The sequence below is a fragment of the Odocoileus virginianus genome, unplaced genomic scaffold (assembly GCF_023699985.2).
Source record: "Odocoileus virginianus isolate 20LAN1187 ecotype Illinois unplaced genomic scaffold, Ovbor_1.2 Unplaced_Contig_1, whole genome shotgun sequence".
NCBI lineage: Eukaryota > Metazoa > Chordata > Mammalia > Artiodactyla > Cervidae > Odocoileus > Odocoileus virginianus.
This window is the reverse complement of record NW_027224318.1, coordinates 5103801-5241990: the sequence shown is the minus strand read 5'-3', so window position 1 is coordinate 5241990 and position 138190 is coordinate 5103801. Positions and strand designations below refer to the sequence as shown.

The following is a 138190-nucleotide window of genomic DNA, read 5'->3' as shown; positions in this document are numbered from 1 at the left end:
GGAAGACAGCTTGGCTATTTCCTATAAAGCTGAACAAAATGTTACCATATGATCCAGCAATCATACACCTTGGTATCTGCCCAATTAATTTGAAAAAGCAGGTCCACACAAAAACATGTGAGTGCTTATTCATAATCATCAGAAAATGGAAATAACTTGCAATAGGTGATGGATAAACTGTGGAACATCCATATAATGAACTATTATTCACAGATTTAAAAAATGAATTATCAATCCACAGAGAGACATGAAGGAAACTTGAATACATATCACTAAGTAAAAGAAGCCAGTCTGAAAAGGCTACATTCTATATAATTCCAATTATATGGCACTCTGGAAAAGGCAAAATCATGGAGACAGTAAAAAGATCGTAGTGAACAGGAGCTCAGGGGAAAGGAGAGGGTTGAACATGTGAAGCACAAGGCATTTTTAGGGTTGTAAACTTATTCTATATAATAATGTAATTGTAGATACATAAATTATGAATTTGTCAAAACTGACTGAACTCTAGATCACAAAAAGTGAACCTTGGTGTATATTTTTAAAAATCATTTAGGTCAGGGGAGTCCAAGGATAGAATGTGACAAAATAATCTAACTATACTACAAGTTCTTGAAACAAATGTACTAAAGAGAGTACATGGGAAATGTGCTGATCTAAGTAAATTTGGAAATGAGTGGACTCTGTAAAATGGCAAAAAATCCCTACACAATCACTGTGCTCTAGCTGAAAAACTTGTTTCCCATGGGAAAACATGTTAACAATTCTGAAAACACTGGACATGTATATATTGGAATTAAACAATTCAAGTAAGTGGGTAGCAGACAGTGGGAACCAGGTTTCTCAGTGTTGGAATGGTTTACAGATAAGCAAGAGCAGGAAGTTACAACGATGTATGTGATGATGGATCAAACATCAAAATGAACTTGTGTTTCACTTAATAGAAATACAGATGTTACCTATAGAAATATTTATACATATGTGTATAGGCACAGGTTAGTAACAAATATTTCCTTGCTCTTTCAGGTAAAAGGGCCTTGAAGTGACAAATTCCCAGCAGTAACTGAGCACAACCAAGGCCCAGATCTTGGCTTTTAAAACTATTCTCCTTTCTTAAAAAACTGGAAATAGAACTGCCATATGACCCAGCAATTCCACTTCTAGGCATACACACTGAGGAAACCAGATCTGAAAGAGACATGTGCACCCCAATGTTCATCACAGCACTGTTTATAATAGCCAGGACATGGAAGCAACCTAGATGCCCATCAGCAGACAAATGGATAAGGAAGCTGTGGTACATATACACCATGGAATATTACTCAGCCATTAAAAAGAATTCATTTGAATCAGTTCCAATGAGATGGTTGAAACTGGAGCCCATTATACAGACTGAAGTAAGCCAGAAAGATAAAGAACATTACAGTATACTAACACATATATATGGAATTTAGAAAGATGGTAATGATAACCCTATATGCAGGACAGAAAAAGAGACACAGAGGTACAGAACAGACTTTTGGACTCCGTGGGAGAAGGCGAGGGTGGGATGTTTCGAAAGAACAGCATCGAAACATGTATATTATCAAGGGTGAAACAGATCACCAGCCCAGGTTGGATGCATGAGACAAGTGCTCGGGGCTGATGCACTGGGAAGACCCAGAGGGATCGGGTGGAGAGGGAGGTGGGAGGGGGGATTGGGATGGGAAATACATGTAATTCCATGGCTGATTCATGTCAATGTATGACAAAACCCACTACAATATTGTAAAGTAATTAGCCTCCAACTATTAAAAATAAATGAAAAAAATAAATAAAGTGCAGAAGGCAGGAGAAAAAAAAAAAACTATTCTCCAACAAAAAGAACCAGGTTCCTTGGAGTAAAAGGCTGACTCTAGGACTGGGGAAGGAAATGTACAAGATGAACCCAGAACGTCTTGTAGTGCCAGAGGTAAGAAATACTGGGGCAAAAAATCCACAATAATGGGAGTGATGTCAAAGGGACACGGGAATCAAATGAAAGAGCAACCAATGTCCATAACTGGAACAATTTCAACAACAAATTAAGTAGTATTGCATGATAACCCAGAGTACAAAATAAATATCCATGAGCCCAAACTCATATATAATAAATATAAATATATATATAATAAATATATTTATATAATATATATAATAAATATATAAATAAAATATAGAATAAATTGATAAGTGGGGGAGAAGAGATATCTCCTGTGCAGAATTCCAAATAATTGATGTAGATACTCTATCCTCAAGGAGGTGCAACATACTCCCCACTAAGTCTGGGCTATGTACAGCAACTTCCTTCCAAAGAACACAGTATGGAAACAGTAACTCTACAATGGAGAAACTTGACAAACACTGCTTTAGGTGATCAAGAATAACATCAACAAGGAATTCCTCGGCAGTCCAGTGGTTAGGACTCTGCCCTTCACTGCCATGGCCTAGGTTCAATCCCTGGTTGGGGAACTAAGATCCCACAGGCTGCAGGCACAGGCAAAAAAAAACAACAATATATCAAGAGCGATAATTCAGGTTAATAAATGTGTACCCGCGGTATGACAATGCCATACATAATCTAAGTCTAATAATGGTAAAAAAAAAAATTTTGGACAAATCCAGATAGAGGAATATCATACAAAATACCTGAGTTTCCTAAAACTGTCAAGGTCACCAGAAATAAGGAAAGTCTAAAAACTGCCACAGCCAAGAGAAGTCTAAGACATCACAGCTAATATCCTGGACAGAATCCTGGAACATAAAAAGGACATTAGGTAAAAATTAAAGAAATCTGAATATTAACTCTGTTTAATAATAATGTATCCATATTGGTTCAAGGATTGTGACCAAATCTATCATGCTAAAATGTAACATTTTAACCAGTGGTGAAATTGAGGCAAGCTATGTGGGAATTTTCTGCACCATCTTCCCAAGTTTTCTATAAATCTAAAACAGTTCTAAAAACTAAGGTTTATTTAGAAAATACCATTTTTAAAAGGAGGTAGAAGGACTATTTAAGAGACACCAGAGGGACTTCCCTAGTGGTCCAACTGGTTAAGACTCTGTGCTTCCAATGCAGGGGGCACAGGTTCGATTCCTGGTTGGGGAACTAAGATCCCACAAGCAGCACAGCTGAAAAAAAATAAATGAGACTAGAGAGACAAATTTAAAAATGTAATTTGTGAACCTTGGTGGGGGCAGCTATAAAAGTCATTCTGGGGATACATGGGTAAATCTGAATATAGTATTAGATGGTTCATCATTTTCTTAAGTGTGAGAATGGTATTGTGGTTAAATAAGACAATGTCTTCACTCTTAAAGGAGAGGCCTGATGACATATTTAGGAATGTCATGATGTCATGAAGTGTGATGATGAAGTCTGTAACTCACCACAAACAATTCAGGAGGGCTTTGAAAAAAGCACACTTGGAAAGAACAAAAGCAAAAGTAACAAAACGTTAGAAATGGTGAATCTAAATGAAAAGGATCTTGGCACTCATCAAACTATTCTTTCATATTTTATGTTAAATTCCTACAATTTTAGGAAAAATAGCAATAGGATTTTTATTTTTTTTGCAATAGGATTTTAGAACTGAATAAAATGATACTAAAGTTTATCTAGAAGTATAAACATGCAAGAATAACTAGGGAAATATCCTGAAATTAATAATAATGTGGTATATATTAACAAAGCTTAATATGAAAATGTATAACAACTTAAAGTAATTAAAAGACTAGTAAGTTTTGGAAAAGACTGCAGAGTTCAGAAATAAACCTAAATACCCATGGAAACAATATACAAGGGATGGTTTTTCAAATCAATGTGGAAAAAGTCAATAAATAGGGTTGGGATAACCAGATAGCTATTTGGAAGAGAAAAATGTTGAATCCTTAGTTCACTCTTTCCACCTAAATTCCAAATGAATCAAAGATTTAAAAGTTAAAAAAAACTTAAAAGTACTGAAAAAATACATTAAATTTATTCTTAAATGTAAAGAAGGCCTTTCTAAAGCAAGGCACAAATCCCAGAAGCCATAAAGACTGTTAAGTTTAACTACATAAATAAATAAAACTCAGGAAAATATTGTTAAACATAAGACAATAGACCAATTTTCTTAGCATACAAAGAGCTCATACAAACTAATAAAAACAAATAGAATCAAAAACAGAACATGACCACACAGTTCACAGAAAATGAAATATAAGTAACCAATAAACATGAAAATGTGTTCCATCTCCTTCATTAAAATGCATTAGAACTTCATTAAGAGGCAAAGTACCATTTATTCACTTTCAGATGATCAAATTTTAAAAAGTTGAGTGCCCAATATTGGTAAGGGCCTCATAAATAATTATTCTTATACATTATATGTGGAAGTAGAATTGGGCAGATTTCTGGAGATCAGTTTGGCAATACCTACTGACCTGAAAATGAAAACTATCCTTTGACCCAGCAATTCTATTGCTAGGAATTAACCTTGTTAGGTTAAGCTCATTATATGTACAAGTAAATTCATCACAATATGGTTTATCAACAGTAAAATACTGCCAACAACCTGGAAGTCTATATGTTTTAACATTTATAACACAATATATAGTAGAATACCACACAGTCATTAACAAGAATGAGGTATTTCTATATATACTGATACAGAAAGATCTTATAAGACACAGCAAAAAAAGCAAGGTACAGAGAGTATATACAGTCTGATTCCATTAATGGAAAAACTTTTTATGTATATACTCGCTGGCAAATTATTTCTTTCCTGAAAGAATATGCAAGACACTTAAAGCTGGTTACCTTTGGAGAGAGGTTATTAGAAGCAGGAGGAAAGGGAGCAAGTTTTAAATCTCATACCTTTCTGTACCATCTGATTTTTTTGCCATGTGCATATATTCTTTCTTTTTTCCTTTTAAAAGAACACTTGATTAGTAGGTTATTTTTAGATATTCCTATGTAGATCTGAATACTAGTAGTGCTATCTTTCAAACTACTGCAGATAAGTGCCATGCTTTTAGAATCAGAACTTCCTCTTGGATTAAACTTTAGATTTGCCCCTTGATGCTTTAATCATGATGATTTCCTGTTAAGTATAAGAAACTGCCATTTCTGTAATAGCAGTTTGGCTATATAACAAATTTGTGCTGGAATGATTAGACACTGCTACTTGCAGACCAATATTCTTGTACTCCAAAGGGTATTTGATAATTCATCAATACAAATATAAATGAGATTACATATTCTATTTCAACTTTAAAAGAGCCTAAAATTGCAGTAAGACTTTACATGTATAATGAAAAGTAAAGTATCCATTGAATTTAGTAAAAGCATCACACTGGAAAAAATACAGTTGTTAAAATTAAATCTTACATTTTTCTGGGGACAGAGAAGCAGAAGAAAATGAGATTAAAAGTAAAACATACAAACAAACAAACAAAACAAAAAAAAAACCACTACCAAAAACAGGGTGAGACAATCATTTATTTATTGGACAGGGCAAGATCATTTAAAGAGAGGAAACATATCCAAAAGAATGTGTTTAGCTTGGTGTTACAGGCATTGATGCTCACAACAAACAACAGTACTCAATACATCATGGAAACAGGCCACATACAACCGGGGGATGCTGTCATGCCACTCAAAAATAAGCCACAATGCTTCGGAAACAATCGTTAGGGAGTTACAGAGCTCCACAGCCTCCAATTCGCCGGCCTGCATTTTCTGCAGCTGGGCCACTAGGCCATAGCATTCAGCTGCTTCCCTGATTAAGTGAGCCTTCCTATATTCCAGAGAGCCTTCAACAGTACACACTTCTGAATGTCACTGAAATCATAGTCAGCTGCAAGCTTAATTTCCTCACATCACTACATTTTTGGCTACCTTAGTACTGCCTCAAAGCATTACAAAAAACTTCTGAACTTAATCCATTTAGCACTGTTATGATGCATCCAAATCACCCCAATCCTACGGCACATACTTTTAAAAGATAGCATAAATTCACTGGAGGAAATTAAAAATTTGGGAAGCTCACCTGACCAGAGGTATACAAGCTCCTAGCAAAATTAGACATGACTGAAGTCTGCTATGTCAATTACTTGCCATATTATTTGGCCTCATTTTTAGCAAGACTTTCCTGAGCAGGCAAAGATTTCAATATCCATTCTAGAGACTAGACAAACAATTATATTAACATATCATGAATGCTTGGTTCTGAGAAAAAAACCCATTCAGCATCCGATTGACTGAGAAACATGTTAGGAATCTGACTTCCCTCCTTACATCCACTGATTCGTACCAACCATCTCCTTACAGAGAATTCATAGTTTTTAACATGAGAAGTTCTCACTCTACATAGAACTGAACAATATTTGGGAAGCCAGCCACGAAAGATCAGATACTATGGGAATCCAATCATATTAAATGACCAGAAGAGACAAACCTATACAGACAGAGATTAGTTGCTCAGGGTTGGGAGATATTGGGAGGAAAGGACAGGTAACTACTAAAGGATACAGGGTTTCTTTCTGGGGTGACAGCAACATTCTCAAATTGACTGTGATCATGGTTGCACGACTTTGTGAATATATTATAAAACCACTGAATTGTACCCTTTAGATAGGTGAATAGTAAGGTATGTGATTTATATCTTAATAAATTTATTATAAAAACATACTAGGAAAGGAAGACAGGCCTCAAAAGAGAAGAAAACAAGAGGCTCTTGCAAATCAATCCATACCTGAGGAAACGGTAGACAGGCATGATGGAAAGAGCTTGTTTCTCGTACACGACTTTGATTTATACGACCACTTTAACTCCCGACTTCACATTTTAAACTCATCTCTAAATTATTTTAGATTTCTAACTTTGTTCTCCTTAGAGAGCAGAGTCAGTGTTCCACAGACAGATTGGGTTAGCAAAACAAAACTAAACAATGATTAAAAACCCAATGACAAAATAATCTTGTACTTTGGGCTGTGTGTTACCAGGCAGAAGAGCTGAGGTTCACTACTAGCAGAAAAAAAGCCATCAAGGATAAGGGCATCTTATGATTCTTGCCTAAAGCACATTTCTTTTTTAAATTTAAATTCCCTTTACACCTATACAATTCAACAAAAGCAACCTTCTCTACCAAGAAATGTTAAGCTTCCAGCAGATCAAAGAGCTAGCCAAATTTCCCTAAGATTGCTATCTCTAAAAAAATTCTAGTCTGTACCCTCATCCTTACCTTCAGCAACATACAATGAAGACAGAAAACTCTAAGTCTGCTACAAAATGGAAGCTATGACCTTAATTTTTAAATTAAAAGATATTAGTTCCAAATATTTAGAACCTATTTGGCCCAATTCCATTGAAATCTACCTTTATCCTTTATCCTTACTAATTCACTAGTTTAGTATGCAATAAAATAACAGAGGCTTTGAATAAGTTAAACTGGCTAGTAACAACTAATCAGTTTTCTTCAGTGATTACTGTTCCTCTACATAGGCAGGATGTTTAATTCATGGATGGTCTTTTTGGTCTATCTTCAACTATTCTTACACTACATAATCAATTAGGGACATCTTTTTACAGATATATGAAGAGAACACAGGTAGCTTTACGTAAGTTGAGTTTGTTAAATCTATTTGTTATGACAGGGGATTTCTGACACAAAAATTGCTCACTGCACACTGAACCCCAGAGAAGTGATGAAACAAGACAGCTGATGTTAGGAGGTATATGGGAGCGGGGTAGGGTGAGAAGTCACGGTGGATACATTAAAAACTGGCAAGTATCTGCTAAAGCAGAGCCACTTTTTAGGGGGCATAAGAAAAACTCATAAGTCACCATTTTGGTCTCTTTAGAGAAGTCCATTTGTTGTTAAGAACTTAAGACCATTTACTACCATTCATGCTGCAAAATGCAGTAGTCACACTATTTCCAAAAGGATCCTAAAAACTGTAGTGCAAAAGAAATCTAAGAAAATAAATAATTACAAAACCATCAACATTTTTCAAAGAAATGTGCTCAAAACAGTGACTTTTACAAAAAATGTGGATTTGTTTTAAATGAAAAAAGAATTCTATGAAAAATCAAAGACTCATTTCACAGATAACTTATACTGCATTAATGACTTGATTAACAGTGTACAAATAAGGGTCGTAGACGTTCTTAATTATGTCTGAGCGATCAATATAAATACTGATGGGGGAGTGTTTTGTACCCCAAACTCCAATATTCCAGCTCTGTGTCCTGTCCTGTTATTATAATTTGTAAAAATCTTAACGACGCAGTGATTCAAGTTTTCGTAACTTCAATGATGTGTTAGAGGACAATGCATCTTGGTTTGAAGAATTTGTTGTATCCGAAGGCCGGAACAGTACTCGACCACGATGATTAAATACATAAAATGATGGGTGATTCCTTAGTGTGTCAAATGTCCTTAAAAAAAGAAAAGCATCAATTTTAGATAAACCTTGATAAAAGCCTATTTGAAAATAAGTAGGCTTCTAATAAATTATGAATTTGCTATGGGTTGTATTTTTAACTAAGTTTAAATCCATAAAATTAGACTATAGTTGGTAATCATACTGTATCTCACTTTTTTCCTGTACAAGGAAAATAAGAAACCCGGAAAAGCAACATAAAACCCTTGAAAAATTTTAATTCAGGCATTCCTTCCAGGATATCTATGAAAACAAATTATCACTCAACTTTAATCACCTCTGTGAATCTACCACTACATGCCAAATAGTCCTTAAAAAAAATACATAGATTGTACCTTTGGTTATTCTCACTTGATCTGTCTTCCAAGAATCAAGTGCAACAAAACATTCCTTTTGGCCCTTCTGCACCTGCTGTTGTCCAAACCTGTATATTTTGCTTCCATGTACTAAATTCATGTATTTTGCTACCACCTACTTAATGCCATTCTGTTTTACTTCTTTCTTTCTTGGCCCCTCGCCTGTGATTCCTGGTAGACTCTTTGTAAGAAGAGCAGTGGGTGGTGATAGTGGAGTATCCTTTTCTTCTTTCCAGTGAGATATATGTAGTCTAAAAAAAGTTCACAAACACCAAGTGTACAGCTTTTGGTGTTGATTTGTTTTTAAATATTAATTTCCTGGAAGGAAAGAGAACTATTCTTTTGATAAAAACTCAAATCTCAAAGTCAGCCCACCTAAAAATCCAAGCATACCCCCACATAAAAGGGAAGCCTGACATGTGACTATGTGAAATGTAAATTTAAAAGTAAAAGTAAAAAGGGAGTGGATTTCCTGTAACACATAAATATGTACTATGAATTCTTCTAAGGAAATACTGTGTTAAAATTTCTAGGATCAAGAAGGTGGGTAAAGTCCAGAGATTGAACTGAACAAAGCTAAAGGATGATTCTATGAAAGCAAGCAATACAGAAAAGTAAAGCAAGCAAAGCTCATGAAAGTAGCTTAGAAGCAGTATAGGAGGAAAAAGCAAAGCAGAATAACAAATATACTTTAGTCCAAGGATAGGAAAGGGCCTGAGAGCAGAGTTTATGTCACAGACTAGGTTGAAGGGATAGAGGAAACAGAAAACCCCTTAATCTTCCAAAGACTAAGCTGGGACAAGAGGATAAAAAGTAGAAAAAGGGAGGGAGGGAGGGCAAGGGAAGGGAAAGAGAAAGGAGACAGGGAAGCAAAGTGGTGAGGAGTGGCAGGGGAGGGGGGTAGAGGAGAGGGAAGAAGGGGAGGAAAGAAGGAAAACATTCCTTATATATCTATTTTCATCCACTTGTCCAACAAACAAGTAATTTTAAGCAACCATAATATAACATCTTATTCTAATGTCAACAGTCTGTCATTCAACTTCCATTTTTCCCATCAAATCAAACACTGACTCAATTTTTTTAGCTCATTACTCATACAAACTGCATGATCAAAATGTAAAAACAAAACCAACTTTTATGTACCAGAAAACATAATTTTAAACTATGTACATGAAGCAAAATCCCCATGAAATTAAATGTCTATGAAAAGGAAAAGACTTACTTATTTTTTAGTTCTGAAGTGGCATCCATGTCTTTAAACTCCCCTGCAATATGAACTATACCATAACAGGTAACTGCAAAGGCCAGAAGTGTCTGAAGAACTATCTGTGAGTATAAAGATTAAGATTACTCAACAACAAACAAATATTATGAAAATTTACAATTTTCTCTCCGTTTCTAGCCTCTATCAGGTATTTCTCCCAGATGCTATCAAGGAGTCAATTCTCACTTTAAATGATTTGGACTCAAACACAATAGTCTCTTCTATAAGTTCTGTGGATCAGCTGCAATAATAATACATCTGGGTTTTGCTCAAATAGCAAAACAGGTACTGATCCATTCAAGAATTCAGTAATCAACTATGACCAACTTCTAAGAGCAACTATAAATGTTTTAATGTATTAGTGTTAAATAACACAGAGTATTAAAAAAAAAAAAACACCCCTTACCCACTACCCAACTTAAAGAAGAGAACATTACCAGTCCTTTACAAGGCCCAGGTATCCCTCTCCAATTATATCCCTCACCCTCCCTGCCAGTTAACTACTGGCCCCAATTGCATATTAATCAGTTCCTTGCTTTTACTTATTTTACCAGCTCTATGTGTACGTCTAAAACATACATTGCTTACTTCTTCCCATTTTGAGCTTTTTTTTCTTTTGGTGAGATTCCTCCCTATTGTGGTATGTAGTTATTATAGTCCATTCATTTTCATTGAATTTCATTACATGAAATTCCCACAATTTACCCATCCACTGTTGATAGCTATGTGGACTATTTCCTGTCTGTAACTTTTACAAAGTCAGGATGGATATCTTTGTGTATGTCTCCTAACACAAGGGAATGCAATCACTGGTGTGAGAGTATACACAAATTCAACTTTATTAGGTAATACCAAACTGCTTTCCAAAGAGGTTGTGCAAGCATGTAAGCAAAAATTTGCAGTGTTTGATATTAACCAATGTGGGATTACAGACATATTTTATTTTCCTGATAGTAATTATCTGTATTTTTCAAATTTTCCTATTTGTAAACAGAAGAAAGTTATTTTAAACAGATATAAATGAGTGCATATACACATGCACATGTGTATGCATGTGTGTATGCATCTACCACAAAAACAAAGGTAACAGAAGAATGCGTTAATAGTCACATTTACCATATCTTGAATTACAGACAATTAAAGTCAAAATTAGCCACAAGCTATTACTCTAATTCTCTAAATCAAAATCTAATGTCATATGTTATGCTGGTTTACATCCCCATCATCAGTGTACCAAGGCCCATTTCATACAATGCAATCATAGACATCATTAACAAGGATGTGGTAACTCTTGAGTTGTCATGAAAATATGTCAAGATAAATCAATAAAAAAGCTAGTTATAGCCTGGTGCACTGGGAAGACCCAGAGGGACTGGGGGGAGAGGGAGGTGGGAGGGGGGACCGGGATGGGGAATACATGCAAATCCATGGCTAATTCATTTCAATGTATGACACAAAACTACTGTAATGATGTAAAGTAATTAGCCTCCAACTAATAAAAATAAATGGAAAAAAAAAGCTAGTTATAAAAGTACACACATATAAACACAGTAACCTTTTAAAAGAAAAATTATGTTTTGGTTACATAAAACTATATACACACATAGAAGAGAACTAAACTACTGATACACTCCAAACTGTTGGGAACAGAAGTAGAATTATGAGCAATGGGGTCAGTATTTTTTTAAATATATGGGGTAAATTTTACTTTTGACACTTACTGTTTGATTCTACAAAGAACTTACTACTTTTGTACTTTAAAAATCCAAGAAAGATTAAAAAAAAAGTGGGGGGAGGGATTCCCTGGCAGTACAGTGGTTAGGACTTTGCACTTCCACTGCAGAAGGCATGGGTTTGATCCCTGGTCAGGGAACTAAGATCCTCGCAAGCCACAAGGCATGACTCCCCAAAAAAATCCAGTAAAGATAAAAAACTGTGAGTGAAGTTCACGTATCATTGCAGCTTTAAAAAAAGAAGCACTTCCTATTTTTTTTAAAATCTTTACCACCTCTGTGTATGCCCCTAAACAATGTTTTGTTAGTTTTACTTGTTTTTAAACTTGATGTATAAAAGAAACTTTTCTAAAAAAAATAAGATTTTTAAAAAGGGGGGGGGGGACTTCCCTGGCAGTCCAGTGGTTAAAACTCCATGCTTCCACTGCAGGGGACACAGGTTCAATCCCTGATCAGGGAACTAAGATTCTGCATGCCTCGAGCCAAAAAAGATAAAGTCAAATAATCAACTTGTTAAGTTCATCTCAGACTATGGACAGAGCAACTTCTAGAAAGACTATTTGAACTAAGTTCTAGGGACTTCCCCCCGTGGTCTAGTGTTTAGCACTCCACAATTCCATTCCAGGGGCCCAGTTTCATCCATGGTTGGGAAACTAAGATCCCACAGGCTGCGCAGCACAGCCAAAAATAAATAAGTAAACTAAGTTCTAGAAACCAAACAGAAATATTTTGTTTCCACATCTTTGGGCTTTATAATGAGTGACAAAAAGTATATAACACATGTTATTTCGTGTCTGGAAAATTAAGAGAATAAAAAATAAATTTTTAAAAATACATTTTAAGCTATGTGGCTAATTTTAAAACTGTATATAAATATGTATATTTTTATTGAAGTATAGTTGATTTACAATGTTGTGCTAGTTTCAGGTGTACAACAAAGTGATTTGGTTATATATATTTTAATGGAATATAAATGACCAACTTACATCTATTGGCAGTGATTCATCTTCCTTTTCTGTTAATCGCATATAAGAACGATCTATAAACCAGAAGCACACCATTAAGGAAACTGTAGCCCATTTTTCTTAAAATGCAAGCAAATCAATATACCAAAGAAGCAACTGACATATGCTACAAGAAACAATGCTAATCCTGGATTCCTCAAAAACCTCTATCTTCTAAGGCAGTCAGTCTGATCTTGAACTATTTTATTCCCATCATGACCTGCTTTCTCATCTTATAAAACAGAAGAGTGAAAAGTGAGCAAACATAAGGAAGAAATGCCTAAACAACTTTTCTTTCATTATTACAGGAAAACTAGAATTCTCTTAAATTCTTTCACTAACTGATCAAAGAAATCACAATTATTTAAAAATTAAATCTACAGAAAAATCTCAACTCTAAAATAGCACTACCATTACATAATATAGACAAAGTAATACTGCTATGGAAATGTTTTTCTCAAGAGAATATGCTGGGGCAGCGTTGGAATAGGAGTAATTCCTGTACATCAATTTCTGCTCCTATGATTTAATTATAATTCTGCTACTGCCTTAGCCTCAGGAGGCAGCGGGGTATGAAGGAAAAGGATCAAGGTTTGGAAGTTGAAAAGCCTGGATCATAATACCAGCTCTTCAGTTTATCATAATCTCATTCAATGTGAAAGACACTCTCGTGGACTGTAACATGGATCTCAATCTCAGAGCGTTAAAATGTAGGAGGGGGAGGGGGAGTGTGCCTGAGAATACAGTATCTTTTCACTGCCTAGGTTTCTGCATCAGTAAAATGGGAATAAAATGAGAATCAAAGGAGAAACAGGATAGGTGCTCTGCCAAAACAAAGTTCATCACAGCCAAGATGAGCATGCCACAGCACCATAGGGTGCTACCTGCTGCCACAATCTGACAAGACACAATTAGCCTCAATGGTAATACTGGTCTCTTTCCAACGTGAGCATTGTAAAGAGGTCCTACTGCAGTGATAAATGCCACAAGGCATTCTCATCTCACATAAAAACACAAAATCCTAATTCTAGAGGAACCGTGCAGTCTCTACTTAATATGTACTGTGCTTAGTCGCTCAGTTGTCTTAGACTCTTTGCGACCCCATGGACTACGCCTGCCAGGCTCCTCTGTCCATGGGATTCTCCAGGCAAGAATACTGGAGTGGGTTGCCATGCCCTCCTCCAGGGGATCTTCCCAACCCAGGGATCGAACCCAGCGTCTCCCGCATTGCAGGTGGATTCTTTACCAACTGAGCCACCAAGGAAGCCCTCTACTTAATATAGCATGCTTAAAAACTCAAATTGTGAGTGAGCACGCACTCACTGACTCTTAAGAGAGAATGTGTTTAGAGACATTTCTGAAGTTTTATCTCACAAGTTTCATCACAAGGACAGGTGTAAAAGAAAAATTAAACCAATGCCAAAGTAGGTTTTGGCTAACTTCCTACTGTCCAATTCCCAGCTACCTTTCTTTGCCTGAAGCCTAACCTGACTCTAACCCTACCTTAGTAGGACATTTCCTCGTCTGTAAAACGAAAGGGTTGGACTTCTGTCATCTGTCTCCTTGCTCTAGGACTGTAATATTTTACAGCTGAAGTCTATAGTAGAAAATGACACAGTACCACTGTATCCTAATCTCCTCTAGGGCAGCACTTCTCAAATGAATGTGCATACAATCACCTGAGGACCTCATTAAAATGCAGATTCAGATTCCACAGATCTGAGATGGGGCCTGAGTTTCTGCATTTCTGACAAGGTCCCAGATGATTTCCGAGATGTTGGTCTATTGACCATACTTGATCAGCAAGGCTCTAGGTACCTCTTAACCCCTTCCCCCACCTCCAAAAAACAACTGCTCCCATTTCCGTGTATCTTTACTTTTAGCATCTATATCACTTTACGGTGACTGCTGCTTGAATCACTTGTTTCTCCATTTGACTCTGAACTCCCTCGAGACATCACTGCACCCTCTAGCACCTAAGCACATCACAATTTCAACCAATTACTCAAGACTGAATTTTACCAAGCAATGTAGCACACAGGCTCCAGAGTCAAACTGCTTGTATCTGAAGCCCAGTGCCACCATTTGTCTTCTTTGTAATTTTGTGCAAGTTTCCTAGCAGCCTGGCTCAATTTCTTCATCTTTCAAAGGTGATAATAACATCTACCTCACAGAGATCTTGGAAGGATTGAATTACATAATACACATAAAGTGCTTAGTTCAGTGCCTGGCACACAGTAAGCTATTATTATTGTTATCATTAAAGACTGGAGTTTTGCAGAAACTGTCACAGAGAAAGCAGCCTGGGAAAACATGAGGACTAAATGTAATGTGATATCCTGGATTGATTCTCGGAATAGAAAGAAGACATTAATGGGAAAACTGGTGAAATCCAAATAAAAGATAGACTGTACTTAATAGTAATATACCAATGTCAGTTTCCTAGTTGTGATATCATACCATAGTAATGTTAGATGTTACCAGTGAGGGACACTGGGTGAGGAGAATACAGTAACTATTTGCACTATCTTTGTAAATTTTTTCTGTAAATCTAAAATTTCAAAATAAATTTTAAAAAAATTAAAGCTGAATTTCTGTCAAGACAAATGTCATAATACATGTATCTAAAAAAGTAATTTTAATAATTGGATCATTTTAATTACCGTATACATAATACATAGAACGAAAGGTTTTATCTTGAAAACTGGAGTTTTGAAGGAATTCACATTTCATTTTCCACTTTATTCCTGAAGATGGAAAGTAATCTAGCAAATAGAGGAAAAAAGTTCAACTCTGAATTTCCTCCCTTCGTTCAACAAATTTATTGAGTAACTACTGTAGGGGACATTATGCTGGGCACTGAGATTACAGCAGTGAACAAAATATACATCGTCCCTGCCCTTGTGGGCTCTATAGGTTACAAAAGAGATAAGCAAACTTTTTCCTGTAAAGGGCCAGATAATAAATATTTTAGGCTTTGCAGGCTTTACTATCTCCATTGCAACTATTCAACCTTGCCCTTACAAAGCAGCCAGAAAATACCTAAACCGGCATGACTGTGCCAATAAAACTTCATATGGACACTGAAACTTGGATTTTAAATAACTGTCATGGATCATAAAATGATATTCTTTTGCTTCCCCCCCCCCCCAACAAAGTAAAACTCTAAAAACATTCTTAGCTCACTGCAAAAACAAGAGGGAGGCTGCATTTGGCCCACATGCTAGAGTTTGCTAACCCTTGGTCTAGGGGAGAAGGAAGACCTCAAAACAGATCAGCCGTCTCACTGCACTGTATCCTCTGCTGGACTCTTAAGTTTCTTCTTGACAATACAATTGTATGTGTATGATAAAGTACTTTTACTTTGCTTTTTTCTTAAACTTCCCAATCACTCTTTGACATAGAAAGGGAAAGAATTAAAATCCACCTCAGTGAAGCATCAGAGAAGGGATATGATATGCCCAAGGTCACAGATTTAGCGGTAAAGCAAGTTTTTGAGAACCAGCCCTCCAGTCTCCCAGCCCGGTGCTCTTTGCCCCATATCACAGTGCCTCCCAGAGGCAAGTGGTCACCTAACTTCTCAGTCCTCCTGGAAAACCCAGGAGTGCCCAAGACACTGTCCACCTAGTTGTCATGGTACCATGAGCATCCGAGGTCCTCAATCTGACACTCTTCCAGGCCCACGATGGATCTGACAACACTTGTCCCAGAGTCCCGGAAAGGCTCCCTTTCTGCCCACCCCGCAGCCCACCGATCCCCTCTCCCCAACATCCCCTTCCCTGCTGTAATGCCAGTTGCCCCACTCTCCTCAAACTCAGACTCCAAGCCTTCCACCGAAGAGCCCCGCACCGCTTCTCACAGTCACCTCAAACTCTAAGGTCTCAAATGACCGTTCCTGTGCCACTCGGTCCGACACTCCTTCTTGGGTGAGCCCACACGCCGCCCGCAGAGTCCCGCATGGGAGCTGTCCCCGTCCCCCAGGCACTTACGCTGCGCAGCGGAAAAGGCCGCGTGGGCTAGGGCAAAGAGGCCGATGCCCACCAGCCCCTTCCATAGCGACGGCGCCATGACTCCGAAAGAGCAGCCCAACAAAAGCAGCGAAGGGCGGCAGAGCTGTTCCTTCCTCCACCGGCGGGTGTCCGCGCAGCGCAGAAAGATGACGTCACTGAACCCCTGGGCGCGAAGCGTCTCAGAGGTGGAAAAACAGAAGAGCCGTGAGAAAGCGGAAACGGGAATGCTGGGAAGAAGGGGAAAAAGACAAGGAAAAAGGTCCGGGAATGCCGAAAAGCCGGGCCTGCGCCGCACTGCCGCTCTAGGAGAGGCGGGGCTGCGTGGAGAGCGTAGAAGAAGAAGCGCAGGCGGATCAATGGGGAAGTGGAGACGAAGGTGCCAGCAAATGAGCGCGGGCCGCGGGGCAGGGGGCGTGGCCTGCGGAGAGGCGGGGGCGGGGCCTATGGAGAGTTCCGGGTAGGGCAGAGGGACCGTGGGCTCTGCAGGAGGTAGTTAGAGGCGGTCGGTGCTGGATCCCTATGTTTTAGCCGGGGATTTTTGTTTGTTCTGCTTTTCCTTCAAGCTGTGCTCTTTGTTTTCTGTTGACCTTCCCTGTACTTCAGCTTACTGGGAACTGGCACTACGGAAGGAGGCACTAGTGCGAAAGCGAGGGAGCTAGTGGGGGTGTAGAGGAAAACCACCCGGGATTTGGAGGCCCCGAACACGTGGCAAGCGGGGTACACTCAGTAAAAGTTAGTCCCCTTCTCTTTACTTGTAAGTGGTCTATGTGAAAGATTCGCGCCCAAAGGGGTGTAGCGCCACGGGAGTGTTTTGTCACTAGGGGGACCATTTCACATTGTGTGTCGCTCAGTCGTGTCCGACTCTTTGCAACCCCATGGACTGTAGCCCGCCAGGCTCCTCTGTCCGTGGGGATTCTCCAGGCAAGAATACTGGAGTGGGTTGCCATGCCCTCCTCCAGGGGATCTTCCCGACCCAGGGATTGAACCCAGGTCTCCCACATTGCAGGCAGATTCTTTATGGTCTGAGCCACCAGGAAAGCTCAATCCTCTGTCCATGGGGATTCTCCAGGCAAGGATACTGGAGTGGGTTGTCATGCCCTCCTCCAGGGGATCTTCCCAACCCAGGGATCGAACCCAAGTCTCCCTCATTGCAGGCGGATTCTTTACCGTCTGAGCCACCAGGGAAGCCCACATTTCACATTAGGTTGAAATAAAAAGGGAGGAATAAAAGGATGATAACAATACTGGCTCATCTCTCTGTCTCTCTGATCAGAATAAAATATACTCTCTCGATTTTTATCTTTGACTTCATCCCCTAAAATGTAGACATTTTACATTAACCTCTTTACATTCTATTCTGTGGCCAGCTCACCTATTACTCCCCAGTGCTTTCAGCCATTGTTGGTATTAGTGATTCCAAATCGACAGCTGTAACTCAAATGTCTCTCCTGAGCTCCAGACTTTGCATTTCCAACTCCTTGCTGATCATTTATTTCTATCATGTGGCACTTAAAACTTAATATGGCCAAAATAGAATTCATTCCTTTTCCTAAACTCCCATCAAACTCCTCCTGTGCCACCTGACTGGCTGGCGCAACGTTGTAAACTGCATATCACAGGGTAAATGCAAAGTATGATGATCACCATGCTTTCCCCTTAACGTTGTCAGAATTCTACATTTTAGCTACTCAATTTACTCACCTCACTTGCTATTAGAGGCCTATGCTGGCCACGCTTTTAAAATTTGCATTCTTCCCATTCCTGAGGCCCTTCGACTGCTTTTTCATGTCACCTTCTAAGATACACTATAATTTACCTATTTATTATGTTTCTTTTATTTACTATCTCTCTTTGCCCAGAAATGTAAGTTCCAAGAGGGCAGAGGTTTGTATCTATACCTAGAACATTGCCTGTCACATGGTAGGCATTCAGTGTTTACTGAAAGAATGAATGAATTGTGGGAAAGTGGAGGGGGGTGTATCCTCCTTAGAAAGGATCTCTATAGAGCATTCTGTTATTTTGAATTGGGTTCAAAAATCCCTGTGGACTTGTACACACACTTACATTTTGATAATAGTTTGATGATAAGCATTTTCTGATATACTTGGGTTTCCTCAAAGCTAAAAAAAATTAGAAAATAAAGGAAGGCATCCAGGAGTCATCAGATTTCCTCAAATTTACCTGTATAGCTTTTGTCCTGGATCCCATTTTCCAAACATTTAATTATAGTCATTATTTTTCTCTGGCCCTCACCAGTTTCTTCACCTCTAAGCCAAGAGTTGACAGAGTACTTGATCAATGTCAAGTATGGTATATTATATTTTTTACAAATGTTTAGTTGCTCAGTCATGTCTGACTTTTTGTGACCCCATGGACTGCAGCATGCCAGGCCTCCCTGTCCATCACCAACTCCAGGAGCCTACTCAAACTCATGTCCATTGCATTGGTGATGCCATCCAACCATCTCATCCTCTGTCGTCCCCTTCTCCTCCTGCCCTCAATCTTTCCCAGCATCAGGGGCTTTTCCAATGAGTTGGTTCTTCACATCAGGTGGCCAAAGTATTGGAGTTTCAGCTTCAGCATCAGTCCTTCCAATGAATGTTCAGGACTGATTTCCTTTAGGATTGACTGGTTTGATCTTGCAGTCCAAGGGACTCTCAAGAGTCTTCTCCAACACCACAGTTCAAAAGCATCAATTCTTCAGCGCTCAGCTTTCTTCACAGTCCAACTCTCACATCCATACATGACTACTGGAAAAACCATAGCCTTGACTAGATGGACCTTTGTTGCTTTTCAATATGCTGTCTAGTTTGGCCATAGCTTTTCTTCCAAGGAGCCAGCGTCTTTTAATTTCGTGGCTGCAATCACCATCTGCAGTGATTTTGGAGCCCAAGAAAATAAAGTCTGTCACTGCTTCCATTGTTTCTCCATCTATTTGCCATGACGTGATGGGACCAGATGCCATGATCTTCGTTTTTGGTCTGTTGAAGTTTTAAGCTAGCTTTTTCACTCTCCTCTTTCATCAAGAGGCTCTTTAGTTTTTCTTCGCTTTCTTCAATAAGGGTGGTGTCATCTGCGTATCTGAGGTTATTGATGTTTCTCCCTGCAATCTTGATTCCAGCTTGTGCTTCATTCAGCCTGGCATTTTGCATGATGTGCTCTGTACATAAGTTAAATAAGCAAGGTGACAATATACAGCCTTGACATACTCCTTTCCCAATTTCGAACCAGTCTGTTGTTCCATGTCCAGCTCTAACTATGTATAAACCTCACAATCAGGATGGAGAAGGAAATGACACCCCACTCCAGTACTCTTGCCTGGAAAATCCCATAGACAGAGGAGCCTGGTGGGCTGCAGTCCATGGGATCACGAAGAGTCAGACACGACTGAGCGACTTCACTTTCACTTTTCACTTTCATGCATTGGAGAAGGAAATGGCAACCCACTCCAGTGTTCTTGCCTGGAGAATCCCAGGGATGGGGGAGCCTGGTGGGCTGCCATCTATGGGGTTGCACAGAGTCGGACACGACTGAAGCAACTTAGCAGCAGCAGCAGCACATTAGAGTTATTCCCAGAGGTGCAAGGTACAGCTAATGGCAGCAGTGTTTTCACGAGCTCTTAGAACAAGAGTCAAACCTCATGAGAAAGAGCATTTGAATCCCTGGGTGATGCAAGAAGTGTGTTTAGTTTTCCCAAAGAAATAGCCGTTGTTCATATGCATAGTGGATAAGTGATGAGGATGTTATTTAAGGTGGGGATAGCCATCTCTAAAGTGTTCCCTATAGAGGTAGAGATGTTTATGAAGGCTCCTCACTGTTTCCCCAGGAGAGTTGGTTGAATAGAGAAAGCAGTGCAGTCCCACAATTGTTTTCAAGTTGATTAACAGCCATCCAGCTGGAGGAGTGATTTCATGCACCATGTCCATGTGCCCATTTCCCATGCAGATTCTCCCCCTACCTAGCACACTTTGTCCTTTTCTACTTAGTTCAAAAACCCACCTTCTCTAGAAATGATGACCACAAGTTTAGTAAACATGTCATTTCATATAGACATTTTAATAACCCTTCATTTTTGCCCCCCTCCTTCCACATTTACTGTTTTGATATCATATTTTACATCTTTTTGTTTTGTATACCCCTTAACTAATTTTTGCAAATATAGATGATTTTATTGCTTTTATCTTTCAATCTTCCTATTAACATTATACATAGTTGATTTACTACTTTTACTGTATATTTGCCTTTACCAATGAGATTTTTCCTTTTGTAATTTTCATGTTTCTAGTTGTGGCCTTTTCTTTTCCACCTTGACAAGTTCCTTTAGCATTTATTGTACAGCTTGTTTAGTGGTGCTGACCTCTTTTAGCTTTTGTTTGTGCGTAAAACTTATGATCTCTCCATCAAACCTGAATTCAGACCTTACTGGGTAGAGTATTCTTGGTTGTAGGTTTTTCCCTTTCATTACTTTAAATATATCTAGCCTGTAGAGTTTCTGCTGAAAAGGGAGATGATAACTTTACAGAAGTTCCTTTGTACAAAACTTGTTGCTTTTCCCTTGTTGCTGCTGATAGTCTCTCTTTAGCTATAATTTCTGCCATTTTTATTATAGCATATCTTGGTGTGGTTCTCTTTGAGTTCATCTGTTTGGGACTCTCTGTGCTTTCTGGACCTGGATGTCTGTTTCCCTGTCTTCCAGATCAGGGAAGTTTTAGCTATTATATCTTCAAATATGTTCTCAGTCCCTTTGTCTCTCTCTTCTCTTTCTGGGACCCCTTTAATGTAAATATTAGTATGTTTGATATTGTTCCAGCTGTCTTAAGCTGTCCTCATTGCTTTTTATTCATTTTTATTTTTATGCTGAGCTTCAGTGACTTCCATTACTCTTGTCTTCCAGCTCCTTGATCTGTTCAGTACTATTGATTCCTTCTAGTGATTTTTCATTTTAATTATTGTATTCTTCACCTCTGTTTTGTTCTTTATGTTTTCTAACTCTGTTAAAAAACTTCTGACTTCTCACTCTGTTCATCCAGTCTTCCCCCAAATTCTTTGAATGTCTTTACAATCATTACTTTGAACTCGTTATTGGTAGATTGCCTATCTCCACTTCACTTAGTTCTTCTGGGGTTTTGTCTTGTCCCTTTGTTTGGAATTTGTTTCTTTGTCACCTCGTTTTACCTAATTTGCTGTTTTTATTTTTATATATCTAGTAGGTTGGTTATATTTTCCGACCTTGCATAAGTGGCCATTTGTAGAAGATATCCTATGAGTCCCACTAGCACACCCCACTCTGGTCACCAGAGCTGTGTGCTGTAGGGGTGCCGCTATGTGGGCTGCATGGGTTCTACTGTTGTGGTGGGCGTGGCTGACACCCAGTCCACTTGGTTGCCAGGCTCCGCCTTGTGCGGAGGCTGCAGGCTACTAGTGGGTGGGATCAGGTCATGAGGCTGCTGGCTTAAGAGCCCCAGCAGGTTCCAGGGCCAGTTCTGGCCCAGTAGTGGGCAGAACCAGGTTCTGGGGTGGGTGGTTGGAGGGCCAAGGTTCCCAGATTTACTGTTATCCTGCTGATGGGTGGGGCTTGTTCCTAACAAGGCTAAGGATTCTGAGGTGTCCCAAAGGTGGCACTGATCCACTGATGAGTTGAGCCAAATCCCAGGGTGACTGGCTGAGCCATCCCAGACATCTCAAAGCTTGTGTTGGCTTGCTGGTGGGAAGAGCTGGGGCCCATGGAGTCCCAGGACTAGTGCCAGCTTACTGGTGGGCAGAGCCAATTCCTGGGGTCTCTGGCTACAGGGCCTTGGAGGTCCCAAAGCTGGTGTCAGCCTACTGATGGGTGGGGAAGGATCCCAGGACCACTGGCTAAGGGACCCAGGGTGTCCCAGAGCTGGTGTTGGCCTGTTGGTGGACAGGGATGGGACCCAGCTGGTCTTGAGGCTGTGTCAGCCTACTGGTGGGTGGGACCAGGGCCCAGGGGATCCCAGGGTTGGTGCCCACCCGCTGGTGGGTGAAGGTGTTGCCAGGGCCAGTGCTGGTCCACTGATGGATGGAGCCAGGTCCCAGGATCTCTAGCTGCAGGGCCCTGGGAATCCCAGGGATGGTGCTAGTACACTGGTGTGCAAGGACAGGTCCTGGGCCCTGTGGTGAACAAGGCCAGGTCCCGAGGCAGCTGTGGGCTCAGGAGGCCTTAAGATAGCAGATCTGCTGGTGAGTGGGACTGTATCTCCACTCAGCTACTTGCTTGGCCTAAGGTCTCCCAGTACTGGTACCCACAGGCTGGTGAGCAGGGCTGGGGGCAGGTCCCTGCACTAATAAGCTAGATGGAGGGTTCCAAAAGGCACTTGATAGCACCACTGTTCACATGTTAGAACAAGCTGCCCAAAATGGCTGCTGCCAGGGTCTGTGTCCCTTGGGTGAACTCCAGTTACCTCCTCTTTCCATGGGAAGCTCTCCAATATCAGCAGGTGGTTCTGACCCAGGCTCCTTGCACATTACTGCTTCTGCCCTGGGTGCCAGAGTATGTGAGATTTTGCATGCACCCTTTCAGAGTGGATCTCTATTTCCCACAGTCTTCTTGCTCTCCCAAAAGTAAGCCTACTAGCCTTCAAAGACAAACATTCTGAGAGCTTATTTTCCAGATGCAGGACCCCGGGCTGGGGAGCCTGATGTGGGGCTCAGATTCATTGCTTCTTGGGGAGAACATTTGCAGTTGTATTTATCCTTCTGTTTGTGGGTTGCCCATCCAGCAGTATGGATCTTGACTATACTGCATCTCTGCTCCTCCTACCTGTCTCGTTGGGGTTCCTTCTTTATGTCTTTAGTTGTAGAAGATCTTTTCTACTAGCCTTCTGGTCTTTCTCATCAATAGTTGCCACATAAGTAGTTGTAATTTCGGTGTGCTTATGAGAGGAGGTGAGTTTAGGGCCCCACCCCCAGAAACAGATTGGGTTTAAATACTGGCAGATTGGACAAGTTACTTAACTTCACTGTGCCTCTGTTTCCTCATCTGTAAAGTGGGATTAATAATAGTACTTACCTGATAAGATTGTTGTCAGGATTGAGCAAGATGATGCTTACTAATTGTTTATAAAATAATCTCACACACAGGAAGCACTCAGTAAATTTTAGCCATTGTTATTGTTGTTGATGCTGCTATTGACTCTTCTAGCTATTTTTCCAGACTGAAGAGGTTCTTTATCCTTTTGCTCTACCCCTTTGATTATTTTAATTGCTCTTCTCTGGGCTTTTTCCAGATCCACTAATATTTCTCGTGGGGTTTCATTACTACATCTGTACCAAGTATCCTAGGTTACTTGGCTGAGGGTATTATGAGTATTCATTTCACATAGCCTTGACACTGAAAATGACACCAAAAATCTTATTTGCTTTTTTAGCACATTGGGCTGGTTTGTTCAGGAAATAAACTGAAAACTCCAGCATAATTATATTGAGGCCTAACCAATATGTGTGACCTATTCTTTCTTCTGCTCTTTGAATATAGCATTCCCTATACTACTGGCCCAGGACTGGCTCTCTTCCTTACCTTCTTTGGAGAACACATGACTCCCACAGATTCAACATTGTGCATATAGCTCCCAGATCTTTCACTGGTCCTGACTTCACTCCTAAATTCTAGACCCAAGCTTCTAACTGCCCATTTTGATAACTCCACTTGGAAGTCCCACCAGTCTCTTAAATCAGGAGTCCCAACCTCCGAGATCTAATGCCTGATGATCTGAGGTGGAGCTGATGTAATAATAATAGAAATAAAGTGCACAATAAATGTAATGCACTTGAATCATCCTGAAACAACCATTACCCATGCCCCTCCCCAAGTTCGTGGGAAAATTGTCTTCTACGAAACCAGTTCCTGGTGCCAAAAAGGTCGGAGACTGCTGCCTTAAATCCAACCTGTCCAGAGCTGAGCTCTACCTTCTGACTCCCATTTTAATGCTATTAGCTGTCCTATGCTTTCCAGTTATCCAGGTTCAAAACCCTGGTGTCATCTTTCCATCCTTCTTCTTTAAGCACTCCGCATCCAACCACCCCATCGATTGCTAAAACAGGGTAATCCGACCTCGGCACTGGATTTCTCATTCAGCTTTCCATTTCCATTCCTACTGCATCCTATAAATGAAGGCCTCACTACTTTTCAGCAAGACTACCTTTCCAGCCTTTTCACTGATCTCCCCTGTTGCCCATCTCTCTGCAATTTGCTTATTCTCCTATCTGCTGCCAAATTAATATTGGAGAGGTTTTGAGCAGGGGAGTGAATGAGTTAAAGTTTTCTGTGGCATTAAGACCTTCCACAATACGGCCTCAACTTAGCTTTTCAGCCTTTCCCTCAACATGTGAATTAATTAAGTCAGTGTTTATCATGCATCTCCAAAGAACCAAGGACTGCCACAAACACTGGACTAAACTTATGTATACTTTTCAATCAGTAAGTCCTTCCTGAGCATTTACTATGTACCCAATACCGTAAAGTCCTCTTTAAGTGTGTCCCTGAACTGAATCTAGGTACTTAACGGGAACTGAATGTCGCCTGCAAACATGGAGATTTCCTTGGTACTCAAGGAAATAGAAGAGACATATACCGATGCTCAGAAATTGAGTACCTATTTTGGTTAGATGTTGGGCTAGTGGCTGTCAGTAAAGAAGTAAGTAATACTTGCTTCCTGCCCTCAAGATACTCATGACATGGTATAACAAACATGTAAATCAAACATAATATTTCAGGAGGGCTAAGAGAGAGATTTGCAGGAGGCAAGGGGTGGTGCTCTGAAAGACCATACAAGGAGCCCCTAACTCAGCCTGAGGGCATCGTGGAAAGCTTGCTGACCTTTTTTTTTTAATTGGAGGATAATTACAATGTTATGTTGATTTCTGCCTTACAGTCAGCCATGAGTTTGCATAGGTTCCTTCCTTCATGAACCACCCTCGCGTCCCCCACTCCATCCCACCCCTCTAGGTTGTCACGGAGCTCTGGGTTGAGCTCCCCATGCTATACGGCACCTTCCCACTGGCTATCTATTTTACACACGGTAGTGTATATGTGTCAATGCTACTCTCTCAATTCCGTCCCACTCTATCCTTGGGCTTCCCTGGTGGCTGTAAAGACTGTAAAGAATCTGCCTGCAATGCAGAAGCTCTGGTTTTGATCCCTGGGTCAGGAAGATCTCTTGGAGGAAGAAATGGCAACCCACTCCAGTATTCTTGCCTGGAGAATCCCATGAAGAGAGGAGCCTGGTGGCTACAATCCATGGGGTCACAAAGAGTTGGATATGACTGAGCAACCAACACTAACTCCTTTCACCACTGTATCCACAAATCTGTTTTCTGCATCTCTATTCCTGCCCTGCAAATAGGGTCATCAGTACTATTTTTCTAGATTCCGTATATATGTGTTAAAATAATAATATTTGTTTTCCCCTTTCTGACTTGCTTCACTCTGTATGATAGGCTCTAGGTTCATCTACCTCACTAGAACTGACTCAAATTTGTTCCTTTTTATGGCTGAGTAATATTCCATAGCATATATGTACTGTCAACTACAAATTGGCACTTGCCATGGGTGCTTGCCATCTACCTCTACAAGGATTAAATCATGTGCTGCTGCAGCTGCTGACCTTCAACACCCCCTGAAAGGAGTTCAGGGTGGAGAGCAGAAATGAGGCACTCTGTGCTCTGGGAAAACTGGCAGGACAGGTCTTCAGATAGATATTTTTCAGGAGCTGATTTTATGAGCCCAATTCTTGTATCTCCTCATATCTAGAAAAGCACTAAAATCCTTCATGGTGACAATTGTTTCTCATGACTAGCAGAAGCTTCATGAGACCAGCAGAAACTTTCTACAAAAAATATGTGCTTGATTGCATGTACTCTCCCTTTACCAAAATCACATATATACTGTCTGTCCCCACTACCTCTTTGGAGCAGTTTCTCAGAGCTATCTGAGGTGTTGTCTCCTGGACTACAGTCCTCATATTGCCCCAAACAAACCTTACCTCACAACCCTCACATTGTACATTTTTTTTTAGTTGACAGTACCATGTTTGGTGACCTTTAAACTGATTTTTGTCAGATGAGAAGTTAGTTAGGTGAGGAATGGGTTGAAGGACTCTTCAATCAGAGGGAGAACATGGCAAAGCACATGAGAGCACATGAAGCTTTCAGGAAACTAACAAGGAGTTCAGAAAGTCTGAAGAGAAAGGCAGGATATACGGTGAAGAAGCTGTCTGGAGTCAGGATGTGTGGACCTTTGTGTGCCAAGCTAAGGAGCCAGAACTGAAAGCCATGGGGTCAGTGGAGGGTTTGGAGCAGCGCTGTGGTATATACAGGGCTTCCCAGGTGGCACTAGTGGTAAAGAACCCACCTGCCAATGCAGGAGACGTAAGAGACACAGGTTCAGTCCCTGGGTTGGGAAGATCCCCTGGAGGAAGGCATGGCAACCCACTCCAGTATTCTTGCCTGGAGAATCCCATGGACAGAGGAGCCTGGCGGGCTGTGGTCCACAGTGTCCCAAAGAGTGGACATGACTGAAACAACACAGCACGCAGACACGTGGTATATATAATCAGACTTGTGCTTCAGAAAGATCTGATAAAGTATAATGACTGGCAGCGGCCAAGGCAAAAGTCAGCAAAATTTCCTGTAAAGGACGAAGCGGTAAATACTGAAAGCTTTGCAGACTATATACCGTCTGTTTTTCAACCACCCAATTCTGCCTTGTAGTCCCACAGCTGCCACAGACAGGGGCTTCCCAGGTGGCGCTAGGGGTAAAGAACCCGCCTGCCAATGCAGGAGACTTAAGAGACACAGGTTCGATCCCTGGGTCGGGAAGATCCCCTGGAGGAGGGCATAGCAGCCCACTCCAGTATTCTTGCCTGGAGAATCCCATGGACAGAGGAGACTGGCGGGCTACTGTCCACAGGGTCACAAAGAGCCAGATATGACTGAAGCAACTTAGCACACACCCACAATGGCACCTGGCCCCTAGAATAGAAATAATACCAAAGCTGGTATTATGTCTGCAAAGCTGCCGCAGACAATCAGTAGACAAATGTGCTTGGCCATGTCCAATAAACTTTTACTGGTGGACTGAAGTATGAATTGCACTGGATTTCACGTGTCAGAAAACAGCCTTCTTTGATTTTTTCAGCCACTAAAAATGTCAAAAGCATGCTTCACAGCAGGTCACAGCAAAACAGGGGGCAGGCCAGTTTGGCTGGCTGACTAGTGGATGGGAGTGTAGAGGACTCTTGAGAAACTCGGTCTGAATGGGAGGAGAGAAACATTGTGCTAGTAGTAGAGGCGGGTGTGGATGGGGGGGTGGGGGAAGCTGTTTCCTAGAAGAGAAACCTGAAAGTGTGTGTGTGTTTAATTTTTGGCTGCATCCCTTGGCATGTGGGACCTTAGTTCCCCACCAGGGATCGAACCCTGCACCCCCTGCGTTGGAAGGCAGAGTCTTAACCACTGGACTGCTGGGAAAGTCCCTGAAAGTGGTTTTGGAGAACCGAAAGGGTGGTGAAGGAGCCGCTGAAGATGGTGAAGGAAGCTGACTCTTGGAGTAGTAGACCCTGAAAGAGGCAGGAAGCAGGTGGTGGAATGCTGGGTGTAGACTGAGGCATGCTTCAGAAGGGACGAGGGGACACCACTTGCACTGGGGCTGGAGAAGAGGAGGAAGGCATGGGCACTGATGGCACACTGGAAGAGACTGACTGCAGGGTGAAGACGGTGAAGACTGTATTTTTGAGGATCTTGATTTTCCTAGTAAAAATGGAAGCAGGGCTCGAATTCCAGGTGACTTACCTGTTTGAGCTTCGAAGGCAGGGCTAAGGGAGCATAGGCTTGGGGGTGGTGAGGGGAGGGAGGGGAGAGGAAGCTGTGGAGCAGATACCCAAGTCCTTGCTGAATGTGTGAGAGTGATCAGGAAATCATTGGAGGACCAGGGAAGGAGAGGGTGTTAGCGTTCAGGGCAGGGTGGGGCAGTAAGGATCTTGGAATGCAATCAATGGGTAGTGAGTGGAGTACCAGCTCCTCCTTCAGGCCACCTGATACAGGGCGTGAAGGGGTGTGTGTGTGTGTGTGTGTGTGTGTGTGTGTGTGTGTGTGGTCTGTGACTTTTTTTTTTCTTAAGTTCCAAACACTAAGAGAGTGAAATATGGTTTTGTGCTGGGGCAAAAAGAGCCTTGGATTGGGTGGTTAGGCCTGAAGAAGCTGGGATGCTCATTTGCTAGGTCTCCTGGGGTGAAGAGATAGGTCTGGGGAGGGAGGCAGTGGGGACACTGGGAATGATTCTCACTTGGGTTTTTTGTCTCTACACAGCCCAGCCTCGTGTGTACAGGGCAGTGTGATTAGGCTGGAGGCAGGGGATAGGGACAGGCAGCCATGAAATTGGGAAGACAGGGGCAGACCCAGGTACAAAGAGGAGAGAATGGGTTCACAGTCACTGGCACAGATTCTGACCCAATGGGGCCAGAACTCCAAGATAAGCACCATTCCAGCATTTTCTTATTTTTAAGCTTACCATCTTAATGAACTGGTTAATGGGAGTGAATCCACATCGGAGCAGCTGGGAGTTGCCTGGATGTTGTTTGTGTTAGCAAAGAGGTTATATGGCCATGCGATGAAAACGCTGGAGAGTCATGACTTCTAGGCAGCATGATAGGAATTGGATGGATAGCTAGTATCATCAACAGTATGAAAAAAAATGAGAAAGAATATGTGTTGGTAGGGGTGAAATGAGCTCATTCAAAAACATTTCTAGGGGATTTCCCTGGTGGTCCAGTGGCTAAGACTCCACACTCCCAATGCAGGGGGCCTGGGTTCAATCCCTGGTCAGGGAACTAGATCCCACATGCCACAACTAAGACCCAGCACAGCCAAATAAATAAACAATTTTTTAAAAGCATTCTTAATTTTGGCAATTGGCTGGAGTCTCACCAGCATATGCTCACGATCCAACAGGTAGAGGCCTGAAGGGAGAGTGGCAGGTCAGGTCTTGGAACTGGAGTTCATTGGTGCAGAAGTAGAAATGAAACATCTAGAGAAAGTCTAGAGAGAACAAAAAGCCCACAAAGACTAATAATGAGTGATCTGAGAGGAAGGGAGAAAATAGAAATCCACTGTTCTCAGAGTGGTGAGAACTGTGAAAATTCTGGTGCGCAAGGTTGAGAGGCTGAGAACAGGGAAAATACTCTTTGAAGAAGAGAGATGAGATATGGTGTTAAAGGTGGCTTCTGAGCTGGGGAAATCTCCTTTAAGATGGCAGGGGAAAGGAGCAAGAGGAAAATGAGAAACCCGTCACAGCACAAAAGATTTCTTCCTGGGGAGGGAGGAGACTAGAGCACAGAGAAATTTGAGCACAAACCGACTGAATCTTTGCCAGATTGAGGAGTTTATCTGTAAGAGATGACTTACATTGGGTGTTTACGTGTAAAGAAAACCGAGCATAAAGACGCACGCAGAATCCTTGCCTTTGAGTCAATTATTTATGAACTATTACAGTGCTATTTTTTCCCCTTTGAGGACACAACAAGGAGAATCCAATTTAAATTAAAGATAGAGATTTAGGCCCTTCCCAAGAGGACAACTTCTTATTCTGTTAAGAGACATTGGGGGACAACGTTGAGATGGGTTATGAAAGATCCATTCCTCTGAGACCTTTAAGAATAGGATCAAACTAGACTGAGCGCAATCTGCCACTGCTTTGATTACGCTGAACCCAGGTTTCTTTTCCAGAAGGTGGTGGACTAGATTCGACGGCCTTTCCTTCCCTGGCATCGGAGCCTGGGGGGAAGCTGATGTGGCGGGGGACAGCAGGCCAAAGTCACAGGGCCCAGCGAGCTGGGAGTGGCGCGTCCGCTTTAAGAGCGGCGGCGGCGGCGGCGCGCGCTCCGACGGCTTCCTTGGGGCCCCGCCCCTTTCCCGTGAGCCCTCGGGGAGTGGTCCGACCGCGGGCGGCTGCGGGTGAGGATCGGGGCGGGCGGTGGGGGGAGTCATGGCTCGACGCGGCTGGCTGCGGGCGCCCCTCCGCCGCGGCGTCGACGGCGGCAGCCCCCGGGCCCGCCGGCTCACGCGGCCGCTCTGGTTACTTCTCGCAGTGGGCGTCTTTGGCTGGGCCGGGGCTTCGGACGGCGCTGGCGGAGAAGCGAGAGCCATGGACGAGGAAATCGTATCAGAGAAGCAAGCCGAGGAGAGCCACCGGCAGGACAGCGCCAACCTGCTCATCTTCATCCTGCTGCTCACGCTTACCATTCTCACGATCTGGCTCTTCAAGCACCGCCGGGCCCGCTTCCTGCACGAAACCGGCCTGGCTATGATTTATGGCAAGTGTCTCAACCCCGTGTCTGCCCCGGGCGCTCCCCCTTTCTCTGTCCGCCGGCTGCTTCACCTCCTCTCCTGGCTCTGCTTGGCCTACGTACGGCTCCCCTTCCCATTGCTTCCATTTTTCGCCTCGCCTTTTTCCCTGATCTCCAGTTCTCTCCATCGCCCCCCCCTTTTTTTTTCCTGCTTCACCCCTCGTTTCTCTGCCTCACCCCATTTTCTCCTAAGCCTCGTCCCCCGTTTTCTCAGCCTCGCGCCCCTCCTTTCCTCTGCCAGTCTACACCATTTTGCCTCCGACCCCACCTCCTTTTTCTTCCGCACCCCTCCTCTCCGCCTCTGCCTACCGAGCTCGGGACCCAGGACTGAGGATGGAAAGGGAGTGGGTGCGGTGCTCGGATTGGGTTGAGGACTGGGGGAGGGGAGGCCAGCCCAGCTATCCGTTTCTCTGGGATGTCAGTTCGTTTAAGGTCCACTGAAGCTGCAGCAGGATCTCTGCTGCTCAGCATCTGACGTTCTCTTGGAGCCAGAGTCCACCTTTCCCCATCACCCAGCTCTTGCTACGCCCTGTCCTTTGGAGGCTGAGAATGAAAAGCTGACTCCCGTGTAGCCCAAGTAAAAACCTGAGCAAGAAAGAAGCCGAAGGCGGCTTAGGGCAATTTTGATGACATCCTGATGTATTGTATTAGGCTTGTGACATCTGATATGAATACGTATGGTTGACTCTTCTAATTCAGGCCGTGCGGAGGTAAGGACAAGAGATAAAGATCTTCAGCAGCGTGTTGTACTATAGGTTGGTCAGAACAGTTCCGCCAAACAGTAATTAGGAACACCACGCGTATGCAGTGCGATGGGTGACTTGCTGGTGGCATAAGGTTATTGACAGATTGTTGAGTAAATGGCTTCAGTTCTTGTGTCTTAATGTGCTTTCGTTTTGAGATTTCTTGTTTATCTTTATTTTTTGATCATAAGGGGAGAAGGGCAAATCAAACCACAGACTCAGAGGCATTTTGGCCTCCTCATGAGAGGAAAAGATGCATATTGCTGTCTTAATCTAGGATGACCAGGAGGGCGTATATGGCTGGAGAGATGAGGGCAGATAAACAGCCCTTTCTGTGCAGTTCATGAGTGAAGATTATCTTCATTTGAAACAGGCTTAAACTGATGAGCTTTCAGCTTTGTGTCTCAGACTTGCAGAGAGGTGGGAGAAGCATTGGCATAAAAAGACGTTTCTCCATGCACCCCCACCCCCATCCCTTTCCAGTAAATACAGACTTTCTGGAATGTGCAGCTCAAGGGTAGCAGAGCAAGGAAAGGTAGCTGTGTGTATCAGGAAAATGTAGGAACTCAGACTTATTTTTCATTTGTAAGGTAATAAAATTCTAAGCCTGTGTGCAAAATATCTCTGCTTCCTAAGATTCTTAGATTTTAGACATATTGGGTGGTTTTCATATTTCATGTTTTTGTATTCTATTTGCAGCACTCCTTAAGCTGAGTTAGTCAGATAAACCGTATATCTCTGTTTAATTTCTCTGTATAACAGTGTGTGATTTATTTACTATCCTCAACAAACATTTGCTACTCAGCTTACTACGTTATGCACAGGAAATACAAAGAAATATATGATCCCTACCTTAAAAGAACTTACCCTTCTTGGGTAGACAAGTCATATAAAGAAAATAAAGGATCTTAAATTCCATTAAATGCCAAATGAGTATTATGGTGTTGAAATAAGGAGCTGATTACTGTAACCTCTTTCCTATAGAGAGAGTATGATAAAGTGGTTCAAGATGGTAAGATCACAGGTCTGCAAATTGTTTCTGTAAGGGGCCACAGAGTAAATATTGTCAGCTTTGTGGATCACATCAATTTCTGTGTTGTGAAAATGTTTTGTTCTTTTTCTTTTTGTAAACTTTTAAAAATTAAAAAGCTATTCTTAGCTCTTGTACCATGCAAAAACAGACCATCACCGTGATTTCCAGCCCATGTCTTGGAGTCAGACCTGGGTTCCTATCTCACTGTGCCAGTAGCTCTGTGATCTTTGGCAAGTTCACCTTCTTACACTGTCATCTATAAATTGGGAACAATGATAGTAGCATTATTGTGAGGAAGAAATGTTTTTAGCTCAGTATCTGACCCCTAAGTAAATGCTTATTAAATGAGAGTTTCAGTTGCATTATTATTGCTGTTATAACTGCATTTTCTCAGGTTAAGCTCAGAATGATTCTTTTAATTGACTCAGTCTTGTAAGTTAAGAGGCAGACATAGTATTTTTTACAGAAGTCAAATAGGGACTTAGAATTGCCCAGACAATATTTGTTCTTTGGTAGCTGATATCATTAACCTCCTCTAATTCTTGGGCTAAAGGAGAATAGTGGGATTACTGATTTCCTTCCCTGATGTTTCTAAGTTAATGAAAAGTGATGGAGTACCTTAGTGTTGGTGTTTTGTGAAGGAAAAACAAGGGTGTCTCTTGTCGAATATAAAGCAAAGAGATTTACCTGGGTGTCAAATCGGGTTGATTTGCCATGACTTGGCATTCTTTAGCCTGTCCCATTTTCTCAATATGGGCGATTGGGGGCTGTAGATGAACAGCCTCCTGACCAAAACCCAAATTCAGTTTGAGAATAGGTGGGGCTCAGTCAAAGTACTTTCAGTGCCATGAAAATTAGGACATTTTCTAGTCATAATTACCATCTGCCATTTATCTTTTCTTACAACTCTTGTACCATTATAGCTATTATGTTAATATAGTACTTTAAGACCTTTATTTTTTAGCTTTACTTCCAGATGAAGACTTCTTACTCTGGGAATGTCCAGATCACCAAGATTCAGCCCACTGATGATTTAGCTACCTAAATCCTGGAAAAATGCTACTTAAAATAAGCCTCTCCTTTATCTTTTTGAGAAGCAAAGGTAAAAAAAGAAAGTGAGATTAAATTGCCAACGTGGTCACTTTCTAGATTGTAATAAAGCCTAGTTACAAACACAATGTTGAAGCACCCAAGTGTTCTGTTCATTGGGCTAGTTTGCTTAAGAAGCTTCAAAGTGAGTCACTGTTAGTGAGTCTGAAAACTGCAGTGTGCTTTTAGATGGTATAAAAAGCAAGGAAGCAGTACTTATTATGCCTTAAACTACAGCATCCAGAGTCCTAAGTTTAACTAACGTGATTCATCAATAAATATTTATTATCTTTGATGTGATGTGAGACATAATGGGAAATACAGATGAGTCATCATCCCTGCCCACAAAGCACTTACAATCTAGTGACTGAATAGGAAGTGTTTACTGAGCATTATAATGTTAGACACTGCTAGATGGTCTCCAGATATCTCATTTAAACCTCATAACGACCCTGTAAGATGGGTACTATTATCTTTCCCATTTTACAGATGAGGAAATTGGGGCACAGGGAGGTTCAGTGACCTGCCTGAAGTCACATAACTTGTAAGTATTAAGTTCAGTCAGTCAGCCTCAGAGCCCCATTCTCTTAGCCCCTTAAACCATGTTACCTCACGTCAAAGAGATAAAACTTATCTATGAAAACGAACTGTGTTAGTATTATCATCACTACCTATGAGGAAACTGAGGTTCAATGAGAGATTATCTACCCTAGAATCACAGATTAGAACTTGATGGAGCCAGAATTGATACTTCTATCTGCCCTCCAAACTGGTGCTTTTTCTCCTTCACTATGTTATATTAAATTTCATAAGATCAGATATGAAGGGAGTTAATACTTAAAGTTATAGGGGTTTTAAAGTGAGTTGTGAGGGAAACCTGTGAGAGAATGGAGACATAACCACCAGAGAACAAGTTAGTGACATGAGAGCCAGGAGGTGATAAGAAAATTATAGAGACTTTGGAAATAGAAAATGCAGATTTTAATTCTGGTTTTGTCAATGCCAAATAATGTTGGGAAAGTCATTTATCCCCATTTTATAGATGAGAAAATAATGACTGAGACTCGTAATAGTTGGATTAGCTTTTAAGACAGAATCTAACAGCATTCTTCAAGAAGCAGATAAATGTTCTATACGGATACACATACACATATACAAATATGCATATATTTTTAATCTGTAGAAATCTTTAGCAATTTTGACCATACTTAATACCCCAGCGATGTTCCTTCCGTATTTTTGACTATCAGAGGCTTCTAGTATGATAAGCTGGAAGGATGTGCTGAAATCCATTAAAAAATCAGTTTCCACTATGGGACTCATACAGTGGTTGGGCCTTGGGTCCAGAGGGCCTGAGTCCTCAGTCCTTGGGAGGGTCTCCAGCACAAGAGGGTCAGGGATGTGTAGGAGGGGAGGGACTTGTCTCTTGTGAAAGATATCTCTTTGTGGTTGTATACTTTGTTGCCTGACAATGGTAATTTTAAATGTCATGATATCAATATTTTTTGTGCCTCTGTGTAGGAAGCGAGAATTTTCTGCCTTATCCCCTTAACAAAGCACTCCTTTTGTGTACTTTCTCCTTACTGAGAATTGCCTTAACTCCATGATTAGGATTTGACCTTTCACAGAGCCCAAGTTAACTTGATCTGTCAACTTTATTCAGAGAAATTCTAATTTTTCAGCTGTCTGATGCTGTAAAAAGAAGATCTGATTTTTTTTTTTTTTTGCAACCTAAGTAATTATTCTCCTTGCTGGTGTTTTAACTGCCAGGGTATAAGATTTGTCCAAATGCTGAGCCCTCCTCAGGACACACAGTGACATTTCAGCTTTGGGTTGGGGTGCAGTAGAACCTGTGGGTACTCTTCCTTACACAGTTAGGCTTGAGGATAAGGAAAGAATTTATGCTGATATTATTGCTGCTTGTAATGGCTTAACTGTGATTTTTGCACATCAATGTAAGAGGACAACTTAGTACTACTGAGCCTCTTAATTAGGAGGTCTTGTGAGATAGTAGAAAAAAGAGCTATTTCTATATCATATAGACAGGATGACTGTGGAATGATAACCTTTTCTCTCCCAGGTTATGTTTATCAAACACAGTTGATATCCAGCCATCACTTTTTAATTTTGTGTTTTGGAGGTGAGATATTTTCAAAGTGTATCTTTTCCTGGTGGCTTAGTGGTAAAGAATCTGCCTGCCAGTGCAGGAGACATGGGTTTGATCCCTGGGTTGGAAGATCCCCTGGAGAAGGAAATGGCAACCCACTCCAGTATTCTTGCCTGGGAAATCCCATGGACAGAGGAGCCTGGTGGGCTGCGGTCTTTGTGATCACAAAACAGTTGCTGACACAACTTAGTGACTAAACAACAAGATCAAATCTTTCATTTATTATTTATTAAATTTTAAATAAGTTTATACCTCTTTACCCACTTCTCCCATCCCTTTCCACCTGCCTCTGGCAACCACCAGAGCTTGTATCTATTGAGTTTGTTTTTTGTTTTATTCTTTTTAAGATTCCACATAAAAGAGAATACAATGTTTGTCTTTCTCTGTCTGACTTATTTCACTTAGCATAATGCCCTCAATGTCCATCATGTTGTTTCAAATATCTGAAACTTTGTTAAAATGTTTTTTAGAGTCGATTGTATTGTACTGGTTACCAGTTACTCATTGCTGCTCATTTGAAAAAAATTACATGTGGCTGTAAATTGACAGTGTCCTTCATCTCTGCTGCTTCCTCCATTCCTAGCCAGCTACTGCTCTGACACTCCCCATTTCTGCTTTATCACTTCCCACTCTGGCCTAGCTTCTGCCTCCACTACTTCACTGAAATTGCTCTTACCAAGGTCACCTGTGACCTCCTTGTTGCCAAACCCAATCGACACTTCTTAATGCTTGTCTTCCTTGACTTTGCTGCAGCATTTACTAGTTTTCATCACTTCCTCCTCTGTTCTTCCTATGTCTGTGGCTTTTCTTTCTTAGACTCCTTCATCATCTTCTCCTCCTCCACCAGCCCCTTAATTTTGGCATAAAACTCTGGGCATATATCCATAGTCCTCTTCTCACTTTGTTTGCTCCCTAGGTAATCCCTTCTGCACTTGACTTCAACCGTCTTATGACTGCCAAGTGTATATCGTCAGTCCAGACCCTCCCCCTTCCTTGAGGTCCAGATCCCACATACTCAACTGTGCATGTATCACAGGTACATCAAACTCAACATGTCCAAAACGAAGCTGCACATTTCCCCTAGAAATCTGTCCCCTGCCTCACTCACTGGCCCAGCTTATCCACCTAGTTGCCAAGTCACTTTAGGTTCCTCTTAGTTTTTCATCTCCCTTGCTCCCAGTCTTCTCAGTCACCAAATTCTTCTACAAGATAATACTTTCTAAAAAATCCCCCTCTCTCCCTATCTCTGCTGTCTTAGATTAGGCCCTGCATTCTTAGTGCCTGAATAACCTCAGTGGCCTTCTTATCTGACCTTCCAGAGCCTCTGTAGTCTAGGCCAGTCATGCTAAAATAGAAATCTGATGTCAAGCCCCTGCTTATAGGCTTTCCATGGCTTCATTTTGCTTTCAGGATAAAGTCTAAACTCCCTTCCCCAACATGCAAGGTCTTTCGTGATTCAGCTCCTGCCAGTCTTTCACACCTCAACTCTTGGCACTTGATATCCCAGCCATCCTGAACTATTTATGATTCCCTGAATGGGCTATGTTTTCTCACTCTTCTTGACTGGATATGTACTGCTGGTCCTCCTACCTGGGAAACCATTTTCTCTTACTTTGTTACTTGCTTAGATGACGCATCTGGAAAGACTTGCCTAATGTCCCACTCCCTCAGGGTTGCTTAGGTACATCTTTTCTGTTTTTATAATACCTCATATACATATATATCAAGTTATAATTGTTTATTCAGTCTGTTTTTGCCAAGTGGACTGAGAGCTACTTGAAGGAGGGACCTCATTTTCATTTGTGAACCCTGTGGGCCTACTTAGCATAATAGTCCATTCACATATATTAAAAGAAAGACTGACCAGTTAGAGTGGAAGGAGACAGGAAGGTAAAATGCCATTAAAGCAGAGTTAAGGAAAGTTCCAGATGTTTGAGTTCAATTTGCAGTTGAGGTATATCTATACACTGAAGCGTTATTTGACCATAAAAAGAAATGAAGCACTGATACATGCTACAATATGGATAAACCCTGAAAACATTATGCTAAGGAAAAGAAGCCAGACATAAAAGGTCACATATTGTAGGAGTCCATTTATATGAAATATCCAGAATAGGCAGATTTATCTAGAGAAAAAGTAGATTAGTAGCTGTCAGGGGATGGCAGTTGGGGTGGGGGAAATGGAGAGTGACTGCTAATGGGTCTAGGGTTTCTTTTTGGAGCAATGCAAATGTTTTGGAATTGGAAAGTAGTTATCAGTATATAACTTTGTGAATAAACTAGAAGTCACTGAATTATACAGTTTAAAAGGATAAACTTTGTGGTACTTGAGTTATATCACAATAAAGTCATTTTTAAACATTTTTGATCAATCTAGGTTTATAGTACCTAGAACATTGTGCATAATTGAATATCAATATGATGATCCAGGTAAAATTCTAATAATACGTTGATATCATAGTGTCAAAGTCAAGGCTTCTGTTCCATGTTTTCATTTTGAAGCATATTTTAAAATTAAAATCTGAACTTTTAGTATTAGAAGAACTCAATCTACAAACATTGACTTTCCAGTTTGTAAAAATTGTATTATTTGGCCAGCCGTGTGCTTTAGGAATAACTTAAGAAAATAACAAGAAGTTAGGACTTGTGAATTGGTATTAATAGATGGAGATGGTAAACACATTTCTAACATGATTACATTGTCAGGTTGGGACGCCTTGGAGCATGTACTGTGTACAGATGATCTGAAGGTATTTCCTCATTTTGTTACTTTCCAAATCACTTATTTATATCTTGATCTAGGAATGCAATATGCATTGTTACCCCTGGGGATATTTTCCCCTCCTGTCACTGGAGTTATATTGGGCACTTAGATTTGTGAATTTAGTAGCACTTTAAAATGTAACTGCATTTGGTCTAAAAATGAATTTTGAGCTACAGGAAACTATCATAAGAGATTTTCTGTTATTAATCCAGAGGTATGTGTGGGGTACACAAGAGGTAGTCTCTGTGTGAAAGAAGAGCTTATATTATTCTTTTATTATCTCCAGGTCTTTTGGTGGGTCTTGTGCTTCGATATGGCATTCATGTTCCAAGTGATGTGAATAACGTGACCCTGAGCTGTGAAGTGCAGTCAAGCCCAACTACCTTATTGGTAAATGTTAGTGGAAAATTTTATGAGTATACGCTGAAAGGAGAGATTAGTTCACATGAACTCAATAATGTTCAAGATAATGAAATGCTTAGAAAGGTGAGTTCTTCATTAAAGAGAACCTTTGGATTTTTTAAAAAGTATATAATAGCAGCAAAGTGATTCAGGAGAAAAATAATGAATTTTTAATGATATTTAAAATAGTCTTTTCAAATGCAATAAAACCTCAATTAATGAATGTAATGCAGTGCTAAGGAAATTGTCGTGTCTACAGTTTGATTTTCTGATTGAAGCTGAGTACTGTAACTGTTTTTGTTTCCCCCTGTAATGTTTACAGTTGTAAAAAGTGGTAACCGGTATTGAGTTAAGCAGAATTTGTAAATGTTTCTTTCAATTTGCTTATGGCCCTTGGAGTTTTATAGTACTTTAGCACATAGCATTTATTTGATAATACCTAAAATATTCCATGAATATTTTTTTGAATTCTTTCTTGCCTTGATTGTGTTGTAGAGTGCTTAGTCACTCAGTCATGTCTGACTCTTTGCAACCGTTTGGACTGTAGCCTGCCAGGCTCCTCTGTCCATGGGATTTTTCAGGCAAGAATACTGGAGTGGGTTGCCATTTCCTCCTCCAGGGATCTTCCTGACCCAGGGATTGAACCTGCGTCTCCTGTGTCTCCTGCATTGCAGGCGGATTCTTTACCCACTGAGCCATCAGGGAAGCCCTTGTGTTGTATACTGAGCACAATTTAATCTTTCTTTGATTCATAAGGGCCTCAACCTGAGTATCAGGTACTATACCATGGTGTGCATGAAACTTGATGTAGGTTGGGTTTCAGTCTTACTGGCTCCCAGACATTCCTGGAGCTGCTTTCTCCTGACCCATCCATAGTTCCCATCCTGACAGGTCTCAGGGCCTCATGTTTCTGTTTTCATCCACCCTTGACCATCTGCCTCCACGTCTGCTTTCTACATTGGCAGGACTTGGCTTATACAGCTACTTGGTTGTGTTTTTGACCATCTTTAATGCTTTTCAAAATTTCACACAAACTTAAATTTTACTTTGCAGCTAGAGTTTTTTTCTACCTGTGGAAAATTCTAGTTCCTTCAAAACTCTAGGAAATGAAATTTTAGCATGGCTATGTGTGTAGCTGCTCTGTGTTCATGCCCAATCCTACTGCAGCCTTATGAACAGAAGGGGACACGTGTTTTATTATAGGGAGTAGATATTAAAAGGAATGGGCTGTCAGGACTAGAAATCTGATTTGTACAGAAACTTTTTATATTATGTTATATACCTTTGGAGATGGTACCTATGCAAGAAGTCTGGTTCCTCTTGCCGACAATAATTCTGTACTCCCAAATTTTATGTTACCAGTTTGGGGCCTCTTTTATTTAAAGCAAAGACATGCTCATACTTTTTCTTATTTTGAAGATTTTTACTATCATTTTAACCTACTTTGCATACGTAGGATGTAACTGATTGTTCCAGTGCTATCTCCTTGTCATTTGATTGAGAAGTGGAACACCAGCAATCCTGTATGAAATATTTTTCAGTTACCACAGTGGTAGTATTCTTGCCTTTCACCAGTTTAACATTGAATCTTCTTTTCTTTTTGCTCATTTCATAATGTAATAAGAAATCTTATGAGGGAATTCATCTAAAAGAACTCTTTATTTTAACAGGTTACTTTTGATCCAGAAGTATTTTTCAACATATTACTTCCTCCTATCATATTTTATGCGGGATATAGTCTGAAAAGAGTAAGTGCTTTTTTATTTCATATGCTTTGAACAACCTTATACTCCATGGGTTTTATCATCGCTGGTACTCAGAAATAGGCAGTTCATCCCTCACTTCTCCCTCTCCTTATCCTTTTGAGATGCTGAATTTAATGCCTGTACAAAAATTCTCTCTTAGTTATTTCGTTTAATGAATAATGCATTTAATGTTAGCATAGTACACTAGAATAGAAAACCTTTTTCTAAAAAAAATAATTGGTGAATATTCTAACACAGTAAAACTTTTTTTCTATCAGAGACATTTCTTTCGAAACCTTGGGTCAATCCTAGCATACGCTTTTCTTGGAACCGCAATTTCTTGTTTTGTAATTGGGTGAGTACTTGAAGCTTAAAACACTTTTAGCCTTCAAATTGTAATTTTAAAATAATGCATATTTGACTTCTGCAGTATTGTATTCTTGAATGTGTCTAAGGACTTTTGCAGTAAAATATATTCATATAGGTAATAAGTTCTTTGAATTTTCCTTAAGGCTAAGGCATTACCATATTTAAATGACATGCAATATATTTGGGATTAGTCACAAAGTACTAATAGTAGACCCATCTTATTCTTACTGTATTCTAACTTCTTTCACAGTTGATGTTTTTTCTAAAGTAGATATATGTTTATTTAATAGATCAATAATGTATGGCTGTGTTACACTGATGAAAGTAACTGGACAACTTGCTGGAGATTTCTACTTTACAGATTGCCTGCTGTTTGGTGCCATCGTATCGGCAACTGACCCAGGTATGTTTTACATGAATGTGGAGCTTGAGTATTTAAGGTGTACAGTGTTTTTCCAACAACACACATGCATGTATTTCTTGCTTTGAGGTGTAGAATTAGGATTAGGTATTCCCATCTTGCTATACTTTCCAGTTGTGGAGGGAAAAAACAAAATTCATGGCTCCTTTTGGCTTAAACACAACAATTTTTTTCCTCTTTATTATATGTCCTATTACTGGTCTACAATTTGATGATTTTTAGATGAGGACCATAAAGCATTTCCTTCAAGAATTTTAGGTTGGTCTCTATCCCAGGTGACAGGGCATAAAAGACTAACTGTATTAGTTAAGAATGGGCAATGACGATACATTTCCTTTCAAACTTCTAGAAAACAGATCCCTAAAAATCTGTTGACATTTAGCTAATCTGCATTTAAGATTAAGAAAAATTGTTTTAAAATGACTGTTAGAAGACCATCATACTAGAACAAGTATGATTTGGGGCCATTGGTGGGTTGTAATATATATTAAAGAGCTATTTTATAAAGTTGGCTTTCTGATTATGAAGTAGTTTTGATATTATCATGACTTGACAATGAATTTTGTTGTATTGAGTTAGATGAGTTAGACTATAGTTTTCCTAATCTAATATTGGTGATCTTCACAGCTACATTCAAATTAAGAATATAGAGCATGTTTAGGCTGAAGGTATAGGGATAAGAGCAGAGACTGCATTTTTTGAACTAAGGACGCAAATTTTCTTTTACTAGATTTTGGATTCTTGGTAGAGGTTTGTTTTGTTTTACCCTTTGACCTTGTAAGTTAATAATCTTCTTTAATTATCATCCAGCATAATCAAAGTTTATCTCTGAATTCCTCTGTTAACTCTGATAACACAGGGCATTATAGAAAGTAGGAAAATATGCTCTATACTCTGTAAGAAATGATTTTAAAAGCCCAGAGGACATTTTAGAGAAGCATTTGTGTAGTCTGGCATTTTTAAAACTGAGAAGCAAATCACCTCCTTAAACACAGTCGAGGCTGCCCACTTATTGTTTGTAGCTGTTCCCATTATCAGTATGAAGATGGGATGGTTTTTGCAAGAAACTAGTGGTCTCTTCTCCATGTTCTCTTACTGGAAGCAAAGTCCTCAACTTTTCAAAGTCTAGGAGAAATCTCAGTCAGTTGGACTGGCTACATTACTTAAAACTTCTGGTTTTGTTTTAGTGGGAGTATTGCCTGGATGGCTCAAGCAGAACAGTTTTGCTTATATAAAGCTGAATGGTTATATTTCTTCTGAGTTATATAGGTAATTACCCCTATAATAATTCTGTTATTTTGCAGTTGTTCACTTGATAGAAGTGGGAACCATAGGTTCTTTTTAAAATTTTACAGCGTTGTTCCTGCCCTCCTTTTTGCCTTCTCTTGGTTAGCTTTGGTATCAGGATATTCTGGATGAAATGCTTTGCAGTGGACACTTTATCTTTTAAAGTACAAGCTTCCTGTTTTTTAGTTGGCATTTGAAGAGGTTCTCCCAACTCCGGTTGTAATAATCTTTCATGTCTGCTTGAGTTTATTTAGCAAGTGAGCTGTACGTGACTCAGCAATTAAAGTTACAATGCAACTTCAATCTCCTCTGATTTTCTAAGAATTCTCATGTAATGGTTTTCTAAGAGAAGGATTTTTTTTCCTCTCAAGCTGAAATAGCCTGATAGTTGTCTTCTTATTAAGTTAAATATAGCAGCTGTCATTCTGGTCATAAATTTTATGCCAACCGGAAACCAAACTCGTGTTTTCATTTCCCACTGTCTTTGCTAAACTGGTGTGCTTAAAATTTGAAAGTCAAATAGAAGTGAATTATAAAGCTCCAAGGAAAAAATGAAGTTTGCAGCAGGAAATGCTTTTTGTAATAGTCTTCTTTATCAAAGATTAATGATCACCTGGTCTGTAAGAAATTCTGAATGTATTTTTTATGGGAAAGAAATGTACAAGGCAAGATTATTAGCATTTGCATAAAGAATGTAGGCCAACTCAGTCCTCCAAGGTTATTTTCGACTGTTAGAGAGAGGAAGGGGATATTACAGGTACACAGTTAGGGAAAAGAAAAATATTGACATAAAATTACTGAATCGTTAATATGGTATGAATGTTTATTAGGATTGAATTCTGAGATGAAGAAAGGAATTTCCAAATAACTAGTATGATCATCTATGAAGGGAAATATGTTATATTTGTAATGTCTTAATATTCCTGTGACTCTTTCTACTTGCTAGTGACTGTTCTTGCCATATTCCATGAGCTTCAAGTTGATGTTGAACTCTATGCACTTCTTTTTGGTGAAAGTGTCCTCAATGATGCTGTTGCCATAGTGCTATCTTCGTAAGTGTTTTTTTTTCTTATTTTATTCTGTATGTTGAACATTAGGATTCTAAGAACCAGAAGTCACTTATTGAGTAGAGTACATTATGAATAGAAACATTTGAAAAACTGAAGCATTTTTCCCCCGTGAATAAATATATACTTACAGATTACATGGAAAATTCATAGAAACCAAAAAAAGAGGGGAATGTATGTATATGCATGGCTGATTCAGTTTGCTGTATGGCAGAAAATAAGACAACATTGTGAAGCAGCTATACGCCAATAAAGGAAGGAAAAGTGACATGTATCCCTGACAGCTAAAGACAATTACTGCAAGCATTCTAGGACATTTTAAAAAATTCTTTTCTTCTATGCATAATATTTTTACATAGTTGTGATTGTAGTGTATATAATTTTGCATTCTGTTCTGTCATTATAACATGGACATTTGTTCTTCAAATTGAATTTTTTGTCAGAGCTACATATTCACATGGTTCAAAAATCAAAACTACATAGAAAGGTATACGTTGAAAAGTCACATCCTCACTCCTGTCCTCATCCGCCTATCCCCTCAGTCCCTTATAGGTAATCATTTTGATTAGTTTCTTGTGTATCCTAGTGTTTCTTCAAATGCAAGCACGTATGTGAATAAATATTCTTAATTTGCCTCATTTCTTATTTTAAAAGTAACATGCTGTATATGTTCTATACCTGACTTCCTCTCACATAACTACATTCTGGAGATCTTTCTGTATCAAAGCAATGAGTTTCTCATTTTTCATTTACAGGCACATAGTATTCTGTGTACAATACTATGAACTGTACTATAGTTTACTTAATCAGTCTTCTATTGCTGGAAACATAAAGGGTTTACAATTCTTTGCTATCTCAAATAATACTGCTGTGATTAACTTTGAACTTGCCTGTTTTATATGTACATTAGTATATTGGTTATTGGTAGAATAAATTCTCAGAAGTGAGATAAATGGGTTAAAGGGTAAATACATTTGTAATTTTGTTACATTGCTAAATTGCCTGTCAATTAGCTGTTTTTGCATTTTAGCCACCAAATTATGAGAGTGCCTGTTTCCTCATAACTTTACCAACAGAGTATTTGTCAGACTTTGCTATTTTTGCCAATTTGATGATTAAGAAATCCTTCATACTTTAATTTATATTTATCTTATTTAACATAATCATTTCAGAAACTTAATTTTTAAAAGTACTAAGTAGTATACTTTTTAAATTTATTTTTTAATTGAAGGATAATTGTTTTACAGAACTTTGGTAAAGAATCCGCCTGCAATGCGGGAGAGCTGGGTTTGATCCATGGGTTGGGAAGATTCCCTGGAGAAGGGAATGGCTACCCACTCTAGTATTTTAGCCTGGAGAATCGTCGCAAATATTCAGACACTTTTTAAAGACAATGAAAATGAGCAATATTTTAATAAGTATAGAAATCACTATATATGCTACTAGAAGATATTTGCAGGTAAAAGAATGGATGTGAGCCTCTGAGGAACTGTGGCCTGCCAACTCACTCCTACCGAGCAAATATCTAACCCTATAGACAATTGCCTTTACTCTACACCAGAACTTTCTACAAGAGAGAGTAAAACTCCTTCACCTTTCCTCCTTACTTTTATTTCTCCCCTTAATTTCCACTTCACTAACCATAAAAGAGCAGTCAGTCACTGACTCTGGTTTACACAACTTGATTTCCCCCATTGTCTAACTGCAAAGTGGAAAATTATCCTTTCTGAGATGTAACACTAATTCCTTAAATGTTGTGTATGAAGATGTGCAAAAGATCAGACCTTCTTTTGTGAATGTAGTGGATATAAATTCTACCCCCTCTACCATATTTATTGCTAGAATTTTTTGCGATTGTGGTGGCTCAGATGGTAAAGAATCTGCCTGTGATGCAGGAGACCTGGGTTCAATCCCTGGGTTGGGAAGATCCCCTGGAGAAGGAAATGGCAAACCACTCCAGTATCCTTGCCTGGAAAATCCCATGGACAGAGGAGCCTGGTGGGCTGCAGTCCATGGGGTCGCAAAGAGTTGAGCATGACTGAACGACTAACACTTTCACTTTCGTAGGAGGTTACTAACTGAAGTGCTTGGCATTACGTTTTTCATCATCTTTCGTTTGCCTTTAAAAGTACATGAGATAGCTCAGCTGGTAAAGAATCCGCCTTGCAATGCAGGAGACCCTGGTTCAATTCCTGGGTTGGGAAGATCCCCTGGAGAAGGGAACGGCTACCCACTCCAGTATTCTGGCCTGGAGAATTTCATGGATTGTATAGTCCATAGGGTCACAAAGAGTCGGACATGACTGAGCAACTTTCACTAGATATAAATAGTCTACTTTGTGTTGGCCTTTGGTGATTTTCTAATGTGTATATTCTGTGGAAACAGCCTTGTGGAAAGAGGGAGACCCCCTCCTGAAGGACTTCTCTTTGGCAGTTAACAGGTTAAGATAGCCATTCTTGAAATTTGTGTTGGAAGTTGTTTTTGTTTGTTTTTTGACCTGTTAGATTGACAGTAACTTTTTTTTGTTAATGTCAATACTTTAATCTGATGAGGGTGGAGTGAAACTGCTTCCCTCATTGCTGTATGAGCTAGAGCTGTATGTACTGATATAGTGTTGTGTATACCTAGAGATGCTCTACGTTGAATAGTATTCCTCTGAATGGGTATACCATGATTACCCTAGAGACCTAGGTTCATACTAATTTAAAATATGTTTTGGGGGTCATTTACATTTTATAAAATGTAAGTATGAGTAAACAAACATGACAGACAAACTGTTTAGCTTTACTAGTTACCAGAGATATACATGTTAAATCAGTGGCCATTTTTACCTATTCAGTTAACAAGAACAAAATTGTTAATGAAAAATAGTTACTGCTGGTAATGGTCTACTATAGTCATTCTTAACTGGAGGCAGTTTTGCACCATTACCACCCCCCAACCAGGGGATATTTGGCAATGTCCAGGGACATATTGGTTATCAAGAATAGGAGGATGTTGCTGTTGGCATCTAGTGAGTAGAAGCCAAGGGTGCTGTTAAATAATCCTTCAATACACAAGACAGCACCCACTACCTAACAAATAATTACCTGGCCCCAAATGTCAGTAATGCCAGGATTGAGAAACCCTGATATCATTTTGAAACTATGTCACTTGTACATTGTTGTTGACGTTGAAATTGGTATTACCTGCTCTTTTGTATTTTATCTTTTGTCATTTATGATAATAAATTAATACATGTTTTTAAAAGTATTTGACTTAGTAGAAAATTCCTGAAATTTCAGCTCTCAGAAATAACCACTTATTAAGGTTTTCATCCAGATTTTTTTCCATTAGGGTATTAGCATACATATAAATAATATTTATTTTTAAACAAAAAGGCATTGCACTATACATACTTTTCTGTAACTTCCTTCTTTCACTTGGACATAGTACTACATTAATACCTCCTTTATCCCATTGTATGGATACACTACTAATGTACCTCTGCAGTTCCCCTGTTGATTAATATTTAGTGTTTTCTAATACTGTATTATTGTGAATAGCACTGCAGTGAATATATTTATATATAAATCTTCGTGAATCCTTGAGAATATTTCTGTAGGGTATTTTTTGAAAGTAGAATTTCTAGGCCATTGGATATCATTACTAAAAAATTGAGGGATATAGTCATATTTCCCTCTTAAAATGTAATACAGATTTAGTTGAAAGCTATTGCTCAACATGTAAAAGCAGCTATAGGTTTAGTTTAGTTAATACCTTGTTTCTAGGAATGTAGAATGGGAAAACAGTCCAAAATTTGTAAAAAGCACAAATAATGTTCTTTCACATTGTTATTTATAGTAGCAAAAATATTAGAAGCAACTTTAAAATGTCCAATAGTGAGGAACTGGTTAAATAAATTATGTTATATCCATTTGGACCATTATGATGTCTTAAAAAACCACAACTAGAGAGACTATAGTCATTCTTATGTCATTGTCAGTTGAAAAAGCAGAATTCGGAACTGTATGTTCACTATGATTACAACTAAACATGAACTAGCATGCATGTAACAAAAAGATTGAGGACATAAGGAGAAGGGGATGACAGAGGATGAGATGGTTGGATGGCATTATTGACTCAATGAACATGAGTTTGAGCAAACTCTGGGAGATAGTGAAGGGACAGGGAAGCCTAGTGTGCTACAGTCCATGGGGTCTCAAAGAACTTAACACAACTGAGTGACTGAACAGAAACAAAAAGAGGGGGAAGAAATACAGAAGGAAAATAAGAAAATAAGTCAGGGTAGTGGAATGATGGGGAGATTTTCCCCTCTAAATTGTACATTGTATTACTCTCAGGATTTTTTTTAAGTATTCATAAAAATGCTGCTGCCTCAAGTTAAAATGTTGACTGATGTAGAAAAGATGAATTCAGATTTCAATCCAGAGGCCAGCATTTGAAAAGGAAGAAGACAAACCTCTCATCTGTTCTCAGCCCACCATGCTTTTCCTGCACATTTTAGTGATTAAAGAATAAAATAATGATTAATGTGAATCTTGAATTCCATGAACTACTCTAGGGAAAACAATCTGAGAAGGCGTTTCATTGATATTTTGTTCCTGTCAGCATTTTGGAAACTATGGCCAGAGAGAAAGAAGGTTGTTGTGGCAGTATTTCTTTTCTCCAGCCAGCTGCTATATTTTCATGCTATAATATAGTTAACTCTCATTTACAGTGGTAGGGTCCTTTATGTGTAGGTAAGATAGTATGACATGAAAAGCCATTTCATATTCACTAAAACAGTATCAGATCTACCAGTCACAAAATGATCTGGTCACTTTGAAGATTTAAATGCAGATGTTTAAAGTTTCCAATTCAAATTGAGTCTCAGAAATTTCTATATGCCATTACCAGAAATTCATATTGGAGTTATACTTCAATAAGATAGGTAAAATTAGGAAATGTTACCTTGGTCTTAGATTTTGTTTTGTTTTTTAACTTAACTAGGGAGGTGTGAAGAGAACTTGGTGTACATGGTATAGCAATGTCATTTTTTAGCTTTGAATCAAAAAAAACATTGCCATAACCACAGAGGGAATTCATTATATTCTTAGGAATGTGTTTTTTCTGCTTCTTTTCTTTGACATGACTTGTGTGATGTCTTTGAGTCTGGATTTATTATACAAACACTGGTACTCAATTAACTGTGATGAAAACTGACTTAGTAATGGCAGGTGCTTTTGCCAGAGACCCACTAGCAAGAGTGATTTTTCTCATCTGTGTTTATTTCCTGGGGCAACTGTTTCAAAAGAAGTATTTTTAGACCAGGTTTGGACTGTGAGTCCAAGATGGAGAGTGTCCTTTCTAATTACCTGTCTTGGCCTCTTAACAGAGTGACTTTCTTTCAGAAGTTTAGGTGAAGGATTCAGCTAGGTATGCCAAAAGTACTGTTGAGTGGACTGTAACTCCTTGGAAGGCCTTTCAAGCCCTTCTATCTATAAAAGTCCATTTCAGTGAGTGAATAGATAGGTGGTTCTGGGCCCATGTGGTATTATAAAAGTTGAAAGGATTCTTTAGTCATCTTTTTTATTTTTCCCATAGGAAAAACAAAATGTGATCGGGTTGAGTATTGAACAGTGTTCTTTATATTTTTATGCATACTCTGTTGGAAACATGGGGAATTTTTCGTTAGTTTGTTCACATTATTAGTACGTTAGGGCTTTCAGGCACTCAGTACCATTAAGTAAATAGTCACAAAAGAATAGTGCTGCATGGTATCCTGAGACTAGAGGAAAAGGCTTGGTTCGACCTTCATAAAGAGGATCTTACTGAATAAAATGTTCTACCTTCTGAAATTGTCACTTAACAAAAGCTGAGTTTTCTTGTTAGCCAATCCACTGCAGCGTGTTTTGGTAACCTTTGGTCCTTATTTTGGCAATTCAAATCCAAAGTTTTGGGTTTTTACCCCCTCTTATTTCATCATCAAGCTCGACACTAGGTAATTTTTAAATTTTTATTTTATTATTTTTTAGATAATGGTTTAAAAGTAAAAGTTGCTTCTCAAAGAAAGAGCCATTTCTTTCTCTTTTGTAGCTCAATAGTAGCATACCAGCCAGCTGGAGACAACAGCCACACCTTTGATGTCACAGCCATGTTCAAGTCTATTGGGATTTTCCTTGGAATCTTCAGTGGCTCTTTCGCAATGGGTGCTGCTACTGGAGTGGTGACAGCTTTAATATCCTTTTTTTATATTTATCTTTTCTTGTTAACTTTACAGAGTAATGTAATACTGTGTTCCGTGGTCTCCCCTACTTCCGCAATTGACATCATGTTATAATTATTAACCTTATAACCAAGTACTTGGTTTGAATTAGGCAATCATCTTTACCAGTAAATAAATAAAAGAATTTCATTGCTTTGTGTAGGCTTTCATGCCCTTAAACACTCACTACAGAATTCTGTTTAGACAGAGTGACCCTTTGTGGGTGAATTTTAAGGTTGTAGACTGAATTGATATAAAGGTAGATATTTTCCAAAGAGCCTCTTGGGTGTTCTGTGTGGCTGTTCAGCCTGGCATCCTTTTGCTCTTCATTTAATAGGACGAATAAGAATGTATAATCTTGATACCAACTGAATAAAGTTCCTGGGTTAGGATAGATGGGAGTTCATCTTAGTTCCCACTGATTTTAACCTCATGCTCTCAAGTCCTACACATTACCACTAGTTTGCTTTTAGAAACATTGAGCCAGTCACTCTTGTATTCATTAAAAAAAATTTCTTTTTTCTTAGTCATTGCAGTTTCACGTTCATAAGTTAAAATATAATAGAAAATGACAGTTTAATAAATGGATCTAAATTTTCTGTTATTGGATTCTTTAAGTGCAAGTATACCTAAACTTCTGGAAATTCAGTTTTCTGTTTTATATCAAGCTTTTCATTCTTCAAAAAAAATTTCTTGATTACCTGTTATATACCACATGCTATGCCCTGTGTATCACAGATAAACAAGACCTCTTGTGGCCTCTGCCTTTTGGAACTCCTAATATAGAAGAATTGCTGGCACTGCACTTCATGGGACCTCAGTGTAGGAAGGTGGAGGGTGAGGAGAGCGGGGAAGATGAGTAGGATTTGATCTCTAAAGAACTTCCAGCTCCAGAACTTTCAAGGTACTTTCATAGAAAACAAATACTTTTCCAAGAATATATTCATTTTCTGTACTTCAGTTTTGTGCTGGAAGAAGCTTGTCTTAGGACTTTTTCTCAGGCAAACTGAGCCCTAAACGGACAGTGAAAACAGTTCTGAAGAAGGACCAGGCCAGCTAGTATCTCTTTCCAAGCCTAAGTTCCTTGAGGAACTTTATCATTGTGTTGTAGTACACATTTGTTGAAGGGAATGTAGACTCCAGGCTGAGATTTGCCACAGCTTGATGCAGGCCCTTCCACTGGCAACTATCAAATACTTAGACCAGTATGAGTGAGTGACATGCCTCAGTTTCCTCATCACAGAGTTAATCTACATCACAGAGAGGATTGAACATCAAATCTCATGAATTGAGAATTGAGAATTTTTACTAGGCATAAATTGCTATTATTATGGAAGCTATCTTGCTTTGGGTCTCAAATTAATAAAGTTGACATGTTGTGTATCTGATCTGTCACTCCTGTCCTTTACTGTCATGTCTGTTCTTTACTTGGATTAGGAAGGCAACCCACTCCAGTATTCTTGCCTGGAAAATTCCATTGACAGAGGAGCCTGGTGGGCTATATAGTCCATGAGTCTCAGAAGAGTCAGACACAACTGAGTTACTGAGCGCGCACACACACTGTTCTTTACTGCATGGTTTCTAACAAAGCATGTGATACCCATAAAACAATTGGATGGACTAAGCTGTAGAGCTTCCTCATGGAAGGGAGGACTGCTGACTTCTTAGTACAATGCTTATGTTCAGAATTTCTTCACTTTGGTGCCTCCTTATACTGTGACTTTTGTGTTAGAGACTGGAGAATCCTTCTGCTTTCAGGCTTGCCTTGCTTCGACTATTATTTTTTCTAGTAACACTTTTGTATTATGAGATCTTGTTATCAACCTTGACAGTCTTACGTGACAAAGTTCACCAAATTACGAGAGTTCCAGCTGTTGGAGACAGGCCTGTTCTTCTTGATGTCCTGGAGTACCTTCCTCTTAGCTGAAGCATGGGGTTTCACAGGTAGGTTACTTTCTCCTTTTAATTGTCACTTATAGGGAATGACTTAGCCAGTGATTTTTTTTTCTATGTGTGGACCGACTCCTCTAGTGTTTGAGCACTCTTGTTAGGGTTGGCATTTATGCTATCATTTTAGAATGTAAAAGGTTTTCACATGAAAAGATGCTCAATATCACTCATTATCAGAGAAATGCAAACCAGAACCTCAATGAGGTACCATTACACGCCAGTCAGGATGGCTGCTATCCAAAAGTCTACAAGCAATAAATGCTGGAGAGGGTGTGGAGAAAAGGGAACCCTCTTACACTGTCGGTGGGAATGCAAACTAGTACAGCCACTATGGAAAACAGTGTGGAGATTCCTTAAAAAGCTGGAAATAGAACTGCCATATGACCCAGCAATCCCACTCCTGGGCATACACACTGAGGAAACCAGAACTGAAAGAGACACGTGTACCCCAATGTTCATCGCAGCACTGTTTATAATAGCCAAGACATGGAAGCAACCTAGATGTCCATCAGCAGACGAATGGATAAGAAAGCTGTGGTACATATACACAATGGAATATTACTCAGCCATTAAAAAGAATGCATTTGAATCAGTTCTAATGAGGTAGATGAAACTGGAGCCTATTATACAGAGTGAAGTAAGCCAGAAAGAAAAACACCAGTACAGTATACTAATGCATATATATGGAATTTAGAAAGATGGTAATGATAACCCTATATGCAAGACAGAAAAAGAGACACAGATGTATAGAACAGACTTTTGGACTCTATGGGAGAAGGCGAGGGTGGGATGATCTGAGAGAACAGCATCAAAACATGTATATTATCAAGTGTGAAACAGATCGCCAGTCCAGGTTGGATGCATGAGACAAGTGCTTGGGGCTGGTGCACTGGGATGACCCAGAGGGATGGGATGGGGAGGGAGGTGGAAGGGGGGTTCAGGATGGGGAACATGTGTAAATCCATGGCTGATTCATGTCAATGTATGGCAAAAACCACTACAATATTGTAAAGTAATTAGCCTCCAACTAACAAAAATAATTGGGGAAATAAAAAGAATGTAAAAGGTTTTCAATGGAAGCGGTTCCTCTCAACAAAGTAAGTCACAACTGAAAAATTTAACACTAAACATCTAATTCACTTCTATGAATAAGATCCTTAGTATAAAAGTTGGGAACATGCCTTTGATGTGAACTTGAAACTCATTGTCTTTATAGGTGTGGTTGCAGTGTTGTTTTGTGGCATCACACAGGCCCATTATACGTACAATAACTTGTCCACAGAGTCTCAGCATAGAACTAAACAGGTAAGAGAAACTTTATAGTTTGTCAATAAACTTCTTTTTGCAGCAAAACAATTTTTTTTTACTGAAAAATAATCTTTGTTCTGTTCAAAGTGATGTCTGCTCATTTCAGTTCCTCTTCTGTTGGCTCCAGAAATAGATGAGACTGGCAGATTGAAGGGTGACAGCTTTTAGGGTAGAAATAGATAAGCAGAGTAGCCAGGGGCTATTAGTATTGTGATTACAGTGGTTTTTCTTTGTTTTCCTCTAATGGCTTTTTTTCTTCTAGTTTTATTGGCATACAGCACTGTCTTAAGTTTAAAGTGTACAGAGTAATGGTTTGATTTATATACCTCATGAAATAGTGACCACATCATCTCATATAGATACAAAATTAAAGAAATAGAAAAAATTTTTTCTTGTGATGAGAACTCTTAGGATTTACTCTTAACAACTTTCATATATAACATACCACAGTGTTAATTATATTTATCATATTGTGCATTACATCCCTAGTACTTATTTATCTTATAACTGAAAGTTTGTACCTTTTTACTTCCTCTATCCAATTCCCCTCTCCCTGCAACTTGCATTTGGTAACCACACATCTGATGTCTTTTTCTATGAGTTAGTTTATTTTTGAAGTATAATTGACCTATGACACTGTGTTGTTTGTGTATGCTCAGTCACTTCAATCATGTCTGACTCTGTGACCCTATGGACTGTAGCCCATCAGGCTCCTTTGCCCATGGGATTCTCCAGGCAAGAATACTGGAGTGGGTTGCCATGCCCTCCTCTAGGGGATCTTCCTAACCCAGGGATTGAACCCACATCTCCTGTGGCTCCTGCATTGCTGGTGGATTCTTTACTGCTGAGCCACTGGGGAGGCCTGTAACACTATGTTAGTTATATATATTTCAAAATAGTCACCATGATAAAAGATAATACCTTATTATTGACTGTATTCCCCACACTGTGCCTTTCATCCCATGACTCATTTATTTGGCAACTTAAAATTTGTACCTCTTAATCTCCATCACCTATTTCTTTCCTTCCCCCAACTCTGTTCCCTCTGGCCGCCATCTGTTTGTTCTCTATATCTATAACTCTGTTTTTTTTTTCTTTGTTTTTAGAATTCACATATAAGTGAGATCACATAGTATTTGTCTTTCTCTGACTTACTTCACTGTAGCATAGTGCCCACTAGGTCCATCCATGTTGTTGCAAATGGCAATATTTCATTCCTTTTTATGGCTGAGTAATATTCCAGTGTGTGTGTGTGTGTGTGTGTGTGTGTGTGTGTGTGTACACAGTTATGTAAACACGTGGAGGTGGGCAGGTAGCAGGGCAGGGAACAGAGCCCTGGACTATAATGTGTAAGCCCTCACTCTCTTAGTGAGGGCTGAGACCCATGTAAAAAGTGAAATCACATGGCAAGGTGGTATGAGAGTTGTCATGAAGCACTCTGTGCCAGGCTAAAATGATTTGAACTGGGTTTTACAGCCTGTAAAGAGGGAAGTGTCTGGGACCTGCCATATTTAGGGATTAATTGAGTGGGGGTGTAGAAGACGAGGGTGGCAGGGTTACCACTTAGGGTCCTTCCCCAGCATTATGGATGGGAAGTGATGAAAGTTAGACTAACGCAGTGGCCGAGACAGCCAAGAACATTCCAAAAGAAAAATTGGCAGGGTTGGGAGGATGAGGGTGAAGATGACTGAATATGGGAATTGAAGAAGGGAAGTTGATTGGGCGAGTAAAGGAAAACATTTATGGCTTTTTCTATGGGACCAGAAATGTCATCTCTACATTTGCTTTCCTCTGAATCACATGTTTTGGAGGATATACATGAACATTACATATTTGAAGTATCTGTTTCAATATCTTAGTAATGCTCATGTTTTCAAATTACGTAGATTTTTACTGGACTAACCTTTTGAAATTTCGTTTCAGTTGTTTGAGCTTCTCAATTTCTTGGCAGAGAATTTCATCTTCTCCTACATGGGACTGACACTGTTCACCTTCCAGAACCATGTTTTTAACCCAACATTTGTAGTAGGAGCATTTGTATCCTTTATTATATATTCTGTTTTGGAAACTTCTTTTTAAATTGAGATTTGCATGTGTTTTTTGGGGGGTGGGATGACTGAAGAATTGATAAGATTGATAAGAATTTATAAGGACACATATTTTTAATATAAATAATATATGTAATAATAATATATATAATATTTTCCTCTGAGTAAAGTAAATAAGGATTTCAACTCTTTTATCCAGTCTATTCTATTTACGTTTTTGTTTATTGCACAAATAATACTGACAGATTGAAATGACAAGAAAAAGTCTCCTACCTTTCTGCCAACTCCAAAAGATAAAACTGTTTGTCCTCTGTTACTGAACGGAAGAAAGAGAGATTGGATGATGAAGAGCACTTTGCAGTCTGTGCCACAGGGCAGTAGTTGAAAGATGATGAAAGATGGAAGGAGGCTTGCCCACTCTTTCCCTCTCCGCCACCCTTCTCTTTCTCTCTCTCATTGAGTTTTTAAAACCTAGTTGAAAAGGAGAAGCTGATTACATGAAAGAGCAAGCAATAGTGCCAACCTCACAAGAAGGTAGGAAGAGATGGAATCCAAAGCACATGGGGAGGGATGGGCCTCCAGTGGGAGGAAGCACAGCTCTGCCATTTTTCCAGGAGAGGGTAGAGTATGTAGAGATGAAGGTACATTTGCAAGATGGCATTTCTCTGATTACTTCTATTTTTATCTGTAAAGTAGGAGGTGAGATCATCTGCTGAAAGTGAGATAGGAGCAGGTGGCCTATCAGTTATCTATTATGTAACAAATTACCCTAAAATTTAGCAACTTAAAACAACAAAGGTGTTATTTTGCTGTTTCTGAGAGTCTGGAATCCAGAAGCAGCTTAACTGGCAGGTTAAGTTGGCAGGCTCCAGTATCCCTCATGAGATTATAATCATGTTCTGGGTTGGGACTGTACTCTCTCAAGACTTGACTGGGACGGAGGAGCCACCCCAAGCTCACTGACATGGCTATTAACTGGAGGCTTCAGTTCTTCTCCACGTGGACCTCTCCATGGGGCAACTCACAACATAATTCCCCAGGGGGACAGAGTGAGATGAGAGAGCACCAAGATGGAATGCAAAGGGCTTTTATGACCTAATCTTGGAGACAGTGTACCATCTCCCTTCTGTTTTCTATTGGTCACACACAAACCCTGGTAAAGTGTGAGCTGAGACTACACAGGGTGTGAATACTAGGGAACCCTCTAGGAGGCTGGCTCCCATAGATGATAGGAGTTTTGAGGAAATAGTTGTTGCAGAGTGGAAAACTGCATTGACCAGAGAAATGCAATAGAATCGCTGAGCGGTGTTAGGGACCCATCTGAGTTTGAGGAATAAATCTTAACAGTAGAATCAGTCTGCCCTTTTGTATGACTTTATCCAGGACTATTTAGCTATAAGCATGGAGAAAACAGATAGCTGAGTCCATCTGAGTTTGTAGTTTTGTCAAGTTGGTGCAGTGAAAACAGAGGGGAAAGGGATTGCTGAGTATTGGAAAGAGTTTTATTAAGATGCGGCTAGAAAAGGAAATGAAGAGGGGAGAGGACTGACTGATGGAAAATCAGAGGGGTATTTGGACTGGAGGTCCCAGTAAGATGGAAGAATTATCTGCAATAGATGGATGTGAAACATGGAAAGAGAAATTGTGGTCAGAGAGCAGGATGTTTGAATTAGTGATTTTCAAAAGAAGTAGTATTTTAAGAAACCACCTCAGAATGAAGATTCAGCCAAAAGAGATTGTCAGAAATATTTTCTTAATTAAAACTCTTAAGTAGGATCTGTGTTAGAAACTGAAGTATTACTGAAATGCCGTTCTATTGAGTCTTAGTCTTCTGAGAATGAACTTCAGGCAGAAAAAGATAAATCCTTATTCATAAGAGAAAAACCTTAACTGGAAGATTCCCATGAGAGCAGTAACTTCATATCCTGCTAGTCCCCGAGAAATTTTTAAGCAGTCAAGTGACTTGAATCCACAGTACTTACCCAGAACCAAGTCTAAATATTTTCTGTAGGTTTTCGAGTCTATTAGGAGTTGAAATTCCTCAAAACAGAATCCTACCATGGAAATTGACTCTTGCCAGGAGATACTTGTTCTCTTTCTGGTTGTATTTGTTAGGATATAGGTTTGGTTTCATGGGGTAATTATCAAAGTTAACTGAGGTTTTTAAAAGATAGAAATGTATTTCTCTCTCATGTAGAAGTCTGGACTGGTGCAACAGGCTCTGCTCCACAAAGTCACCAGGGACCCGCACAGCCTTGTAACCATCCTTAGGGAGTTGTCCTTGTTCTCAGGGACCCAGGTGGCTCCCCCCTGAGTCAGGAGCCATAATAGCAAAATCCTAGAAACAGTACAAAAGTCCAGTGATAGGAATGTATGGTCTAAATAATCTTAACAATAAAAAGAATTATCCTTAACCTATTAATAATTTTAGATTGCTATTTTCTTGGGAAGAGCTGCCAATATTTACCCCTTGTCCCTCTTACTTAATTTGGGTAGAAGAAGTAAGATTGGATCAAATTTTCAACACATGATGATGTTTGCTGGTAAGTTTTAACTCTCCCTTTCTTGCCTCCTCCAGGAAACAACTCACAGTGCATATACCAGTCTGATTTTAGATGGAAATAATATGCCGATAGTATATTCAGTTCAGTCGCTCAGTCGTGTCCAACTCTTTGCAACCCCATGAATCGCAGCATGCCAGGCCTCCCTGTCCATCACCAACTCCCGGAGTCTACCCAAACTCATGTCCATCGAGTCGGTGATGCCATCCAGCCATCTCATCCTCTGTCGTCCCCTTCTCCTTCTGCCCCCAATCCCTCCCAGCATCAGGGTCTTTTCCAGTGAGTCAACTCTTCGCATGAGGTGGCCACAGTATTGGAGTTTCAGCTTCAGCATCAGTCCTTCCAATGAACACCCAGGACTGATCTCCTTTAGGATGGACTGGTTGGATCTTCTTGCAGTCCAAGGGACTCTCAAGAGTCTTCTCCAACACCACAGTTCAAAAGCATCAATTCTTCAGCGCTCAGCTTTCTTCACCGTCCAACTCTCACATCCATACATGACTACTGGAAAAACCATAGCCTTGACTAGACGGACCTTTGTTGGCAAAGTAATGTCCTCTGCTTTTAAATATGCTATCCAGGTTGGTCATAACTTTCCTTCCAAGGAGTAAGCGTCTTTTAATTTCATGGCTGCAGTCACCATCTGCAGTGATTTTCCCTTAAACATTGAAATCGCAGCCTCCAGTAAAACATCCTTTTTAAAAGTGTCCCATTCCTTTCTATGGGAGTTTTCTCATGTTCTGGTTCCAAATTCCCAGTTCAGAACTATGTTAAGTGTAGTGGAGGAGGTAAAGATGAACACATTTTCAAACAAAAATCTATATGTGCATGTTTATGGCAGTTCTCTTCATAATTGCCAAAACCTGGAAACAGCCCAGTTGTCTGTCTTCCAGTGAGTGAGGGAGTATGCAAAATAATGGCACTTCCATGTCATAGAATATTCCTCAGTGGTAGAAAGAATAAACCAGTGATACATAGAACATATATGGCCCTCAGAGGCATTGTGCTGAGTGAAAGAAGCCAGGCTCAAATGGTTTCATTATGTATGTTCCATTTACACAATATCCTCAAAAAGACGAAAACCCAGCAATGCAGAGAAAATTAGTAGTTACCAAGAGTTTGGTAGTATTATGAGAGGTTATACCAAAAAGAAGGTAGCACAAAGGAATTTGGGAGAGGGGTGATGAAACCGCTGTGTCTCGGTTGTGGTTAGTGGTCACACACTTTGTCAAAACTTATGGAACTGTACACCCGAAAGAGTGAACTTTAATGTAAGTACATTTTAAAATAGAGTTTAAAAAATTATTAAATGATCAATGCTTGTGAATATCATCTACTAATTCTTTTTCTTTTTGGTTGTATATACCTACATATGTTGAAACATGTATTTGTTCATGCTATTCTAAGGCCTCAGAATGTACCTTATGTCTTTGAATTTATGAAGTTCATGTTGTCCTCCTCCTATTCCCTTGTAGGCCTTCGAGGCGCGATGGCGTTTGCCTTGGCCATTCGAGATACGGCCACTTATGCCCGGCAGATGATGTTCAGCACCACACTTCTGATTGTGTTTTTTACTGTGTGGGTATTTGGTGGTGGCACCACTGCCATGCTGTCATGTTTGCATATAAGGTATGTATTGACTGGGGACCTCATTGTAGTATTAAAATGTAATTTGGGTTATTTTTCTTTTAACCATGAGAGAATTTTAAGCTTAGATAAGTCCCTAATGTTTCATTTCTTCCTTATAATAAGTGTATAACATGTAGCACAGAAAAAATGGAAAATATGCAAAGGAAGGATAAAAACTATTGTTAACACTTGGAGGGATGTCTTTCCAGACCTCTTGGTCTGCTCTATGTATTTTTTTAACAAAAAGAGGCAACACTACAGGTACTCTTATAAACTGATTTTTAAATATAATATAGCATAGACATTTATGTTAGTAAATATCATTATTTTAATGGCTGCTTATATTGTAATTTATTAACCAAATCTCTACCATTGGACTTTAGTATTGTTTTTAGGTTTTTGTTATTATGGCTAACTGAGAATTTTGATCTTACTATTATGATTAACAGTGTGAATGTTTGGAAATGCATACACCATTGTGCACTTGGCTATTTCCTTAGGATGCATTCCTAGAAGTCGAATTGCTTGGTCAAGGGATATGCATATATTTAAGGCTTATTATTCATATCTCTAAACTGGATCAAAAATTTTCTTGTATCTGCAGCATATGAGACAGTCCAATTTATCCCAGCCCAAATCAACAACTAGATATTATCATTTTTTCTTATCTTCATGATCAGCACTGTTTCTGACCTGACAATCCAAGACCAAGGTTGTAAGATCTTAGTCTTGAATGCACACTAGTTAATGTATTCAATTGGAAAAAGCTCCCTTGTATCTCAGTTCTGCATTTGTTTCCATGGGTACAGCAGTCTATAGTTAAAGCCATTGTAGGTTTTACTTCTGTGTTTGCTGTAACTTCAAAGATCTTGAGAGCTCCTGAGCCTCTAGAATGTGTAAGGTTCATTAGAAAAAACAGTATTTCTTTCACGTCTTAGAGTCCATTGTCCATTTTATGCATTTCTTTTAATACTCTAAATAGCAACCAGCCCTAAGTCAGACTTTGAATGTTGTTATGATTGTCTTTCTCTCTCTTTACTGTTCAAATCCTTTTATTACAATTCCTGTGCTGTTATTGTGGATAATTGAAAATACATCAAAATAATGTTCTTGTAACTCTGATTATTACTTCAGGGAGGACCTGGCATTTGTTGAACACCTTCTATGTGCAGGGCATTATGCTAAGTGCATTTTATATATTTATCTAATCACAATCACTCAATTTTACAAGTGGGGAAATAGAGGCTTTAAAAGTTTCTAGTTGTTCAAGCTCATAAATACCATTAATAGTGGACAGAGGAGCCTCCAGTCTCACTTGATTTGTCCTAGACCTCTGCATCAAGAAATGAGGATGGTCCATTTTGGAAGGGTTAAGCTCCTTTTTTTTCCTCAAGAATTTTAAAACGAAGGTTCTTTCTTATTCTACTAAGGAAAACAAAGCCAAAACTAAGTGTAAGATAATTTAGGAAAAATAACACTCTTAAGTGGAGTCTCAGTGTTTAAGTAGAATCAGTTCTCTTCCCTAACTGCCTTTCACACATACTAAACCAAATACCCATGTTTACCCCACCCCCCAGAAAAAAGTCCCCCAAAAACCTACCTACTCACATAAAGTTGAATCCACCTCACCAGCTTTTCAAGCTCTTTGGCCCCATCTTGCCTCTCCTGTAGCATAGTTTGGCATTCAGTTGTATACATTATCTTACAGTCTTAGGTTAACTATTATTAATGTTGTTGTTTGGGGGTTTTTTTTTGGCCTCTTTGCAGAGACTGGAATTTAAATTTCTCTTACCTCCCCCCAAATTTGTTGAGTATAATTGTGAGACTACTAAAAAGTCCTTCAGTTTTAACATATATGCAGGATTAGGCTTGACTGAGTTCTTGCCCCTTTGTTTAGTAATTCTGTGATCTTGAGCAAGTTCTTTAACCTTTCTAAGCCTCAGTTTCCCCGTCAGTAACATGTGTGACAGTACTTTCCTCCAGGGTTGTTGTAAGGATTCCTGAGCTCATGTCTGTAAAATTCTTAGTACAATACTTCAAATGTGCCTTTTATTCATTTATTCGATGAATACTAATTTAGCACCAACCATGTTCCCAGTGCTGTTTTAAGGGAAAATTTTGTGGCTGTCAACTGGCTGCGATTCCCCACAGGGGCATTTGGCAGTGCCTGAAGACATTTCTGATTGTCACAGTCAAAGAGAGGGGGCTGCTACTGGCATCTTGTTGGTAGAAGCCAAGGATACTACTGAACATCCACAAGTACACAGAGCGGTCCCCACAACAGAGAATAATCTGAGCCAAAATGTTGGTACTGCAAAGGTTAAGAGACCCTGATCTGGAGAGGTACAGTGGTAGTAACAAGATAGAAAAGGTCTCTAGTACCATAAAGTCTGTACTGTAGTGGGAGAAGACAGATAGTAAACTAGTAAGTAAGTAAATGAAGATGACTATTTTAGGTGATGTTAAATGCTCTGATGGCAAACAAGGTGCTATGATAGTAGGTGGGTATAGAGTGTATTTTATAGGTGGAGCTCAAGAAAGGTGTCTCTGAGGTTACATTTGAGCTTAGGATACCTGAGTGACAAGATAATGCCAGTTAAGCAGTGAGCAGGAAGAATAGTGGTCCAGGCAGAGGGGAGAGCAAGTACAAAGATCCTGAGGCAGGAACAAACAGCCTGTTGAATGAAAAGGAAAAAAGCTCACCTAGCTGGAATATAGTAATCAAAAGGGAGGTAGGAAACAAGGTGGGCAAGATCCTTTAGGGGCAGGGCTTGACAAATGTGTCCTGTCAGGGGCCAGAGAATAATATTTTAGGCTTTGAAGGCCATATGGTCTCTGTCTCAACTACTCAACTCCAGGATGAAAGCCCCATAGACAATACATGAATCAGTCGCCATGGCCATGCTCCCACAAGACTTTATTCACAAAAGCAGGAGGTGCACCAACCTGGCGTGGTCGGTGGACCCCTGCTATTGGTTCTAGTAAGACACAGTAAGGAGTTTGGATTTTAAAATCCACTTGGAACTTCCCTGATGGTCCAGTGATAAAGAATCCACCTGCTAAAAAAAAATAAGAATCCACCTACTAATGCAGGAGACATGGGTTTGATCCCTGGTCCGGGAAGATTCCACATGCATGGAGCAGCTAAGCCTGTGCACCACAACTACTGAGCCTGGGTGCCCTAGAGCCTGTGCTCTGCAACACGAGAAGAGGAGCCCATATACCACGACTTGAGAATAGCCCCTACTCGCCACAACTAGAGAAAACCCTCATGTAGCAACAAAGACCCAGTGTAGCCATTAAAAAGAAAATGTAGTTTAAATAAAAGAAGAATATCTTTAAAATAAATTTTTCTGTTTAAAAATAAATAAAATCCAGTTGGCGGTCTTGTAGGATTTCAAAGCAAGAACGTGATGTGATCTGTCCTGTTGTGTGGACAGTGGCTCCTCAGTGAGTGAGAGCCAGCCAGCTCTTTCTCTGTCCTTTTGCATAGTTTGTGACAGTCACCTTTGGCTCCTTGTTGTGTACCACACATAGTTTGCACTTCTCCATCTCTGAGCCTTTGCTCATACTGTTGCCTCTGTCCTAGAATGCTCTTCCACTCCCAGGAAACGACATAGCTCAAACACCTCCTCCTTTCACCCTCTTCTTTTCTCTGAGAACCACTCTTCCATCTGCTTACTGTAGAGTACCTCTGTTATAGCACTGTTTTCAGTCAGCCTTGTAATGATGATGTTATTATAAGAGCTACCTTTTTCAGTTCAGTTCAGTTGCTGAGTCATGTCCGACTCTTTGCGACCCCATGAACCACAGCACACCAGGCCTCCCTGTCCATCACCAACTCCCGGAGTTTACCCAAACCCATGTCCATCGAGTCGGTGATGCCATCCAGCCATCTCATCCTCTGTCGTCCCCTTCTCCTCCTGCCCCCAATCCCTCCCAGCATCAGGGTCTTTTCCAATGAGTCAACTCTTTGCATCAGGTGGCCAAAGTATTGGAGCTTCAGCTTCAGCATCAGTCCTTCCAATGAACACCCAGGACTGACCTCCTTTAGGATGGACTGGTTGGATCTCCTTGCAGTCCAAGGGACTCTCAAGAGTCTTCTCCAACACTGCAGTTCAAAAGCATCAATTCTTCAGTGCTCAGCTTTCTTCACAGTCCAACTCTCACATCCATACATGACCACTGGAAAAACCACAGCCTTGACTAGATGGACCTTTGTTGGCAAAGTAATGTCTCTCCTTTTTAATACACTATCTAGGTTGGTCATAACTTTCCTTCCAAGGAGTAAGTGTCTTTTAATTTCATGGCTGCAATCACCATCTGCAGTGATTTTGGAGCCCCCCAAAATAAAGTCAGCCCACTGTTTCCACTGTTTCCCCATCTATTTGCCATGAAGTGATGGGACCAGATGCCATGATCTTTGTTTCTCTGAATGTTGAGCTTTAAGCCAACTTTTTCACTCTCCTCTTTCACTTTCATCAAGAGGCTTTTTAGTTTCTCTTCACTTTCTGCCATAAGGGTGGTGTCATCTGCATATCTGAGGTTATTGATATTTCTCCTGGCAATCTTGATTCCAGCTTGTGCTTCCTCTAGCCCAGCATTTCTCATGATGTGCTCTGCATATAAGTTAAATAAACAGGGTGACAATATACAGCCTTGACGTACTCCTTTCTTTATTTGGAACCAGTCTGTTGTTCCATGTCCAATTCTAACTGTTGCTTCCTGACCTGCATATAGGTTTCTCAAGAGGCAGATCAGGTGGTCTGGTATTCCCATCTCTTTCAGAATTTTCCACAGTTTATTGTGATCCACATAGTCAAAGGCTTTGGCGTAGTCAATAAAGCAGAAATAGATGTTTTTCTGGAACTCTCTTGCTTTTTGATGATCCAGGAGATGTTGGCAATTTGATCTCTGGTTCCTCTGCCTCTTTCTAAAGCCAGCTTGAACATCTGGAAGTTCACTGTTCACGTATTGCTGAAGCCTGGCTTAGAGAGTTTTGAGCATTACTTTACTAGCGTGTGAGATGAGTGCAGTTGTGCAGTAGTTTGAGCATTCTTTGGGATTGCCTTTCTTTTCTAATTGGAATGAAAACTGACCTTTTCCAGTCCTGTGTCCACTGCTGAGTGTTCCAAATTTCCTAGCATATTGAATGCAGCAATTTCATAGCATCATCTTTCAGGATTTGAAATAACTCAACTGGAATTCCATCACCTCTGCTAGCTTTGTTCGTAGTGATGCTTCCTAAGGCCCACTTGACTTCACATTCCAGGATGTCTGGCTCTAGGTGAGTGATCACACCATTGTGATTATCTGGATCATGAAGATCTTTTTTGTACAGTTCTTCTGTGTATTCTTGCCACCTCTTCTTAATATCTTCTGCTTCTTCTTAGGTCCATACCATTTCTGTCCTTTGTCGAACCCATTTTTGCATGAAAGGCTTTCTTTTTTTTTTTTTTTTTGGACTTATAAGCATTTTATTTTTTTCTTCTATAGTGAACACCTATTTCCTGTATTAAGAAAAATATGAATTTTGTTTTGTTTTATCCACTCCTCACAGCCTGTGGGATATCAGTTCCCCAGCCAGGGATTGAACCCAGGCCATGGCAGTTGAAAGCATAGGATTTTTTTTTTTTTTTTATAGGCTAATTACTTTACATCATTACAGTAGTTTTTGTCATACATTGAAATGAATCAGCCATGGATTTACATGTATTCCCCATCCCAGTCCCCACTCCCACCTCCCTCTCCACCCGATCCCTCTGGGTCTTCCCAGTGCACCAGGCCCGAGCACCTGTCTCATATACCCAATCTGGGCTGGTGATCTGTTTCACCCTAGATAATATACATGTTTCGATGCTGTTCTCTTGAAACATCCCACCCTTGCCTTCTCCCAGAGTCCACAAGTCTGTTCTGTATATCTGAGTCTCTTTTTCTGTTTTGCATATAGGGTTATCATTACCATCTTTCTAAAATCCATATGAGAAAGGCTTTCTTATCTCTCCTGGCTATTCTTTGAAACTCTGCATTCAAATGGGAATATCTTTCCTTTTCTCCTTTGCTTTTCTCTTCTCTTCTTTTCACAGCTATTTGTAAGACCTCCTCAGACAGCCATTTTGCTTTTTTGCATTTCTTTTCCATGGGGATGGTCTTGATCCCTGTCTCCTGTACAATGTCATGAACCTCTGTCCATAGTTCATCAGGCACTTTTTCTATCAGATCTAGTCCCTTAAATCTATTTCTCACTTACACTGTTAAATCATAAGGGATTTGATTTAGGTCATATCTGAATGGTCTATTGGTTTTCCCTAGTCTCTTCAATTTAAGTCTGAATTTGGCAATAAGGAGTTCATGATCTGAGCCACAGTCAGCTTCTGCTCTTGATTTTGCTGACTGTATAGAGCTTCTCCATCTTTGGCTGCAAGGAATATAATCAGTCTGATTTCGGTGTTGACCATCTGGTGATGTCCATGTGTAGAGTCTTCTCTTGTGCTGTTGGAAGAGGGTGTTTGCTGTGACCAGTGCATTCTCTTGGCAAAACTCTATTAACCTTTGCCCTGCTTCATTCCGTACTCCAAGGCCAAATTTGCCTGTTACTCCAGGTGTTTCTTGACTTCCTACTTTTGCATTCTAGTCCCCTATAATGAAAAGGACATCTTTTTTGGGTGTTAGTTCTAAAAGGTCTTGTAGGTCTTCATAGAACTGTTCAGCTTCTTCAGCATTACTGGTTGGGGCATAGGCTTGGATTACCGTGATATTGAATGGTTTGCCTTGGAAACGAACAGAGATCATTCTGTTGTTTTTGAGATTGCATCCAAGTACTGCATTTCGGACTCTTTTGTTGACCATGATGGCTACTCCATTTCTTCCTGCCCACAGTAGTAGATATAATGGTCATCTGAGTTAAATTCACCCATTCCAGTCCATTTTAGTTCACTGATTCCTAGAATGTTGACATTCACTCTTGCCATCTCCTATTTGACCACTTCCAATTTGCCTTGATTCATGGACCTGACATTCCAGGTTCCTATGCAATATTGCTCTTTACAGCATTGGACCTTGCTTCTGTCACCAGTCACATCCACATCTGGGTGTTGTTTTTGCTTTGGCTCCATCCCTTCATTCTTTCTGGAGTTATTTCTCCACTGATCTCCAGTAGCATATTGGGCACCTACCGACCTGGGGAGTTCCTCTTTCAGTATCCTATCATTTTGCCTTTTCATACTGTTCATGGGGTTCTCAAGGCAAGAATACTGAAGTGGTTTGCCATTCCCTTCTCCAGTGGACCACATTCTGTCAGACCTCTCCACCATGACCCGTCCATCTTGGGTGGCCCTACAGAGCATGGCTTAATTTCACTGAGTTAGACAAGACTGTGGTCCTGTGACCAGACTGGCTCGTTTCCTGTGATTGTGGTTTCAGTGTGTCTGCCCTCTGATGCCCTCTCGCAACACCTACTGTCTTACTTGGGTTTCTCTTACCTTGGACGTGGGGTATCTCTTCACGGCTGCTTCAGCAAAGCGCAGCCACTCCTTACCTTGGATGCGGTTGCCCCTCCTGACCTTGAACGTAGAGTAGCTCCTCTCGGCCCTCCTGCCCCTGTGCAGCCGCCGCTCCTTGGATGTGGGGTAGCTCCTCGGCCACCACCCCTGACGTCGGACGCGGGGTAGCTGCTCTTGGCCGCTGCCTGAAGCTACCATTTAGGAAGTGTTAATGATGAAGGACAGGGAAGTCTAGCGTACTGCAGTCCTCGGGGTCAGAGAGAGTTGGACACAACTGAGCAACTGAACAACAATGATGTATCACTGTTTTAAAATCTTTAGACACATTTTCTTGTTTAATCCTTGCAGCAACTCTGCATGGGGGCCATCAACCCCATTTCTCAGGTGATAGAACTGTGGTTCATAGGGCCGCATGACTTGACTAAGTTCAAACAGCTAGAAAGGAGCTGAGGTCAGATTGGAACCCAGCTCTCCTGGACTGCAGAGCACTTGGGGATTGTGCTGTAGTTATGTCTGTCTCTCCCACCAGTCTTTGAACTCCTGGAGGGCAGGGCTGTGTGTAGATCATGTCTATGCCCTGTGCTTAGCACAGTGCCTGGCAGGTAATAACTGCTCTGATAAATGTTTATTATGTTAACTTGGCCTCCAGTACTCTTCCATCTTAGAATTAAACATGAGTTGTCAAGACCACTAGATGTCACTTGAGATACACAAATGTGGTTAGCATTTAATATGGCGAAGGAGGTATTAAAAAGCTTCTGGCCATCTTAACAAAGAAGAAATGAGCATTTCTTGGAATTCTGAATCTGGTTATGACCATCTGTTTTTCAAGTGTTTGGCCCTGATTCCCTTGCCTTCCAGATAAGGTCGTGCATCATTTTCCTTCCTTTGGTGTTACTAGGCTGCTCCTGCTGCAGCTTCTCACACTGCTATTTTTTCTGTGTTGTCAGTAGTAGTGGCCTTAATCGATAAACATTTGAACACCTATTGTGTGTCAGGTACTATACTAGACTCTGGGGATACAGAGATGAATTGGGACATGACCTTTACCCTCAAGGAACTCACAGTCTTATCTGGGGAGACTGACAGGTAAATAACTATACTCTACTGTACTATTATAATAAAGGAATTAGAAAGTACTGTAAAAGCCCAGAGGAAAAAATGATCCTGACTGAAGGCATCACAGAATGGTTCCTTTGGAACTCAAAAAAGGAGAACAAAATAAGGGACAATACAGTTCAGATAGAGGGACCAGCACAAGCAGAGGCATGGAAGCTCAGGAGAGGACAGGGTCTAGGGTGAGGAGCAGTCCGGTCTCGCTACCAGCGGGTGTTTGTGCAAGGGGGAGGGGAAAACTGGGCCAGAGTGGCAGGGGTGGCTAATCTGAAGAGAGTCTTGAATGCCACACAAAGGACTCTAGACCTGACCCTCTGGGTTACAAGCTGCTCTCAGAGACTTTTGTAAAGGTAGTAAGCCAGTGAGCTCTCTGCTGGAGATGGCTAACTCTCAGGGAGAGCCTGGCAGTAGGGGACCCTTACAGCCAGTTGCTCCAGACGCTGTGAGTCAGAATGAGGTCTCAGATTGAGCAGTTGAAATGTAAAGGAGAGAGGATCTGAGAGACAGTTTAGAGGGAGAATGAACAGAGGTGGCCCTGGAGAAGGCAATAGCACCCCACTCCAGTACTCTTGCCTGGAAACTCCCATGGACGGAGGAGCCTGGTAGGCTGCAGTCCATGGGGTCACGAAGAGTCAGACACGACTGAGCAACTTCACTTTCACTTTTCACTTTCATGCATTGGAGAAGGAAATGGCAACCCACTCCAGTGTTCTTGCCTGGAGAATCCCAGGGACGGAGGAGCCTGGTGGGCTGCCGTCTATGGGGTCACACAGAGTTGGACACGACTGAAGCGACTTAGCAGCAGCAGCAGCAGCAGAGGTAGTGAGTGCTCAGATTGAGGAGATAGAGGGGTCAAAGAGAGCTTCTCATAATGAAGCTGTTCCCTGAGATATGGAAAGCAGATAAAAAAAGAATCATGAAGAACCAAGGCTAATGGCTATCCATTCACCTATGGAAAAACACCCTGGAATTGGACCTTCTCTTCAGTCATCATAACAGAATGTTGCCTGGAGAACTGAGAGGTCTGAAAACATGCAGCTTCCTCCCGGAACTGCACTGGGCCAGCCTTGTTTGTGGAACTGCCCTAGAGTTCTTATTCAGCCACTGGGGCAGCACTGCTTGCCCTGACTCCTGCTTATTGTGGACTTGGTCACAAAAGAAAAAGTTATTTTTTCTGAAACTGGTAAATGGGATTGGCTTGCAGGAAGAGAAGGTTAGTAGACCCTGCTTGCCTTAGGAGTCAAGCTGTTGCTAAGGAAAATGGCAGGAGCCAAAAGTCTACAGCAGGAGCCTAAAGTCTACAGCAGCAGCCATTGAGAAGCACAAAAATATTAGTCATTTCATAGCTTCTGTGTTGAGAAAAGTAGTTGCCTAGGAGTGCTCACATGTGAATAGGCATTGTATTTTGGCTTCAAGATCTCATTTGCCTTTTGTGTTTTTCTTTTAGGGTTGGTGTTGATTCAGACCAAGAACACTTGGTAAATATGCATTTGTGTTGTCCTGGCATTTCTGTCAAATGTGCGGTTGCTTGGAAAGAAAACAAATCTCTGTAGACTTCATGCCACTGTTATTTAGATCCTGTCCTATTTGCATCAGCTTTTAACTGACATCATATCATTCCTGGCTTTTCTCACTGCTCGATAGAGACAAAACTGAATTTTAGGCCGTGTGTGGTTATCAAGGGTGACAGCTCCCCTATCTGTGGGCAAGGCTGGGCTTTGGCCACAGACAAGAACAGTCCCTTAAGCACTCCTGGGTTTTCAAGTGACTACTCTGGCACAGGGAGCCTTTTTCCATTTTGGTTTGCGCATGAAGTCTTGTCTCTGATGTAAGCCCCACTCCAGCTGCTTTTCCTGTGCAACTTTCAAATTGGATGACCAGCAGCTGCCCTTGAGAACTGCCCGGAAGCCTTGGACTCTTCAGCCAGGCCTCCCTGCCTGTTCAGGAGAATGTGCTTTCTTACCCTCTGCCTCAGCCCTGCCCATGTTTCCTTGCTTACACTCAGGTGTCACTTTCTCTATTGTTTCCTTGAACCAGAACTTGGTAGACTAGTGCATTGTAACTCAGTGCTTTCTCTAGACTGACCACCTTTTTCTGGTATTTTCCTTCCACCTTTTAATGCTTTCTGAGTACAGCTGAATAGGTGCCTCTGCCCTAGACATGAGATGGGAAATCACAGAAATGAGGTTTTTGAACATGGAAAGCATCTCTTTAAAAACAACAGTTCTTTTTCTTGTCTGAAACAGGCCCTGGTCTACTTGTCTTCAGAGTGTAATTTAAAAAAAATTTTTTTGTCAGATTCATTTCCTGAATGCTAATTTTGCTAGCTATCGAGTGATGAGTTTATATGTGACCTAGGACGCGCCTGCCTCTTTTGTGGTCAGAACCTTAAAGTATAATTTCATGGGCTTGAAATAATTGTACAAACCAGGCTGGATGAATTCCCATGGTGCTGAGTTCCTGGTAGTTTCCAAAGGATAATAGCCCCTCAGTGCCTCCACCCCCATGTCAAAACAAGAGTAGTGATCAGACAGCTCCCAAGACAAGTGCTTGATCACCATCTGTGTGTGCCTCTACCTGTTTTGTCCCCTCTGTCACCACAGAGGACAAATGGAAATGGAGTGACAGGGAGAGAGCCAGGTAGGTGAGTACCAACTGTGACATCCAGAAAAAAAATGTCATTTTTACTTTGCCCTCAAAACTGTGGATGCCTTGGCTCAGTATATTGTTTACTCAATATTTCAAGTGTCCATCGGGAAGCACAGAGGAAGATTTTAGTAACTATGGAGCATGTAGGGGTTAGGTTTACAGGTGTTCATGTGGTGAGGGAATCGTGAGATTTGTAAATTTGTTGCTGACATCTCCAAAAAGTGGAGCTATACAAACTAATGCCTCCTGATATGAAAGGAAACACTGTAAGCCTGTGCAGTGTTCTCAGACTTTTTGTATTGTGTGTTTTGATACCTATTGAGAGGAAGATTCACTTATTTTGAGGATCAGGGAAAACAGGAACCAAAACCCAGAATCTAAACTGTACTCTTCGAAAATCATGGAAATAGAACATTCATTCTGCAAAGAGCCTTTGAGTAAGGTTCGCATTGTATTCATGAAAAAACTCAGTCTGGGAGGGGAAGGGACTTGCCCAACTAGTTCACATCAGAGCTGAGATGAACCAGATGGCCTCACAGCGCCACTGCTGACTGCTCCATGTTACACATGAGGATGCAGTTTATATTTTGGGGGGAGCTGTTTTTGAAGAGATCTGCTTGCTGTGTTAGTTTTCCCTCCTACCCAGCCTGGCTTACCATGGAATTTCCCTACTTACTTAAATTTTGCTAGTGTTCTAACAACATAGTAGCATCTTTGAAAATGCTAGTTAGTTTTGGGACCCATGACAACTCCCAAGGATCAGAATGTCAATGGGATGTTTTCCACTTAAGGTGCAGTTCACACTGTGGGTGTAAGGCTTTCAGATTTAGGGGGTGGATTATCCCACATTAATTTTTCTAAATGCCAGTCGACTCATAAATGAGGAAGCATTCTGAGTAATAGAAGTGTTCAGAAAAACACTTCAGTTTCTTATTCCTAAGCTGCAATATACAAACTCTTAAATTAGGCTATATTTGTAATTCTACAAAGCAATGACTCTTAAATGAATGTGTTTTTTGTCCTTATGTATGTATTGACCTCTTTATTGTCTGTTTGCAGGGTATTCCTGAAAGTGAAAGAAGAACAACCAAAGCAGAGAGCGCGTGGCTCTTCCGGATGTGGTATAACTTTGATCACAAGTATCCTTAATTGAGAAAATAACAGTATGGATATGAATGATTACAATTTAATGGAACAACTGTTTTGACTACTCTCTTTCAGAACTGGAATATAAAACATACCTTTGGTCTTCCTTTTCCCCTTCAGTGTAGTGGAGAAGGTTACCCACACACACAGATGAATTCCTCTGAAAACCCATGAAGCCAGTAGGGACTGGTTATTGCAAAAGCTGGCTGTGTGCAGGGACTCAAGAGACTTTATGATAGACTTGCTTTGATATATAGGTTTATTTATGTTGTAAACTTTAATATTTATTGTCTTTAGCTAATTGAGTGAATGCTGCAAAAGGAATTTGTTGGTGTTTGTCAGTGTGCTTGCTAGGGTAAAAGAGGAAAGACAAGCTTAGGAAGAAACATGGGAATAAGAAACTCAGCAATGCTGGATACCACAGTAGTCACTGATGTCTTTTCTCTGACCTTTCCAAAGACTAGAAGATTCTCCCCTCCATTCAGGATGCCAGTGCTTCATTATTTACCAGATTTCTTTCTTGTCCTATTGTAACAGTCTTTTTCATAGATATCCTTTAAGGCAGGTTATATTTAATAACCTGCTTAAATCATGCTTTTAAACAATATTTTTAAAAGATACTTTTTATGTGAACCATTTTTAAGTCTTTATTAAATTTGTTACAATACTGCTTCTGTTTCTGGTTTTTTGGCCAAGAGGCATGTGGGATCTTAGCTCCCTGGACCAGGGATCAAACCCATACCCCCTGCATTGGAAGGTGAAGTCTTAACCACTGGACCACCAGGGAAGTCCCTAAATCATGCCTTTCAAAAAATTTTGTCACTCACTATTTATTAAAATTAATTTCTTATTTGAAAATTGAACTAGATAAAGGGACTATGGAGTTCTTTCTGGCTGAGACTTTAAGTGGATCAAAACCTAGTTTATGTTCCATTGAAGTGAATTTGGGACAACTATGTAAAATCCTTTTTCCTTGCTTTTGACTTTCTGATCAAAACCACCTATGTTTAAGAAAAATGCACTTGATACTTATCATTAGAAACTACTACTTACTATGTTCTGTTTGCTGGATTTTTACGTTCACTTTCTGGAAGGACTCTAATATATGGAAACACGAATGAATGCATATCTATGATATCATTGTTCAGTTGCTAGCTTGCGTTCAACTCTTTGTGACCCCATGGACTACATAACACGAGGCTTCCCTGTCCTTCACTATCTCCTAGAGTTTTCTCAAACTTAGGTCCATTGAGTCAGTGATCCTATCTAACCATCTCATCCACTGCTGCCCCCTTCTCCTTTTGCCTTCAACTTTTCCTAGCATCAGGGTCTTTTCCAGTGAGTCAGCTCTTCACATCAGGTGGCCAAAGTATTGGAACTTCAGCATCAGTCCTTCCAGTGAATATTCAGGACTGATTTCCTTTAGGATTGACTGATTTGATCTCCTTGCTGTCCAAGGGACTCTCAAGAGTCTTCTCCAGCACCACAATTTGAAAGCATCAGTTCTTTGGTGCTCAGCCTTCTTTATGGTCCAACTCTCACATCTGTACATGACTACTGGAAAAACCATAGCTTTGACTATATGGACCTTTGTCAGCAAAGTGATGTCTTTGCTTTTTTAATATGCTGTCTAGGTTTGTCATAGCTTTCCTTCCAAGGAGCAAGCGTCTTTTAATTTCATGGCTGCAGTCACCATCCACAGTGATTTTGGAGCCCCCAAAAAAAATCTGTCACTGCTTCTACTTTTTCCCCTCTATTTGCCATGAAGTGATGGGACTGGATTTCAGATCATGAACTCCTTATTGCAAAATTCAGACTTAAATTGAAGAAGGTAGGGAAAACCACTAGACCATTCAGGTATGACTTAAATCAAATCCCTTACTATTATATAGTGGTAATGACAAATAGATTCACGGGCTTAGATCTGATAAGACAAAGTACCTAGAGAACTATGGATGGAGGTTTGTGACATTGTACAGGAGGCAGTGATCAAGACCATCCCCAAGAAAAAGAAATGCAAAAAGGCAAAATGGTTGTCTGAGGAGGCCTTACAAATAGCTGAGAAAAGAAGAGAAGCTAAAGGCAAAGGAGAAAAGGAAAGATATACCCATCTGAATGCAGAGTTCCAAAGAACAGCAAGGAGAGATAAGAAAGCCTTCCTCAGTGATCAATGCAAAGAAATAGAGGAAAACAATAGAATGGGAAAGACTAGAGATCTCTTCAAGAAAATTAGAGATACTGAGGGAACCTTTCATGCAGAGATGGACACAGTAGAGGACAGAAATGGTATGGGCCTAACAGAAACAGAAGAGATTAAGAAGAGGTGGCAAGAATACACAGAAGAACTATACAAAAAAAGATCTTAATGACGCCGATAATCATGATGGTGATCACCACCCTAGAGCCAGACATCCTGGAATGCCAAGTTGTGTGGGCCTTAGGAAGCATCAGTATGAACAAAGTTAGTGGAGGTGATGGAATTCCAGTTGAGCTATTTCAAATCCTAAAAGATGATGCTGTGAAAGGTGCTGCACTCAATATGCCAGCAAATTTGGAAAACTCAGCAGTGGCCACAGGACTGGAAAGGTTAGTTTTCATTCCAATGCCAAAGAAAGGCAATGCCAAAGAATGTTCAAACTACCGCACAATTGCACTCATCTTACACACTAGCAAAGTAATGCTCAAAATTCTCCAAGCCAGACTTCAATAGTATGTGAACTGAGAACTTCCAGATGTTCAAGCTGGATTTAGAAAAGGCAGAGGAAGCAGAGATCAAATTGCCAACATCTGTTGGATCATAAAAAAAGAGAGTTCCAGAAAAGCATCTACTACACCAAAGCCTTTGACTGTGTGGATCACAACAAACTGTGGAAAATTCTTCAAGAGATGGGAATACCAGACCACCTTACCTGCCTCCTGAGAAATCTGTATGCAGGTCAAGAAGCAACAGTTAGAACTGGACATGGAACAATGGACTGGTTCCAAATTGGGAAAGGAGTATGTCAAGGCTGTATATTGTCACCCTAGCTTATTTAACTTATATGCAGAGTACATCATGCAAAATGCCAGGCTGGATGAAGCACAAGCTGGAATCAAGATTGCCAGGAGAAATATCAATAACTTCAGATACGTACAGATGACACCACTCTTATGGCAGAAAGCAAAGAACTAAAGAGTCTCTTGATGAAAGTGAAAGGAAAGGGAGAGTGAAAAAGCTGGCTTAAGACTTAACATTCCGAAAGCAAAGATCATGGCATCTGGTCCCATCACTTCATGGCAAATAGATGGGGAAACAATGAAAACAGTGACAGACTTTATTTTCTTGAGCTCCAAAATCACTGCAGATGGTGACTGCAGCCATGAAATTAAAAGATGCTTGCTCCTTGGAAGAAAAGCTATGACCAACCTAGACAGCATATTAAAAAGCAGAGACATTACTTTGCTGACAAAGGTCTGTCTAGTCAAAGCTATGGTTTTTCCAGTAGTCATGTATGGATGTGAGAGTTGGACCATAAAGAAAGCTGAGTGAGTAGCCAAAGAATTGATGTTTTTGAACTGTGGTGTTGGAGAAGACTCTTGAGAGTCCCTTGGACTGCAAGGAAATCAAACTAGTCATAAAGGAAATTAGTCCTGAATATTCATTGGAAGGACTGATGCTGAAGCTGAAGCTCCAACACTTTTACCACCTGATGCAAAGTACTGACTCATTGGAAAAGACCCTGATGCTGGGAAAGATTGAAGACAGGAGAAGAAGGGGGTGACAGAGGAAGAGATGGTTGAATGGCATCTCCAACTCGATGGACATGAGTTTGAGCAACCTCTTGGAGTTGGTGATGGACAGGGAAGCCTGGAATGTTGCAGTCCTTGGGGTCGCAAAGAGTTGGACCCAACTGAGAGAGTGAGCTGAACTGATAGTGGCTGGACCTTCCCAATACAGTGTTAAATATAAGCAATGATAGTGGGCATTCTTATCTTATTTCTGACCTCAGGGGATATTTTTCAATATTTCACCATTAAGTATGATGTTAGCTATAAGTTTTGGAGATATCTTTTGTCAATTTAAGAAAATTCCCTTTTTTTCTAGTTTGCTGAGAGTTCTTATCATAAATAGGTATTGAATATTATCAGATCCTTTTCCTGCATCAGTTGAAATGATCACGTGTTTATTTTTTTCTCCTTTAGTGTTTTATCTTGCTGATTTTCATCAATTGTTTGAATGTTAAGCCAATCTTAGATTGGTGGAACAAATCCCATTTGATCATGATATGTTATTCATTGTGTGACACTGGGTTTAGTTGCTAATATTTTGTGTCTATTTTTCATGAGAAATATTGGCTTATGATTTTTTTCTTGTAATATCCTTATCAAGTTTCTATCATAAGACTTTGTGAATTTTATAAAGCAAGTAGGGAAGAATTTTTCTCTTTTTCTGCTTTGTGGAGGACTTTATGTAAACTTGGTGTTGTTTCTTAAGTGCCAGGAAGATTTTAACCAGTGACGCTTTCTGGACCTGGAGCTTTTTCTATGAACAATGTCTTAGTTTGTTTAATAGATACTGAACCATTCAGATTTTTTGGTCAATATTTGATATGTTTTAGTTTTTATAGATTTTGTTCTTGTAGAGTTAAAACACCAAGACTTATTAGCCTCAGTACTAAGTACCCTGTTAAGTACCACTGAACTAAAATCTGGTAGTTTCTGTACTTGATGCACTAGAACAATTCATCATTCTATATTTTCAGTGATTTTGTGTGGCAAGATGTTTTATGAACTATGTAAGTGTGTTTATACAAAGTACTTTAATCTTAGAGTTTATGGGAATTTATGTAAATTTCTTTGGCCTCTGGCCTCCTCGTTTTTAATTGAGAACAACCTTAGGTTGTAATTTTAGAAAGTAGGGAATATGTATGTGTGTCTTTCTCCCTTTCTCTGCTCTTTCTTGTGATTCTTTTTTACTTTCAAGTATCAAATATATTATTGCATCTGTTTTTATTTTTATTTTTGGAGAATAGATGAATAGAGTCTGTGACAGAGGAACTCATGATACATAATTTTTAGAAATGTTTTTAGAATTGCATTTCCTTTGATACTAAAGTTTCAACTCATCGAAGAGGCCAGCTAAATCCACAGTAAATAATGAAAACCACTTTTTATTACTATATTCTACTACTGGAATGTTTAATCACTTTTCAGGCTCTTTAGTATTCTTTCTTCTGTATCTCCTTCGGTGCTAAATCAAGGGTGATTTTGGCTTTAGTAAAATCACAAAGGCAATATGATGTAGTGGTCAAAAGGTCATAGGATCTGGAATCAGACTGATCTGGATTTGAGAATTGGTCCTCCATTTACTTGTGTGACTTTAGGCAGATCATTGACTTCTGTGAGCCTGAGTTTCCATATTTGTAAAACAGAGTTAATATTACAAAATGTTTAAAATGTTGCTATCTCACTGACATAACAGGGTTATGAAATGGGATATTTGTTATCTCAAGTGTTAGGTACACTGTGAGAGTGATTGTAATCAAGCAGGGTGTTCTTTTTTAAATTGATAAAGAAAGGAACACAACTCTTCCTTAACCAGCGCAGCTATCTGAAGCCTCTGTTGACGCACAGCGGGCCGCCTCTTACCACCACTCTGCCTGCCTGCTGCGGCCCCATTGCGAGATGCCTGACCAGTCCCCAGGCCTATGAGGTAAGTTGGTTTCATCCAGAACCTCAGTTCTTCATTAAGTTAAATTTAAATGTATCTGCTCTGTGGATGGGTGACTGCTTTTTTTGTTTTGTTTTGCTTTGCTTGCTTTTATGATATAAAGTTTACAAGCAGGAATATAAACATATGTTGCTCAGCTAGAAAGTGCACTGAAATCTCTAAATTTATTATATATATAATAATTTATATAAATATTATTATATGATATATACAATAATATATAATATGTAAATTGTATATGGAATAGATATAATTTATTTCTAAATTTATTATAATTCACAGTGTTTGAAACGTCATTTGAAAACATATGGAATAGCATCTTACTAATTTTAGTAAAAAAATTCTATTTCTGTGCTGGTTTTCATTTATTTGCAGCATGTGGTCTGAGCTCAATACTAACTATATGTTTTAATCTATAAATTTGGATCGTAACAGTCATGTTGAGAGGATTACTAAAACATTTTTTGATGCTCCTCACATGCAGCAGATGGTCTTTTATTTCAGATATAAGGGCAAGTTTATCTCCCTGTATTCTATATCTAAAGGGAAGCATGAACATAACTAGATATAATCCAGATTCCATATTTTTTCCTTAACTGCTAACATAAGATTGGTGATTTAGCAGGTACTGCAACAAAGAAAGAAATGACAAATGATAAGCAGTTTTTATTTTAGAATATGAGCAGTTAGTTTTTCAAGTTCTTTCTTAAAAAACTTTACTTCACCCAATCCTTCAAAAATAATCTGTGACATCAAATAAAGTGCCCATGTTAACAAAATCCACCAGTTTTGACTACTCTGATGTAACACCTTGAGAGGCAAGGCTATGGTAAAACAGTGTAGATGTGTGTGTGCACGCACACCTGCACACATACACACTTCATTATGACCTCCTCCGTGGTGTTTTAGAGCAGATCTCATGGAGAATGGACAGGGAAGGGGAGGCTTAGCTGGGGTGGCACCTGGGTCAGGGAGGAGTACCCTGTAGCACCATGTTGTGTTGAATCCATACACTGACTGCTTGTGGGGTGGGGGGAACACCCCATGTTGTCTTGTCCCTCCCTCCCACTTTACCCAGGCTCCAGTATCAAGCACAGTGCCCATTCCCTGTTTACCCTCTTAGCCCACATGGCTGTCTGTTGAGGGGTCAGCCAGCTTTGTCAGCTAAGTCAGTGAGGCCTGGCTCTTGAATTCCAGAGACCCACTCACCATCATGAAAAGCCAGAGGAGTTCCACGATGCCTGTATGTTCTGTGGAATATAACAGAATACAACATTGTTCTATTTGCTTCCTTGGGCTGGCATAACAGAGTACCCCAAACTTAACAGCAGAAATTTACTGTCTCACAGTCCGGAGGCTGGGAGTCTGAGGTCCAGGTGCCAGCAGGGTTGGGTCCTAAGGGCTCTGAGAGAGAGTCTATTTCTGACCTCTCTCTAGCTTCTAGTGGTTTGCAGGCCATCTTTGGCATTCCTTGGCTTGAAGATGCATCACTGTGATCTCTGTCTTCATTTTCACCTGGCATTTTCCCTGTGTGTGTATGTGAGTGTGTGTGCGCGCACGTGCACGCACACAGTCTGTGTCTCCAAATTTCCCCTTTTTATAAGGACACCCTCCAGCCATACTTGATCAGGGCCCACACTAAAGACCTCTTCTTAACATGATCACTTGCAAAGTCTGTACTTCCAGATAAGGGGACATTCACAGATACTGGGAGTTAGGATTTCATATTTCTAGGGTGTGAGGGGGATGCAGTGTAACCTAGAACAACCATAAAACTTCATTTTTAATTTAATTTTTTGTTATGCTGACTCCTTATTAAATTACAAAAGTAGCATACTTATAGCCAGATATTCAAACAGTATAGAATGTACAAAGTGAAAAATGAAAGTCACTCTCTTTCTCCCACCACATCCTCTAGAGACAGTCTTTTTAAGAGTTTATTGTGGATAGTCCCAGATATATTTTATCTATACAAACTTCTATGTGTGTATATAACTGTTATTGTTTTTCACAATGGGATCATAATAGTATTGTCCTGCTACTTGCTTGCTTTCACCTAATGATCCACAGCATGGATACCTTTGTAAGAGTCCACGAGAACCTTCTCTCTATTGGTGGCTGCATAGTGTAGCTTTACTAAGGTTGATCTAGTCAGTCTCATTCCTTTTGTGTTTTTGTTATTACAAACAACATTTACAGTGAATATCCTTGTATATATGTTTGCCCAATAATATGAAGTTATAAAGAATAGATTTTAAAGGTTAAATTGCTGGGTCAAAAGGCATATGCATTTTAAAATTTGGTAGCTATTGCCCCAAACTTCAACCTTAATAAAGGCAGTCGAAGGTACTGAAGAGCCCCAGCTGATGTGTGAAGGCCCCACAGAGCTTTGTTGTGGGCATTGCTGAATTAAGTGATAGACAGGCTCCTTAGACTTACAGTTTAGATATACAGCTGGATTGGCTTGGAAGGGATTATGGCTGGTTGGTGGAGCAGGTTTCTTTGGTTTTTAATTTACAGGTCTTTGTCTTTGAGTGTTGAGGCAAATCTCTAGCAACAGCAAAGAATTTAAAAATTTCCAGCAACAGCAAATGTGAAATTTTAGTCTAATAGTGTCCTCAGTCTATTTGACTATCTTAGACAAACTTAACATTTTTAAATGCACAGGATAGGAGAGTTGGGTGTAGGAGGTTTCTATCTACTTCCCTCAAGGAGTATTAGTCACAGACTTTTTTTTGCTGTATCAACATGAGTATTTACAATGATTCTTACTCTACATTTAAATAAAATGACTTTCCGATTTTTAAAAGTAATAAGTACTCATTATAATAAAATTTCAGATAATACAGAAACATAAAGAAAACAATAAAAACCATTAGCAATCTATCATGCAGAGCTTGCTATCATCATTTCGTTGAATACCCTTCTAGACTTTTCTGTTGTTGACTGAAAAAATAGTCACAACCTAAAGTTGGAATTTTAGGGACTTCAAGTCTGGCAGGCAGCATCTCAAGTAACCCTGAGAAAACTGCTCCCTGGAGGTGGGGGTGGGTGGAGTGGGGTGGATTGGAGCTGAGGTGTAGGGTGGGTGGAACCAGGTTATATAGAAATTTTGCAACAAAGGGTGGGAAATCTGAATGTCAAAAGTTTTTGTAAATTAAAGAAAACCAGATATCCCAAGTTAAGGAATCTAGCACTTTTCTATATATGGGAAGATGGGGGAGTCTGGGCTCACTGAAAGCATTCCTTTGATATGCACCTCCGCTATCTGGGGCCAGTATCCTGTGTTTTTCACACCATGAGCTCCCTTGGGGCTCACTGTGGGCTGTGGCTGCAGTCTGATGGCTGCTAGATGGCAGGTATTCTTTCCTTCCTGAGTTTCCTCAGGCTCACCAGCTCACATTGGAGGGCTGCAATCTCTTGCTGACTGTGACATCATTGTTTACTGATATGTCGTGGTGTTTTAGTTGCTCAGTTATGTCCGACTCTTTGTGACCCTGTGGACGTAGCCCACCAGGCTCCTCTGTCCATGGTATTCTTCAGGCAAGAATACTGGAGTGGGTTGCTGTTTCCTTCTCCAGGGGATCTTCCTGACCCTTTCTCACTATACACATATACATTTTTTAATTAACCAAAATGGCACTATAAATGCTGGACACTTTTCCCTCTTCTGGAACTTTATGTAATTACATTCTTTTTGGCCCCCAAATTTCCATTAGAACAAAAGCTTATTGAGCTTCTTGACAATTATGTAGTAAGGGTAGTTAGGGTTCAATATTTCTAGGCATCGTTGACACAAAAGTAAGCACTTCATTTATTTAAACCTGTTCAGCGATGAATTGCATTTATATTTAGTGAATACTTTCTGTGTGCCCCAAATTGTTAGGTAATTGAACTACAGCATACAAGGGATTTAGTGTCTAGTGGGGGGAGATGTGATGCAGACCTCTGCATGTGCATCTATGAAAAGGGGTAAGTGCCACTCTAGGGAGAAGGCTAAGTGCAGGCTGCTAGGGAAGAACACAAGAGGGCACCTAAGCTAGCCTTGGACGATCAAAGAAGACTTCTGGGAGAAAGTGACTTTTAAGCGAAAACCTCAGTGATAAGTAGGAGCTAGTTACCTGAAGGCGAGGAGAGGAGACAGGAGGTAAGAGAAAGCACTAGAGATTTTGGCAGCTGTCAAGCACTTCAATCTGCAGGCACACAGTGGGGTGAGTGGGGTCAGAGAAAATACAGCATCCTTGAAAATTCAGCTATTGGAAATGTTTCTTTAATTTTCATAATAATTCTCAAAACTTGTTTTATTTGCATTTAGAACCAGGAACAGTTGAAAGATGATGACTCCGATCTCATCCTCAATGATGGTGATATTAGTTTGACGTATGGTGATTCTACTGTGAACACTGAGTCAGCATCATCCGGTGCCCCTAGGAGACTTATGGGAAACAGTTCTGAAGATGCCTTTGATCGGGAACTTGCCTTCGGGGACCATGAACTGGTCATTCGGGGAACACGCCTGGTTCTACCTATGGATGATTCTGAACCCCCCTTAAATTTGTTAGATAATACGAGACACGGTCCAGCCTAAGCTTACTAGTTACTCACTTAGTGATCTGTAAAATTTGCACATGTGATTGTGAAGAAATTCGTACTACCTAAAAAGTCCCAGTGCATGTCTCTGAATGTTTAAGCTATATAAATGCTATTTATATGGCATTGAAAGACCATAAATACCCTGTACAAGGCAGATTGTGAACAAATTCTTCTTTTTACTTTTTATCGGCCGCACTATGTAGACTGGATCTGTTTTAGAAAGTTAATTTCACAGTGATGTCTTGTGTTCTGTTAGCTTTATGTCTCAGTTCAGGTATACAAGGTGACAGATTTACTCTTTGTTATATTTACCTGCCACTTAACCAGAGTACCAAGTTCTTGTGATGTGAATTAATTTTGTCTTGTGGGAGGGGAGGGAGAGGAAGGAGGGAGCACTGTTTCTGGGGGAGCCCAGGCAAAAGAAGTTCCTTTGTTGGAAAGTTGTGTTGATTGCTGCTGCCTTTGTCGTGACCTTTTTCTTTGCTTTTTGTCTGGTGGCCTGTTGTGATGCATGAGGCCAGTGGCTTCAGATCTTGCCCATTCAGGTTGGGGAGTGAAGTGCTGGGGCCCCTTTTGCCCTTTGCCATGAAAAAATAAATTTTTTGGCTCCAGTACACTGCTACTCAGAAAAGAAGGCTGTGCATGACTTCCAAGACTTTGTTTCTTGTTTCCAGACCAAGACCTTGGAAAGAGTTGCACCATCCAGCCCACTTAGCCAAAGTATAGTTGTATATAGTTCAGAACACTTGATTTCGATTTGGAGGGGCTGGGGTGGGCAGAGGCCAGGAGGAGTAAGGAACGTAGTGGTTTCAGAGAGCTCTCCCCCCAAATCTGTAAATACTCTATACCAGATAAGTTTAAATGAGAAATTAAATTGCTGCTTACTTTTTGATTATGTACTTTATCTGTATAGCAAGCTTTGTGGTCAGAAGTTTTTATATCAATTTAAATCGCTGCTCTTTAGCAGCCAAACAGGAGCAAAATGTAAAATTTTTGAATTTACTGTGTCTACTTGTCATTCGTTAGTCTGTAGTTGATGTTAATTTATGAATCCGTGACCGTTCCACAGTACACCACAGCCAGTCATGAGAGAATACAGTGCTCCAGAGCCTGTTGTGAGGACGGTTCCGCCTTTGTGTGTACCAGGTGTAGTTGTCTTCATGTTCATGTGACTTTTTAATATGAAATACCTAAGCTGCCATGTTTGTTTTGTTTCTTAACAGTTTTCAAGGAAGAGTGTATAACAATTGCCCATTTCATATTCAGAATATGAAAGTGGATTCTATTTTGTAATGCTGCAAATACCTAACAGTGCATTGAATGCCTAGCAAGGGGGAGATCCTTTCCAATGTTGATTCTGACCTGTCAAAGTTTTGGAAGAAAAACAAACTTCTGTAGGTTTTTCCCCCCTCAGGTCTGAGTAGCATTGCCTTAAATCTTATCCAATTTGAAAACGGTTTTGTTTATGTGATGTTCAAATTGTCCAATGCAAAATATCTTTCCAAACAAAATATACTTATTTTCCCAAAGGTTTTCTTGCTGTGATGCAAACACTCCTTGCGGTTTTAAGGGAATTCTACTGTTGGACCCTTGAGTGGCAGCTCTAACTGTTGGCATAGCCATTTGTTATGTAGTGGTAGCGACTTTCCTGCTATGCAGGAACCCGTGAAGTGTGCATTTTCTATAATGTGTGCCTCTTCATGCAGTCAATAATTTCTTGTTAACATGTTCGAGGGGCTTTGAACTTCAGCGTCATTTACCCACAAAGTCATTCACGCTGTAAAAGGTTATACAAGAAATTCACAACTACCTTTTTTATCCTGTCAAGTTACTGAGCTCACTTTATGAAAATAACTGTAAATACTTAGCATGACAAATTCAGTAACTTGTCTGTTTCAGCATGCATAAGACTTTTTCTTAGGGAAACTGATAAAGCTTGAGTCAACTGAATCTGCCTTCGTACTTTATCAAAGGGGAACCAAGCCTGCTGTGCTTAAATCAGCATCTGGAAGATTCTCCTCTCCTCTAATCTATGTGTGCATCTCCAAGCAAAGAAGAAAAAAACAAACTCTGCTCATCCATCTGTTGGTTTAGGACACCTGAATGAACTTGGATGAGGTAGTCAGAATTCTCATCATGCACAAGTAGAACTGTTCTCGGACTTGTTTTCCTGTTCTTTGTGGACCCTACACGTGTGAATGACTTGAACGTTGTGTCTTTTCAAGTTATTTTTTAAGGTTCCTTGGCATTGTATCCTAGTTGTCCGTGTTTGGCAATGTGCTGTTAAAGTAATAGACTTTTAATCTTTATGTATTTTTTTGTTTTCCCTTGGAAGACTTGGACAGATGTTATAGTGGTTTCTTTTAGGAAAATCTGTCATTAAAAAAATTATAGCCTTGCAAATAACCATTCATGGTGTTTGAGTCACAGTTTATTCTAGTAAGAGGTAAAGAGTGCTGACTTCATTTATTTTTGTACCTATATACCTACTGGGAAAGGGGGAAGACTGATTTTTTTTAAAAAAGCAGCAAACAGAAACCTAACAGAACATAACTTATGGGGTGGCAAATTTTTGGTGCTTATGTGTAAGGCTGGATGTGTTTGCTCATGGGCATAGTTGGACCATTTAAGAAATATGATTCAAAGCAGTTGAATTCTGTTATATTGATTTGTAGCCTGTTAGCTCAGTAATGGATAATGTCATGAACATGTTAACTTCCATTATGTGGGGAGAATAAATTCTGTAAACAGTTAGGTAAGGTAGTTCCACGTTGGGTTGAGAGTACAATCATACAAATAGTCCTTTTTCCAAGTCAAAGACAGGTCTTTCTTATTGTGTGTAAGAAGTCCTGTAGGTTGGGGTTTGCTGACAGTGACTTCGCCTAGTCCGGTAATGGCAGCAACCACACCATGACTCTTTTGGTGCCACCCACTCCAGCTTCCTTGCTCATGGTCCCTGAGAGGCCCAGGTAGTGGCCTCCACAGCACAAGCTTGTTTTTTGAACCAACTCATATTTTCTAATTCACAAATAAAACCTTAACATTAGGTTTGAGAAAGTGTATGTTTACCTGACTCAATGCACAAGTGTTTGGAGATGAAAGTGTAGATACCTTGACTTAATCAGAAAGCCCTTGATAGAAAGTACTTCACACAAATGATGCAGCACTGATGTGTGAGACTTGAAATAAACTGGGAATGATAAAAATAGTCGTTCAGTTACTAAATAGTTTGCATTTTTTGAGCCCTCTTAGGTCTAGGCAATATGTATAGGAGGTATTTTTTTCATTTCCATTTTAACTTAATCTTCATAATGCCAGGAGGGTATATTCCATTACTCTCTTTTCACTGATGAGGGAGCTTAGGTGGAGGGAAGTTGATACACTGCTAGTAAGTGACAGAGCCAGGACTCAAATCCAGTCTTGACTCCAAAGTCTAGATTTCTTCCCTGCTACTCTAGTAGCTCCAGTGCCAGGTGACAGGCTACTCCATCTTGAGTGTTAGAAGGATGATGAAGGGAATTACAGATGTCTGTCCTACTGCCCACCCACCACTTGCTTGTCATCAGGCCAGGGTAGGGCATGAAGTCTCAGCTCTGTTCCTCCATTTGATGCACTGTTGGCTGCCAGGCACACATTCCCCTGTTGGGAAATTTCTTGAATTCTTAGTGAAGTGCCCTCTTGTATCTCTGAGTCTGTGGACAAGGCAACGTGGCTAACCCCATGCCTTCACAGTGTGCCTGCCAATATTTTCACCAAGGAGCCCACCTTTGATGGCAGAGCATGAGGTCCTACACAATGGCCATGAACCCACACAGAGTTTGGTATAATATTGATAGAAAAAGCCCAGGCTCTGGGGTTACACAGACCTGAGTTCAAATCCAGACTCTGCTGCTTGCTTATAGTGTAACATTGACCACTTACATGTTGCCAAGCTTTTGCTATTTCTTAGCTGTAAAGTTAATTCATTTAAGAAATATTTGTGTGTTTACTGTGCCCCACATGGTGGCTGTAGCAGCAAACAACAACGGTCCCTGCCCTCACAGCAGGGGATGCCAGTGACCATCTCATGGCGTTGCTGGGAATCATTCAGGCAAGAAATACCAAGTGCCTTCTGGTAGGGGAATATGTACCTCAAATAGCAGACAACACCAAATACAATCATCACAGGATGGAAAAGTACAGGAGACTCTGAGCAGGACTGTCATTTGGTCATGGGGGATAGGAAAGCTTTTCCTGATGATGAGATATTTAAGGTTAGACCATGGAGTAAGTAGAGGGTCAAGCAGATGACAAGGTGAGGATGAGGAATATTCCAGGCAAAGTGAATAGTGACAGCCTCTACCTGTAACTTCCACACAAATTCATTCAATCAAATAGATATTGAGTGAAACCATACGAGGTACTGTGCTATCTACATATAGTGAGGAATAAAATAGATGCAGGCTACCCGCTTATACTCACACCTGAGTGTGCAAGACAGGAAATACCCAGCACTCATAACGAGAAGCACCTTGAACCCAAACCCGTCCCTGCAACTTCCTCCCCTTCACCCTCTCCCACCACCCCTCTGAGGCAAGTCCATGGTCCTCTTCAGAGTCACAGCCTTCAGTTATTGGGAAAGAAAAACGGCTGTGTCTTCCCTGAGTCTTTCTGCTCCTAGACTGACAATCTCATTGCCTTCCTGTATTTCAGATGCTCGCACTAGGAGTCCATTGTTCTAGACACATTTGTGGATTCACCTGAGACCATGTTGGCTTTTTGTTTTAGTGGCATCATCTCATCTTAAGTGTCACCAGAAAGTCTGAGCTGGCTTCCTGCCTTCATGGAACTTCCAGTTGGGGAAGGCCAACCATAAATAAACAAATATACACATCAAGTAATTAGAGTTTGGGATAAATACCAAACAGGAATCAGGTGAGAGGGTACTGGGTGAGGAGGCAGGGGCTTGGTGGCTGTGGGAGGGCTCGTCAAGGAGGCCTTGCTCAGGAGCTGATATTAAAACCAAGGCTTGAAGGAACTGGCCAGGCAGAGGACAGGGGAAGAGTGATGGGAAGTTCTGGTTTAGGGTAGATGCTCAATGAACATTTGCTGAAAAGGAGCAAAACATCCTCATACCCTTTACTGAATTGGGTTTGGAAGGCCAGCATGGTGGAGTGGGAGAATAGAATGGCCAGGTTTCAGTCTTGCCTACCACTGGTCACACTGAGGAAGCTACTTAAACCTCTCTGAGCCTGTTTCTTCCTTTATAAAATATGACAGGTCATGGATCCAGTGAACATTTATTGAGCTACTGTCATGTGCCAGCACTGTGGTAGGTACTGAGTTATGATTTCAGGCCCAAGTAGCTGCCAGATCTGATTGGGGGATCAGATGAAGTGATGTACATGGAAACGTTTTGACCAGGATTCAGAAGGCTCTTAACACTGAGCTTGAATATTCCACCAGGTGTTGTGATGAGGTGCTACATGAATAAAATAGGGAAAACTCTCTGCAGGCCATGCTTCTACTGTGAGCGACTTTCCTTCAGAATCTCCAGTTCAGCAAGTTGGAGGTTTCCCAAGCAGTTGCCACGGTGAAGGCTGAACTCTGAGAACTGGCTTAGCGGGGCTGTCATGGCTGGAGCCTGACTGCCGTGAGACCTGACAGTTTCTGAACAATTCTGTCTACTGAGTGAAAGAGCCCCTCTCCTTGAGCAGGCAGCATCCTGCCATTGCAGCCCAGGAGCCCTGCCCCTGGTGTCCTGCTCGTTTTCCACTTGCTGCTGTCTAATGGGTGTGAGTCCCACTCAAGAGACAGCTTAGCAGTGCAAGTTCTTTCTTTTTGTAGTGATGGAAAAACACTTTGAAAGCTCTGTGAGCGCTTCTTGGAAACAAGGTTTAATTTCTCCAGATTTGTTGGAACTGAAGTGGTTTGCTATGTGTTTAAATACTAATCCTACCAAAATTGCTTGACAAGTATTCAACTCTTGGTTGCCTGGGGAGTCACAAGGCTTTATTACATGATTTTTTTCTTCATTTGAATCTCCTATACAGCTGTGTTCCCATGTGCACTAGGCAAAAAGCATGTGAGCTGCTTTTGCATCTGAAAAATCTGAAGGACTTCTGTCAGACAATGAAAGCTGCCTGTTTTTCCCATCTGAGAGCTTGCTTGGTGTGAGAAAGTGAGATAATGGTGATCAGACCCCCTGTCTGCACTACACAATTGTTTTTTTAACAGTTTCTTGAGACCAGCAATCAGAGCTCCATTTTCTAAGGGGAACCAAGAAGCTGATATTTAAATATTTGAGCCCACCAATATTTCACTTCCTAACTTCCAGTCAGCAAACACTACACTGAGTGCCTCACAGGCTCTGAGTCCTGGACCAGGCACTAGGGACACAGAGGTGACTTAAATCATGGTTTTGGTCTAAAGGCTGCTGCTGCTAAGTCACTTCAGTCGTGTCTGACTCTGTGTGACCCCATAGACGGCAGCCCACCAGGCTCCGCCATCCCTGGGATTCTCCAGGCAAGAACACTGGAGTGGGTTGCCATTTCCTTCTCCAATGCATGAAAGTGAAAAGTGAAAGTGAAGTCACTCAGTCATGTCCAACTCTTCGTGACCCCATGGACTGCAGCCTACCAGGCTCCTCCATCCATGGGATTTTCCAGGCAAGAGTACTGGAGTGGGGTGCCATTGCCTTCTCCGTGATCTAAAGACAGTTGCAGTCAATTAGGTAAAAGCATTGCAATCCTGTGAAAAGCATGAGAAAGAGGCCACTATATGGGATCCAGGACCCTCACCCATTACTGCTTATGGTGGGCAGAGTAATGATTCCTAAAGATGCCCACACCCTAATGCCTGGAACCTGTGAATAGTAACATGGCAAAGAGAATTACAGTTGTAGATGAAATTAAGATTGCTAATCAGCCGACCTGGAGATGGGGAAGTTATCTGGGATTGTCCAGTTGGGCCCAGTCCAATCCCATAGGCCCACAGAATTAGAGAACACTCCTGGCTATGTTCAGAAAAACACATGTGACACCAGAAGCAAGGGTAGACAGATGCTTCAGTGCTGATTTGAAAGAGAGAGGAAAGCAGTCTCTAAAAGTTAGAAAAGGGAAGGAAACAGTTTCCCCCAGATTTTCTTGTAGGAGTGCAGCCCTGCTGACACCTTGATTTTAGCCCAGTGAAACTGTCAGACTTCTGGCCTCCAGAACCATAAGGTGACAAGTGCAGGTTGTTTTAAGGCACTGTTTGTGGTGGGGCTTCCCAGGTACCCCAGTAGTAAAGGGTACTCCTGCCAATGCAGGAGACATAAGAGACACGGGTTTGATCCCTTGGTCAGGAAGATCCCCTGGAGGAGGGCATGGCAACCCACTCCAGTATTCTTGCCTGGAGAATCCCACAGACAAAGGAACCTGGCGGGCTATAGTCCACAGGGTCGCAAAGAGTCAGACACGACTGAGAGACTAATGCTTTCGCTTAATGTTTATGGTAATTTGTTATGGCAACAATAGGCAACTAACACATTGCCTCTGAGGAAGAGGGAGTTGTTTTTATTTAGTTTTGAATGTCTGCTCTGTGTCAGGCATTGTGCACAATGCTATGGATACAGAACTGCACAAGATCCAGAGTCCACAGTCCAGTGGGGTAGACTAGCAGGTATACAGACAACATGGCACTGGGATGGAAGAATGTCCAGATGATAAATGCCCAGCCCTGAGAGGGGTCAGGAGGCTGGGGAAGGAGGCCCTGCCATTTCTGTGACTTTAGCCTATCTTTAACGAATGGTTCCACATTACTCACTGTTGTAAGGAATTTTCCCAAGCCACCATGCCCACGCGCCAGCCAGGGAGTGGCAGTGTGTGGAAGACATGACCATATTTGGGTTCTAGAAAGCTCTCATTGTGGCTGCAGTGGGAATGGTGGATTATCTGGACAGAGTAAGAGTGGACACAGAGATGATGGCTTAGCCTAGTGAAAGAGGGTGTGGCCTGGACTGTACAAATGTCAAAAGGAGTGGAGAGGAGGGAACAAATGCAGGAGACATGCACAGGTGGTCCATAGATTCAACAGGACTTGAAGACTAAACATGGTGATTGAGTTGAGGGTGGGGGGTGGTACAATGATTCCCAGCGATCTGGGTTAGGCAAATGAGTGGGTGGAATGGTAGTACTATAATTTTATTTATTTTTAAAATTTCATTGGAGTATAGTTGCTTTACACTGCTGTGTCAGTTTCTACTGTATAGCAAAGTGAATCAGCTATACATATACATATATCCCCTCTTTTTTGGATTTCCTTCTCATTTAGGTCACCACAGAGCATTGAGTAGAGTTCCCTGTGCTATACAGTAGGTTCTCATTAGTTATCTGTTTTATACATAGTAGTGTGTATATGTCAATCCCAATCTCCCAATTTATCCGACCTTTCCTTCTCCCCTTGGTATCCATATGTTTGTTCTCTACATCTGTGTCTCTATTTCTGCTTTGCAAATAAGTTCATCTATATAAAATACCTTTTATGACTAAGATGTTCAGAGATAAAGGCAGTAAATATATGAATCCAATTTTGCCTCTGGAAGGTAAGAGAAGATGGAACCCAATCAGGAAAAGCAGAGTAAGAGAAAAGAACTCAGGGCCCCAAATGAAAAAGCTTGGAGAGGATACAAGCTTGGAAAACACTGGGACTTGCCATCTATTCTCCCATTATGACCTAAGAACATCTGGAGCTTTCTGCTTGGGGTGGCGTCTGGGGAAAGTAATTGCTTTAACCAAAGTACAATAGATGGAGGAAAAAATAAATTATTTTCCCTTCTTACAAAAAAACAGAATACTTCTGAATTTCTCAGGAAATGATGGGTGGTGTTATTAGGAAACTTTAAAAAGTGTGTCACTCTGGATTTCGGTGTATCCTCCACTGGTCTGGGCAGGAGAATGAAAATATATGTTGCGGGTGCTCTAAAATGCAGTTCTTAGCATTTTCTGGGAGGGTCAAGGGCCAAGAAATGAATCCTGGATCTGGAAAGGAAGCCACTGCTAGTTGGCCAGACCCTTTCTGGTTCTGGGGAGGTTTACGTGCAAGCAAGGAGACGGCTTCACTTTGTGCTTTACCCAAAGGCTGTTGCAAGAGTTCTCCAGCGAACCCAGTGGAGCATCCAAAGCCCTCTGGTATGCTGTCCTCAAACACTGTGTGTTTTCACTTGCTGAAAGCGTCAGTGCTGGGGCTGCAGTCTGTGTGGACATTTGAGCCAAACAGCCACTGTGGGACAGAGTTCGTAAAGAATGCAGATACTCAAACTTTTTAAAGATTGATTTTTGCCTCAAGAGAAGGAAATCAGCAATTGACAGAACTGACAAAAGAAAGCACAGAGGCCTATATTAAGATGAAGGAAACATCTGGTTTTTGTTTTCTTAACTTTTATTAATTCATCTGAGGTGTGACTCACCAGCTCACCCAGCCAGTGTTTCCAAAATGAAGTCTTCGTTGCCTCCAGAGTCATTGGGAAAAGTCACTTCAGAACTACCTTGAGAGAAAGATGATCCACAGAGAGCTGTCATTAAAAAAATGTAATGTTGATCCTGATAGGTATTTCCTAAAGTTGCTTCTGTGTTAACTCATGACTGCTTTCCTTCCTCAGCAGGATTTTATTCCCCCATCTAAAAACTGTAGGACTGATGTGCTGATCTAAAACTGTGTATTAAACCTCATGAAATATGCCCTTCAGCTATTGAGAATACTTAATTGACTCACCTGAGTCTTTCCCTGTAGAGGGTGGGGTTAGATGTACAACCCCTGGGGACACTAAGAAGGTGAAAAGTCTCTTCTCCTTCTCCCCAACGTTTTCTTCAGCCGACACTAATCCCACCCCCAAAGGGAGACATCAATGAAAGAATAAGATTACTTGCTGGGATGAGACCCTACCACCATCTGGGTCAGTGATGCTGTGTTCTCACCCATTTCTCTTGATGACTAATATTACATTTTCAAGACAGCTGGTCAGAGTTCACAGCTGGCCTTGAGTTACCATCCAGGACAAATCTGGCTGGTCTGGGTAATAATGCAGCGATCAACTTTGCTCTCATTACACTATACTCTATCCAGCTGAGCTCTACTCTTTTTGACCCATTGGTAGGGAAGTCATGTGTTCATGCTCAGTCGCTAGGTCATGTTTGACTCCTTGCAACCCCATGGACTGTAGGCCTGCCAGCCTCCTCTGTCCATGGGTTTTTCCAGGCAAGAATACTGGAGTGGGTTTCCATTTCCTCCTCCAGGGGATCTTCCCAACACAGGGATTGAACCCTGCATCTCCTGCATCTCCTGCATTGGTAGGTGGATTCTTTACCACTGAGCCATCTGGGAAGCCCAGGGATGTCAGTAGGGGGATTCAAACCTCTACTGTTCATAGGAGACCAATTACTTGATTCTACTAGTCATTCATTCACTCATTCAGCAAACTTTATCTGAGTGCCTACCCAGGGTACTGGGAATTCAGCAGTGAATATGGCACGGTTCCTGCCTTCAAGGAGCTCACAGTCTAGTAGTGAAGACAGACCTATAATAAGATGAAAGAAAGTGAAGTCGCTCAGTCGTGTCCGACTCTTTGCGATCCCATGGACTGCAGCCTACCAGGCTCCTCCGTCCATGGGATTTTCCAGGCAAGAGTACTGGAGTGGGTTGCCATTTCCTTCTCCAGGGGATCTTCCCGACTCAGGGATTGAACCCGGGTCTCCTGCATTGCAGGCGGACGCTTTACCCTCTAAGCCACCAGGGAAGCCCTAATAAGATGAAGTACTATTCTATGATTCCTGAGGAAGGTGGCATTGAATTGAGTCTTAAAGGATATATAAGGATATATAAAGGATATATAAGCCTGAAGCACAAGAGAGAGAGATTTAGACTTCGGGAGTAGATGAGATCACCAAGAGAAATTATATGATAGAAAGAATCCTAGAAAAAAATACAAAACAACAACAAACAGACAAGAAAAACCAGTCATGTTTAAAGGGATTAGAGAGGCTAGTAGAAGAGTGGTGTTACAGATATCAAAGGAGAAAAAGCCTTTTTCATTAGGAAGGGATGGCCAGCAACGTCAGAATCAGTAAAGAGGTCAAAGTCATATGAAGATAGAAGAGCATCCACTGGATCCAGAAATGTGGAGACCAATGGTAACAGTAAGGGAATGGCAAAGCACATTTGGGGGAAACCTATTGAATGCTTGCATACTGGAGGTGAGGAAGGTTAGGGTGTTAAAGATGACTGCCAGGTTTGTCTGGACTGAGTGACTGGTAGGTAGTAGCTCCATTAACCAGGATGGGGAGCCCAGAAAGAGCATATGCTGGGGAGAGGGAAAGGGAAAGAGTTCAGGTTTGGACATACTGAGCATGATGTACCTATGTGATATCCAAGTGGAGACATCCAGTGGGCCATCGACTTTATGGGTCTAGAGCTTGAATTTCCTAGTTTGTAAATAAAATGGACTAACAAGGTCATTTTTTTTTCTGTAGAGAACTCCATGCCATTTTTTCATCATGCCCTTAACCAGGATCCATTACTTAACTATTTTCTAATTTTCAGTATTTCTCTGTGATTTCTCAGCTGGTTTTATTTGAACCAGGAGCATCTGTACACACGGTTTCCACACCATGCATTTGAAGCCACTTCTAAGGAGAAACAGAAGAATTTCCAGCTTCATAAAAAGTAACTAGAATAGCTCCTCTCTCTGCATTGAGCCAGTTGCCCACCTGTCTTCCATAACATTTATTCTAAGGAATCAACAAAAGAGTAACTTTGAATCTATCTTGATTATAACAACATATAATGTCAATATTTATGGACAAGGATCTGATTTGATATTAAATAAAGGACAAAGGATAAATATTAAATGATATGACTGAATTTGAACACTAGTGTCTGTCTACCTTGGTCAATCAGGACAGGAATTGTAGCACCTACCCCTATGCCAGACACAGGGGGCCCTCAAGTCCTAATATGTGAAGGAGAGTCTATGTCTAGGCATCGCTCTTTCCTTCTACAGAAAATCTTGAGTTCTTGCCAGCTTCTGGCTCATGTAGTTCCCTACTCTAACATAGTCTTTACGTCATGTCCTATGCAGTAAACTAAAACCCCAATCTTCTTAAAGAAAATGATGTCACTGGCTTGCCTTTTTCTCAATTCTCCATCAGATTGAATTTTTAGATATGATCCTGACAAGAGCAATGGGATAAATGATCAATTTGTGATGTGTCTGGTCCAAAGGCATTATTTTGAGTCTGTTCTAACCATAAAAGCAATGTTTCTAATAATAATAAAAAGTTTTATTAGGTGTTGTCACAGATGTAAATGTTTCATAAAGATATCACTCCAGTTGTAAATCATATACTTGAATTCATACTCAAGTCACCTCATTAAATACCAAGAAAAACTATATCTTTCATATATATCCTGGTCTCAAGTGACTTTTAAAAAGGAGCAAAGAACAGAACACAAAACTCAAACCCCAGTCATTTAAGACTGAACTTGAAGAGACTGACAGGAATATGAAACTTTTCTTTATCTCTTTCTTTAATCTTCCTTTTTGAGATCATATCCTCTAATTTTTCATTATCTTCTTAGGTCCATTTGATTCTTCAGAAATAATAGAAGCTGAGAAATGATCCAGACTCTAACAAAAAAGAAATCTCTGATTTACTGAGGAAATTTTTATATACAATAAAATTTGTCCTAAGTGTTCAATTCTGTGAGTTTTGAAAGCCACACACAATCATGTAACTATCACCACAATCAAGATACAGAACATTGTTATCACTCCCAAAATCCCTGTGTCCATTTGCAGTTAGTCCCTTCCCTACCCTAGGCTCCCAGCGACCACAGATTTGTTTTCTGTCCCTATAGTTTTGCCTTTTCCAGAATGTTATATAAACAGAATCACATAGCAATTCAGCCTTTTGCAGACTCTTTGTTTTTAAAGTTAACAGTAAAAAAAAATAAAGTTAACAGTATTTTTCAGATAATAAAGATGAATACATGTTCAGTGTGGGAAAATGAAAATATTTAACAAGAAGATATAAGAATGCTTCCCAAAGAGAGCCGCTGTTAATATTTTGATGTGTTTCCTTCCAGTCTTTTTTCTGCATGTGCATTATGAACTCCCACATACAGAAACAGACAAGTACAAAATTGGAATCCTACTCTATACAGGATTTGGGATTTCTATGTTGGATTTTGTAACAATATTGTGAGCTGATTCAGCAGTGCCACTCCTCAGCACATACCTGGAAAAGATGAAAACTCTTTTTTTTTTTTTGGATATTTTATTCTTTTTTTTTCCATTTATTTTTATTAGTTGGAGGCTAATTACTTTACATCATTGCAGTGGTTTTTGTCATACAGAAATGAATTAGCCATGGATTTACATGTATTCCCCATCCCGGTCCCCCCTCCCACCTCCCTCTCCACCCGATCCCTCTGGGTCTTCCCAGTGCACCAGGCCCGAGCACTTGTCTCATGCACCCAACCTGGGCTGGTGATCTGTTTCACCCTAGATAATATACATGTTTCGATGCTGTTCTCTTGAAACATCCCACCCTCGCCTTCTCCCAGAGTCCACAAGTCTGTTCTATACATCTAAGATGAAAACTCTTAATTCAAAAAGATAAATGAAGGCTATCATCAAAAACTCCACAAATAGCAAGTTCTAAAGAGGGTGTGAAGAAAAGGGAACCCTCTTGCACTGCTGGTAGGAATGTAAATTGATACAGCCACTATGGAACACAATATAGTGAAAGTGAAAGTTGCTCAGTTGTGTTCAACTCTTTGCGACCCCATGGACTATACAGTCCATGGATTCTCCAGGCCAGAATACTGGAGTGGGTAGCCTTTCCCTCCTCCAGGGGATCTTCCCAACCCAGGGACTGAACCCAGGTCTCCCGCATTGCAGGCAGATTCTTTACCAGCTAAGCCACAAGGGAAGCCTGTGTTACAATACAGTATGGAGATTCCTTAAAAAACTAGGAATAAAGCCACCATATGACCCAGCAATACCACTTCTAGGCATATACCCTGAGGAAACCAAAACTGAAAAAGACACATGTACCCCAATGTTCATTGCAGCACTATTTACAATAGCTAGGACATGGAAGCAACCTAGATGTCCACTGACAGATGAATGGATAAAGAAAACTGTGGTGAAAGTGAAAGTCACTCAGTTGTGTCCGACTCTTTGTGACCCCATTGACTATACAGTCCATGGAATTCTCTAGGCCAGAATACTGGAGTGGGTTACCATGCCCTCCTCCAGGGGATCTTCCCAACCCAGAGGTCGAACCCAGGTTTCCCATATTGCAGGCAGATTCTTTACTGAGCCACTAGGGAAGCCTGTGTTACATATATGCAATGGAATACTACTCAGCCATAAAAAGGAACATATTTGAGTCAGTTCTAATGAGGTGGATGAACCTAGAGCCTATTATACAGAGTGAAGTAAGTCAGAAAACAAATATTGTATATTAACACATATATATGAAATCTAGAAAGATGGTACTGATGAACCTATTTTCAGGGCAGCAATGGAGATGCAGACATAGAGAACAAACTTATGGACAAGGGTGGGGGGAGGAAGGAGAGGGTGAGATGAATGGAGAGAGTAGCATGGAAGCATATACACTACCATATGTAAAATAGATAGCCAATGGGAATTTGCTGTATGACTCAGGGAACTCAAACTGGGGCTCTGTAACAACCTAGAGGGGTGGGAAAGGGTGGGAGGTGGGAGGGAGGTTCAAGAGGGAGGGGACATATGTACACCTATGGCTAATTCATGTTGATGTATGACAGAAATCAAACCAATATTGTAAAGCAATTATCAATCAATTAAAAATAAATATAATTTAAAAAGATACATGAAGTCTGATGTTCTTAGCAGCACTATGAACCAAGAGATGGAAGCAACTTAAATGTCAAGGGACAGATGAATGGATAAAGAGATGTGGTACATACACACACACATACACACACACACATGATGGAATACTACTCAGCCATAAAAAGAATGAAATAATGCCATTTGCAGCAATATGGATGGATTTAGAGATTATCATACTAAGTGAAGTAAGTCAGACAGACAAATATATGTTATCACTTATATGTAGAATCTTAAAAAATTTATACAAATGAACTGTTTTACAAAACAGAAAGAAGCTCACAGGCATAGAAAACAAACTTATGGTTACCAAAAGGGAAAGGGGATGGGGATGAATAAATTAAGAGTTTGGGATTAACATATACACATCACTGTTCATAAAACAGATAAACAGCAAGGTCCTACACTATAGCACAGGGAACTATATTCAATATTCTATGATAACTTATAATGGAAAATAATCTGAAAACATACATATATATATATATAACTGAATCACTTTTCTACACACCAGAAACATTGTAAATCAACTATACTTGAATTTTAAAAAAAGATTATGAGTATTTTCTTAAGGATTAACTCTTCCTTGAGGGTTGGAGGCAAGAACCCAATCAGCAGGCTCAGGAATGGACAAGAAATAGCAGTAGAGTCACCACGACCCAGAGAAACAAGATCTAGAGCTACCCTGGGTGTTTTGCATGTGGTTCCTGGGCTGCTCAGTTCCATTTATTGTCATCAAAGTCTGTTTTCTGTTGTTGTCACAAACACACTCCCAGGATGAGTTCAGTGCCTGTTCTTCTGGGGCCCAGCAGCAGCTCAGGCTCCTCTCCTGCAGAGAATTTTTCACACCACATCACAACTGCTTATTTACTGTGTCCATCTCCACCAGTGGATAGTGCGCCCCTCAGGTCAGGCACCCTTGTCTTACTCGTTTCCCCCCAGGCATGTGGTGTATTACTCAGCCAAGAGGAGCTACTTACTAAGAATGCCATGAATAAACAAGTGCACAAACCAAGATGAAACATTGTCTTCACAGGACTGGTTGCTGCCACTCACTTTTTTTTCTCTTCTTTTTTGTTTTGTTTGGGTTTTGTTGTTGTTGTTGTTGTTGTTTATTTTTATTTTTTAATTGGAGTATAATTGCTTTACAATGTTGTGTTTGTTTCTGCTGTACAGTGAAGTGAACCAGCTACAGGTATGAATACATCCCCTCCTTCTCGAACCTCCCTCCCACCCTCACCCCCATCCCATCCCTCCTGGTCATCCCAGAGCACCGAGCTGAACTCCCTGTATTATAAAACAGCTTCCCACTAGCTGTCTGTTTTACACATGGTAGTTTATATATGTCAATGCTACTCTCCTCATTCATCCCATCCTCTCCTCATCCAATTTACATTCAGAAGAACAAGGGAAAAAATACCTTTGGGGGCATTGTTTTTGGTGGCCATCACAGAAAGGGTGCTTTTGCTTTCAAATGCCTGAGTATTTCTGACTCATAGTTTGGTCACTTGGCAAGATAGCCAACGGACAACTTGGCTAGGGCCATGCCTCGTGCATTGCCCTGTGGAGCCAGGCCAAAGTGACAGTGTCAAGGAGATGTAAACTGCAGAAAGTGGACCTGGTGGGGAGGAAGGAAGAGGCAGTCTGCTCAGAGTTGCAGCTGATGAGCACACGAACCCCTGAGGGATTAGCTTATGCTTTGGACGGCCAGGTCAGCCCTCATCCTGGCTGCCCCTCTGGGGATTGGGAGAAAATTGAAAGAGTGTGTATCAAAGAGCCAGGGTAAGGTGAGAAGAGTGAGGGTGAGGAGATGCAGAAGGCAGAGTTCAGACTGTTCTTGTGTCCCCTTTTGATCTTAATCACTTGATGCTTCTCATGTGGAATAGTAATAATAAGTTGCTGCTGACTGAGTACCTCAAATGGGCCGGGGGCAGAGTTAAGCCCTTTACACGCATTGCTTTGTTGAATCATCACAAGCGTCCTCTGAAGTAAGCACTATTATTGTGTTTCTTTTACAGAGAAGCAAGACATTCAGGCTCAGAGAGGTTCAGTGAATGTCCAAGTTCACATAGCTGTTTAGTTTCAGTGCCTTGGTGACAGTGACCACTCTATCTGCTGTGGCTGTTACAGATATTATCACTAGTCTTTTTAAAAATGTTTATTAATTTTTGGCTGCATTGGGTCTTAGTTGTGACACCACAAGCTTCTCTAGTTGTGGCATGGGGGGCTTAGTTGCTCTTTGGCATGTGGGATCTTAGTTTCCTGACCAGGGATTGAACCTGTGTCCCCTGCATTGGCAGGAGGATTCTTAACCACTGGACCACCAAGAAAGTCCCTGTTATCACTATTCTTAATCAGAAGAGATGACTGATACTATAGACTCAAAGGCCCAAAGCAGGCTCTGAGACGCTGATTCCCATGAGCCTCGCAGAGCTCACAGGGGCCAGCTCAATGGGGTGGGTGCCCCGACTCCCTTTTCCGTCTCTTCAAGACTCGAGACTCAGGAAGGTGGCTCCTTGGGTGGTGGGAAAAGTTATGCTGTGCTTGTGTTTGGCTCCTTCTTGGTTCCCACAAATGCCCTTCACATTTTCCATTTTCTGAGCGCTTTTGTGAAACAGCTATGATGTGGTTGACAGTATTTGTAGCCGGAGCCAAGTCAAGCCTTCCTCTGGAGGAAAGCTGGAATCCTTTAAGGGTCTTGTCAGCGCGCACATAGCCCACAGGCCCCTGCTCGGTGGCGCCCGAGGCCAAGCACAGAGCACTCATTGATCCCCATGCCGCTTCTCTGCCTGGAAACACAAGCGGTATCAGCCTCGCTGGGCCTCGCTGGGGCCTTCCTGCCTCCAGGGAGGCCTGTGCTGGAGCCTTGAATATGCCCGTGCTGCTCTTTGTGGTTTAGGGACTGCTGAGGATGGCTCAAGATCATTTCCCTTTCTGTCTTTTAAGCAGCTTTTTTTTTCCCTTCTGGGACCCAGGAGAGTCTTTGAAACAAAATCACCCTCGTGCCAGGAATCCCCACAGCCTCCTTGGGAGGCGTAGATGAGCACCATATGCTGTTTATAGAAAAATAAATGGCTTCCCCCCATGAAGCACATGGGCCTGAATCACTGGCTAACCCCTCTTTTACCTTAGCAGCTGGAGCAAGGGCCCTCTGGATGAGGATGTGGATGTGGAGAGAAATTTGGCTTGAAAAAGCCCCAGTTTGTCTGTGTGGGAGCCATGTCTCCTATTGAGGCAGGTGGTGGACAGACAAGTAGCCCTGGGTGGTGCCAAATGAGGGAGGCAAGAGAAGCGACCAAGTAGCACCCCACAAGGACCTTCTGCCTCCTCTCACTTAGACTTTCGGAGTGGTCCCTCTCTCCCTCGAGACTCCTCCCAGCATCAGGAGCCCCAGGGATGGTCAGGGGAGGGGAGAAAAGAATCTCTTTTCTTGGACTTCCAACACCATAGTGCTTGGTTTAAGCAATGCCTGTTCATTCATTCATGCATTCATTCGTCAAGTGATTATTGATCAGCTACCACAGATACATCGTGACATCACACAAAGCCCACCCCAACCCTTTGTTCACAATGAGGACTCAACAAGGACATTGGGCGAAAACTAAATGTCTGGAAGTGAGACAAGCTGCAACCCGACAGCCTGCACGGCTAGTGAGTGGAGGCATCAGTTGCTAGATTTCAGTGGGGTTCCATTTATTCTTCCTTTCTTCCTTTCTTTCTGTCATTCATTTGGCAAACAATTCCTGAGCATCTACTGTGTATCAGATATGGCACGAGGCACTTGGGTTATCCAAAGGGAAGACCTGGCTCTCAGCAAAGGGCATTTCAGATAACAGTAGCTAATACTTATCACACGCTTACAATGTGTGCCAAGAACTATACTGAGTGCTTCCCATGACTTATCTCTTTGAAACCTCATTCTAGAGCTGACGGAGAAGTCTGCACAGATGGGGAAAGCTGAGATTCAGACTCCACCAACTTGTTCCAGGTCACCTCGTCAGAAAGTAAGTTTGAAAAATCCAGGTGAGGTCAAACACCTGAGGCTTTACTCCTTTTGTGTGGCTGCTTGCTATTGGGGGAGGTCCGCTGCAGCCCGCAGTCCAACTCAGACCCACCAACTGCATGTTTTTATATTACCTGAGAACTAAGAGTGGCATTTACATTTTTAAATGGTTGGAAAAATCAAAAGAAAACTACTTCATGAAACGCAAAAATTAGATAAGATTCAAATTTCAGTTTCCATCTGTAAAGTTGAATTGAGACACAGCCACGCCCATTCGTTTACCTGTGGGCTAAGGCTTTTCCATTTCAATAGTAGAGTTGAGGAGTGGTGACAGAGGCCTCATAGCCTACAAAGTTGAAAACGCTACGTAGCTCTTTACAAGAAGAGTTTTCCAATTCTCTGGCCTTATAGGTCACTGGCAGAAAAAGAAGCAGATCTCAGCCCTTGTTCCAGAACCCTGGCCTCCCATCCCACCCTCTTAGCAGATCAGGGAGATCTCCAGGAAGCATGTCCATGATGACCACCTTTGAGTTATTTTCTGCACTTCTTTCAAGGGTTTATGAAGCCTGAAATGTTTGGGGTGGTATTAGAGTTTTCCTCAAATGTTTAGACGAAAATGTAGACAGCAGATCTGGGGTTATTGGTGAACAAAGCCCTGAGCACAGTCCTGCTGGTCTTTGCTGAGAGGTGCCAAATTATCTCGGTCTCCACTGGGAGCGGCCTGCAGGGCCTTATATGGGCATAATCTCCTAACCCAGGCTTGTCTTCCTCTGCAGTATGGTCAGATCCACTTTTAAGGTTATGTGCGAACATTTCTGGTTTTCCTGGTTGCTCAAGCTGTGGGGAATTTAACTTTTGCTTCCCTTGAAGGAAAGATGAATGTTGTCAACTTCTGCATACATCTTATTTGTCCATGAAAGATGACAACTGACTTCTTTTTGGCTTTCATCTCCCTTCTCGTTTGTCTGTAGATGGAAGGAAGCATTTTTGCAAGCGTGGGAGCAGGGAAAATGTGGCTTCATTATCCTAGCTGTTTCCCGGGATTAGTGTGTTTGAAGAGATGTCAGTACAAAAACGTTTACAGCACACCCATAGGCAATGGTTACTGTGTATTATGTTACTCAGACTTCACGGCGTTCATTCATTCAACAGATATTTATTAAATGCTAACTAAATGCCAAGTCCTTTTCTAAGCCAGGGCTACAACAGCAAATAAGCTAGTCCCTCGTGGAGCTAACCCTCTAGTGGGAGAGGCAGACAATAAAAAAGTAAAGAAATAGCACAGATCATTATAAACTGTGATGAATGACATAAAGCAAAATAATAGTGTGCCAAGACAGAGTAATGAGAAGACCTACCCGAGGACTGGGGTGCCATAGAAAGCCTCTCTGAAGAGAAGACATTTAAAAGAGACCTGAAGGATAAGAAGGAGCCATTTGGAAGACTATCAGTAATTGGACTGGGAGGCTTGGTGTATAAAAGTTGGACTAAAGTTCATGAAAGAGTTATGCCAATGACCCATTTGACTGGATTGGGACCTCAAGCTGAGGAACCCAGGGCTACAGATGGTTGTGGTCTAAAGACCTTAAGGTGGAGCCCTAACTTAGGTAAGCCCTGGAAAACATGGCTCTGGTTCAAAAGAAAACACCTGGCAATATGGTGCCCCCACTATTGGACATCCTAACTCCACAAATGCTTAAGAAATCAGTCATATAATCAAACAAATGACTCAACAGTATGGTAAATACCATAGAAGAAGTATGTACAAAACAGCCATAGGTAGCACAGAAGAGACGGTGCTGAACACATTTAGGAGGGTCAGGGAACAGACAAAGGAGGTGGAATTTTGACTTTTTTCATTGAAGTATAGTTGATTTACAATATTAGTTTCAGGTGTACAACATAATGATTCAATATTTTTATAGATTATACTCCATTTAAAGTTATTATAAAATATTGACTATATTCCCTGTGCTGTACAATATATCCTTGTAACTTATCTTATGCATATAAGGAGGCTAAATTTTGAAGGGCAAGACAGGCCTTCTAGAACAAGGAACCCCATGAGCAAAGGCCTAGAGGCATGAAACCACATAGCTCTGGACCTTTGGGAATTAGAAGTTGTTGTGTTATGTATTTTGGAGCCTGGAGTATGAGATAGAGAGTGGTGGCCTTGAGGTTGGAGATTCTAGCAGGAGCAGGTAATGGAGGGCTTTGTGAATAAGTGTTGGGGATTTGAACTGCACTAAAGGTATGTAAACAAAAGAAACAGATCTCCCTGTCTATTTGCCTTAATAATGTTCCTCTTGTTGCCTAATCCGTTGGTTTAGACTCGAGTTTTTAGGAAGCTATGGTATTTCAAAGAAACGGCCTGATCCTTTTCTAGACAAATTTCATGCTTTTGGAAGTAGCTTTCTCCCCCTAAGTAATTTCTACTTTTCTTACAACTTTTCAAAGCATCTACCATATGGTATTTCTCCCAAGTGAGAGATTATTACCCCCTTTATTTGGGGAGTGGGTAGCTGAAATGAAGTCATCTGGCCACTGGATGACAGCTGCAAGGGGAGATGTGACGGGGGGAGGGAGCGGCAGCAGGCCCACCATCTGAGCTGGCCCCTGCACCACCTCTGTGAGGGACTGACCCTGCTCAGCTGCCCATGGCTCCCTTCCCTTCCCTTGTTTCCCATTATATAAGAGCATTTTTGCAGCGATGAGCTCTGGGCCTGTTATGAATATTTTAGGTGTCGAACATCCTGTTTTTCTCTGAGTAATGTGACCCTGTCAGTGACCCACTGCATTTCAGAATGACATCATGGGATTCAGCTGAGAACGGTTGAAGAGAAGTGATTATGGGTGTCTAGGGACCTCAGCTTGTCCTTTTACCTTTCAGCAAGTTTGGAGATGCTGAACCATGAGAAGTCTGAAAACGAGCCCTCGCTTTGCGGAGGGCAAGGGTCACCAGCTATGGACTACAGGCCAGATCCAGCCCACAGAGCCAGTTAGGCTCAGGCTGCTTTGGCAAATAAAGTTTTATTGGCATTTAGCCACGCTCATTGGTTTGTATTTTGTCTCCGGCTGCTAGAGCCACAAAGGCGGGATTGAGCCTGTGGGACAGAGCCCACAAGACCCACAAAGCTGAAGATATCCACTATCTGGCCCTTTCGGAGAAAATCTACCCAGCCCTGCCCTGAAGCCCTCAGCAATCCCCTCCCCCTCAGGACAAGAACATGTGACATTAGTGGCCTCCTCCACCCCCGGCCCTCCTCCCCAAACACCTGGCACCACAAAAGAGTAGAGATGGATTTTTAACAAGCATATCAGAGCTTTCATATTTCTTCAGTGACTTCAGAAATTCTACCTTCATTAAGTGAGTGTTGCCCTTCCAAGTCCTCTCTTGGGAGATTGCACACTGCTTCCAGTGCTGCTGCCAGCATGCGTGACATAGTCAGGGCTGCACTTCCCAGCCAAGTTATACGACACCTGAGAAAACCCCCTTCACCTGCTTTTTGGGGAGCCAAGGTAGCCTGGCCTTATTGGAACATCTGCCTCATGGGCATGGATCAGACGTTGACCAATTGTTGAAAAAATTCCATCTAGTCCTGAGATTACCCCCAAGAAATTGGCTGCAGGATCTGAAGGTAGTTTTCCTAAAAGGTGCTCCACAAACGAATTCTTCACAGGCTACTTTGCCTCACCCAAGGAATTGAAAGTCAAGGTTGTATTCTGTAAACATCTTTGGGGATTTTGCTGCATGTTTCCTGCACTTGGGCCACTTGATTTCTCAAAAAATGACTGCTCAGCACGCGGCTTTTTCCTCCATTTAGGGACTGCTTCTCTACTTCAAAGGCCTTTCCCATCTGTCCCACATTTCCGCACCTCTTTACAGCTGCTAGCAGTAGATTTTGCTGTGGTTTGGTGGATTGGACCCATTTGGCTAAAAGCAGCCCAGGCTGAGGGCTCAGGGAGTCCTTTGCCCAGTTCCATTTCTCACAGCCAAGTCTGAATGGGAAAGAGTCCCCTGGGGGCCGGGATGTGGTGTGCTGTGGGTGGGCCCGTGATGGTGGGGAGAGAGTGCAGACAGTGAGCATGTCAGACTCTGGTGATCCCTCTTGTCTCCCAGAGCGCTATGTGTCCTGGACTGCTGTGCCAGAGCTGGGCTAGAGTGTGGTGGTTTCTGTAAACCATGAAATGCTTCCTCATTTTCCTTTAAACTCATCCTGTGACAGGTTTATTGTGTGGCCAGCCCTGAAGTTAAAAGATAACAAGTTAAGCAAGTTGCTTTTTCTGTGGTTGTTCTTTTTTTTCCTAAGAGCCATTGCCTCCCACACAAAATGTCTACCTTTCCTGAGTTCACTGTCGCTTCACTGATTTCTGTGCTCCCAGAGCCTCAGGTGCAGGCCTCTGAGAGGAACTGCTCAGCTCCATGTTTGTACTTCTGCCTCCCATTAAAGTAAATGTGCTTGGTGATGGAGTGTGATCAAGTGGATTACTAAGGAGCAAAGAGGTGTACTGTGGTGGGAATGTAAGTTGGTGCAACCACTATGAAAAACAATATGGAAGTTTCTCAAAAAACTAAAAATAGAACTAACATGACCCAGCAATTGCCCTCCTGGGTATATATCCAAAAAAACCAAAAACACTGCTTTGAAGTTACATGCACTCCAATGTTCATGGCAGCAGTATTTATAATTGCCAAGATATGTAACACCGTAAGTGTCTATCAACAGATGAATGAATAAAGAAAATGTGGTACATATATACAATGGAATACTACTCAGCCATAAAAAGAATGAAATAATGTCATTTGCAGCAACATGGATGAAGCTTGGAGGGCATTATGCTAAGTGAAATAAGTCAGACAGAGAAAGACAAATACTGTATGATATCATTTATATGTGGAATCTAAAATATAGACACAAATGAACTTATCTATGAAACAGAAACAGACTCACAGACATAGAGAACAGACTTGTGGTTGTCAAGGGGAAGGGAAGGCAATGGAGGGATGGGAGTTTGGGATTAGCAGATGCAAACTATTACATATAGAATGGATAAACAACAAGGTCCTACTATATAGCACAGGGAACTATATTCAATATCCTGTGATAAACCATAATGGAAAAATATGAAAAAGATATATATAACTGAGTCACTTTGCTATATAGCAGAAATTAACACAACATTGTAAATCAACTATACTTCAATAAAATAAAATTTTTATAAAAGCAGCAAGGAAGATGAGGCCGGAGCCACAGGTGTAAATTCCTCCCTGGTGCTCTGAGATTCACATGCCAACTGGTCTTGTGGGCAGGGCTAGTCATTTCCAGTCGACTCAGTTAACAGACATTGCATTAGGAGGGTAGTTTGGTTGGGCTTTCCTGGCAGCTCAGCTGGTAAAGAATCCACCTGCAATGTGGGAGACCTGGGTTCAATCCCTGGGTTGGGAAGATCCCCTGGAGAAGAGAACAGCTACCCACTCCAGTATTCTGGCCTGGAGAATTCCATGGACTGTATAATCCATGGGTTGCAAAGAGTTGGACACGACTGAGCAACTCACTTGGGTTGCAAGGCTCTTTAGATCTTCTAAGATTTTCTTGTCCCAGGGACCAGAATTTAAACTTGAGCTGTTATCACTAGCCCTGGGTGAGGGATGTGGCCTGCTCCTGATGTTCTGGAGTTGGGTCTTTTGTGTCATGGGGCCCAAAGGATACCTGAGAGCTCAGCCCACTCACCAGAGGTGGCATAGAGATAGAACACAGCTCACACCTTATGTGTCTATACTACAAGTCTCTTCATTAACTGTATGTCCTGGGCACATATGATGATCTGGCCCCACTGGACCCTTTTAAGGGTAGAATTATGTCTTCTATTGTTTAAGCAGCACCACACATGGTGCCTTGGACCAGAGGGCACATAATGCTCTGAATTGCCTACAACAGTGTGTGCAACAGCAAGCAAATGGAACTTCAGGGCATTTGGGTTTATACTGGGGAGCTTAGTGTCTATTCTGGCGGTACTTAATAATCAAGGAGACTTTGAATGTGAATCCTCTAAGGGTCGAATCTTACAGGACTTCCATCAATCAGGCAGCATTTGAGGGGACTTGTGCTTGATTTATAAAAAGTCTGGTCCTTGGGAGGTGTCCAAACTGGCATGGCTCGCCATCAAGGGGGTAGCAGGGAGGAGGACTCTGCAAGAGAGCTCTATAGTTTGCAGTTTTAAAAAAGAAAGGGGGTGGCTTCAGAAATGTTTGTTGGAAAGCTCAGAAGCTCGACTTCGATGCTGAGCAAGCGAGAAATTTTGTTGGCAAGGGCTCCATTTAGGTTTGTTTCTTAGTATTCGCAGAAGTGAAGAGCTTGATTTAGTAAGTTGGACAAGTTCCTGTGGCCAGAGCTTCTGGAGGTGGAGTGATGACTTTCTGTTCTGGCTGTTGGTGGTCTGGGGGCGGAGGACATGAGGGTAGGGGGGGTGGGGAGAGGCAGGGCGGCAGTGGAATGTGGGGGACTGTTGGCCAGTATGCTTCTTCACTGCCCTCCAGCAAAGCTGAGACTATTCAAAATCCCAGTCCTGCCCCGGGTGTAGACAATGGTCCACTCATTTTCATGAGTGCTCATGTGACATCTGTGTCCCAGGCCTTACTTGTCACCAGTTGATCAACCTTCAGCACCCATCAAAAGTTCTGAGAAGCCACTCCCTGCCAGTGCCTTCCATTAGCAAGCCATGGGAGGCCACAAGGGGCTATTTTTCTTCTCTCCATAGCAAAGGTCTGCCCCATTTGGAAATTTGAAGAAAGAACCTTCCTTAGTATCCTTCTCTCATGAGTCCCAGAGACAACTCATGCTAGGTGAATGTTGGCCATGGTCCTTCAGGATCCAATGATCACCTATCTTAGGCCTCAACTTGTGAAGGCAGTTTTACAAGCTCCTCACTTAGTTTACAGCTTCCACTTGAGAATGCTCAGCTCTCCTCTGAGGGTTACATTTGAACGATTGATTGATTCATTCATTGGTTCACTCATTCAATTCATCCAAAGTGTATTCATCCAACATTCATCTTACCACAAGCTAAACTTTAACTTAGCTGCTATGCTATAATGTGGGGCAAAACTGGACATGGTTCCTGTTCCCATGGAGTATATGTTCCTGCTGGGGAAGATAGGCCATGAACAGATAAAAAAGAAGCACACAGGCAAGGAAAACACCCAAGAGTGGCAAGTGCAATGCAGAGAAAGGAAGTAAGGTGATGTGATAGCTAGATGGCTAGCTCTGATTGGTGGTCAGGGCCAGCATCTGTGAGGAGATGACTTTTAGCCTGAGATCTGAAGGATGAGCAGGCAGACTTTTAAACATGTGCGTGAGGAATATTCCAGTATAAGGATAACTAGTGCAAAGAGCCTACTATGAGCTAGACACATGGCATCCAGAGGGGAACAAAAGACTAGAATTTCTTGCCTTCCAGAGCTTCTAGTCTAGATGGAGAGATGGAAAATTGGCAGTTACAATGCAGTCAGATCGATACTATGACAAGAAGAATACGAAGTGTGCTCTAGAAACATAGAGCAAGGACACTGAAGGCTGAATGGGAGGGTCAGTGTGGACTCCCAGAGGAAGTGGCATTTGAGCTATGACATAAAGGATGAGGAGAAGTTAGCCAGGTCAACAAGGTGAAGCTGAATACGGGAGAAGATGGGCAACACATGTGAAGAGCCCATGCTCACTGTGCAAAACTGAGGGACAAAGAAAAGTTCACAGAGTTTGAGGAAGAGGAAGGAGTCATACAGGGGAGACCAGAGAGGTAACTTGGGCATGTCATGGATTTGGGATTTGTATTCTGATGACAATGGAAGAACCACTAAACAGTATTGAGTGGGAGAGAGACACAATCCAATGTATGTTTTGAAACCACCATTGATCTGGTTGCAGTGCGGGAACAAGAGCAGGGGCAGGAAGATCAGTTAGGACATGCCATGCAGGTGAGAGGGGATGCTGGTTTGGCTGGGGTAATGAGTGGAGATGAAGACAAGTAGATGGAGTCCTGAGCTATTTAGAAGGTGAGACTGACGGGCCTTGATGATGGATTTGTAAATTGAGATGGGGGAGAAGAAAGAGGAATTGATGATACTGCTAGGTTGGTGGCCAGAGCTATTGGAGCTATGTTGGTACCATTTAAAGAGATGAGCAGCACAGAGGAGGAGATTTGGTGAGGGGTGGAGGGAAGATGCACAGCTTTGTTCTGGATGTTTACATTTGAGGTGATGTCCAGTAGGCAGACAGAAATACTGAAGTCTGGAGCCCAGAGAAGAGTCTTGGAGTTGTAAGAGCTGTCAGGAGGTGGATGGGAGTGGTGGCAGCGGAGACCATGGGAGTGGAGAGGCAAAGCTGGGGGAAATAGCCAGAAGCAAGATGAAGGCAGAGAAAAGAACACCAGAGACTGAGCCCTGAGGCCCTCACACCACATTTAGAGGTCAAGCAGAGGAGAAGGAGTAACTAGCGAGATGGGTAGGTGGGGGGAAACCTAGGTATCTCACAGCAGCTGAGAGAAGAAGATGTTTCAGGGAGGGGAGAGCTGTCTATGTGTCTCAGGCTGCCACTGAGCATTGAGGCAGAGACAGTAGAATGACTGGATGCAGGAGGTCTCTGGTGTCCTTGACTGGACCTATTTCAGTAGAGGCAAGGGGAGGTGGAGACTGATTGAAGCCAGTGGAGATAAAAAAGAATGGGATGTGGAAAGGTGAAGTTAGAGCCCCAGAGGAAAGGCAACATTTTGTAGCTGGAGGTCAGCCCAAGGTCGCATTACTCCTCTGCTGACTGGAAACTAAGGTTGAACCCTTCGTAGGATGTGCACAGGGAGACCCTTGGGGGAATTCTGTATTCATTCAACATGTAACAGCCAACACTCCCCTGAATGCAAAAAATACTAGCCACACTTTACAGAAATTGAGGACTCATCACTAGTCCTCTGCTCTTTGCAAAAACCCCCTTTCCAGAAACCCTCACCAGCTGACACAGGCTCAGCCTCCCCTAAATGAATCCTGTTCACCCAACTTTCCAAAGGCTTCATGAAGGGCCCTCCTGTAGGCTGAGGAGGCAGCACATGCATGATCAAACTCATTCAAGCTTTTTTCATTATTTTCTAATGGCCAGTTATTAAGTACACTATATGGAGAAAAGTGGCTCAGACAATAAAAGAATCTGCCTGCAATGCTGGAGACCTGGGTTCGATCCCTGGGTTGGGAAGATCCCCTGGAGGAGGGCATGGCAACCCACTCCAGTATTCTTGCCTGGAGAATTCCATGGACAGAGGAGCCTGGCGGGCTACAGCCCATGGGGTCGCAAAGAGTCAGACACGACTGAGTGACTAAGCACAGCACATGGAGAAAGCATTGGAGAAGACGAATTCATTGGATTCTAGCATAAAAGGCAGAAAATAAGGGGATAGAAAGTAACTAAAGAAGCATGATCTTTCCAGACGATGATGAGTGCATTAAAGAAAGCAAAATAGAGTAATAGGATGCACAGTGATGGGAAGGGGAAGAGACAGGTGTGGGAGAGGCTCATTTAACCTCAGGAGTCAAAGCAGAGTTCTGAGATGGGGAGACATTTGAACTCCACACGGAGCTGCCACCACAACCATAGCCTCTTCCACTAACACCACCATAGCCACTTTGGTACCCACCCCAGCCTCTCAGTTCCTTGATCTCCTTTCCTCCAGTGATCTTGTTTGCCCTCAGCCCCACCCCAGCCTCTCAATTCCATGACCATATCCTAGAGCTGGTCATTACCAATTTTTCTACCCAATCTTGCAATGTTTCATTGCAAAGCTAGATAGGAGTCTGGCATCTCCTATCTGTCTAGCTCACTCCCAACTATCTTTTGACCCCATGAAACTTCCCATCCATTGATCCTACTACCTTTTCCCTGTCCTGCATCTACTTGATGTCTTCTGTCCCCTCCTTACTGAACCTGCACTCCATACTCGATCATTGTAATCACTCTCTTGTGTACACTCCAGCTCAATGCCCTTCTCATATCTGCAGACTTACTTGGCAAAACCCAAACCTGGTTAAGTGCACCTCTCTACCTGCTCTGTACCTGCAGCTGAACTGTGGCTGAAGGAAAATACAAAACCACGTTATCTGATCTCACTTTAAATTCATGACTGCTAGCCACAAGTGGATCCTTGGAGTTGTCTGGCAACCAAACTATTTTCCTACGCATTCACTCTCCAACTCCTGTGGAAGACCATGTCACATCTATTCCTTTCTCCTTAAGCCTCCAACACCTCTTCTCCCATTTTCACTCTCAGTTAATGATCTAGTGTCCTATTTTATTGAGAAAATAGAAGTGAGCAGAAGAGAAAAAGAACTTCCTAAAGCTCCCAAACCAAATCTGTTACTTTGGAAAATGTATGTTTCCTCTCTAAGGGCAGCCATTTCAATTCCTCACTAGATCCCTACCCTCTATTACCTATTGAAGGACTTAGCTATAACAATCCCCTATCTCTTTTCCAAGCCAATCATTTTTCCTGCTCTACCACATCATTCTGTTCAATGAATAAACATGTCTCTTTTTAATGTTTTTTTTAAATTTTAATGGGCAGATCATTACTGTACAATATTGTAAATTTTTTTGCCATACATTGGCATGAGTCGGCCATAGGTATAAATGTCTCCCCTCCCTCCTGAACACCGCTCCCAGCTCCCTCCCCACCCCATGCCTCCAGGTTGTCACTGAGTACCAGCTTTGGGTGCTCTGCATCATATATCAAACTCTCAATGGCTCTCTATTTTACATATGGTAATGTATATGTTTCAATGCTCTTCTCTCAAATCATCCCACCCTCTCCTTCTCCCACTGAGTCCAAAAGTCTGTTCTTTATGTCTGTGTCTCCTTTGCTGCCCTGCATGTAGGATCGTCAGTACCATCTTTCTAAATTCCATATATATGTGTTAATATACAGTATTTGTCTTTCTCTTTCTGACTTTTTTCATACTGTATAATAGACTCCACCTTATTAGAACTGACTCAAGTGCATTTCTTTTTATGGCTGAGTGATATTCCATTGTGTATATGTACCACAACTTCCTTATCCATTCATCTGCTGATGGACATCTAGGTTGTTTCCATGTCCTAGCTATTGTAAGTAGTGCTGCAGTGAACACTGGGGTACATGCATGTTTTTCAACTCTGGTTTCTTCAGGGCATATGCCTAGTAGTAGGATTGCTGAGTTATATGGTAGTTTTTTGTTTTTTAAATTTTAAGTCTTTATTGAATTTGTTACAATTTTGCTTCTGTTGCTTATGTTCTGGTTTCTTGGCCATAGGGCATGTGGGATCTTAGCTCCCCGACCAGGGACTGAACCCACACCCTCTGCTTTGGAAGGCTAAATGTTAACCACTGAATCAGCAGGGAAGTCCCTGTATGGTAGTTTCATTCCTAGTTTTCTTTAAGGAATCTCCAGACTATTGTCCAAAGTGGTTGTATCAGTTTGCACTCCCATCAACACTGTAACACTCCCTTTTCTCCAAGTCCTCTCTGACATTTATTGTTTGTAGTTTTTGATGGTGGCCATTCTGACTGGTGTGAGATGATACCTCATTGTAGTTTTGATTTGCATTTCTCTAATAATGAGCAATGCTGAGCATCTTTTCATGTGTTTATTAGCCATCTGTATGTCTTCTTTGGAGAAATGTCTGTTTAGGTCTTCTGCTCACTTTTTGATTGGATTGTTTGTTTTTCTGGTATTGAGCTGCTTGTATATTTTGGAGATTAATTCTTTGTCAGTTGTTTTGTTTGCTGTTATTTTCTCCCATTCTGAGAGTTTTCTTTTCACCTTGCTTATAGTTTCCTTCATTGTGCAAAAACTTTTAAGTTTAATTAGGTCCCATTTGTTTATTTTTGTTTTTATTTCCATTACTCTAGGAGGTGGGTCATAGAGGATCTTGCTGTGATTTATGTCAGAGAGTGTTCTGCCTATGTTTTCCTCTAAGAGTTTTATAGTTTCTGGTCTTACATTTAGGTCTTTAATCCATTTTGAGTTTATTTTGTGTATGGTGTTAGAAGTGTTCTAGTTTCATTCTTTTACATGTAGTTGACCAGCACCACTTATTGAAGAGACTGTCTTTTCTCCATTGTGTATTTTTGCCTCTTTTGTCAAAGATAAGGTGCCCATAGGTGCATGGATTTATCTCCAGGCTTTCTATTTTGTTCCATTGATCTATATTTCTGACAAACATGTCTCTTGACTCATTTTCTTCCCTAACAACTGCCCATTTTTCATTTTTCTCTTCCCTTTCATGCTAAAGTGCCTTAAAAGAATTGTCTATACTCATTGCCCCCAAATTCCCTCCTCCCATTCATATCACATCTCTCTGTCTCTCTCTTGCTCTGTGTCTCTTTCTCATTAATTTATCATACATATATGGAAAAGATGCAGAAAGATGTTAGCAAGAAAGGCATAAAGTTCAAAAGGTCAGTGAAAATGGAAACTACAAAGTTAAGACTAAAGGAGTGTTGCCTTGAACAGTGGCTTTCTAATGTCCAAGAGGAGCATAAAAACTTTGTAATAAAAATCTAATCTTGAGAATTCCTTAGAAATGTAATTCCATGAAAGAAAATCCCAATTGTACCATCAAAGATTTCTAGATACCATAGATCCAGAAAAGTATAAAGCAATATATTGAAATTCCTCTGTTGGATTTTTTAAACCTTATTAATATTTATTAAATAAAAAAGAATCAGGTGCAGATCAAGGGATATAGCATTAGATGCTCTGTTAGTCAGGGTTCTCCAGAGAAACAGAACCAATAGGATGTGACTACATAAAGAGATTTATCTTAAGGAATTGGCTCACAGGATTACAGAGGCTTGGTGAATCCCAAATCTGGTGGGAGAGGCCAGCTAGGTGAGGATTCAGGAAAAAGTTGCAAATCCAAAGGCAGTCTGCTGGCCAGCCAGGAAGGATGAGTGCTGCAGCAGAAGTCCAAAGGCAGTAAGCTGGCAGAACTGCCTTCTGCTCATGGGAAGTGAGCCATTTGTTCTCTTAGGGCCTTCAACTGATTGGATGCAGCCCACCCATGTTATGAAGGACAATATGCTTTAGTCAAAGGCCATCCATTTAAATGGAAATCTCATCTGAAGACACCCTCACAGAAACATTGAGAACAATGTTTGGCTGAACCCCTGGGCACTGTTTCCCAGCCAAGTTAACACATGGCATGTTGGATTTTTTTAAGACTATTTTTTACTGCAGGTTTAGGTCCGTAGTCAAAGTAAGAGGAAGATAGAGATTTCTCATATACCCCCCACCCCCACACATGCATAGCCTCCCCTATTAACATCCCCCACCAGAGTGGGACATTTGTTACAATTGATGAATGTATATTGATACATCATTATCAACCACAGTCTATAGTTTACATTAGGGTTTGTTTTTGGTGTGGTGCACTCTATGGATGTGACCAAATGTATGACATGTATCTATCATTATAATATCATGTGGAGTATTTTCACTGCCCTAAAATTTTTCTGTGTTCTACCTATTCATCACACCCTGTCCCTGGCAACCACTGATCTTTTCACTGTCTCCAGAGTTTTGCTTTTTCCAGAATACCATATAGTTGGAATCAGACAGTATGTAGCTTTAAAAGATAGACTTCTTTCACTAGTAATATGCATTTAAGTTTCCTTCATGTCTTTTCATGGTTTGATAGCTCATTTCTTTTTAGTGCTGAATAATATTCCATTTTCTGGATGTACCACAGTTTATTTATCCATTCACCTACTGAAGAACATCTTGGTTGCTTCCAAGTTTTGACAATTATGAATAAAGCTACTGTAAATATCCATGTGACATAAATTAGCTTCTTTGGGTAAATACCAAGGAGTGTGATTGTTGGATCATATGGTAAGAGTATGTTTAATTTTGTAAGAAATCATCAAACTGTTGTCCAAAGTGACTGTACCATTTTACACTCCTACCAGCAATGAATGAGAGTTCCTGCTTCTCTAAATCCTTGCCAGCATCTGGTGTCATCAGTATTCCACTTCTATCTCTCTTTTTGCCCCTAGAATTCATTTATTGGAAAGAACTTGTTTATCCTTTAAAATCCTCCACATCCTCTATTTTACTGACTGCAGCCCTGTAGTTTTATTTAACGTGCTCCTTTGTCTCTTGTGTTTTCTGTACATTGGTAGTCAAATCTAGAGGTCTAATCAGATTTAGTTTGATTTTTTTTTAAAGAAAGACTGCTTCATTGATGGTGGCATGTGCTTCCGTTAACAGGTACAGGAGTATGATAATTCCTCCTGGTTGATGTTAGCAGTTATTGCTAATATTGCTAATCTAATGCATAGATTTGCACTGAGGATTGCAACATGGCATTATTAGAATCCCATCATCCTATCTTCACTTTTTAGCTAGAAATACTTCTATAGAGAAAAAATGCCCCCTCATCTGCTATATGATTTTATAGTGGTACCATTTTCCTAGAAAGGCAGGAGAGGGCCTTCATTCTTTCTACTTTCCAGTTTTCAAAATAATGAGTTGAATTCCCATCATCCTCCAACAGTGACCAATGGATTTTTTCCCTATCTCACTCCAGTCAAGGCTTCATTCCCGCTGTTCCACCTAAATGGCTCTTCCCAGGATCATCAGTGACCTTCATGATGCTAAATCCAATGATGTAACTGCAATGTACGTAAGGTCTCCACAGCATTTGATATGCTTCTATTGAAACATTTTTCCCTCTTTCTTTCCAGGACAATCCACTGTCTTGGTTTTCTTTCCACCTCACTCCTCAGTCTCCTTTGTTGAGTCCTCCTCTTCTCTCCATCTTCTTTTTTTTTTAAGTGAGATTTAATTCATATACCATAAAATTTACCCTTTTATAGTGGTTTACAGGATAGTCACAGAGTTGGCAATCATCACAATGATCCAGTTCCAGAATATTTTCATCTCCCCCCAAAGTATCCCCTTAACCATCAACAGTCACTCTCCATCACTACCTTCAGCCCCTGACAACCATATACCTACTTTCCATCTCCATGACTTTGCCTATTCTTCTCCCTGACTTCTTAACATTGGATTCTCCAGGGCTAAGCTCCTCTTCTTCTTTGTCCTTACTCCTTGATGATCCAGTTCCATGACTTTTAACACAATTCATACACTGATAATACCAACATGGACCTCTACCCCAAATGCTAGACTTGGATATCCAACTTCCCACTTAACCTGTCTGCTTGGGTGTCTAACAGACATCACAGACTTTAACATGGTCAAAAGATGTTGCTGATCTAGAATCTGCTCCACCTGTATGGTCTTCAGGTCAGATTACAACAGGCCCAACTTCTAGTTACTGGGGCACAAAAACCTTGCAGTCATCTGACTCCTCTCTTTCACTCACACCCCATGTTTACTAAATCAGAAAGTTCTGCTGACTCTAATTTCAAACTTTAGCCAGAATCTGACCGTGTCTCACAACCTCCACTACAGTTACTCTTGTCTCAGCTGCTATTGTCTCTCATTTGGTTATTTTAAAAATCTCTCTGATGTCACCCTTGTGCCTCCTATAGCTTTTAACCCAGAAAAAGGTGGTTCTTTAAATATTTATGTCTGGTAATGATGATGATGTTATATAAAAATACTTTTTTACATACATAGCACCTGCTACAACATGCCAGGCAATATATGGCCTTACATGATCTTGTCTGCATTACTTCTCTGACCTTATTTCCTACTCCTCTCCCTATCATTCATACCACTCTACACTGGCTTCCCTGCTATTCTGAATACCCCACATACATTTCTGTTTCAGGATTTTCGAGTTGTTGTTCCCTCTGCCTGAAACATACTTCTTGAAGATAGCCTCCTGGCTCCTGGCTCACTCATTCACCTCTTTGCTTACATGTCACCATCGTGGGTGACCATCCATCAAAGCCTGCAACCCCACTCTCAACCCCAGCTCTCCATCTTCAATTTCCCTGCTACGATTTTTCCATAGTCATTATCACTTTCTGACAAGCTACACTTTTTACTTTTTTTATTATTTGTTTCCTTTCAGTCAATTTAAGATCTATTAAGATTCAATGCAATCCCTATCAAGCTACCAACGGTATTTTTCAGAGAATTAGAACAATGAAGGGACTTTGGTTTCTTTATTCACTACTGTATTCCAAGCACCTAGAACAGTGTGAGGCAAATAGGTGCTCAATAAATATGTGTTAAACCACTGAATCTTAATACCAAGTACCATTTACTAACCACAGACACAAATGGTGTGTAGACACCTTACATGCATGGCACCGCCTTTTTTTTTTAACAACCCTAGGAAGTCAGTCATTTTATATCCATATTTTGCAGATGAGGAAGAGTTAAGTGAACTGCTCAAACTCAAACACCTGAAAAGTGCTAGAACTCTAAACCAAGCCTCCGTTGGGTCACGGTGTGGATGCTCACACCTCCTCTCAAGCTGCCTTGTCTCAAAAGGGTATTATTCTATGGGGTGCTCTAGACTCTATGAAAACATGTAAAAGAGACCCAAATAATGACATTTACATTTTAGAAGGTGTCCAAAATTAGGCTGTGCTTTGTGGATTTATTTTATTTTCATGGTTTTGCATCTTTGGAATTCCAGCCACAAAGGACAAACTTGGTCCTGCTGAGGCAATGGAGATGACAGAACTGACATATGCATCGAAAGAACAATGTGATGAGAGTGGGAGATGAATTATTTTCTGGAGTGAAAATTATGTACAGCAGAGGCAATTTATCATGTCATACCATCCCTGAAATTATCTCCCTTCTGCCTGCCAGTCCATCAGATGCTTTGCTTCAGTGACTTCCTTAGTGCTAGTTAAGCAAATGAAATATGCTTGCTTCTAGCTTGATTTGTTTATGTAATGTTTTGTACTGCTTTAGTAAAAGAATGTGTTTTAATAACTTTATGTACTTTACAGATAGTCACAGATACTTGTGACAATATTTTTGCAGCCATATAATAAAATAAGCATTGCATTCTGGACAGGGTCAGATTGACCAACACTTGCTGGCATAATCCTTTATATTTGATGCCAACTCTACTAAATTAAATAGGCTTCCCTGGTGGCTCAGTGGTAAAGAATCTGCCTGCAATGTAGGAGACTTGGGTTCAATCCCTGGGTCAGGAAGATCCCCTGGAGAAGGGAATGGCAACCCACTCCAGTATTCTTGCCTGGAAAACCCCATGAACAGAGGAGCCTGGCGGAATATAGTCCATGGGGTGGTGAAAGAGTAAGACATGACTTAGCAACTAAACAACAACAACAACTGCTAAATTAAATACAGTAAAAGCAAGGTCACTTTATCATGAGCATAAAGATCTGGTGGATTCTCTACATAGGTGGACTTTAGTTTGGGAGGGACAAGAGGATTGTAGTTGAAGAGAACATTCTCAAAAAGAGTCACAATACGGTGTTTTCTATGCTGCTTCACAGAGGCAAGATTTTTAAATGGGTGGTCCCGTAAATAAACTGGAGGGTTTAGACAGCATTTGAAACTGATCTCTCTTTTCCGGAAACATAATGCTGAAGGTTGATATTGGCTCCATTTTACAGAAGCACCTCGGGGAAGTTACAACAACCTTACTTTCTATTTCTGGTCCATTTCTAGTTAAAAATATGTGATGCTTAACCTTTACAGGCATCCCCAATGACCACATTTAAGAGACTGCAAATGGAGAGTAATGATTAAACATGTGTGCATGCTAAGTTATTTCAGTCGTGTCCAACTCTTTGTGACCCTGTGGACTGTACCATAGACTGCCAGGCTCCTCTGTCCATGGGATTCTCCAGGCAAGAATACTGGAGTGGGTTGCCATGCCCTCCTCCAGGGGATCTTCCCAACCCAGGGATTGAACCCACATCTCTTATGTCTCCTGCATTGGCAGGTGGGTTCTTTACCACTAGTGCCGCCTGGGAAGCCAAATGATTGAAGATAGGTGTCAACATTTTCCTTTCTTTGAGACTTCACCTTCCTTCCCCTCAGTGATATTCTTTGTTTCTGCATATCTGGAAAGAGGCACAATGCACCTGGACTCCTCTGAAAACCGCCTAGCCCAACTGGTTAAACTCTTGAATGATGGCCAACTCTCCTCCTTTCTTTTTTTAATGTTTATTTCACTACACTGGGTCTTAGTTGTGGTATGCAGGATCTAGTTCCCTGACCAGGGATTGAATCTGGGCCCCCTGCATTGAAAGCATGAAGTCTTAGTCACTGGACTGCCAGAGAAGTCCCCAGCTCTCCTTCTTTCACAAAAATCCTAGCATGAAAGTTCAGTTCAGTCACTCAGTCGTGTCCAACTCTTTGTGACCCCATGGACTGCAGCACGCCAGGCTTCCCTGTCCATCACCAACTCCCAGAGCTTACTCAAACTCATGTCCATTGAGTCGGTGATGCCATCCAACCATCTCATCCTCTGTCATCCCCTTCTCCTCCCACCTTCAATCTTTCCCAGCATCAGGGTCTTTTCCAATGAGTCAGTTCTTCGTATCAGGTGGCCAAAGTATTGGAGCTTCAGCTTCAGCATCAATCCTTCCAAAGAATATTCAGGGCTGATTTCCTTTAGAATTGACTGGTTTGATCTCCCTGCAGTCCAAGGGACTCTCAAGTGTCTTCTCCAACACCACAGTTCAAAAGCATCAATTCTTCGGCCCTCAGCTTTCTCTATAATCCAACTCTCACATCCATACATACTGGAAAAACCATAGCTTTGACTAGATGGACCTTTGTTGGCAAAGTAATGTCTCTGCTTTTTAATATGCTGTCTAGGTTGTTGGTTCATAGCTTTTCTTCCAAGGAGCAAGTGTCTTTTAATTTCATGGCTGCAGTCACCATCTGCAGTGATTTTGGAGCCCAAAAAAATAAAGTCTCTCACTGTTTCCCCATCTATTTGCCATGAAGTGATGGGACCAGATGCCATGATCTTAGTTTTCTGAATGTTGAGTTTTAAGATTCCTTCTTAATATAGTGGAACCAGATCAGTTTCATTGTTACACTTACTGCAGCTTTAGCTCCATCCTTAGTGGTGAACAGATATGCCCTCTTTCAAATGCCAGCCCTTCCAATATTCAGAATAAAAACTCTTCCACATCTCTCCTTAGTTTGTTGTCTCAAGCACTTCCGTATATGGCAGGGTTACTTCTCATTAACATCCTAACTCTTGGCCTCTGGTTCCTCTTAAATTTGTCAACAACTTTTGAAATGTGTTGCATCTGGTCTCTAAATCTAAGTCCAGTTACAAAGAAAACAACTCATTGGACTTTTGCTCAACTTTAGATTGTTGTCTTAGTTAGAAAGATTATTCCAAGGCTTTATTTTCCAAGTGTTCTTTCTACAACCCCATTTTGTCCTACATAACAGAATTAAGATCCAAAGATATTTGAAAATGATGGGCTGGAACCAACAAGATGAAATATAAGAGAGACTTTGTATCTGTTAAAGTGAATTAAATTACTTGCACTTTTCAAATTGCCACCTCATATTGCTGACTCACAGAAACTGTGGTCAGTTGAAGCCCCCAAGTCTTTCTCTATGCTGCCAAATCAGGTCTTCTTCAGGCTCTACTTTAAAATTGTTAGACATTAAAGACTGTTTTTATTAGTTTAAATTCATTTTCCTAGCTTGTTTGGATGTTTTTACTATTTTAATTTTTTCTTAAGCTATAATTTAAGCACATAGGTCTTAATTATACAGCTTGATTGATCTTCACACATGGCATACACACACACACACACACACACACACACACACATACAGACACACACATCACTGTGACCACCATTCAGATCAAGAAACAGAACATTACCAGTGCCCAAAAGGCTCCCTTGTGCCTCTTTCCAGTCAGTAACTCCCACCCCAATTAACTACTATCCTGATTCCTAACACTGTAGATTAGTTTTGCCAGGTTTTGAACTTGATATAAATGGAATCATACAGAATGTACTCAACTTTGAATGACTTTGAAAGTCATTCAATGGATATAATGGATGAATGGCTCATTCATTATATCTGTGAGAGTCATCTGTAATGTTGCATATAGTAGTAGGATGTTCTTTTTTGTTGCTAAGTAGTAGTTCGTTGAATGTGTTGCCACACTTTGTTAATTCATTCTCCCATTGATGGAGAATTGGGTTGTTTCCAATTTCAAGCTAATACAAATAAATGCTATCATGAACATTCTTTTACATGACTTTTGGTGAATATATGGGTTTATTTCAGGTCTAAACCTAGAAGGATACTTGCTGCATCATAAAGGACATATATGTTTAGCTTTAGTATATGCCATCAAACAGTTTTAAAAGATGAATGTGGTGATTTACAGTCTATGATGACCAGTTTCATGTGTCCTTGACTAGGCTACACACCCCAATTATTCAATCAAGTACTAATATAGATGTTGCTATGAAAATATTTTGTAGATGTGTTTAAAGTGTATAATCAGTTGACTTTGAGTAAGGGACATTATCCTAGATAATCTGGGTGGGCCTGGTTCAATCCGGTGAAAGTTTTTGACAGTAGAGTTAAGGTTTCCCTGAAGAAGAAATTCTGCCTCTGGACAGCAGCTTCAACTCATGACCGAGAGTCCCAAGAGTTCCCTTCCTGTTGGTTTACTCTGTGGAATTCAGACTTGTCTAGCCAGCCCCCACAATTGCAATTGCATAAGCCAACTTCTTGCAATAAACCTCAAAATGTATTTTACATTGGTTCTATTTCTCTGAAACCTTACTGATACAGATTTTCTATCAGGGAAGTGCTGCTGTAACAAATAACTAAATATGTGGAAGTGACTTTGTAAGTGGGTGGCTGGAAAATTTTTGGAAAGCATGATAGAAAAATCCTATATTGGCCTGGACAGACTGTTGCTAGAAATAAGAATGTTAAAGATTCTGCCAGGGAGGGCTCAGGAGAAAGTAAGAAGCATTGGAGAGAAAGCCTGTATCATCTTAGAGAATTTATATGTTATCATAAAGAGAATGTTGGTAGGATAATTTATCCTCTTCATTTTTCAAATATTGTTGTTATTCAGTCACTAAATCATGTCTGATTCTTTGCTACTCCATGGACTGCTCCCTGTCTTTCACCATCTCCTAGAGTTCGTCCAGACTCATGTCCATTGAGTTGGTGATGCCATCCAACCATCTCATCCTCTGTCATCCCCTTCTTCTTCTGCCTTCAATCTTTCCCAACATCAGGGTTTTTTCCAATGAGCCATCTCGTTGCATCAGGTGGCCAAAATATTAGAGCACCAGTCCTTCCAATGAATATTCAGGGTTCATTTCCTTTAGGATTGACTAGCTTAATCTCCTTGCTGTCCAAGGGACTCTCAAGAGTCCTCTCTAGCATCACAGTTCAAAAGCATCAAATACGGATAAGTCAGAATGTAATTCTAGAAAATGTTCAAGTGATCCATAAGAAGGCAAGAAAAAACAGAACAAAGAGAAAACAATAAACTAACAGATTTAAATCCTAACATCAATAATTGTATTAAATTTAGTTGGTCTAAATCTATTAATTTAAAGGAGAATGGTAGAGTAAATTAAAAAGCATGACCCAACTTAATGCTCTTTCCAAGAAACCCACTTCAATCATAGCAGCATAAGTAGGTTGAAAGTAAATGGATAGGAAAAGATATATTGCACACTGATTAATTTTCTTTAAAAGTAGGAGTGGCTGTATTAATGTCATATAGAGTAAACTTCAAATGAAAACAGAAACTTACCACGTAAAAGAGGAAATGTATATAAGGATTAAAGGATCAATCCATGAAGAAGACAGTGATGCTAAACATGTATTCATCAAACAACGGAGTTTCATCTACATGAAGCAAAAACTAATACAGCTGAAAGGAGGGACAGGAGATCCACAATTATAGTTGAAGACTTCAATGCCATATTCTAAGCAATTGATAGAAAAATTAGATAGAAAATCAGCAAGGGTATAGAAGAAGTCAACAACATCATTAACCAACAGTATCTAATGGACATTTACAGAACCGTCTGGCCAATAATAGCAGAATACACATACTTTTGAAGTGCCCATGGAACATTCATCAAGATAGACTCTATCTTTGGCCATAAAACAAACCCCAGCAAATTTAAAAGAGTTCCAATCACACAGAGTGTGCTCTCCAGCCCCAGTGGAATCAAACTATAAACCAACTAGAAACTAGAAACTAACACAAAGATAACAGAAAAATCTCCAAACACTTGGGAACTAAGCAACATAGTTCTAAATAATCCATGGGTCAAAGAAGGAGGCTCAAGGGAAATCAAACAAAACATTGTACAAAATGACAATGAAAGAATAACACAGTAAAATTTGTGGGACAAAACTACAGTAGTACCAAAGGGAAATTTACAGCACTAAATTCTACATTAGAATTTACAGCACTACATTAGAAAAGAAGAAATAATGCAAATCAGTAATATAAGCACCCACTCGAAATGGAAAGGCAAGAACTGGAGCTTAAACCAATTTTGAAAAAGAAGCATGAACTGGGAGAGATAATGCTACCATCCCATGGAAGCCTTACTATATAGCTTTGGTAATCAGTTCAATGTGGTATGGGTGGAGGTGTAGATACACAGACTGGTGTTTAGCTGGGGTGAGGCAGGTGTTGTCAAAAAGGTTTTCTGTTGTATTAGGCCATCCTTTTTCTAGTCCTTTGGGTAGGGGGAGAAAGCCCCTCAAGGAGCATTTCTTGTTTGTGCCTGTTGATGGTTCCAGGTTGCAGACTTTCCTGGCTCTCTGTTCTGGATACATCAGAGGCAAGGGGAAACCCGAGAACTCAAGGCTTTGTCCTTCCTGAAGTCCTGGGGTCCCTAGTCAAGTCCATCTTCGTCTTTCCACCTTTTAAAGTATTTATATACTTATTTTTTATGTCAAGGTTTTTTTTTTTAGTTGTTAGAGGGGCTTTTCCATGTTGATTAGACCAGGAAGTCAGATTTCTTTCTGAGTCTTTTTGAAACCTAATTCTGTCATGTAAGCTGTTTAACCATCCTTTCCAAGTTATATGCCCCTCCCAAATTCAATGAATTTGTCCTCTGGTCTTTATTCCAGTTATTGATAAGAAATCTTGAGCAGACATGGAGTTATGGAGTCTGTCCCTCTTTTCTTTCACTTGTGCTTTATTTATTGTCTATCTCTGGCCTCTCAGTGTTTTCTGGCTCACATCCCAAATTCTGAATATTGGCTCCAATTTGCTATTCCAAGATTACTCTCTTCCTATGAATTTATTCTTGGTCCATCACAAAATAGCCCTGCCAAGGAACTTCCATTTATGGTTAAAACATATGAAAAACCTCTTGCTTACAAAAAGATGATGTGATGGTGGTAGCTCTCTATATACATTAGCATGTGGGAACAGCATTTGACCAAGAGTACTTTTTCTCCCTCCTCACCCTTCTCTTTTCTGAACCTCAGTCAGGCCTGGAGCATAGAAGCTTCTAGACTGCCAAGGAATGCTCATATGAGATGCATCTTTTCTTATGGTCTAAGATTTTATTTTCAAAATCTATAATTTCCAATGAATTACCAAACGCCAGACACTGTTAAGAGCTTTGCATATACTCTCTCTAATCCTCATAGTAGTGCTAGGAAAAAGAAATGAGTATAATAACCATTTTTCAGAGAATGAAACTAAGGCACAGAGAGGGTGAGTAACTATCCCAAAGTCACACAGTCAGGATTTGAACCCAGGTCTGTATAACTAGACATCCCAAACTCTTCCTCATGATGTTATATTGCTTTCACTAATAACTTTGCAATAAAGAGACTGAATCCTTGACTTGGCCTAACAGGTGACCCAACTGGCTACACTAATTCACCTTAAGCTCTTGGGTCTCACTGCTGCCTTAGTGTGAATTTCTTTTTCAGCTTCAACCAAATGTGGAGCAGGGCTATGAAGAACAGGGAGAAGGTTTGGGGAATTTTGATTAGGAGGAGCAAGGGAGTATGGAACCACAGGGATAGTCATAGTGATTTAGTCGCTCAGTCGTGTCCAACTCTGTGACCCCATGGACTATAGCCTGCCAGGCTCCTCTGCCCATGGGATTCTCCAGGCATGAATACTGGAGTGGGTTGCCATTTCCTTCTCCAGGGGATCTTCCCAACCCAGGAATCAAACCTGGGTCTCCTGCATCGCAGGCAGATTATTTACTAATTGAGCTATGAGGGATAGTAAAAACCTGGATTATGAGCCACAATCCCAGGGTGGTAGACCTATCAGGGCAGTGTAGAGGCAAGTGCTGCTCACAGGTAAGGATGGGAGGAGGAGTGGGCAGAGAGTGAGAAGATTTCATTTTTTAAAGCATTGTAACATTTTTTAAATGTATTTTTATTGAGGTATTACTGATTTACAGTATTATATTAGTTTCAGATATACAACATACTGATTCCAAATTCTGATAGATTATACTCCAATTAAAGTTATTATAAAATATTGGCTCAATTCCTTCTACTGTACAATGTATCCTATAGCTTATTTATTTTATACATATTAGTTTGTACTTAATCCCCTACCCTTATCTTGCCCCTCTCCCCACTGGTCACCACTAGTTTGCTCTCTAATCTCAGCTGTCAGTAACAAGCGATTTGACTTTGAGTGAATTACTTGGCCTGTCTGCATCTCAATTCTGTCATCTGTCATTGAGATGGTTGGTATATCAGAGGGTACAGACAAGTATCCTATGGGCTTAATAAGGCCAACAGAGTTGTTTTGTTTATAACTCTGGCTACATCAGAGTTACTAAAAATCTGATTTTAAACACCTTTAGGAGGGACATGTGCTTTCCAGATCAGCTCATGATCCACCATGCTCTCTGTCTGCCTTATGCAGGTGGCTGCACTCAGTTTATCTGCCAGATCCTGAAGGTATTTTGGGTTTTGGCCATTGGCCTGGCTCCTCCATTAACTTCCTAAAGAGATGTCTGACCCTCATCTTCTATGGATGTTATGTTCATCACAAAGAAACCTAAGTCTATGCTAGCAGGCCCCACCTGGTGAAGGAAAGTCAGTTCTGGACTAGGAATTAAAAGGTCTCCAGGCTGGCAACTGCCTCACATCACTGAGCAATCCAAGGTGAATTGGGCAACACATCTGATTTTGTTCATTTCTCTGTGAAATAATATGCCCCACTATGTTCACAGTGCCATTGTGGAAACCAAAGAGTATCAAAAGTATGAAAAATCACTGAAAACAAAGTGACTACCTAAATGTGAGAAATTAGTTACAGCTGCTTTGTTGCCAATAGACACCAGCATAGAAGTGCCTGTTGGTTATAGTGGGTGCCATCCTGCTGGGCTGCGGTCCATTGTGATAGGTTGGTACCTGCAGCAGATCAGTTGTGCAGTATTTTGAGTATCACCCCAGTGGTTGTCTGGAAGGACAGACAAGGACGCTGAGGTCTAAATACAAACTGGTCGGCTGCACATTATAATATTTCAGTGTAAAGATTTATGCACACCTAATTTGACTTTTGTCTTTTTCCTGTGTAAGGACAGACACATTTGAAAAGGACTAGTATTCAGAAGTGTGGGGACTCAAATGCAGTTGAGATGGTGATGGCAGGACCTGTTAATGTTGTATCACCAACTGTAGTAGGCTGACTGGTGACCCTCAAAAGATACGTCTCCTATCTAACCTTTAGAACCCATGAGTGTAATCTTATTTGGAAAAAAGATCTTCACAGATGTAATTAGGTTAAGGGTTCAGAGATCATCTGGACTATCTGGATGGAACCTAAATCTAATGATGTGTCCTAATATAAGACAAATATGACATAGATACAAGGAGAAGAGGAGAAAGCTGTTTGAGGATGGAGGCAGAGATTGGAGTGGTGCAGCCACAAGCTAGGGAACATCTGAAGCCAACAGAACTTGGAGGAGGCAAGGAAGGATTCTCCCCTAGAGCCTTTGGCTGTGCCTGAAGCACAGCCAAAAATAAAATAAATAAATAAATACTTAAAAAAAAAAAGAATCACCAAGAACATAATGCCAGATGGTATTCTAAGCAGGGCATGGACTCCAGTGTGACAGAAAGGAAGGATGGAGGGAGAGAGGGAGGGAAGGAGGGAGAAAGAGAAAAGAGAGGCAGGAAGAGAGGGAGAGGGGAGGAAGAGGAGGGAGAGGAAGGAGAAAAAAGGAAGGGAGAGAAGGAAGGAGGAATAGGAGGGAGGCAAGAAGGAAGGAAGAAAGGAAGTCTCTATGCTTTCAATAAGCTCACAGTTTAGTAGTACTAGGGATAACCATATAAACAATTAAAATGCAATTTGATAAAATTGGTGGTAGAGATATTTTCAGGGTACCATGGGAACCCATAGGGAGAGGTCCCCACTCTGTGAAAGAGGCAAGAGCCGTGGAGGAAAAGAAAAGCCTTAGCAGAGTAATTCACTAGGCAAACAGAGGGAAGCAGCCCCAGCTGAAGAAGTACCAGCAAGACTTTCGAAGACAAGGAGATATGAGCAAACACCAGCAATGTGGGAGGACCAGAGTGCTCAGTGCTGTGGAGGAGTGTGGGGTTTGGAGGCTCATGGGCACAGAGACCTTCGGTGCCACAGGAAGGCATCTGGATGGTATTCTAAGAATACTGGAAGCCACTGGGGGAATTTAAGTGGAGAGAAACGAGAATGGTACAGATCCAGGATTAACTTCTAAACCAATCATTTCTATCTTCTGTAGGAAGAATCAGTTGAAAATAAGATCAAGCCTAGAGCCAGGAGACTGGGTAGAAAGTTGCTGTAAATATCCAGATAAGATGTGTTATGGTGGCCTAGACCCTGGCTATTCAAAGCGTGGTCCAAGATCAGCAGTGTGTATGTCACAGTTACAGAATCTCAGACTCCATTCCCCACCTGTGGAATCAGAATCTGCAGTATAACAAGATCCCCAGGTGTCCATATTAAAATTAGAGAAACATTGGCCAAGACTCAGTGGGGTGAGGAGGAGGATATAGACATGAGAGAGCTATTAAGGTGGAATTGACAGGATCTGGTATCAGATGTAGTGATTCTTTCAAAATTAACTTATTTTTCCAACTACTGACATTTTCATTTTTCATCAGCGAGAGCTCTGACTGACGGCACACTCCCCTGGAGTAGTTTCACACCACAGCTGAGGAGCTGGCCTCTCTGTGGGTTCGGAGCTATCTGTAAGACAGAAAGTTGGTTTCTTTACAGGAGCCCCTGCAAATGGCCCCTGATGCAGCTCAAAATCAATAAAATATAAAATAGAACAGTATAGGATAATTCCACACTTTTTTTTGTTTGTTTTTACCAGAGCAGATTTGGACTTCAGTTGTTTCAATAATTTCTTTAAGTCTTTTCAAAGACAGCAGTTGACTTAACAACAGTTGACTTAAAAGCACTGGAGGAGAGGGAGGAATTGAATTACCTTGAGAAGTTTGGAGAAGTAAAATGTGACCTCTTTATTCTAGTTGCAAAGGACAAAAGGTTTCCTTGCTTTCATTGTGACTATGTGTGTCTGTGTACGTGTGTGTGTTAGTCGCTAAGTCATGTCTGACTCTTTGCGACCCCATGGACTGTGGCCCACCAGGCTCCTCTGTCCATGGGATTCTCCAGGCAAGAATACTGAGGTGGGTAGCCATTTCCTTCTCCAGGGGATCTTCCCAACCCAGGGATCAAATCCAGGTCTCCTGCATTACAGGCAGATTATTTACCATCTGAGCCACCAGGGAAGCCCTTCATTGCGGCTACATATCTTAAAATCAAGAGTTCACAGGTTTCTATAACTGCTGTTCAAAATATGGGGAATGGTGGGTGGGTTGCTCTGGAGCATCCTTAAATACCAGAGGATACGGAGAAGAATCATTCCCCATGAATAATAATTCCCATATGCCATTTTTAGAAGGAAACTGACTTCACCCATGAGTCACCATGTTTACTCCTATTAGATTAGGATGACAGTTACTTCAGCTGCTGACCTCTTGTTTCTCTGTCCTCTGAAAACTCCAAGGAAAGTTATCAATTAACGAAAAAGAATACTCTCCATTAGATCATGGCAGCCATGGTGGAAAAGATTGAGACTCCCTTCTAATTTCAATTTAGGAGGAAACTTATTCAGACATTTGTTCAGCACATATTTGCTGGATGCCTACCAAGTTCAAGGCATTGTGCTAAAAGGGTTCTTAGTTGCAATCAACAGGAACCGACTCTGGTTAACCTAAGGAGAAAAGGAATTCACTGGCAGGAAATCAGGTAGCAAACAGAGTTGACAGGAAGGCCGATAAGCCAGGCTTGGAAATGGTCTGAAACTGAGGGAAGTTCAGGGGTCAGCATTCCAGCCAAGCTCACACCCAGAAACAGACTGGACACTGCCTACCGACACTGTCACCACCAACAACTGCCAACGACAACTTGGATGCTACAGCTGCTGCCATCAGAAGTGCCGGGGTCCAGCCTCGGCAGGATCCAGGGGGTACCCTCAGGATGAACGGCATCGGTGAGAGAGAGAAGACACGTGAGACCAGCCTTGATAGGGCCAAGTCTGCAAGGGAGAGAGAGAGAAAGAGAGAGAGAGAGAGAGAGTGACCAGACGGGGGGTGCAGCAGTCTGGCAGAGTCTGGCAATGCTTTATTTTTTACCATAGCTTTTATACCCTAAGTTAGTACATTTCTGAGGGGAGGATAGTTTAACATTACATCAGCTTGTCCTTCACGAAACCAGGGTGTTTTCTGCATACTTCTTTGTTTATGAGGGTCTTGTACATTATCTTCTGGCCTTGGGGCCTATTAACATTTTATGCAAGTCAGGTGAATGTAAACCTATTTTCCGTTTCTATGGTGACCTTAACTGAAAGGTAGCAGTCTCATAGGGCAACAGTACAGAGTAGAAGTATAACCTTGTTAACATAAAAATTAATCCTTCTGCAGAAGTTGTCAGTTGCATTTATCTAAGAAGTTTACCCCACACAGACTCTGTGACTTTGGTGAGGCAGCTTCTGCCTAGCACTCCTGGCTGACAATTAACAACCATCTCATTGTTACCACACTAGGGCTAAGTTCTTATTTCTCTAGATCTTTAACTATATTAACAATGGTTTCTATAACACAACCTTAGCACATTAAAAGCAAAAACACAGCAAGCAAAACACAGCAAGCAAACGTCAACCCAATAACCACCTTTAGAATAATTTTTTTTTATGTTTTCTAATAGGACTCCTTCACCCCTCAAAAATGCTCTATGTCTATTAGGGCTTTTATATAATCAGGTTCTTTATGCTATTTTATGATTAGGATATTATAAGCAATCATGCATATTAGTACCAAGGGCATAAATGCATTTGGCTAACAAACTACCAGCAAAGGAGTTTAAATTAAAACACTCCTTTCACCCTGGATAATCTCATAAAATACCACCACCTGGGAAACTTATTGATTAAAGTTCTAAATTGATTCTTATTTGGGAAGAGATCAGGGAAGGCCTTCTGCCTGTGTCACAGAAATTAGGGAGTAGTCTATTGAGGCAGGCATCAGAAAGACAGATATCATCTTTAAGGTGAGCGCCAGGGGCAGCTTTTCAAAATCCCTGAAAACCTGATCTGCCTTGCCTGTCAGGCTTTCTCCTCGTGACCTTGTCATGGGTGGGATCTCGTGAGCTGGCCTTTTTGAAACCCCTGAAAACCTGATCCACCTTGCCTGTCAGGTTTTCTCCCTCATGACCTTGTCATGGGTGGGATCTCGTGTGCCGGCTCCTGGCACAGAAGGAATTCAGAACTGTCCCTTGCTTCTTTGCAACACTGGCTTCAGATTCAAAGTCCTGGACAGGAGGCCTTGGTTGACTGAGCCTAGGTCATTGCCCATGTCTGGGCTGCCAGGGGTCAGGGAGAGTGAATGTCTGGCATTTTCAATTTTCTCAGTGGAAGGCGGGCCTTGCCTCCTGTCACAATTCATTCCATGGGAATTACCTAACGTACTCGCTCCCGAAATGTTCTCATCCTGCCTCTTGCATTCAGATACAACAACATACTCATAGGACCCATGTTTCTTTCTCCAGCCAACATCTCTACTGAGCTTCAGACTCATATATCTACAGGCCTTCATGACATCTCCATTTGGATGTCTAATTAGCAACTCAAACTTTTCATGGCAGATAAGAAATTCTTGATTCCTCATCTCTGCTCCTACAAGCCTCCATCTCCCTCAGACATTCTTACCCCAATGAACAGCACCACCAGTCAGCTCCAATCCCAGGAATTTCCCTCCATTTCTTTCTCCCATCGTCCACAACCAGTCCCTAAGGATTTCCTGCCAATAGCTAAAGATGTCGTCTGATTTCTACCTCCAAAATATATCTCAAATCAGCCCTCTTCTCACCTTCTTCAGCACTACTATTGGAGCTCAAGCCATCAGCATCTTTTTGCCTATAACAGTCACCTGTGCCATACAGGGCAAAAGTGGAAGCAGATGGTGCACTCAAAAGAGACTAACTGAAAAGAATATAATGATTATTAACTATAATTCTGTATATATTATTATTGCTATATATATTATATATTATTACTATAAACCATTATGTGTAAACCATCCAGTTCAGTCACTCAGTCATGTCTGACTCTTTGTGACCCCGTGGACTGCAGCACGCCAGGCTTCCCTATCCATCACCAACTCCCAGAGCTTGCTCAAACTCATGTCCATCAAGTCGGTGATGCCATCCAACCATCTCATCCTCTGTCATCCCCTTCTCCTCCTGCCTTCAATCTTCCCCAGGATCAGGGTCTTTTCAAATGAGTCAGTTCTTCACATCAGCTGGCCAAAATATTATAACTTCAGCTTCAGCATCAATCCTTCCAATGAATATTCAGGACTGATCTCCTTTAGGGTGAACTGGTTGGATCTCCTTGCAGTCCAAGGGACTCTCAAGAGTCTTCTCCAACACCACAGCTCAAAAGCATCAATTCTTTGGTGTTCAGCCTTCTTTATGGTACAACTCTCACATCCATACATGACTACTGGAAAAACCATAGCTTTGACTAGACAGACCTTTGTTGACAAAGTAATGTCTCTGCTTTTTAATATGCTGTCTAGGTTTGTCATAGCTTTTCTTCCAAGGAGCAAGCATCTTTTAATTTCATGGCTGCAGTCACCATCCACAGTGATTTTGGAGCCCAAGAAAATAAAGCCTGTCACTGTTTCCATTGTTTCCCCATCTATTTGCCATGAAGTGATGGGACCAGATGCCATGATCTTTGTTTTTTGAATGTTGAGTTTTAAGCCAGCTTTTTCACTCTCCTCTTTCACTTTCATCAAGAGACTCTTTAGTTCCTCTTCACTTTCTGCCATAAGGGTGGTGTCATCTGCATATCTGAGGTTATTGATATTTCTCCCTGCAATCTTGATTCCAGCTTGTGCTTCATCCAGCCCGGCATTTCACATGTATTCTGCATGTAAGTTATTAGCAAGGTGACAATAAACACCCTTGATGTACTCTTTTCCCAATTTGGAACCAGTCCATTGTTCCATGTCTGGTTCTAACTGTTGCTTCTTGACCTGCATACAGATTTCTCAGGAGGCAGGTAAGGTGGTCTGGTATTCCCATCTCTTGAAGAATTTTCCACAGTTTGTTGTGATCTACACAGTCAAAGGCTTTAGTGTAGTCAATAAAGCAGAAGTAGATGTTTTTCTGGAATTCTCTTGCTTTTTCTATGATCCAGTGGATGTTGGCAATTTGATCTCTGGTTTCTCTGCTTTTTCTAAATCCAGCTTGAATATCTGGAAGTTCTCGGTTCACGTACTGTTGAAGCCTAGCTTGGAGAATTTTGAACATTACTTTGCTAGCGTGTGAGATGAGTGCAATTGTGAGGTAGTTTGAACATTCTTTGGCATTGCCTTTCTTTGGAATTGTAATGAAAACTGACCTTTTCCAGTCCTGTCGCCACTGCTGAGTTTTCCAAATTTATTGGCGTACTGAGTGCAGCACATTCACAGCATCACCTTTTATGGTTTGAAATAGCTCAGCTGGAAATCCATCACGTCCACTAGCTTTGTTTGTAGTTATGCTTCCTAAAGCCCACTTGACTTTGCACTCCAGGATGTTTGGCTCTAGGTGAGTAGATCACACCTACTAATAGTCAATAGTGATGGTGTAAACCATTAACTATTGGTTATTAACCAAGGTGAGGGCAGGCCTAAGAGAACAACCCAAAGATGGGAAAGCCTTGGGGAAAGCACAAGGAGCTGCAAGAACACAACCCCAGCCAGGACCAGGCTGAGGAAGGAAGGAAATGGGGCAGGGAGCAATGGCGATGATTTCCTACATCCCTCAGCTCTCACCTTTGATCACCTGTCAGTGCCTCCCATGGCCTAAACTCAACCAGAAGCCAGCCAGCAAAAGGGCCCTGGAGATGCTGTCTACAGGGGTCAGCCTTCAAGGTCGGAGAAGGGCGGACAATGAAATGATATAGAAGATAAAGAGGTTAAGGGGAATAACCAACACATCTTCTGACTGGTCACTTTGCTTTTCCTATTCCCAATTCCCCAAATTGATTCTCCACAGAACAACGAGAGTGATCCTTTATAATGCAAGTCTTACCATGGGCCCGTTTAATCCATCCAGTGGGTTAAACGCACATCCAGTGGGTTTCTCATCACACATAAAATCAAATCCAAGCTCCTCACTATTGCCTACATGGCCCTTTGTGATCTGGCCCTGCTTCTTTGATTCATCCCCCACTCCTTTTCCTTGTTCACTAAGTTCTAGGCATGTGCCAAACTCGGTCCTATCTTAGAGTCTTTGCATTTGCTATTGCTCTGTCTGGAACATTCTTTCCTCAGCTGACTGCATGGCTTCCTACTTACCCAATTTTAAACAGTCCTTTGTCCAGTTATTTTCTATCACAAGACTTTCTTTCATTTTCTTCATGGTGACAAAGGATTTTGAAGCCACCATTTAGTATCTGAGTTCCATTGAAGATGCCTGCGTAATTATCCAAGTATAGATGTCAATTAAATAGTTGGATATATGAAGTCTTTTTCTTGTTTCAGGCTTTGGGGCTTTCTGTTTTTTTCATTGTATTTTAATTTAATTTTAATTTATAAAATTCTTCCCAGGTGACACTAGTGCTAAAGAATCTGCCTGTCAATGCAGGAGAAGCAAGAGACTGGGTTTGCTATCCCTGGGTCAGGAAGATCCCTTGGAACAGGAAATGGCAACCCACTCCAGTATTCATGCCTGGAAAATTCTATGGACAGAGGAGCCTGGTGGGTTACAGTCCTTGGAGTCGCAAAGAGTAGGACACAACAGAGAGAATGAGAGAGAGATGGGATTAATCATAAGTTTAAAGAGCTGTATACTTCCACCTAACCAACACATCAATCAAGCCATAAAATATCTCCAATACTCCAGATAGTTCCTCCATGCTCCTCCAGCCACCCAATGATCTGATTTCTATCCCATAGACTCATTTTGTCTGCTCTTGAACTTCACATAAGTGAAATCATATGGCACATAGTCTCATGTCTGGTTCCTTTTGTTCAACATAATATTTTTGAGATTCATCTGTGTTGTTGCATATGTATAAGTAGTTTGTTCCTTTTTACTGGAGATTAATATTCCAGCATATTAATTTACCACAGTTTTCACTTTTTCCTGTTCATGGATGTATATTTTGGTCCTCCACCAAAGGTCTGTATAGTCAAAGCTATGGTTTTGCCAGTAGTCATGTATGGATGTGAGAGTTGGACCATAAAGAAGGCTGAACACCAAAGAATTGATGCTTTTGAACTGTGGTGTTGGAGAAGACTCTTGAGAGTCTCTTGGACTGCAAGAAGATCCAACCAGTCCATCCTAAAGGAAATCAGTCCTGAATATTCATTGGAAGGACTGATGCTGAAGCCGAAACTCCAATACTTTGGCCACCTGATGTGAAGAACTGACTCATTTGAAAAGACCCTGATGCTGGGAAAGATTGAAGGCAGGAGGAGAAGGGGGCAACAGAGGATGAGATGATTGGGTGACATCACCAATTCATTGAATGTGAGTTTGAGCAAACTCTGGGAGATAGTGGAGGACAGGGAAGCCTGGCATGCTATAGTCCATGGGGTCACAAAGAGTTGGCTACAACTTAGCAACTGAACAACAACAGCCAGTTTTTGAGTATATGAATAAGGCTGATGTAAGCATTCTTTATACTAGTCTTTTTATGGACCTATGGTTATATTTCTTTTGGATAAACACCTAGGGAGTGAAATTGTTAGGTCACAGGGAAGATGTATATTTAATTTTAGAAGAATCTGGTAAACAGTTTTCTAAGGTAGTTTACCATTTCCACCAACAATGCATGAGATTTTCCATTGCTCCACATCTTTGCTGACATTTTATGCTGTCAATTATTTTTATTTTAGTTATTCTAGAGGGTGTGAAATGATTTTTCATTGCATTTCCCAGATGACTAATAACATTGAGAATATTTTCATGTGTTTAGTGGCCCTTCATCTACCTTCTTTTGTAAAGTGACTTTTGCCCATTTTTTATTATGTTTTTGGTCTTTTGTCTGTTATGTGTGTTATGAACTCTTTCTCTGATCTGTGGCATGACTGTTCATTTTCTTACTGGTGTCTTTTGATGAGAAATTTTTTATGTTGAGGAAGTTTCATTTATCCTTATTTTTTCCTCTGTCAGTGCTTTGTATGTTTTGTAAAAAATCTGCTGCCTATCCCTAGGTCATGAAAATATTCTCCTACATATTCTTCTAGAAGCATTATAGTTTTAATTATATTTCACTGAATTTAGGTATATGATACATCTCAAATTAATTTTTAAGTAAACAGTCATGCAGGGGTTCAAGGTTCACTTTTTTTTCATTAAGACTATCTGGCTATGGGACTTCCCTGGTGGTCCAGTGGCTAAGACTCTGTTCTCCCAATGCAGGGGGCCCCAGTTGATCCCTGGTCAGGGAACTAGATCCCACATGCTACAACTAAAGATCCTGCATGCTGCAACTAAGATCCAGTGAAGACAAATAAATAAATAAAAATAAATTAAAAAATATCTGGCTATTCTCAGTACCATTTGTGAAAAGACTATCCTTTCCTTGTATAACTGCCTTTGCACCTTCATTGAAAATCAACTGTGTGTGTATATATATATGTATACATACATATATATATACACACACATATAATATTTATTATATTTTTTAAAGTCTCTCTATTCAGGAACATTTCTGCAAAGATGGGCACAATAAAGGACAGAAATGGTATGGACCCAAAAGAAGCAGAAGAGATTAAGAAGAGGTGGCAAGAATACACAGAAGAACTATACAAAAAAAGATCTTAATGACCCAGATAACCACGATGATATGATCACTCACCTAGAGCCAGACATCCTGGAGTGCAGAGTCAAGTGGGCCTTAGGAAGCATCACTACAAACAAAACTAGTGTAGGTGATGGAATTTCAGCTGAGCTATTTCAAATCTTAAAAGATGATGCTGTGAAAGTGCTGCACTCAATATGCCAGCAAATCTGGAAAACTCAGCAGTGGCCACAGGACTGGAAAAGGTCAGTTTTCATTCCAATCCCAAAGAAAGGCAATGCCAAAAAATGTTCAAACTACCTCACAATTGCACTCATCTCACACGCTAGCAAAGTAATCCTCAAAATTCTCCAAGCTAGGCTTCAACACTACATGAATTGAAAACTTCCAGATGTTCAAGCTGGATTTAGAAAAGGCAGAGGAACAAGAGATCAAACTGCCAACATCCATTGGATCATCGAAAAAGCAAGAAAGTTCCAGAAAAACGTCTACTTCTGCTTCATTGACTACACTTAAAGCCTTTGACTGTGTGGATCACAACAGACTGGAAAATTCTTCGAGAGATGGGAATACCAAACCACATTAACTGCCTCCTGAGAAATCTGCATGCAGGTCAAGAAGTAACAGAACCAGACATGGAACAATGGACTGGTTCCAAATTGGGAAAGGAGTACGTCAAGGCTGTATATTGTCACCTTGCTTATAACTTACATGCAGAATACATCATGCAAAATGCCGGCTGGATGAAGCCGGAATCAAGATTGCAGGGAGAAATTTCAATAACCTCAGATATGCAGATGACACCACTCTTATGGCAGAAAGTGAAGAGGAACTAAAGAGCCTCTTGATGAAATTGAAAGAGGAGAGTGAAGAAGCTAGCTTAAATTCAACATTCAAAAACAAAGATCATGGCATCTGGTCTCATCACTTCATGGCAAATAGATGGGGAAACAATGGAAACAGACTTTATTTTCCTGGGCTCCAAAATCACTGTGGATGGTGACTGCAGCCATGAAATTAAAAGATGCTTGCTCCTTGGAAGAAAAGCTATGACAAACCTAGATAGCATATTAAAAAGCAGAGACATTACTTTGCCAACAAAGTTCCGTCTAGTCAAAGCTATGGTTTTTCCAGTAGTCATGTATGGATGTGAGAGTTGGACCATAAAGAAGGCTGAACACCAAAGAATTGATGCTTTTGAACTGTGGTGTTGGAGAAGACTCTTGAGAGTCCCTTGGACTGCAAGGAGATCAAACCAGTCCATCCTAA

At 41.0% G+C, this 138190-nt stretch overlaps 2 protein-coding genes and 1 non-coding gene across 3 annotated transcripts; 2 read left to right on the top strand and 1 right to left on the bottom strand.

Moving 5' to 3' along the window:
* Nucleotides 1-3056: 3056 nt before the first annotated feature.
* TRNAG-UCC (transfer RNA glycine (anticodon UCC)) lies at nt 3057-3130 on the top strand. Its single transcript has one exon. It is a non-coding gene; the product is annotated as a tRNA-Gly (tRNA).
* Nucleotides 3131-5490: 2360 nt separating this feature from the next.
* Nucleotides 5491-17179, bottom strand: MMGT1 (membrane magnesium transporter 1). The gene is made up of 4 exons (XM_020894729.2): nt 16795-17179; nt 12788-12840; nt 10027-10130; nt 5491-8443 (listed from the first exon to the last, which is right to left on the bottom strand). Exons 1-4 carry the CDS (start codon nt 16871-16873, stop codon nt 8284-8286), a joined length of 396 nt encoding a protein of 131 aa, XP_020750388.1. The 5' UTR covers nt 16874-17179; the 3' UTR covers nt 5491-8283.
* Nucleotides 17180-30597: 13418 nt separating this feature from the next.
* Nucleotides 30598-85127, top strand: SLC9A6 (solute carrier family 9 member A6). Its single transcript, XM_070463250.1, is given in 19 exon segments — nt 30598-30780; nt 30915-31139; nt 39255-39454; nt 41041-41118; nt 41394-41470; nt 41775-41887; nt 44139-44244; nt 50338-50479; nt 52345-52450; nt 53673-53761; nt 55688-55801; nt 58244-58355; nt 59849-60002; nt 68503-68578; nt 68580-68593; nt 70068-70098; nt 72329-72408; nt 78002-78107; nt 82441-85127. Coding segments are annotated over 19 exon segments (2262 nt in total). The 5' UTR covers nt 30598-30614; the 3' UTR covers nt 82714-85127.
* Nucleotides 85128-138190: the final 53063 nt, after the last annotated feature.

Excerpts from the sequence above, each read along its gene's own strand:
- MMGT1 (XM_020894729.2), bottom strand. The coding sequence starts at position 16,873 with ATGGCGCCGTCGCTATGGAAGGGGCTGGTGGGCATCGGCCTCTTTGCC. Across the intron at positions 10,131-12,787 it reads ATGAATCACTGCCAATAGAT|ATAGTTCTTCAGACACTTCT; the intron begins GTAAGTTGGTCA and ends TTATACTCACAG. Across the intron at positions 8,444-10,026 it reads ACTTCAGAACTAAAAAATAA|GACATTTGACACACTAAGGA; the intron begins GTAAGTCTTTTC and ends TCTTTTTTTAAG.